At 46.7% G+C, this 144,179-nt stretch overlaps 1 protein-coding gene across 4 annotated transcripts; it reads right to left on the bottom strand.

Moving 5' to 3' along the window:
- Positions 1-30,016: 30,016 nt before the first annotated feature.
- On the bottom strand, positions 30,017-109,376 carry FAM163A (family with sequence similarity 163 member A). 4 transcript variants are annotated; one of them, XM_019426540.2, is made up of 5 exons: positions 109,135-109,376; positions 38,400-38,491; positions 34,753-34,774; positions 33,694-33,808; positions 30,017-33,121 (listed from the first exon to the last, which is right to left on the bottom strand). In XM_019426540.2, the coding sequence occupies exons 4-5, from the start codon at positions 33,784-33,786 to the stop codon at positions 32,714-32,716; spliced, it is 501 nt and encodes a 166-aa protein (XP_019282085.1). In that variant the 5' UTR covers positions 33,787-33,808; positions 34,753-34,774; positions 38,400-38,491; positions 109,135-109,376; the 3' UTR covers positions 30,017-32,713. The 4 variants fall into 4 exon arrangements, with proteins under 4 accessions (XP_019282085.1, XP_019282103.1, XP_019282094.1 ...); XM_019426558.2 differs by lacking the exon at positions 109,135-109,376 and adding an exon at positions 108,967-109,082; XM_019426549.2 differs by lacking the exon at positions 109,135-109,376 and adding an exon at positions 108,594-108,729.
- Positions 109,377-144,179: the final 34,803 nt, after the last annotated feature.

Consider the following 144,179-nt stretch of genomic DNA (forward strand, 5'->3'; position numbering starts at 1 on the left):
TTGTTTGTTGGGAGATTTTTGATTACTAATTCGATTTCTTTACTGGTTATGGGTCTGTTCAAATTTTTTGTTTCTTCCTGTTTCAGTTTTGGTGGTGTATGTTTCTAGGAATTTGTCCATTTCTTCCAGATTGCCCATTTTATTGGCATATAATTGCTCATAATATTCTCTTATTATTGCTGCTGTGTTGGTTGTGATCTCTCTTCTTTCATTCTTGATTTTATTTATTTGGGCCCTTTCCTTTTTTCTTTTTGATCAAACTGGCTAGTGGTTTATCAATTTTGTTAATTCTTTCAAAGAACCAGCTCCTGGTTTCATTGATCTGTTCTACTGTTTGGGGTTTTTTTTTGTTTCGATAGCATTAATTTCTGCTCTAATCTTTATTATTTCCTGTCTTCTGCTGGTTTTGAGTTTTATTTGCTGTTCTTTTTCCAGCTCTTTAAGATGTAAGGTTAGGTTGTGTATCTGAGATCTTTCTTCCTTTTTTAGGAAGGCCTGGATTGCTATATACTTTCCTCTTATGACCACTTTTCCTGCATCCCAGAGGTTTTGGGTTGTGGTGTTATCATTTTCATTGGCTTCCATGAACTTTTTAATTTCCTCTTTAACTTCTTTGTTAGCCCATTCATTCTTTAGTAGGATGTTCTTTAGTCTCCAAGTATTTGTTACCCTGCCAAATTTTTTCTTGTGGATGATTTCGAGTTTCATAGCATTGTGGTCTGAAAATATGCACGGTATGATCTCGATCTTTTTGTACTTGTTGAGGGCTGATTTGTGTCCCAGTATGTGGTCTATTCTGGAGGATGGTCCATGTGCACTGGAGAAGAATGTATATTCCGCTGCTTTAGGATGAAATGTTCTGAATATACCTGTTAAGTCCATCTGATCTGGTATGTCATTCAAAGCCATTGTTTCCTTGTTGATTTTTTGATTAGATGATCTGTCCATTGTTGTGAGTGGGGTGTTGAAGTTCCTACTATTGTGGTATTACTATCAATGAGTTTCTTTATGTTTGTGATTAGTTGATTTATATATTTGGGTGTTTCACATTTGGTGCATAAATGTTTACAATTGTTAGGTCTTCTTGGTGGATAGACCCCTTGATTATGATATAATTCCCTTCTTCATCTCTTGATACAGTCTTTATTTAAAGTCTAGATTGTCTGATATAAGTATGGCTACTCTGGCTTTCTTTTATTGACCATTAGCATGATAGATGGTTCTCCATCCCCTACTTTCAATCTGAAGGTGTCTTTGGGTCTATAGTGGGTCTCTTGTAAACAGCATACAGATGGATTTGTTTTTTTATCCATTCTGTTACCCTATGTCTTTTGATTGGAGCATTGAGTCCATTGATGTTTAGAGTGAGTAGTGAAAGATATGAATTTACTGCCATTATGTTTCTTGTAGAGTTGGAGTTTCTGGTAGTATTCTCTGGTCCTTTCTAGTCTTTGTTGCTTTTGGTCTTTGTTTGTTTGTTTGTTTGTTTTTCATCTTTTTTCCTCTCAGAGAGTCCCCCTTAATATTTCTTGCGGGGCTGGTTTAGTGGTCACAAACTCCTTTAATTTTTGTTTGTCTGGAAAACTTTTTCTCTCTCCTTCTATTTTGAATGACAGCCTTGCTGGATAAAGAATTCTTGGCTGCATATTTTTCTGATTCGGCACACTGAATATATCCTGCCACTCCTTTCTGGCCTGCCAAGTTTCTGTGGATAGGTCTGCTCCAAACCTGATCTGTCTTCCCTTGTAGGTTAGGGACTTTTTTTCCCTTGCTGCTCTCATGATTCTCTCCTTGCCTGAGTATTTTGTGAATTTGACTCTGATAGCCTTGTTGATGGTCGGTTTTTGTTGAATCTAGTGGGAGTCCTCTGTGCTTCCTGAATTTTGATGTCTGTGTCTTTCCCCAGGTTAGGAAAGTTTTCTGCTATGATTTGCTCACATAACCCTTCTACCCCTATTTCTCTCTATTCCTCTTCTGGGACCCCTATGATCGTCATGTTGTTCCTTTTTAATTAGTCACTGATTTCTCTAATTCTTAAATTGTGCTCTTTTGCCTTAGTGTCCCTCTTTTTTTCTGCTTCATTATTCTCCGTAAGTTTGTCCTCTATATCACTGATTCTCCTCTGCCTCATCCATCCTTGCCGCCATAGACTTCATTCAAGATTGGAGCTCAGTTATGGCATTTTTATTTCATCCTGAGTAGCTTTTACTTCTTTTATCTCCACAGAAAGGGATTCTAACCTATTTTTGACTCCAGCTGGTATTCTTATTATTGTGATTCTAAATTCTGGTTCAGACATCTTGCTTGTATCTGTGTTGGTTAAGTCCCTGGCTGTCGTTTCTTCCTGCTCTTTCTTTTGGGGTGAATTCCTTTGTTTAGTCATTTTGAAGGGAGAAAGGAATTAATGAGGTAGAAAAAATTAAAATTTAAAAAATATTAAAATTAAAAAATTAAAAACAAACCCACTCACCAAAAAAAATCAAATAAATGATGTTAGATGCTAGATGTGTTTTGGTCTGGGTGTTGAAAGTGGCTTCATGGATTAGAGAAAAAATGGGGAGAAAAAAAAGGAAATCATTTGAAAATTTGAAAAAATGAATACACTGAAGTAGGTGGGTTTTGACTTGTTTCTAGAGTTACATTTCTGGTTTTGTAGAGATCTACAAGACAAAAACAGTTGTTTCTAATCCCCAAAGAACTGGATTACAGCCTGAATATTAAGAGACCGACCTACCTTTTTAACTAAACTTGCATCTTTATATCTGGAAGATTTTTAACTAAAATGAGAATCAAAAGATTTATATCTTTATAAAGTCTGTATAAAGTATTTTGACAAAGGCCTTATTTCTGAGTATACAATTCAATCTTCACTTTTATCAGTCCATGAACATCATCCTTCCACTGATCATTTGTAGGAAGGCCTAGGAGAAATTTTGGTCATCTATTTTCTCTGTGAGGAAGTGCCATGAATGGCCACTAATCTTTCTAATTCTTCTCTAAATTTGACAGGCTTTTCTGAAACAGAGGTAAAAGGACTTTTTAACTTAAAAGATCTCTGCTTTTTAGTGGACAGGAATTTCCTTCTGGAGGAGAAGGGGGAAAGAGACAGACAGGGGTAGGGGGATCCTTGGGTGACTCAGTAGGTTAAGTGTCTGACTTCAGCTCAGGTCATGATCTCATGGTTCGTGGGTTCGAGCCCCACGTCGGGCTGTGTGCTGACAGCTCTGTGCTGGAGCCTCTTCAGATTCTGTCTCCCTCTCTCTCTGCCCCTCCCCTTCTCAAGCTCGCTCGCGCTCTCTCTCTCTCGCTCTCTCTCAAAAATCAATAAACATTGAAAAAATATTTTTAAATAGGCAGACAGGGCCAAATTTTGAGAAGGGGAACTTACAGATGTGGATATTAATTTTCATCTTAAGTCTAATTTCTGTTTTTTTCATCTTGCCAAGGGAGTCCTTAAGGCCAGCTGTTACACTAATAAGGACAATTGAAAACATTCTATAAAGAATTTTTTCTAGGGGCACCTGGGTGGCTCAGTCGGTTAAGCATCCGACTTCGCTCAGGTCACGATCTCGCGGTCCGCGAGTTCGAGCCCCGCGTCGGGCTCTGGGCTGATGGCTCAGAGCCTGGAGCCTGCTTCCGATTCTGTGTCTCCCTCTCTCTCTGCCCCTCCCCCGTTCATGCTCTGTCTCTCTCTGTCTCAAAAATAAATAAACGTTAAAAAAAAAAAAAAGAATTTTTTCTTCTTTCAAATACACCCAATTTAAAGGAGCCATCATCTGGGTCTGATGAGTAGGATCATATTAATCTCAATAGTGACTCAAACCAAAAAGCCTTTTTATGAAACGACCCAGAGGTAACTTTCCAGGCTTTGTCCTTGGGTGCAAGAGGCATCCCTGGATACCACAGAGATGATGCAGTCCCCATGATCCACAAGTTTGTGCCCCAAAATAGCACAAGAAAACAAAGGCCTTTGTTCCGCTAGTAATAACAATGGTGTAGTGAAAATGAGGTCTCTGGTCTCCCATAAAGTGTGAGATGCCTCCAGTCGGTCATGCTAATCTGTGACACTAGGCCGACACTTCTGCAATGGGACTTTTCCATCACTACCAAGCAATAAAGGCTAAGATGACAAAGGTCCCTTATGGGCAGGGACCTCTTATGACAAACTCCCCAAAGGGCTGGCACAGCCAAAGAGACAGCTGCTTGTAACTGCGTGTCTCTGAACCCAGTCTATTCAACTGGCTATCAAGTTGTACCCAGGTAAGCCACCCTCCAGATGGCGGAGACCAGACAGAATATTCTCACTGGTCACAAAGTAAAGGTTTCAAGACATAAAGCAAGACGAAAGGAAAAAGCTGGTCTGGTTTTCATATATGGGCCCACAGCAAAGTTTGTCTAGCCACTGGTCTGATGAGAACTGTGAACTCACCAGGCTGTGAGGCTAGGTCAAACAGCAGGCTGATAAGACCAATGCCTGTGTCCCTTCTGTAACATAATTCCTTTTGTGACAAATGACACAGAAGACAAAGACAAACAGTGATCATCTCTCAGGGGAAATGGGTCAAGCAAAGAGTACTTTACCAAATTTACCAGAGATGCTAAGCCCAAGCAACTAGTTCCACAAATATTTTCTCCTGCTAATCTACCTTTAGAAAGAGATTAAAAGGAGTCTCTTCATTCTTATTCCATTAGACCCTGCAGTTAGATAACCAGGTAAGGATTCTTACCTTACGTCTGCTGTTTACCACCTGTCCCAGGATCTCTCAACGGTAGCAGTTTCCAGCCAGTGAAGTTCATCCTTCTGCGTATGCCAGCTGTTGGTGAGGAAAAATACTCTTCTATCATTCAAGGTTCTTCTAGCTGGTCTAAGAATTAAATTGACATGAGAGAGATTAACAGGAGAAAAAAAATGTTTAATTAACTGTGCATGAAGATCTAATATTAAAATTGAGACCCAAAGGAATGACCAAGGCAGCCAACTTTTATGCTTTTTGGGCAAAGAAACAACAAACCTGTGAATAATAGTAAAAAGAAAATTTGTTTGATGGCTTCAGTTAGTAAGGAAGTGTAAAAAGAATTTGTTCTGAGGTAGTAAATTATTAAAACAAACAAGATTTGTTTACATAGCCTTCTTTGCTCTGAATTCCCTAAATCTGGTGATAAAAATGTCTCTTCATATCCTGGTACAGGGAAATGTATCCCCAGCCTCTCACATGGGCAATTTATCTCCTGTTTTGAGGAAATAAAGTGGGGGTCTGGGTGTTCTCTTTGCACTAGCTGTTTCTTACATAACTTTAATTCAAAATAATGACTATACCAAAGGAGCATATTAGGGCAGACTGTCATTGACCCCCACATGTACATTTGTGTAGGTTAGGGCTTAGGATAAGGCAGATACTGTAGATTCTCCAAGAGACCACTTGTGAGAACTAGATTCTCCAAATGTGGCTCCGTTCAGGTCACTGAGTTTCCAGATCTACAGTGGCCCATGAGTGTCCAGTATATACCCTGACAGCCATCCGTGGGCTACCTGAGTACTCCAGGGTTGGGCAACTCAGATGGGTCCCCAAACAAATGCATAATCGCCAGTGTAGAGGGAGCCCAACCCCCAAAATCCATTGTGAGGTGGCAGCTTCAAACTGGCCACACTCCGTCCCCATTTGGACTGGTTGCCTGATGAGGTATAGGGCTCACCAGCAATCAAGGTTCCTAGGTGTCTGTTAGGAAAGGCAATGCCAGCCAACCCACCCACTCCAGCTCTGCCAAGGAAGTCCAGATTCCTCCAGCTCTTCTTTCAGAGCCGAGCTATCCAACCAGCCTGATGGCAGGGCCCGGGCGGTGGACGGATCGGGACTGCAGAGCAGCGGCCCGCCGACAGTGAAGCTTCTTGTACTCCCGCTTTTATGTAATTTGGCCTTAATAAAAGTACCTGGGGAATTGCCCTCGACAGGCCCCCTGGGAAAAGAACCATTGGGAAAGAAATAAGGCTCCGCAAGGAAATTGTGCGGCCCTACATTTAGCCCTTGCCACCGCCTATAAAGACTCCTCCACCTAAAGGAAGGTTAGCCTCATACATTTCCCAACCAAGGAGGGACAAATGGATTTAAAAGCCCCACTCCGGCAACAAAGGAGTGTATCTATGGGCACAAGTTACTCCAACCCCTAGGCCCACTTGGCCCCCAGGAGGCATTCCAGATGATGATTGAACCTAGTCGGTTAAAGTACAGAATGGTTCATTACTTCCTAGGTGCATTGTCTCTCTGAGAATGTATAAGGCGTGGGTTTCTAAGGCCCTCTTGGCCCCCTCCTGGCACCTCGGACCGAGGCGAACACTTTTGTTCCTCAAACCACAAATGGTTCGGGGAAACAACTAAGAGGTCACGTCCCTGTAACTGTTCCACTTGAGGTGTTGAGAGATAGATGACCTTTCACGAAAACAGCAGAGCAAATGCTTTATAGATAAACGTAGATACATAATGAAAATAATGTAAGAAATTAATCAATAAGCAAAAGGCAGGAGGGAACATTATGAGAAAATAACCATGTTATTCCTTAAAGGGTGATTACGCATAGGAACATCTTTGGAATTAGGTAATGCTAGAAAACATAGATGACGCACGCTACAAGGAAATTGCTAACAAATATAATGCCACGTTTGCCACAATAAAGTGGCCAGTTCAACACACTGCTGTTGTCTGTGTCCACTTTTATTTTTGTTTTATTTTATTTTCACTTTTTCGCCGACGCCGTTCATCCTTAGGGAACACCAGGACCTGCTGGAGCTGGACTCCAGCAGAGCACATGCATTTGTGGAGATTAATGCTTGGAATGGACAGATGCCAAGTATTCCCAAGAGCCCTACCTTCTGGGACCCAGCCTCGCCCAGCATCGCCCTGCTGTATGTCCCTGGCTACCCAGACTCGCATGGCTCACATGTGCCAGGTATAGACCCATAGGCCAGCCTTGGGAAGACCCAGCCCTGTAAGCCTGAGGAACTCTAGCTCCCTTCAAACGCATGCATAATCTCTGGCATGGAGCCCACCTCCTGAAAACTGCTCTGACGTGGCAGCTGCAGATGGGCAACAGTCCTCACGTGCATTTGATGCTTGTTGGGGTTCCAGGCTTCTCTAGGAACTAGCACTCCCAAGTGTCTTCTAATGAAGGATACCCTGTCCTCCTGCCCAATCCCTCCCTGGCTGGGAAGCTGACAAATCTCCAGCAATGCCTACAGGGGGAATGTTCCCCAATGGGTCAGTAGGCCTTGAGATCAGGCCAATGTTTTATTCTCCTAAGAGCCTGCTCTTGTGAACCAACCTCTCCAGACACTTGCCCTATCCTAGGTCCCTAGCTACTCTGAACCCTGTGGTCTGTTCATGCACAGTCCACACTTCACCACCCGCCCTTGGTCAGCGAGGACCCTTCAGTCCTGTGGAGCTGGGACCCATCCCCAAGCTAATGCCTTGCCTCAGTGTGGAGGAGGGCAACACCCCAAAAATCACTCTGAGACATAGCCGAAATGGCCAAGAGTCAGTCCCTTGTGGAATGGCTACCTGATGGGCTCCCAGGCATCTCCTACTGGACCCCACTGAAACCAGTTCACCCAAACCAGCCCTGGCAAGGCAGTCTAGATTCATTCAGTTCTGCCTTCAGGGGGAATATTCACATATGTGGAGATCAGTGCTTCTAATTAGGGCGATGTCAGGTACTCTCAAAAGTCCCCTCCAGTGACCTGGCCTTGCCTGGCATTGCTTCACACCAGGTTCCTGGCTACCCTGCCCTGTGAGGCCCACACGTGCACAGTTTGCCCTCTGCCAGCAGGCCTTGGTCTGCAGGGGTCACTTCTGCCCTGTGGAGCTCTGGCCTGACCCCAATCACCTAAATGGCCTCAGAGTGGAAAGAGTCCTTCCTCTGAAATACTTTTAAGGCAGCAGCTTTAAACTGGCTACACCAGTCCCCAAACTAGAACGGCCGTCTGATGGGGTCCTGGGCTTCTCCAACAGTTGAGGCTTTCAGGTGTTTGCTATTGAAGGGCACCCTGGCCGTCCCACCCTGCCCCACAAAGGCAAGACAGTCCCGGTTCCTCCAGCTCTGCCTTTAAGGGGAATATACACATTTGTGCACGTAAAGGTTACGAATGAGGCAGATGCCAAGTTATCACCACTAGGCTGCTCCTGTGACTGGGTTACTTCTGACTCAGTTCCAGGTTCCTGGCTATTCTGACCTGCCTCCCCAGCAAACGGGCAGTCCCACCTCGTCAGCCTTTTACTGCCGGGGCTGCCAAGCCCATGAAGCTCAGGCTGGTCCCCAAACACCTGCAAAGCCTTGGGAAAGAAGATTCCAAAGTGAGGTAAGCATTGCTAAGAGAGTGATTCAAAATAGAGGCAGGAGGCTATTGAGGAAGCAGAGCCTACTCACTCTCCTGTTTCAACTCTTGGAACACCATGAACTTGTGACTTTTGTCAGTTGCAACTGCATGCCCTCCCCAAACACATCCTTCTACTTTGGACTGAGATAGAGGTAATGAACACTTGTTAGCTAAATTGAAGATTATTCACACACACAAAATTCATTGTCCCCTGTACTAGTCTCTGTAACACCCCCCTTTTCCCTGTTCACAAGCCATATGGAAGGGGATGGAGATTTGTTCTGGATCTTAGGGAAAGTAATACTATTTTATTTTCTAAATAAGATATCAAAACATGAATTACTGAACAGAGATTTGCCCACATTGGGCTTTTTATTATAGAGAAACTAAAGATATTCAGGTCTATTAGTAAACATGTTTTATGTCACATTGAGAAAACACATGTTTTCTCATGTGTTTATGAACATGTTTATAAGCACGTTTATTAAATGTATTTATAAATTTGCCAGTCCATAATTGGTTACCTCTTTGTTTTTGCTGGGAATTAAGGATTCTAAGGTCTGAGAATTCTGATTAATGTATGTGAACTTAAAATCACTGCTAAAAGCAATAAGGATGAGAGAAAACAACTGTATATGAAAAGTATGCAAAAAGGAAATAGAATGTGTGCTTTTTGTTCTGTAGAAAAGAACAATTTGAGAAGTGGAAAGAACAAGGGACAAACAAAATGGGATGCAGAACGTTGTAGAAAGTTTGTAAGAAAAGGAGTTTTATGTTGTATGGTCAAAGCTGGCTAAGACTGAATGTTATTTATAGATCTTTTAAAATGAGCTCAATAGTGTAGTGATATCAAACGAGTTTGGTTTTCTCTCTGTTAAAACAACAAAATTTTCTTATTTCTTATTTTGTTTACTTTCAGATACTAGCCTGTTCTTAGTAAGAAATTATAAACAAAGTTTCTTTACCATTAATGTAATCTGCCTGGGAAACAATGATTCTGGGTTTTTGTCTTTATCATTATCTTCTTTTACTTAGCAAAACTGAGTCTTCTCTATTCAAAAAGAGCTAAGACTTTTGCAGGTATGTAATCTTCTATATTTATACTTGAAATATTTTTTGCCACTTTGGTTCAGTAGATAATTAGGTACTTTCATAATTTTCTGTGATCCTATTTAGCTAAGTGTCCAAACCTGTTATTTTTAACAAACTTCCCCAGATCAAATTCTAAATAAAGTCTTTCTGACCTGGAAGAAATTTGGGTGTTTTTTAACCCCAGAGGGTCCCTGGAACATTCCAAAGTATCTATTAAACTAATTAGGCTCATTTGATATAATAAGTCAGAGGAACAATACCTCAAAGACTCAAAACCATTCACCAGATCTACCCTTTGACTAAAATAAATGAGAACCTAACTGATATCTAGACCTTATTTCCTCAAACCTCCTCATTACTTAAATGTGGGCCATAAGACTCTCACCTAGCACGCTTGTTGAATATACTAAATCTCAACCAAGTATGAAACGTGCTCTCTTCCGAGGGATATGATGGACCAAGAGCAGGCTGCCAACGGCTCCAGCAATGAAAGGGAATTCCTGCATCATGAAATCAATCACTGATTCTCTGCTGCTATACAGATCTTGATCAAAAGGGAGAAATGTGAAAGAAAATTCCAAAACGAAGTAAGCATTGTTAAGAGAGTCATTCAAAATAGAGTCTGGAAGACAGTGAGGAAGCAGAACCTATGCCCGTCTCCGGTTCAATTCTTGGAACACCATGAACTTTTGACTTTCCTTATTGCACCCGGCTCACTTCCTGCAATGTATTCTTCTACTTTGGGTTGAAATAGACATAATGTAATACCTGCTAGTTAAATATCCAATCCTATATTAGATAGTCAGTTTAACTCCACCAGCACCAATCATAATTCTTTCAAAACAAGTCATGTAACCTTGTGGGTTTTGCCTCTACAAGCCTGTACTCCTGGGCTCACAATTTGTAATTCACGGATTGATCAACTGCATGTCTCCCATGTTGCAATCCCTGAGGCCCCAAAGAAACACTTTAGGCTTTACAGCCTCATGGTTTTCTTGGTCCACAGCCTTCAGGGTTGAGAGTGCCTTACCCACCCAAAATCTTTCCAAGACTGCTTCTTAAATTGGCCACTTTCAGTTCCCATTTGGACTGACTGCCTGATAGAATCCCAAGCTTTTCCAGCAATCAATGCTCCCAATGATTGCTTAAGAGACGGTACCCCAGTAGTCTCATCCGGCACTGCCCTAGCAAGGCAGGTCAGATTCCTCCAGCTCTACCTTCAGAGGGAATATGTACATTTGTGTAGGTTAATGCTTAGAATTAGAAAGATGCCAGGGACCCCAGGAGTTCCCTCCTGTGACTGGCCTCAGCTGATACTGTCCTTTTTCAGGACCCTGGCCACCCTGACCTGTCTCCCCAGTCCCCAACCTGTGCATGCACAGTCCAAACCCTGTTAGCAGGACTTGGGCAGCAAGGGGCACTCCAGGACCAGTGAGCTCTGGCAGTGAGCTCTGGTACCCCAATCACCAGAATGGCCTCAGGATACAGACAGCCCATACCATGAAAATAGGAGTCTCCACTCGAAACTGGGGACTACCAATCCCTAGCTGGCCTGGCTGCCTGATGGTGTCCCAGGCATCTCCAGCAATCAGGGCTTCCGAGTGTCTCTTATTGGAGGGTACCCTGACCATCCTCTGGCCCACCCTAGCTAGACAGGTCCAGATTCCTCCAGCTGTGCCCTCAGGGAGAATATGTGCATTAGCCAGATGAATTAGAATTAGCCAGATGTCCCGTGCCACCAACAGCCCACCTCTGGGACCTGGCTTCTCCAGACACTTGCCCTATTGCAGGTCTCTGACTACCCGGATCTGCATGGCTTGTGCATGCACAGTATGCACCATGTCCACCTGCTAAGTGTAGCTGGGGCCCTCCAGGCCCGTGGGGCTCGTGCTGGTCCCAAACCACCAGTAAAGCCTCCTGGGTGGAAGGATCCAACTCCCTGAAATCTTGCTGAGGCCGTGAGGACTGGCTGCCTGATGACCCTCTGGCTTCCCCAGCCATCGAGGCTCCCAAGTGTCTCTTACCAAAGGATACTCTGGCTGGCCTGCCAGGCTGGATGCTGGCAGAGCGGTGCAGCTTCCTCCAACTCCATCTTCAGGGTGGATTTGGACATTTGTACAGTGCTCGAGAGTAGGCAGACACTTGTACCCCAAATGGCCTGCTCCTGTGACCAGACCTCTGTCTACAACTGCCCTGTGTCCGGTTTCCTGCCTACCCCGACCTGCGCAGCTTGCGTATGTGCACCTTCCCAGCCACCTGGGGGCTTGTAGGGGGCGCTCCAGGCGTGTGGAGCTACATATGTGAGGACTGAACCTCCCGAATGGCCTCGGGGAGGAAGCCCACACCAGGAAAACATTTCTGAGGCGGCAGATTTAACTGGCCACAGTCAGTCCCCATTTGGACTGGCCGCCTGAGGGAGTCCAGAGGCCTTCCGGCAATCAAAGCTCCCAGGGGTCTCTTATAGGAGGGTACCAAAGCAGTCCAATTTGCTCCAGATCTGCCTTCAGCGGGAATATGGACATTCGTGTAGGTTAGGGCTTGGATTAGGCAGATGCCCTGTACTCTCACAGCCCACTTCCCTGACCCAGCCTCCCCAGACATTTGTCCAGTTCTAGGTCCCCCATTACCCTTACCTGCCGGCTTGTACACATTCAGGAACATGCTGTTAGGCCACGGAGGCCCGCTGGGGGTGGAGCTCAGGTGGGTCCTGAATCACCGGTGACAGCTTTAAACCGGCAACGGTCAGTCCACATTTGGGCTGGCAGCGTGTTGGGGCCCCTAGCTTCTCCAGAAATCGAGGCTCCCAGGTGCGTCTTATTGGCATGTACCCCGGCCAGTCTGCTGGGTCAGATGCTGGCAAGACAGTGCAATTTCCTCCGGCTCTACCTTCGGGGGGAATATGCGCCTTTGTGTAGGATGAGGCTTGAAATGAGGCAGGTGCCATCACTTCAAATCACCTGCTCCTGTGATTCAGCCTCTCCCTACATCCCTTTTTCCAGGTTCCTGGCTCCTTTCACCTGCGCTGCTCCAGCATGCGCAGTCTACATTCTGCCAGCCAGCCTTTGGCTGCTGGGGCATGTTAGGACTTTTGGGCTCAGGCTGGTCCCCAAAACCTGCATAGCCTCCAGGGTGGAGAGTTGCCCACTCCCCAAAAATCTTTCTGAGGCATCAGCATTAAGCTGCTATCAGTCCCAGTGGACAGGCTCCCCTGGTGAGGTCCCAAGCTTCTCCATCAGGAAAGGCTCCCATGTGTCTGTTATTAAAGAGTATTTTTGAGACAGGGAAGCCAAGGGACCCCATGAAAGAAAAAGGTGCTTTTCACCCTTTGCTTTTTTTTCTGTCTGCTCCTATTCTTGCTAGGATCTGCATCCCCACCATACACAGGCTTTAATGCGTGGAACAAATATTTTCCTTGTATGGGACAAAGCGTTAATGTTATCTTTGGAGTCTTCCAGCACAATAATTTCTAACCCACTGGCACTAGACATCTCAACACCAAGACCCCTGGCTTCAAGGAATAAGTGACCTTGTCCTTGTTCTAACCTTGCTCTAACTGGATGCTTGAAACAACACATACACCAGACCCCAAAGATGAAACTCATGCTCCTTCCTTTTCCAAGGCTCCTGGATGGTCCATCTGTATCTGCCCTCCCTGTATCTTCAATAAACTCTGCCTTCACCTCCTACTGGCTCATGTTTGATTTCCATCCTGCAGGACCCCCTCTGGGTCCTCAGACCAGCCTGTCAGCATCACTCTGACCATCCCATGCTGTTAACGTAGTTTTCTGTAGCTCTGTGGTCAGGGGAGTATGCTTATTTGTGTAGGTAAGGCTTGGAACTAGGCAAATCCCAAGTACCCCCTCGAGGCCTTTCCTGTGAGCTGACCTCACCCAGCATTGCCCTACTCCAGGTCCCTGGCTACGCTGAGCTGCCCAGCCCGCTCATGTACACTATGCACCAATAAGCTGGCCTTGGGCAGGCCCAGTCCTCCAAGCCTGTATAACATGGGCCAGGCCCCCTGTGTAGCCTTGCCACCTACGGATCCCACCTTCTGAAAACCGCTCTGAGGCAGCAGCTGCAAAGGGTCATCAGTCATGAGAACAGAATGCCTGATGGGCCGCTGTGCAATCAAGGCCTGCAGGTGTCTCTTACTGAGTACACCCTGGCCAGCCCTCCCATCCAGCCTTGGCAAGGCAGTCCAGATTCTTCCCCTGTGCCTTCTACGGGAATATGCGCATTTATATAGGTTAAGGCTTGCAATTAGATACCACGTAGCCCCAAAAGCTCACTCCTGTGAGCTCACCTCCCCAGACACTTGCCCTGTTCCAGGTCCCTGGCTACTTTGATCTGCATGGCTCAGCGTGTACCCCTTCAGCTGCCTTCGAGCAGTCAGGGGCCCTCCAGGCCTGTGCAGCCAGGGTCGATCCCTAAATACTGCACTGACTTAAGAATGGAGGGAGCCACCCATTGAAAATTGCTCTGAGCCATCAGTTGAAATGGGCAACAGTCAGTCCCCAGTAGACCGGCTACCTGATGAGGTCCCAGGTTTCTCTTGTAGAGGATACCACAACCAGCTTGCCCAGTTTAGCCCTATCTGTAAACCAACCGGTATCTTCTAATCTTTAATCCGTAAAAATAGAGTCAATGCCTTGCTTTCCAGTATTACCTGCCGTGTCTATTTTAGCTTGTTTTGATATCTTGAAAAATTCATACATTGGCTCCTGTACTAGGAGATGATCTCCCACTTTTCTCATTGAAACTCATAAACTAAATTTACCCTTGGCTAAGGAGCGCGTACCTGAACCAAAAAGCATATTTTGGACTTGGGAAGCAGGAGCCTGAGTAACACTGCAATAAGGCAGAGCTGGCAAGAAGACATAATGCTTGCCACCATTGGTCCATTGCAATGGCAGCCTTCTTTCCCCTGCACCCAAACTTGGCCTCGGCATTATCAACACAAAGCTCCAGCAGATCAGATTATAAGCCATTTAAATGTATGTCCCATCCGGTCATAAAAGAAAGAAGCAGCACCCTGACTTCCAAACACAGGGCATTTTGCTTTGTTTCTACTAAAAAATTAAATGAGGCCGCCTGGGTGGCTCTGTCGGTTAAGTGTCCTGCACCGGGTTTCGGCTCAGGTCATGATCTCATGGTTTCATGGGTTGTAGCCCCACATGAGGCTCCATGCTGGCGGGGCAGAGCCTGCTTGGGATTCTCTCTATCTCTCTCTCTCTCTGCTCCTCCTCTGCTCACACTCTGTCTCTCTCAAAGTAATTAAATAAACTTTAAAAAAATGAAATAAATGGGCTTGGCCAATATTCATGTCAAATTTCTTGGCATTCCCCTTCTCCTTTATGCAGCCGTGATTGCTTCTCCATTTGCTTCTTATGGATGTCGACGAATGTGCCTTATTCCAATTAGCTGTCTTGTGTTACCAAAACTAAATCTTTTTTTCTCAGTCGACTGATGCTTGGTCAGTTCCAAAAAGAGCAAGTGTATAGAAGTGGCCTGTGTCATTAATGATGGGACAGGAAACTGCCCTCATTTAACAATACATTCAAGAGCCAAAGAGCTAAAAGCAAAGAACATAGAATTGAATAGTCATTCCCAAGATCTGCAATAGGTTTGCAGCAACATGATTTTTTAATACATAAATTCACCACTAGAAGATGTTACATACTTCAAATAAATTGCAACCCACTGAAGCCTCCATACTGTGAAAACTGGCTGATGAGGAAGAGAGGTGCTATGAATGATTTACTTACTGTGGGAATTACACTTTTAAATAGTATATAATAAAAATGATGTCAAGTCTGAAATTGCAATCTGGGTAACTGAATGGTTGATACAGAAGCTGACAAAGATTCTTGACCAAACTTTAGTTAGGCTCCTCAGCCTTTTCGTAGGCTCATCTATGCACTTTCTTATAAAATACAGCTTTAGCAAGAACCTTTCTAAGTCAGTTTAATCTGGAACCCCCACCCTCATATCTGATCTGGCTCCCTCCAGGGGATGTCTGATCACCCCAGCCTGTCTTCAGCAAGAATCCTGTTAGGACAGTTTAACCAGAACCGCCCCTCCTCCAACCCTGATGTTTCCTCTTAGTAGTTATGCATCCACCGACCTCCACCCTGCCCCTTGTCTATAAATTCCTCCCTGCCCGTGCTGTATTCAGAGTTGAGCTCTCCCCCCTCCACTGCACCCCCCCACTGTAAAATCCCACTGCAATGTTCCCTACACCTATCAGGAGGGTCCTGAATAAAGTCTGCCTTACCATCCTTAACAAGTGTCACTGAATATTTTTTTCTTTAACAAAGTCCCTTCATCAAGCTACATGAAGAAATGATACAAGCTACTGAATGACCCTTCGCTACTTTATGAAAAGGAAACAGAGTGGACAGATCCCGTTTTGTACAGGTGCTGGGCACTCCTTACTGAGAAATCCACCCACATGGGATATGACTCTAGGGCCTGGCAAAGCCTGCATACCCACAAACACTAAAATCGAGACACGGTCTTTTTTGACCTGTAGTCTGACACTTTGCAGGTTCCCTAATTTTCTAATATCAATACAGATCAATATTTGAGATGAACCATCAATGTAGTAATGTCTTGTATTGTCGTGTTAACCTAAGATGCCATTTTAGGTTCTCATTTTGAGTTAACATCCCTCTGTAACTCCAAACACATAAGAATAATAGATAAAATATTTCAAGGGAACTTTAAAAATACAGAGCCAGGCTCAAAAACAAAAAAAGCATCTTTGAGGATCAGAAACAGAATAAAAACCAGGTGGTGAGATGGGCTGAAACCACATGGATGTTGCATCCAGTCAGGCAGGGGCTGCTGGACACTTGAACACGAGTGTTCCCGGCAAGGCACCCAAGTTCAGTTACATAAGCAAGACGGCTATTGGCAACCCCTGCCAAATTGGTGGTGTTACACTGCAAATATTCAGTAATTATTTCATTTCCAGGAGCCTTTTAAAAAACATCTAGTTTGAATGCTAGTACAGAAGTATGCTACAAGTCAGTTTCATAATCTCTTCTATTTTTTCCACATTTTTATTTGAATTCTAGTTAGTTAACACGTTTGGTTTCAGGTGTAGAGTTTACTGATTCATCACGTCCATATAACACACGGCGCCCATCCCAACAAGTGCCCTCCTTAATCCCCATCACCCATTTAGCCCAGCCCCCACCCACCTCCCTCCAGCAACCCTCAGTTTGTTCTCTATAGTGAAAAGACTCTTCTGGTTTGCTTCCCTCTCTTTTTTTTCCCCTTCCCCTATGTTCATCTGTTTTAGTTCTTAAATTCCACATAGTTTAATAATCTCTTCTGTGTCATGTAGTTTGTCTTTGGCTGAACAAGGTCAATATGAATGCGCCCCACTAGCTTTCTGCTTATCGACAGTAATTTTATTACATGATGTGGGGCTATAATTACTCACCAGACACATTACTAAATAATGTGAACAGTAATCATATGCTTCTGGTTACTGAATTCCCGTGTTGGTTCTATTGTCAATGATAATGGCATGACACTTTACCCAAAAATCTCTCTTGGGGTGCCTGGGTTGCTCAGTCGGTTGAGCATCCGACTCTTGATTTTGGCTCAGGTCATGATCCCAGGGTCATGGAATCGAACCCCATGTCAGGCTCTGTGCTGAGTGTAGTGCCTGCTTAAGATTTTCTCTGTCTCTGTCCCTCTCCCCTGCTTGCACACGATTGTGCTCATTCTCTTTCTCTCTCTCTTAAAAAAAAAAAATAGTGGGATGACTTGTTCAGGTCCATATATAGAGGAAGGATGAGAACTTGTAGATTTATGTTGCTTAGTGTTTCAATTAGCTCTCCATACACCAACCCCACCTGTAAGCATCAACTCAAAGGAATCTTCAGTCATCCAGAGAAAACAACCATACTAAAACGCAAAAGCAAACAACTTTATTTTACAGGAGGGAAGAGTATGCAGCTGTATTGGGGGAAAATTAGCACATAACCTTTTGCTTACCATTTTCACTCAGTTTTCTTTTTCATCCTCTGATGCCCAGTGATCTTGGAATCACAGGCTCTATCGAATGCGTACAGCAGATGCCTACGGAAGGAGTAGAAATGCCCTTGTGGAAAACACACACGCACATGCCAACACACACACAACTATGCATTGTCATTTGCAATTTGCTCTAACTTGACATTTTTTAAATATTGAAAAGTGGAGTGAGCACTGGTTGCTTTGGTCTGGAGTGATGCAGATAATTGAAAATGGCCTGGTGGGCTGTGGCTACGTGGTGAGGGAATCAGTCTCGCCGCATACGCCTGCCCGGATTGGTTATCCCACTGCAATGCTGTCCGTGGCCGCCCTGCCCAGGCATACCAAGTCCACATTCTTCTCCTCCTCAAAGAGGTCACGGGCTGGCCATGTTCTGGCCTCCTGGCCACAGCCAAGGCAATGCAGTGCCAGGGCTTTGGCTGTGAGCTGTGCGGGGTACAGACACAAATGCCTGCGTGACCGAGGTGTGCTACATACGGTCCAGCACCTGTACACGCAATTATTTTTGTAGACGCACAAAGCCATGGCAAGACCTGCATCTTGTCCTCCCGGTGGCCACTCCTGGGGTTTCTTCATTTAGTCCAGTTAGTGCCTGTGGGTCCAGTGTCTAAGAAACTGACACTCAAGTGGGAATTATACCCCTCCTTTTTAAAAAAATATTTATTTTTGAGATAGAGAGTGCAAGAGGAGGAGGGGCAGAGAGAGAGGGAGAGAGAATCCTGAGCGAGCTCCACACTGTCAGCACAAAGTCTGACGCGGGGCCAGAACCCACCAACCATGAGACCATGACCTGAGCCGAAATCAAGAGTTGGAGGCTTAACCAACTGAGCCACCCAGGAGCCCAACCCCTTTTATTTTTGAAGTGCCTTCTGCCTACATGTTTTCTGTAGCTCAGACATCTTCCTTTTGCAGAGAAGCAGCAGGGGCTTGGGTTTTCTGAAAGGACTGAGAAGACAAAGGCCCTTGCCTTTGAACCTGTGCAGGTGATTGACTCCATAACAGTTGCCAAACACTAGCGGGGTGGGCGGGGTCTGCCAAGGCTGGCTCTGCTGTGTGATGAACACCTCTGACTCCAGGACTGCCTGGTTAGTCTTCAAAACTGGGCATTTTTGTTTCCTGTCAGATAGTTTCTGTGAAGTGCACTGAGGTGGGAATAGATGTGACGGCCTCTGACAGTCTTCTAGAGCCTAGGACTCCATGATCCTAATGGCCAGGAGCAAGTCTTATAGCCTATCTTCTTTCTCCTCTTGGCTCTTTAATTCACCACATTGTCTATGTCTGCTTTCCCAAGGCTCTCGCCTTTCACCTAGCACGTCCTCAGAATATCTGCACCCATCCCTGGCTGAATTTCAATCTGTCTTCACTGCCTACAAATCACCTTGATCAATGGTTTCTTGCCCCCACTGACCTAGAACTCATCTGTTACAAACCTAATGCCTGTGTCCCCCCCAACTTCATATGTTGAAATTCTAACCCCCAATGAGATGGTTTTAGAAGGTGGAGCCTTTGGGAAGTAATTAGGTCATGAGGGTGGACCTCTCATGAATGGGATAGTTTCCTTATAAAAGACACTTTGGAGATCTCTCTTGTCCCTTCCACCATGTGAGGACACAGTGAAGAGATGGCTCTCTATGATCTGAGAAGCAGGGCCTCAGCAGACACGAAATCTGCTGGTGTCTTGACCTTGGACTTCCCAGCCTCCAGAACTGTGAAAAAGAATTGTTTAAGCCACACATCCTATGATAATTTGTTACAGCTGCCTGAACTGACCTAGACACCGTGCTTGGTAATCTCACTCTTCCTCTCTAAGCTGAGGACAGAATCCGGCCGGAGAGAAGTGCTGAGGCTAATATCAACTTCCTAAAGTCATTGTGCCACACTTCATGGGCTGATGAACCCTTGTCTCTGCCCCTGCCAGTCTGAGACCACCAGACTTACTCTCCTATTACATGTTTTAGTCCAGGACAAGCAAATCCCTGGAAGGTTTTTACCTGTGAAAATGTGCATTCATTCTCTGTCCCAGAGTAGAAACTCCTTGAGGGCAGGTGTGCACTTTTCATTTCTATTTCTCTAACACCTAGAACAATGTTTATCCCCTGGCACCAGGTTCCCCAACAAATGTTAGTTGAATGAACAGTTGTGCCTGCGTTAGCCTTACTCACTAATGGCTATTTTTCAAAATCTGTGCCCTTTTGGCTTTTCCGCACACGTCAGCTCACAAGCTCTTTGGCTCACCCTTGGAATCGGAGTTGGGTCACACGGTTGAAGTTGTGGACACAGCCGCAGAGGGAACCAAGGGAATGACAGTTTCTGGCCACTTAACTGAATATGTAACAAATGCAACATACAGAAAGTTACACCTGAGTCAGATTTCTGACAACCGAGTTATTTTTTCTTTACGGAAATGTTCTGACTTCTGTCCCTGGGACAACCTCTGAGAGCTGGAAAGGCAAGTGGAACCCAGATTCCAGGGACAAGGATAGGGGTGAGGAGCCTCCAGGTGCCCAGGTCCAGCTCATGGGTCAACCAGTGGTCACATCCTCTCAATGACCTCCCACAACACTTGAATAACCAATAGGTTCTTTACACTTTGACTGTAAGATTCTTTGCCTAGAAGCCTCTAAGTCAAGAGGCTGTAGGGAAAGGAGGGCATGAAATACTACAAAGAAATGACTGAAGTGGTCATATAGTCAAAACCCTTCACTTTAGGGGCGCCTGGGTGGCGCAGTCGGTTAAGCGTCCGACTTTAGCCAGGTCACGATCTCGCGGTCTGTGAGTTCGAGCCCCGCGTCAGGCTCTGGGCTGATGGCTCGGAGCCTGGAGCCTGTTTCCGATTCTGTGTCTCCCTCTCTCTCTGCCCCTCCCCCGTTCATGCTCTGTCTCTCTCTGTCCCAAAAATAAAAATAAAAAAACGTTGAAAAAAAAAAACAAAAAACCCTTCACTTTACAGATGGGAAAACTGAGGGACTAAGTGAGGGATTAAGTGAAGACCATGTGGTTGTCACTGCAAAACTGAGACCAGGGGGTGTCAGGGTGGCTTAGATCAACTTCAGCTCAAGTCATGATCTCACAGCTTGTGAGTTCAAGCCCCGCACTGGGTTCTGTGTTGACAGCTCAGAGCCTGGAGCCTGCTTCAGATTCTGTCTCTCTCTCTCTCTCTCTCTCTGCCTCTGCCCTGCTTGCACTCTCTCTCTCAAAAATAAACATTTAAAAAATGGTTAAAACAAAGCAAAACAAACAAACAAACTGAGGCCAGAACCGAAATCCTGAGCCTTAGGCCACTGTTCATTCTGTTGTGGAGAAACCTAGCAAGTGAACTAGAGAAGCCCAGTATTGCACAGAACCTACTGTGATATCACAGACATAGATTGGGGAGGGGGGGCAAGAGGAGGGTAAAAATGTAGAGCTTTGGGGCGCCTGGGTGGCTCAGTCGGTTAAGCGTCGGACTCGATATCGGCTCAGGTCATGATCTCACAGTTCGTGAGATCCTGCTTAGGATTCTCTGTCTCCCTCTCTCCCTCCTCTCTCTCCCTCTCCCAAAATAAATAAATAATTTTTTTAAAGTAGAGCTTTGCATTCAGAGTTAAATTGCCATCGACTTTCAAAAGGGAAAACCTCCAGTTACAAGATAAATAAGTCATGAGGATCTGATGTACAGCATGGTAACAACACCGTGTTATGTATCAGAAAGTTGCCAGGAGAAAGTAGATCTTAAAAAGCTCATCACAACACAACACTAACAAATTTATAACTATATGTGGTGATGGACGTTAATTAAATGTATTGTGGTGATCATTTTGCAATATATACAGATGTCCAATCATTAGGTCGTAGACCTAAAACGAATACAATGCTCTAGATCATTTATATATCTACTTTTTTAAGTTAAATAAGTAAGTAAAAGAAACTACTGTTGAACTCTCCTGTGATATGAAAAAGTGCCGTTTGCCTCAGTTTGCAGCTTTATCAGCATTCTGGACTTGTCTCAGAGTACGCCCCATCTGCACCCCCAAATTTGTCATGCTTAGTGTCTAAAGCACTGAGAGGGGCAGGACCAGCAGCCTGGCAGAGGCCTGAAGGAGGAGGGGCTGAAGGACACCCTGGAAGGGAGGCTTCCCTCTGGTGTTCACTTGGTCCTCCTACCCACGAGATTCACAGTATTATCCTCCTCCGTCACCAGCTCACTCTTCTGCTCCCCGTGTCCCCAGAGCCACAATAGGCCTCCAGGCGCCAGCCAAGGTGTGTGGGCAGCAGGTAGGGCCGCTTCAGCGCTTCCAGAAGCCCGAGGGCCTCTGTGGGGTCGGGAGCAGATGAGGCCGGCTGGGCAGAGCTTCGGGCAGGGGAGGCAGTGCAGTCTCTACGAGGTAGGCTCTGGTTTGTACACGTGCTTGCTTGTTCCCCACGCTCCTGCCTAAGGGCAAAGCCACTGTGGCCACTGCTGTGGCAGGAGACTTCCAAGTCCTGAGAAACGGCCATGGCTCTGTGTGTCTGCAGCCTTGCCCAGACCACTCAGAGAACTTCAAGGAGCAGCAGTGCTCCCGTTTCAACGCCAAGGCCTTTAAGAGGCTACGGTGGGTGCCACTCCATCCAGGTCAGTCTGGGACTCTTGAAAAATGTGCATCTGAGAAAAGCCAAGCCTTGAGCTGCACATGGGAGCCTTTAGAGTCCTACTTGTTCACAGCTGGCTATCAAAGCAAGAGGCATGGGGGCAGGGGGGTTGCATGAGCTGATTTCAGGAAGCGTCACACTGGAAGAACCAATAAATGACCAGCTCCTTTCGTCAGCGTTGGTCCTGGCTGCTGAGTAAATCCCAAAATAGATGGAGCTTAGCGAGGAGGTGATGGAGAAACCGGAAGACTCAGATGTTACCAAAGAAGCACAGCCTCGAATGGTCCAGACTTTGTGCTCTGGATCCAGGAGCAGATGAAGAAGACTGTCACAGCTCTGAGAATGGTCCAAGGGGTGCTCCCCACCAGGAAGCCTAGGACCTTGCTCAGATTCCCCAGCTACCTACTTTGTTGCAAACTGGCGGTGGGATCATGTTTTCCAGGGAGGCAGCCTATAACCTCATTAAATCCCTGCCATCATCATGTGGTTTGGGCTAAATAAAGCCCAGTATTTCACCTTCTCAAGTGTTGGAACTAAATAAATGCCACTTAAAAGACACATATAAAGGGGAAGGGGGGGCATTCTTCTCTCCCTGAACTCGATTTGTCTAGTCCTCTTGTATTTATGGTATTATTCTATTTCTTTCTCTCCCCTTCTGAATACACCTGACTTTTTAAAAATATTAAGAACGGCCTAATGAAAGGGAGAAATGCATCCTGCTTCCTTTAGCAGACTCTGGCTGACTGCAAAGCGTGTGCACAACACTGCACCAGGTGCCGGGGCTCATGTGGTGGTGAATCCAGCCCTCCAGGAACATTCTGTCTGCCAAGGAAATAGAGGGCACCCCAAGTATCAGTGCTCTAACCTAGAATGCTCTTCTGGCTATCCAGAAAACAGGACAGCTTACTGCAAGTGTTGACAGAGGAGTAAAACACTGAATCATGGAAAAGGTTCGAAGGACAGGGGAAATTTGCACTGGTGGAGATGGGAGTGTGGGGCGGCAGTTGCAACTGAAAAGTCGTTCCAGGTGGGATGAACAGGATCTAGAAAATTCCTGGTGTTGTTGTTTTACCTTTTTGGTGGGGAAGGCACGGACCCTTTTTGGATACCCAATACACACGCATTTATGTTGAATCCCAGTGGGTTCATAAACCCCATTAACATTCAAACATGTGCATGGTTGGGTCCTGGCGGAAGTCTGGCAATGCTAGTGTGCTCCTTCCCTGCTCCCTTTCCCTCCCCTCTCCGTGGCTAGTGCTCCACCCGCTGTGGACCATGAGACACATGAAGGGGACAGGTGGCTGCTCAGCAGAGCAGGCCCCCAAGGTCTGCTGCCAGGAAGGATAGTGAGGCTGCCCTCATGCACGGCTACTGCCTGGGGACCCCCGAGTGGTCCGCATGAGGCCCCTGCTGTCCATCCAGTTGGCTGGCACAGCCCAGGACCTGAGCGTGCTGGCAGCCACCCACTGCACCTACTCTTACAGCTGGTTCATTCTCTCCACTGTCTCTCCACTGTCTCTTCCTTTCAAAGTCTCTTCCTTTTTGTCTTAAAATATGCTGCCTGCCCAGGCCTCCCCCACTTTTCCGGCCGGATAGGCTGCAAAACTACTTTCCAACACATTTATCTTTGGAGTTTCCTTGAAGACACGTTTTGTTTAGGAGATTCCATAGTGGGGGCAGGGAAGAGAGGATCCCTCATCACCCTGCCTTCCTACCGCTTTATTTAGCCTCAGACTTCCGGCAGGAAGGGCACCAGGAGGCCCCCCTGAAAGGATCGTTTTCATGCAGAGATAAAACATAGCTGTTAAAAATAATTGAATCATGCATGGTTACAGAGTTTCTGTTTAGGGTGGCAGAAAGCTTCGGAAACAGTGGTGATGGTCGCACAAGCTTGGTAAAGTAATTAATGCCGCTGAATCGTCCACCTCAAAATGGTTAAAATTGTAAATCTTATGTTATATATGTATTATGATACGAACCGCTGTTGGCTGACATTGTTTTCCCTTTCGTCTTCCCGTCGTTGGCCTGGTGGAGAGAAAACTGCTTCCCACTCAAAGCCGAGAAGGCCCTTTGCCTGTGGAGGGTCCCTTGGGAGGCCCCACGGCAGCCAGCTGTGTTCCAGCCCCAAGAGTGGAGGGATTCAAACGTGGCAGCATCTTACAAGGCTCACAACGGGCCCAGGCGGCCAGACAACCCAGCGTCTCTTCCCGTGGAGACCAGAGCACAGACTTCCCCCGGGGCCCCGCCCACAGCCGCTGCGCGCGCACCTGCATGCAACTACCCAGCATGCACTATTCTCGGGCACGGTCCTGGTGTACTCTAACTCAGGGGGAAAAAACTCGTTTCAAAATGCGGATTCACAAAATTCACAATAATACAACCAGGCAGACCCTGAAGTTGCGTGTCTGCTCCCATCTCATCGATTCCCCATTCCCTCCCAAAGGAAACCAGTTTTATTAGTTTTTGATGTATCCTTCCAATGCCTATCTCAGGGACTTCTTCTGTTACCATTTTCTCCCTTATTTAAAGTGTTGAATTCTTAATTTTTCTCTCTTGAGTTCCTCCTCATTTATTGTCACTCGTACCTAACTCCTCCTGGGATGGGGGTACTGGGGGGCCGGGAGGGGTGAGAGGGAGATAGAGGCAGGAGAAGGGTGAGGGTGCCGGTAAGACCCTTGGAATGCAGGGACCTGGGGTTTGCTGACCTCTGATTGTCGTGGATCCCTTCGGTCAGGCTCTATACCTAAGGAAAAAGAATCCAGAGGACATCGTAAAGAGGGTCAGGCCTCCGCTAGAATTCCAAGATGGGTAATTAGACTCAGCACACAAATCCTCTAAGGGCAGAGGTCTTTTTTTTTTTTTTTTTTAGAAATAAGGATGTTGTTGGGCAGAAAACTGTGGCCCAAGGCAAAACCCAACCCAGGAGGACAGGTAGAAATCAGATGGGTTGAAGTGGATGCAGGAGCCGGCAGGCCAGCACTGGAGCACAGCGTTCCTCCAGGTGCTCGGGGGCCTGGGGCCAGGGCCCGATGAGCCACGTCGTCTTCTGCGGAGACCTGGAAGGGAAGGTGATGTCAAATGTCCAGTGTGATCCAGCCACCAAGTCTCTGGACTTTTACCCCTGTGAAGACTGGAACTGTTCTGCCCACTGGGTGGGAGCCAGTCAGTCAGGGGGAGAGGGCTGCCTCACCTACCCTCCTCTCTTAGCTGTGGCTGGGTTCCTTGGTGGTGGTGGTGATGTGTGTGTATGTAGAACAGGGGTGGGCATTGATAACAGAATACAGAGGAAGTGGGATAGTCAAGGGCTTTCCTGGAGGCCTGGGCAAAGCCTCCCACAGGGACCAGCCACCCTTGGTAAAGGACTTCGTGGGAAGTGACCTCACCTGGCGTTGTGAGGGCAGTCCTCTGGAATAAGGGGTGACTTCTGCCTTGGTTGGAACATCCTGGCTGGATGTTCGTATCCTAAGCTTTAGGCAGACTTCAGGGCTGCCCAACAAGTGGGCTAAGAAGCAGAACGTATTATCTATAAGAACATACATGACAAGTGGGTTTATCCTGAATGTATCTGAATATGCTTGTTGGACAATAATTTCACTTATGTGGAGAATGTTGACCTTTTCATAGCCTGCATGTGGCTACTTTCAATGATCTTGCCTTTTGGAGATTGGGAACAGGAAGGTGGAAAGGCCATCCTCCACTCCGCTTCTGTCCCTCTACCCAGGACTCTGTCCTGCCTGAGGATTCCTGCCTGAAGAAGAGTTAAAGAGACACCTCCCTGGGTTTGAGTTACGGCCTCCTCAACTGTGGGTAACAGTACAAACTGGTCACCTGGAGAAGGCCTCTCCCTTTGCTTGGGCCTGTATGTTTGGGGGAGAGTACAGAGGGCTTTGTGAGGAGGGTCAGGCGTCTGTTTAACCTTGACTTGCTTACTTAGATCCAGAACACAAATCATTGGGGCACCTGGGTGGCTCAGTTGGTTAAGCATCCAACTCTTAATTTCGGCTCAGGTCATGATCCCAGGGTTCTGGGATCAAGTCCCACATGGGTCTCCACACTGAGCCTAGAGCCCGCTTAAAATTCTTTCTCTCCCTCTGCCTCTCTGCCCCACTCATGCTCTCTCTCTTTCTTAAATAAAAACAAATTTAGGGGCGCCTGGGTGGCGCAGTCGGTTAAGCGTCCGACTTCAGCCAGGTCACGATCTCGCGGCCCGTGAGTTCGAGCCCCGCATCAGGCTCTGGGCTGATGCCTCAGAGCCTGGAGCCTGTTTCCGATTCTGTGTCTCCCTCTCTCTCTGCCCCTCCCCCGTTCATGCTCTGTCTCTCTCTGTCCCAAAAATAAATAAAAAACGTTGAAAAAAAAAAAATTAAAAACAAATTTAAAAAGATGTCTTAAACCTCCATGACCAAAGTGTCCAGGAGTATAGGTATGGGTTTTATTTCCTCCCATGTAAAAGTACCCACTAAGCCCTGTAAGAAAAGGGAAAAGGCAGAGGCACCAGGAGCTGCCCCAGTGAAGCCCGGTACCACCTGCACCCACGGCAGGCACAGGACAGAGATGAAGGCAAGTGGTGCAGAAGGTTGGTTGGTGGCGCTTGGCAGGCTGTCTGAATCCTGCCGGCCACCCTCCTCCAGGGGGCTAAGTGCAGGGGGCCTGGCAAGTGCACTGCCTGGCAACTCTCTCACAGAATGGGCAGGATTGGGCCTCAGGGTCTTATTGTCCCAGAGTTCAATCTCCCGGCACCAGTCAAGTTGCCTTAACTCATCCTGAAGTGGGAACAAGTCCAGAGACATGACATTCCCTCTGACAACTTAGGATTATACAGAAAACTTGCCTAGAGTCGTACATGGGAACAGAGGAACAGGAGCATAGCAGGTGCAGCGTCAGTCTAACCATTCTGTAAGGTGAAGAGAGGTTTTATTTCAGAGGAACTACAGCCCCGGAAGGAGGGGATGTAAGTGGCCCCAGTCTGGTCAGGGAAGCCGAGGCCCCCCCATGGCCCGTGGGTGAGGGTTACAGCCATGCCATCGTCTCTCCTTGTCCTCCGTGGATCCAGGCAGTACGTGAGGAAGAGGGTTTGGGGCAGAGCGAAGGTGGGTCCCACAGAGCCAGCACTGGGAGAGGCAACGGGGGTGTGAACCAGATGGTTCTCCTTGGTTTCCTAGCTCTGTGAAGATGCAGATGGTGTCCTGCAAAAGCACATTTCTGTCCCTTCCTGCCAGACATCAAGACACCCTTCCTCCCCGCACTCACCTCCCCACTATCACCCAGAGTCCCTTATCCACTTCTGGTGGCAAGGAAGCCAGCTGGTTCTGGGTGAGGCCCAGCAGGGCCAGGGATGAACGAGTCGGGGAGTCCCGGCTTAAGAGGAGGGGCTGGAGCTCCTCTGGATCCTTTCTGACTTGACTTTCAAACGTTGAACTTGGGGGAAGCCAGTGAAATAAGAAGCACAGAGGCGAGCCGAGAGCTGTGTCTTGAGTTGGAATATGATCACCCTCCTTCATTTGTCCAGTTCATTGGAGCAATGTGGGTCAAAAAATGCAGTCCTGGGTTGATGGGAGCTTTGGTCTCTCAAAGGTCATAGGTAGTTATCAGGGAGGGGGCTCCGAATGAAGAGAGAGGCTGTGGTGAGCAGAGAGGTGATCCCGACAATGCCTGGGACAGGCAGGGAGAGGTGGTGAGGGAGGAGGGATTTAGGAAAGGCTCAGGGGAGAGTAGAGGCAAGAAGATGAAATGCAGCCCAGAGCAGCCCTCCACCCTGGGGCCCGAGCAATCGCAACTTGGGGTCCTGCTGCCTCCAGAACTCAGGTTTGGGCCCACCTACAAATCCTACTAATGACAATGGCAACCACGTGTGCCAGTCTCACTCAGTCCTCACAGCAATAGAATAAGGTAAGTGTTCTGATTTCAATTTTATACAGGAGGAAACAGAATCAGAGAGAAGCAAAAAGCTGCCTGAAAAGTCACACGGCAAGTGGTAAAGCCAGGGTTCCAAGCGAAGTCTGACACAAAACTCCACCCTCTGACCGCCATTACTCTATTACTGCACCTGCTGGGATGTTAGGTCACAGGGAGAAAGGAGCCCTTCCTTCCTGATGGCTGCTTGCCTAGCACACACAGCTGTGGCTGGGGGATGGTCGGGAGGGTGCTGTGTGCTGGGCACCCTGAGACACGCTATGGGGACTCTCAGAAGCCTGAGGTGCAGGGGCATTTTTTAAGAGCTTGTGTGCTACTGGGTTCTCCAGAGAAGGAGACGTTAGGCAGTGGAAGGCGGATGGCCACTGGGGCCGGGGGTCTCGGGTGGAGAAGGTGGCCAAACAGGGAGGAGAGAGGAGCAGCCTGGACCAGGCTGACGAGGGAGGAAGAGGTGCTGGCTGGCTTTGTCACTGTTGTCTGGGACATGCCTAGGTCAGTGCCTGAGGTTCAAGGACTAGGGGCCATTTCCATTCTGAACAAATAGGGCTGGGCGGGGGGGTGGGGGTGGGTTGGGGTTGGGCTCCTTATGCTTTTTCTTGCTTTTGTGCTGTCAGGAGCTCCTCGCCTCAGATACTTATGGTTTGGTCCTCTTTTCCTGGAAATGATCAGTGATCTCTGAGCAGTACTTGTAAACTTGAGTATAGAAAATGGGATGAGAAGCTTTGACAGTGGAAGAAGCTTCTCTCTGGAGAAACCTCAGGGATCCGGACTGGCATGATGCAGCTTAGGGGGCTGACAGTGTCTAGGGTACCAAGGGCTGTGACGGTCACAGAAGCCCATGGGTACTGAGTTGATGGACCTGTGATCTTGACCACTGCTCCTGTCCTCCCGTCCCTGCCCATTTGGACATAGAAGGTGTAGTAAGACCCGAGGCCTGGGGCTGAGGCTGAGGGCACTCAGGTGCCACCAGGGAGAAGAACTGGGCCAGGGCTGTGACCCTCACGTCGCCTGGGGCTGCACAAAGATGTGGGGCAGCCCAACCTCCCAGAGGAGCCATCTGAGAGGCAGAGATAGAGTGGGCCTGAGCCACTTTGCAGGGGAGGAGATGGCTTGAGGTTGGGGTGGGTGTGGTGATGAGACAGAAGAGCTTCAGGTTTCTGTTCCCAGAGGACGACTGGTGGCCGTGCTGTGGCCAATGGCCACCAGGGCTGAGGTTGAAGCTGTGCCCCACAGCACTACCAGAGGCCTGCAGGAGCAGAGTGTCTGAGCTCTGCAGGTCAGGCTGCCCACTGCCCACCCAGCTGTAGTCACACTGGCCCCGAGAAGGGGAGGGGGTGTCTCCCTCTCTCTCTCAGACACACGCAGAGTCCCGCACACGGATCCATCCTCATCCTCACCCTCCCCGGACGCTCCCTTTCACGCACAACGCTATTTCCGGGTTCTCTGGTCCACACTCCATGCCTCTCCTGGTTTTGCGGCGTCTGCCAGGTTCTGATCCCCAAACGCTCTCCTCTTCTGTCTCTTCCCAACGTGCAAGGGCTGGCAGTGTGTTCAGGTCCCCTCAGGCTTTGGAGGGTTGGTGATTTAACCCAGAACTACAGGTGGGGACACCAGGGGCCTGGACAGTGAGGGGGTGGGGGGGGGGCAGGGAGCAGGGCAGAAGCCTGGGTTGCTCCCTGTGAGGCTCCCTGTAAGCGGGCTGGGCCACTTCCGCCTCAGGGGCGGCAGCAGCTACTATCTTCACATCCCCTCTCCCAACAAACAACACATCCTCCCTGGGTGCGAGTTCTGACTGAGGTAGCAGGGCGGGCGGGGGGACAGCAGGCGACATGGCAGAGGAGACCTATTAGCGCAGAAGCAGGAAGGGAGAAGCAGCTGGTACATCTTGGTGTTGAAAACGGACATTCTGGGAAATAAAAAGGAGCGTTCACTCTTAAATCCGTGCCCAGCTGCCCCCTCCTCAGGTGAATAACAGAGCATTCTGTGGGATTTCTATTTCAAATTCCTCATTTATTTTGACATTCACTTGGTTGTGACTCCAAGTTATCAAAGATGCAGGACAGGAAATGTGCAGCAGGAGCAGTGAAACGGCGGTGGAGACGAGATGGCGGAGAGGACAGGGTGTTCCCAGCCTCTCCTTTTCTTCCTGTTAGGGAACAATTCGAAAGGTGTCCAAAGAGTGTCCTGTAGCACAGACTCCATAGCTAAAAAGTGCAGCACAATTGAATGGGTGGGCTTCCTCTTCCATAGGTTAGACCGTCACAGCTACGGGGAGACAGACAGGCAATCTGGAGACTGTGTCCTGTGCACTGTGGGGCTGTGTGGGGGAGGGCCATGGCCCATCATCCCTCCAGTGCCCAAAACCCAGATTTTGGTGTGTAGATTGATAAGATTTAGGCTAAGAAAGCTATAGGAGGAGAGGGGACTGTCTAAGATGCTTTTCACTGAGGGACCCCAATAGATCGATGCGAGAAGCAGGTGATAGTTGACTGGGCTGTCTTGATTTCTCCAAAGGCAGGAGGTACAAAGGAGGGACAGCCCTTGCTGTGGCTATTGGCTGTGAAATTCCCAGGCGGGGAGGCACTGGGGCTGGTCATCGGGAAGCCACAATGGCTGCTAGACCCAGAAGCTCATGTCAAGAGGGTGCACCTGGGCCCAATGAGGACTGCTCAGGGGATGGAGCAGGTTAAAGTTGCTGTCCTAGGCTGGTCCCTCTGGTCTGGGAGAGAGAGCTCATCACCCCCACCCAGAGCTGCCTCCCGATGTTAGGAAATGCTACTGTTTGAAATCACTCAGTAGGATCAGACATGGTTGCTTTTCCCTGACCGTGAAAATCATTGTGCCTGCTAAACCTGTGTTTCACCGTGGTCCTTCAGCCCTCAACACACATCCTTGCACACTGGATCAGGCCGTCGGTAAGTACATCCAGCCCCTGCCAGTGTGAGGGCAAGGAAAGCAGCATAGCGGGCAGGTCTCTTCAGGAAGTCCTGGCTGTTTGGAGTACTAGCGGGCTCTTAGGTCTATCTGGGCAGGTCTCATTTTCCTGGAGAAAATGGGGTCTCGGAGACGACAAATGACTGGCCCTGGAGCTAATGAGTGACCAGAGTGTGTGTGCCAGACCCCCAGGTCCTCTGATTCTTCAGCCAGTGTGCACTAATTACAGAGGAGATGCAAGGTGACAAGTGTGTCCAGACAGAGTGGAGCAAGAAGTGTGGTGAATTCTCTCCCTGCCCCGCTCTCTCCCAGCTGCACCTGGCCCTTTCTCAAATGCAAAATTGGGATTCCAGCAAAGGGGCCAGCTCTTCCCCTGCCCCACCCTCTGCAGCATTCTGTGATGCCACAGTGGTGGGGAGGGGGATAGGTATGCCCTTAGAAGGGGGGAGCAGCCACCCCTTACTGTAGAGGAAACCAGAAAACCCATCAGGTGCTTTCCTTCAAATGGCATAAGGCCACAGCCTAGTTCTAAGTGGGGACTGAGGGCGAGGCTTGGACAATTAACAGCACCCCCCCCCCCCCCGCTGGAGACTGGCGTGGGGTTGGGGGGAGCAGCGGTGGGAGGGAAGCAAGCCCAGAATCCATGGAATCCAGCTACCAGGGAATGTCCCCTGGGAGACTCTGCAGGCTCTCCCCGCACCAGCCAGCTGGTTGCCATGGGGACCGGCCACCTTAATCACCTTTCACTCCTGCTGTCTGCGGGTCAGTTCTTCCTTTCTAGCTGGAACATCAGAGACCCTTCCCTCTGCAGCTCCCAAAGGTGGCAAAGCCCCTGGTGTGTGTGTTCTCTGCCAGCTGGTGGAGAACACACACACACACACACACACACACACCCTCACAACACTGCTCCCGCACGCTGTGCTCAGGCTGGTGGGCCAGGGCCCCAGAGACCATCAGCAAGTAGACCTCCTTCGCTAAGCTGCTCAAACTCAGCAGCAAAACTTTGAACTAGGTTCTCCGGCAGGGGCAGCTGGTTCCCAAGGCCGAGAACAGGGATCTGCGGGGAGACAAGGCTAGACATGACCCTTTCGGTGCATCCTCCACAAACAACCTTATGCCGTGACCTTGAAAGTCAACTCAACGTGTCCCACGAGAAAGGGGGCCAGTACAGCTGTTGTGTGTTCCGGAATCAGTGCCCATTATTGGAGCAGATGCAGAGGCTGTGGCCCTCGTGATGACCAAATACGAAACTAGACCGCGAACTACTTCTTGGATTCCTTGTAGCTCGCGGGTCCTGGGGAGGTCCCCGGAGCACCTCCTTCTCCCTCCTCAGATTCTCACGTCTCCCCTGGCCCTGGGCCCCTTTTTCGTCCATCCCCCAAGGAGTCTGGAGGCCTCTGGGGCCTTTGCTTAGCTTTCCTGGTGCGCCTCCTCCCGCCGTCCACCAAAGCTGGGGGAGCGAGGGGAGCGAGAGCGGTTATGACGGGGCCAGAGCCGGCAGAGGACCGTCCCAGCACGGAAGCCTGCAAAGCCACCCGCTCCACCTGCCAGCCCCCACCTCTGAGCCCGGGGCCGGGCCCTGCCCTGGTCCTCACTGCACTCAATAGCTTGGATTCCACCGTGGGGCAAGAAAAGCCAAAAAAAAGAAACTGAGACAGTCCTCGTGGGCTGTTGGAGGGGATCACCTGCTGCCCCCATGGCTCCTGCTGGGAGAGCAGCATCGGTACGTGGAGGGGTCAGGGGTGAACGGGGTTACACGTCTGTACTAATAGCCCTTGGATTGGTGAAGGCCTCACGCCCGGAGCCTGGCCACGTCACCGGGTAACTCTGGGGTACTGCCAGCTTGAGGGTCGGGGGTCCCCCTTCCTTGTAGTATGTAGGAGCAAAGGAGAGCCTCTCGCCTCCGCCCCCGTTGGGTACCATGTCAGCCGTCCGTATGTAGAAGGGGGAGCTGTACGGGGAGCAGGTGGTGCAGTGGCCGGCTGCCGCCCCACACGGCTGGCCGCAGGGCTCGCTGGTGAGAGGCACCAGGCTGCCTCGGCCGTCCAGGGCTTGGGAGCTACAGGCATTGCAGGTGGGGCCTCTGGGGTGTGTGGGCAGGTCGTGCTCTTCCTCCTCCTCGTCTGCATCCTCGGCCCTGCTCTTCTTGCAGCAGTAATACTGAGGGGAGAGTGGGGAGGGATGCCTGAGGGCTGGATGCTCCCCTTCCAGCGCACAAAGGCACCCGCGCCCCTGTCCACGGAGGACCCTGTGCAGAGAGCTTCCGGGTGTCGAGACTAAAACGCAACACCAGACGCCCACGTTCCACCAATACACAGTCCCAGCCTTGCGAGACCAGTACCTTCCCTCTTCCTTCCCCCTGCTTCCCAGCACGTTAGCTCCGGGCTGTGGTTGAGAGAGGCGGGGCAGCAGAGAGGAGGGGCATGTCTGTCCTATCGAGGACAGGACTGGGGCAGCTGGGAGCAGTTTTCCGTCTCCCCAGAAGGATGCCCTTCCCACCACTCCTGAAAGCTCAGATATGCAGGACACACAACACAGTGACCCAGCATCTTCCCAGCACACTGCCTTTGGGGACCCCAAAGTGTACAGGGTGTGGGGGCTGCATGGCTCCCTCTGGCCACCCCCAATTCCCAGCCCCCTTAACTTATGCCTCCCACATTCCATGGCTTTGGGCTTTGTCACCCTCCAAGTGGGCCCCCGGTTTCTGCCCCCGGTGCTCCCTGGGGACTGACCTGGAGTCTACAGTAGCACAGGACGGCGATGATGCAGAGGAGAATGACCGTAGCTAGGATTCCGCCAGTGATCACAACTGTTCCCGCTGTCATCCGCCCGATGCCCCATCAAACTCTGCAAAGATGCGTGCGGAGAGGTGAGGGGCGGCCACACTGGCCGTGGGGCGGGGAGGCCTCCTGGAACTTTCTACACAGTTGGAGGCTGGGCAGACCTGAGGGCAGCTGGAATAGGAGGGGCCCCAGGGACTTCCTGTGCCTGGACCAGCCGGACCTGAAGGCCTACGGCTGCAGGAGGGAAGAGAGGAGGCAGAGTGCTCACTGAGGACATAATTCTGCTCTCTGCGTCTGTTCAAAGGATCTTGCTGTCTTTCTCTAGTTCTCTTCTCCTTCTCCACACACTCACCCCATGATTCCAAGACACAAAGACAGCGGCTTCCTCTCCTGAGGGCTTAGTCTGTGGCACTGCCCTAAATTTTCCCTGGCTGTCTCAGTTAATCCTCAAAATACCTCTTGGGATAGTTATCCATTATCCCCGTTTCACACACGTTGAACTGAGGCTTTGATTGGTTTGGCTGAGATCCTGTCCAGCCTGGTTCACCCCTGATGCCATGCTCTTAATCCCTGCCCTCCAGGACACAAACAGCAGACTCCTGAGCCTTTGACCCAGGTGGAGGGGACAGGGTCCGAATGTGAAAAGTTCTGCCCGGTTCTGCCCTGGCTCAAACCCACACTCCTTTCGGGGGCATCTCTCCTCTCTTTCCAACTCTTATGGAAAACAAGGGCAAGGTAAGCCCAGGGGGAGTGGGCAATGGGCAGCATTCTGGCTCCCGGAAGCTGGTGGCGAGGCCGGAGGACGGGTCCTGCTAATGCAGATAACGGGCCAGGGGTGAGCTCTGGACGTGAGGCTGTGTGGCCTCAGGCAGACTCCCTTTCAGGCACTGAAGGGGGACTTCCCGCCCTCATGGGCACTTGGGGACCACGGCTGGCCCTGCTAATGGAGCGGGACGGTGGGAGGAGACTCGGCATCTTGAGGAAGGAAGAGTGACCATAAGCACTTACGTTCAGTAAAGGGAACAGTGACCTGCAAGACAATAAAAGGGACAGAGATGTTGGAAGAAGTGTTACCCCTGAAAAAGGCCCCAAGGTTACATCGGTCCCTAAGGCCCTCACCTTGCTTTCCCCTCTGTGTGGTCCACCACCGAGAAACCCACACGTCCCCAGCCCGGTCTCCAGCTGTGCCTCCCGCTACTGATAGGTAAACGCTTCACTCGCACGTCCCTCTGGTATCTCACACTCAACTGTGACGGCCTAAGTCATCACCCTCTTTCCAGAGGGGTGCTCCCACCTCTAGCCTTTCACCAGGGCTGCCACGAGGGGCCTGGCGGGATGTTCCTCATTCAAAGGGCAAGTGGGGCCGGAACGCAAGCTGCGGTCCCCTGAGGAAGGTGTAGGCCCTGCTGTGTTCACCTGGCGGAAGGAGCGCTTCCTCCTCACCTGGGTCGCTCCTGCCCCCCACCGTCATGTGCCCTGGCTTTGCCCTGCTCCAGTTCCCTGCGTGCTCACCATCAATTTGTCTTCCCTCCCCACCTCCCACTGCCCCCCTACACGAATCTTCCGTCCACCAGGAAGGCCCAGTTCCTAAGAAGCTTAGAGCCTCGTGATGAAAAGATACTTCATATACCGGATGATATGGTGTAAGACACACAGACCAGGGGCTGTGGGGACACAGGGGAGGGAGCAGCTAACTACTCGGGGAAGGTTCCCTGGAAGATGTTACATTTGAGCTGAGTCCTAGAAGCAGACAGGGAGCTTGTCCAGTAGACAAGTGCAGAGGGCTGGATGAACAGCCCAGGCATGTGAACGACCACAGGGGGTTCCAGGACCTGTAGCGAATCTGCAAAGGCTCATCAGGCAGGGTAGGCAGGAAGTGGGAGAGGCTGTGAGCCAGGCAGGGAATTGGCATTTAACTCTCTTCGAGGCGAGGGGGTTTCCTGAAGAACTCTGGGTAGAGGAGTGCATGAACCCACTTTCTCCACCTGTTTAGATCCTACCCACCATCCAGGGCTCTGAGAGACCTCCCTGACCTCCCCATAGTGGTGTTCTCTCTCTAGACTCCTACTGCAAAGCCTTTCCACGGGCCACTTTTTTTTTTTAAGTTTATTTATTTATTCTGAGACAGAGAGAGAGAGAGCAAGCAGGGGAGAGGTGGAGAAAGAGGGAGAGAGAGAATCCCAAGCAGGCTCCACACCAGCAGCACAAAGCCCAATGAAGGGCTCTAACTCACAAACCACAACATCATGACCTGAGCCAAAATCAAGAGTCAGATGCTTAACCGACTGAGCCACCCAGGCTCCCCTTCCATTCATTGGCCACTTTTCTTTTTTTCTTTTTTTTTTTTTTAATGTTTATTTTTGAGAAAGAAAGAAAGAAAGCACGAGCAAGGGAGGGGCAGAGAGAGAGGGAGACACAGAATCTGGAAGCAGGCTCCAGGCTCCGAGCTGTCATCACAGTGCCTGACGCGGGCTCGAACCCAGGAAGCTTGAGATCACGACCTGAGCAGAAGTCAAGCTTAACTGAGCTAGCCGCCCAGGCTCCCCCATTGGCCGCTTTTCAAATCTTGTCCCGGTAAAATGCTTGTCAAGTTTCACATGGGAACATCTTAACTCCTCCAGTACTTTAGAGGTCCTTTGGGATCAGGAGCTGTGTCCTCTACTGCTTCCTATGCCTGCAACATTGTACACAGTGCTGGGTGCCAAGTGGGTACTTGATAATCACCTCGTGGTGCAGCGTTTCCTTCATGGGCCTGTCAGTTATGACTCGGACCCACCACCAGGGGGCAGCAAGTTGTATCTCTCGGCTCGCTTCCCATTTTCAGACCTGAGCATCACTGTTCCAGACCAAGTTGACTTTGCCCAGATGCACGGTGGGCCATGCTTCAGGGCTTCACTGGGCATTCGCTGGGTTTGGGGGCGGGGGGCGGGTGAGGAGATGAACCTCAGCTTTAGGAGAATGTATGTGCCCTCATTACAACATCAGTCCACTTCCCCTGCTTCCCCTGCTTGCTCACCAGGGAGGGCTGTTGAAGAGACAGAGGCCTGTGGAGTGACCTGAAGTTGGAGGCAGCAGTGACCCACTCTACCTGAAAGTCTCGGCCTCGTCCCCTGGGATGAGCTGAGCCCGTTTTAGGATGCAGCGAATTATGAAGCTATATAAGAACAGTGCCCTCCCCTCCTTCTGACCTCCACGCCTGGCCTCCCCTCTCTCAGTACCCTGACGCTGTACGGCACAAGTGACCTGGAAACGGGGAGCATGGCAGGGCAGGCAGAGGCGCACATCTGAAGACCCATCTGAGGTCCAGCTGTGCCATTTAGCAGCCACCCCATCTTGGAAACTGACCTCCTTTCTCACTTGTAAAAGAAAGATTAAAAAAAAAAAAAAACTCAGCTTACAAGCATGACTGTGAGGAAAAAGTGAGATTCATGTGTGCAAGAGTCCCTTGGAAACTCCAAAAGATCCTGCAAACACAGCTATTTGCGGGGAAAAGGAAGGCCCAGATGTTGTCTGTGTCTGATTAAATCTGGCCTTAAAATCATAAGCCAAGAAGGCACAGATAAAGGGCGGGCAGGGAACAAGCCAGGTCCCAGCCACTCTCCCTGAGGGCCCCCTACTAATGGTACAATTTGGCATTGAAATTCCCATAACCAGTGGCTCCTATTATTTCCGGTGGGTTCAGGTTCTCTCTGCAACTCAATGCAAAGAACAGCACTCTACAGTCTACAAGTGTGCTTCCATTTACTGCCCTTCCTGCAATAGGGAGGCTCTGAGATGGCCTCTGGCAGCCATGCCTCAGGTAGTCGCCTTCCCTAGAGGGTGGGTGCCCTCTGTGACTTACTTCTAACCAACAGAACACAGCAAAGATGACGGGATGTCGCTTCTGTGAATAGATTATGTAGCATTCTGACTACCTTCTTGCTAGCCAACTCCTTCCCTTGCTGGTTTGGACGCAGCAAGTCGCCATGCTGGGAGGCCCATGTGGCAAGGAACAGAGGGTGGCCTCTGGCCCTCAGTCCAATGACCTAAATGGAACTGGAAAATCACACAAGTGAGAGTGGAAGCGGGTCCTTCCCCAGTTGAGCTTTGAGATGAAACTGTAGCCCCAAGATGCCCGAATGCAGCCTTATGACAGACCCAGAGAGAGGAACCCGCTAGCCATGCCTGGATCCCTGACCCACAGAAACTGCAAGGTAATCAGTGTGTGTTGTTTCAGCTGCTAAGTTTGTAGTAGTCCCATTATACAGCGAGAGATAACTAATACACCTCAGCACCACGCAAAAACTCCACATGCAGGAGAGGAAGCCAGACCATTAAATAAATGATGTGCCTGAAGTCAAGTGTCTGAGTCAGGACCCGAGGGCCAGTGCCATAAAGTCTCCATAATACCCAGCTTCCTTCTGAGGAGCTTCCAAAGGACAGGAGAAAGAGGTCCCCTCCCAGGGCCTAGTGGATCTGAACAGATGGGTTCAGTGGTGGCCAAGTCAGGGACCAAGGACGGCCAAAGAGGACAAACCTGTTGCCCGCTAAAGACTCCCGGGCCTGCCCTCTGTGACCAGGACTTTCTGGACTTCCTCCCCACCAACACCCCTCGATACCCAGGGCCCAGACACCTTCTCCTGGGGACAGAGGGTTGGCCTGAGCCACACACTCACGTGAAACAGCTGGGGCAGCAATGGCTCAGTCACACAGGCTGTGCCTGAGCAGACAGCGGTTGGGGGTGCGTCATGGCCAAGGACATCAGTTCCTGCCAGAGGAGAGAGGGGAAGATCAGTGAGAGCTGGAGAGAGAGGCCAAGAGGACGAACTGACTCCAAGATTCTGAATGGACACCCCCCAGAGGGCCTTGGCTCTCGACCTCCATGGCTGCCTCAGTCTCTGAGGCTCTCAGCCCAGGAGCCCGAGGACAGACCTGTAAGGCCACATCCTACCCCGTCTTTGTTTGCTGCCCTCAGCACTGCTGTCCGGACCCCGCTGGCCAACACAGGACACTGGGCACGAGCTCCTGCCTATTCTGGGAAGTGAGGCTCAATGGGGGGCAGGGAGTCGCTCACGCTCCTGGAGAATTCTGGGCTGTGCCCTGGCGAACGTGTCCTTGTTGCCTGCATGGCTGGTCCTTTCCTCCACGGCCCCACACACTCTTCCCCATACCCTTCCCCACTCTTCCCCGGGCCTGCCCGTATTCCCAGTGCCCAGAGCCACACACTCCTTCCTCTTACTCCAGTATCCTGACCTCCCCCAGGACAACATACCAAGTGGACGGTCGGATGAGCAAGTTCACACTGGTGGGCTGATGGAGAAGGGGGAGGCAGGATCCTACCAGGACATTTAGGAATCCAGTCTAGGCTAACTACTGGGGCTCCCTTCAAGCGAAAATTCTCTAATTTATTTACAGGGGAGTCTGGGACCGAGAGTACAGGAGTGGGGAGAGGAAGGATGCCCTCTGGGGAGGCTTAGCCCTGCCCATTGTCCTGAGGGGGAAGGCCCCACTGGGTGTCTTTGTATTGGGAGGGAACCCAGCTGTTAAGTGGACCCACAGCATCACCTTCCACAGGGGATGGGCTGACCTCCTCAGGGTTCTCTGCCTCAGCCGGAAGCTGGGGGTCAAAGGGCAGACATTAGCATGCCTCTGGGCCCTGTGCTCATCTGAGTTCAGCTGGTCTCAGGAGCAGATTTCTGAGAAGTTGAGAAAGGCAGATGTTCACCTCCAGACTCAGCCCATCCCCTCCTTCACCTCCCTTCTAGGTCTAGGCCTTACTGCCTGGAATCTGCCTGGGATGTTTCAGGCACCCCGGCTTTCTTTTCTCAAAGATGCTCTCACTCTCATTAATACGGAAATCACAGGTAGCTGGATGTCAGAGTGGGACTCTTCTTAAATTTTTTTTTTTAATGTTTATTTGGTTTTGAGAGAGCGCAGTGGGGGAGGGGCAGAGAGAGGAGGACAGAGGATTCAAACAGGGCTCTGCACTGGCAGCAGTGAGACTGATGTGGGGCTTGAACTCAGGAACTACGAGATCATGACCTGAGCCGAGGTCGACGCTCAACTGACTGAGCCACCTAGGCGCCCCCTTATCTAAGTCTGATTGAGATGCCAATTGATAGAAATCAGAAGACTAAAGTAAGGTTGGGACAGGTCCCTCTTCCCTGGCCAAGAGCAGGGAAGTGTACATGGGAATGTCAAAACGTCTGTTTCAGTATCCAGGAAACTTTCTCCCACTTTGTAAAGTACAGATGGGCCAAAAATTTGGAGAAGATTTGGTGCAGAAGATTTCCTTGACAAGAGCTGTTGCTGAGCCACGAAATCCTCACTCTAACCCCCAAGGGACGGGGCTGAGGGGCAGGCAGAGGTTGGCTGTCCTGTGTCCTGTCCAGTAGGGCCACCTGGAGGCATGAGAAAAGCCCAGTCCACCAGGCTGGAGCTGGACATCCTGATGCCCGGGGGCTGGGCAAGGAGTCGCAAGGGCCTCCCGGGACAGAGAGATGTGTTTGCCTGAGGTAAAGGGGCTGCCGGAGAGAGGGGCCCAGCAGGGACCCTCAAAAGTGCCCACAAAAAACATCCACAAAAGCAAGAGCCCAGGAGGCTTCCCCGGCTCTCTAACCAGTAAGAACTCCCCATTTCAATCTGGCAGCTAGTGAAACAGCAGCTCTTGGGGGCAGCGGGAGGAAAGCAAGAGGTGGGGGAGTGTGACAGCAGAGGGACACGGCCCATCTCCCCAGTTGCTTCTAGCCCAAAGCAGATCCAAACTGGCAGAAAGGAGGAGCATAATACTGTCAATTGTTCAATGATTCCAATTTCTAAGTTGAGTCTGTAGCTACAGCTGAGAGGCACCACAGATTATCACCTAAGAGTGGGTGACCAGCAATGGGACTGGCCCAAGTTTTTATGTAGGGGCAGGGGGAGATTTCTTCCACTGAATACATTTTAACATGAAGGGATTCTCAAAGGAAAAAAAAAAAAAAGCCAAAGTTGTTCGTTGAGCACAAATCATGCAATATGCATGTTTAACCTATTAGTTATTGACAGAAAAACACATGGAAATGGAAGGACTCTAAGGGATCTGACCCGGTTATCTATTTTCTAGATGAAGAAACCAAGTTCAGAGAGGACAAGTGACTGGCTTAACCACACACAGCAAAATAGAGGTGGAGCAGGAGAGGCACTGGGAGTGGAGCCTCCTGGCCCCAGGCCAGGGCCCTGCCATTAGGCTGCTGTCTCTCCTTCCAGAAGATCTGCACTAACTACACCAGGAGCTACGGTGTCCTGAGGCAGGGTCTCTCAAATCAGCTTGACGGTAACAATCACCTGAGTCGGGTGTTAAAAGACGGAGAGTCCAGACCTACCGAGGCATCTCCAGAGGAGGGGCTCGGGGACCTGCCTTTTTTACAGGTTTGAGTCTTCCCATCTGGCCCTTTTAGGAAATGGTGTAGGAACGAAGGTCTTTGGGAGGACTTCAGGCAGCAGGCAGCAAGGAGGCAGGTGACTTTGCAGAGTCTGTAGCATCATCTGATGCCCATAAGATTGGCTCCGGATTCTGTGTCCTTTGGGCAAGTGGGCCAGAAGGCAGGAGGAAGAGGGAGGTGCGGAAGAACCAGGGTACCTGGCAACCCTGGGTGGGGTGGGGCCAACAAAGACACCAGGGTGGGGGATCTTAAAGGCCATTCTTCTGGTAGAGGCCGGTGGGGGGTATTAACGGCCAACCTGATAGGACGTGTTGGGAAGTGAGTGTCCCACTCCTCACAAGGCCAAGTGCCTGTGCTGTGTCTGAAGGGCCCCTGCCCTGAGTGACTTCAGCTCACTGACGCAGGGTCACCTCCTTGCTGCCTGAGCGATGCTGGCAGGAGACGCGCGGCCACAGCTGGCAGCGGTACATGTAATTAACGACCGGCTGCCCCTGCTCCCCACTCAGCCCCCCTAGGAGCACAAGTTAATTGAGTGGGGCCTAAGCACCACTGATCTCAATTTCTTCTGAGGCAAGTAAGCCTTCTCCAATCATTTATTAACTCATGAAATTGACACAGCAGGTTAGCAGCCCTGGAGAAAAGGAACAGGTTTTTTGCCTTGTTACCAGACTTCCTAGACTGCAATCCTCACGCGAGGTTGGCAGAGGGGATCGGAGGAAGGGTTTCCTTTTACTCTGACTGTGCTTGTGGCCATTGGCAGGCCCACATCCCCAGGATGAAGGTGTGAAAAACGATGGCCAGATAGGTTCCTCCGTGCCCAATACATAGGTAACGACGGCCCCACAGAGGTGTGTGCTATTTGAGAAGAGGCCTCTGTAGGAGATACAAAGAACCCTTGCAGGGGTGCCTGGGTGGCTCAGTTTGTTAAGCATCCGATTCCTGAGTTCAGCTCAGGTCATGATCTCAGGGTTCTTGAGATCCAGCCCTGCACCGGGCTCTATGCTTACAGCACAGAGCTCCCCTCCCTCCCCTGCTTGCAAGCACGTGTGCATGCATGTGGTCTATCTAAATAAATAATTTTTTTTAAAGGGACCCCTTGCTAATCATCAAGGGGATAAAGGGAACCTGGATGTAGTAACAGGCAATGGACAGGTGGTTTTCAAAATAAGTAACCAAAAAGGCTAACAGGAAAGTGAAGAGATGCCCAAACTCATGCCTATCTGAGAAAGACAAATTGAAACCACAGTACACTCTTACTTTACGCTGGTAGGACTGGCAAAAATTAGAGAGCTGGATAATGCCAAGGATCCGAGCATCTGCAGGAATGCAGGGACACTGCGGGAGGGGTGTAGCGAGAGCAGCCATTGACCTGGTGTTACTTCGTCATATTAAGTTCACAGATACCCCACAAGAAGCAATTCTGCGCCTGAGTCTATGTCCCCAAAATTTCTCGACACGTCCACAAGGGGGTCATGTGTGAAAGATGTTCATGGCTGTGTTGTTTATGGAGGCAGGGAACTGAAGCAAGCTCAGTGATCATCACTGGGGAGTGGAGAAGTAAAATCAGGGATGACGCCTCTGTGGAAGGCAACAGACCAGATGGGCCATAGCAACAACCGTACATCTTAACACAGCGCTAAGTGAAAAACAGACAAAAAACCCCCAAACAAACAGTGAGATGTAAAATAGTGCCTACATAAACTTAAAATCCAAGCTTACAGATCAACAGTTCACATGTTCAAGAACACACACCAAAACAATGGATCTCATTAAGTGTTAGAATGGCCGCCGATGGAAGGAGTTGAACAGGACTGGAAGAAGAGACAAGCAAATAACGCAAGAGAGGGGCCTGGCACAGACCCATGGTAAGTGGTAATGTGCTATGATTGCACGCAGCATAATTATCTTCACCGTCTGCATCTGAGGTCCAACTTGACCAAAGAGTAAAGAAAGAAAGGGGCTTTGACCACCTCCAGGAAGCCTTCCATGATGCACTTAATGTTGCACATTTTTGGTTAGCCTTCCTATTTGTCCCCAGACAACTATATTTGTTCATACACTCATGTCCTGTGGGGGTGTACTTTGCTTCCTTCATTAGATTACAGACCATTTGAAGGCACAGACTTGGAATCCCGTGTCTTCGTAAAGCTCCACTCCAACTGCTTGATGTTCTGTACATTCCAAACATGGAATGACCAGCTCTAATGGGGAAGCTGCTTTGTATGCAGAGTGCTATTCCAACACACAGCCGGGTGTTCTGGGCTCATCCGCTGCAGATAGTTGTAGGAGCACCAGGCTACGAGGGCTAAGATTTGCGCTTAAGTTCTACTTTCTAGGCTCCCTGTGGTGACTTTGGATAATTGATGATCTCTTTGAGGTTCATCTGCAAAATGAAAGTAAATGACACACCTTCCCTCACAGAGTAAGGATTATGGGAAAGGGGGTGTTATTTTAAATTACGCCAGCTTCGAAGGAGAGTGAATGTTGTTCCAAGGACTCAGGGTCCCTGTGGTCCTCTGCTGCCAACAGAAGAGATGGCCCTTCGCTCTCACTTGTCCCTCGATGAGTTGGCCATGTCAAGGTTTGGAAATAGACGTGGTAAGAGCTGGACCACTCGACATAACAGAGTTAAAAGAGTTTATTGAGGTGTAGGGTAGCAGGTAGGCCAGAGAGGGAGGGATGGGAAAGAAAGGAGATCCAGAAAAAATGACTGAGTCTGGGGGGCTTCTGTTGAGTCTCTTGGCCAGTTGAAAATCCCGGCAGTTGGTTAGTGCCAAAGGAGGTCTCTAAGTTTTTTGCAGTGTCTTCCCAAATTGTCGGTAACGCACAAATGTGAATGATATTCTTCTCATTAGTGGCAATAGTTTGAAGAGGCTGAGCTCAGGCTCGGATCGGTGGAATGCGGATGACGCAGTAAGGACCAATTCAGCAGACGGGGCTGAGCAAGGACTATCTAGACCCTTACAACGCATGACCCCAGCTCCTATGTGAGTCACGCCTCCCAGATCAAATGTGTCCTGAGGTTCCCGATCATGACCTTGACTAGCATTCCAGCTGGGACCTCTGTGTCTCAGACTCATGGACACCCTATGTCATTCTCCTCATTTATTCTCCACTTGCTATTATTAGTAGTAGTTATTATTTGTAGTATTAGTAGTAGTTATTGAGCACGGTGCCCGGCATTGAGTTTTGCCTCAGGAACACAAACATGATAAGACAGAGCGCCCCCAAGGAGCTCACGGGGAGAGGGGGGCATTGTAAACAGTGGGGGACATGGTCTCAGGCCCGGTGGCTGGAAGGCCCGGGCTGACTGCAGTCCCTATCAGACCACCACGGTGCTTGAGCCTGCAAACTCCCTGGAGCAGGCAGAGCTCCGGACAAGTGTCCGGGGGTATCAGTAAGCGTTTACTGCAGATAAATAGCAAAGATGGGGGGGAGGGGCTGCTCCTCTCAGCCCAGGGCTGACCCAAAGGACCCGTGGTCCCTCAGTTACGACTGTGCGGGTCATGGAAACTGGGCGCAGAAGTGCAGAGTATCACATGGGCACCCCCAGTGCCCCCTGTCCCAGTTTACAGCCATCCTGAGCTCTCCTCCCTCAAACCCCCATTGTGCTTATAGTCTGTACACACAAGTGGGACTTAATTACGTGTCACTTTGGATGGCTATTTTGGACAGATGACCCTTGTCTCTGCAGCTCTTGAAATCAGGGTCACCGATCGTGGTGGATCTGTTCTCTCTGCTACAGGGAGATGGGTGCAGAGCCCAGTAAACTTGTTAAGGGTGTGGCTTCCCTTAGACTTGGCTTTGTTTCCCTTTCTGCCTTTCAAAACAATGTTCATCACCTCTTACAGAATTTCCCTGGGCTTCGTCTTGTTTGATCTCCAGGCATGGCAGTTTTTTGACTTATTCTACAGAAAACAGTAAGTTCAGAAAAGCCATGGACGCAGCTAATTCCGGGAGGGCTGGGACACCCTGCTGGCACTGTTCTTCCACGACTAGCGTGGGTTTTGTGGGAACATGCACAGTGGCCCGTGTCTGTGCTACCCCAGCTCTTCTGAGCCCACATTCCATACTCTTTTCCGGCCTGACCGTTTGCAGGAGGGAAGGAGGCTCCATTGGCCTCCGTAAAGTGCGTGGTTCTGCATCATAGACTTGCGTTTCTCTCCATCTGTATTTGATGTCTACCATTGTCCAGAAGGTGTTCTGAGATCCCCAGGCACCAGGCCTCCGGCCTGATGACTGCTAAACAGGCTTGTTAGGAAAGGCAGAAGTGTCTGTGGGGTTTGTTTCTCCTCTCTAGCAAGATGTCAGCTGGCTGGAAGAGATCCAAATAAGAACACAGGCCATGGCACAGGCCATGCGAGGGACGGAGAGCTTGTTTTTTGAGGCCAGATGGCGATAAGGAGAGCATGGCATTAGGACTGAAAAGGCAGCCAGAGGGAGCTAGACTGTAAGAGACTGGTCACTGACCCACAGTCGTCAAAGCAGGGGAAGAAGAAGTGGGAGGCTTGCTCAGGGCTTTCCAGGGGAGGCAGGATTTGAAATAGGGATAAAATTGGACCGAGGGAAATTTAGACCAAATCCAAGACAAATCTCACAGGACATAAGCAAGTGTAACAGAGGTTTGGAAACTGTTAACTCATGTCGCACAGGGAGGCTTGGGAGCATCACAGAGCTGGTCTCCTCTCCTGACCCCCAGTCCAGAGGACAGGGCCTATTTCTGCACCTGTCGGGTGTGACTGGGCCAGACTGAGGGCAGGAGGGGGGTGAGACATCCAGGGCGGAATGGGGCAGCTTCTGGGTTTGGGGACCTTAAAAAAAAATGCAGCAGAATTTATGTAGAATCCTTGAATCATTTTAAAGAAAACATTCTAAAATGGGCAAGAGCACCCGGGGAGGACTCTCAGAAGTCCAGGCACAGGAGATCAGGTGAGGGAGACGGCAGGCCTCTGCTGCCACGGGTGTGGCCCTCTATGGAAGCCATGGAAGCCCAAACCCAGGGCTTCAGGCAGGGCTCTGGGCAGAACCCCACCGGCAAGCCGGGCACAGACACAGCAGGTCTGTGAGAGGGCCAGCAGAATCTGCAAGGAAGGCACGTGACTGCATCAGAACAAAACCATCCCCTTGGCCACACGGGCTGGAGCTCCCACCCTTAGTGAGCAGGAAGGGGGAGCTCACCTCCAGACATGTCTCATCGTCTTAACAGTGGATGTGCACATCCTCAAGGCCACTGCACCCCACAATATACAGGGTTCCTGCTCCATATTCTGGGTCTAGTAATTCTCAACTAACGCTTTGCATGTCTTTATGAACTGCCAAGGTAAACTCTTCTGCCAAGTGACCTGCTTGACTAGTCCAGTCGACATCCTAGCACGTAGAGGGAGCAAAACTCAGGAAGCAGCGTCTGGATCTCAGTGAATCGTATTTCTGGCTGAGCTACATACTCTGACTTATCTGGCAGTGGTCGTCTTGTGATGGTTCCTTCAGCTGAATCTTGATCCCTTTGCACCTTGTGGATGGGGTCAAGGGTGGGGGGGGTTTACAGATTCTAAACTGCAGGTTTCTAACTCTTCCTCCAGAAATAGAGATTAAGGAGGGGGTGCAGGGGGACTGAAGGTGGCCAGTTTACCCTTCAGGGAAGCCTCCAGGATAGGTTGATCCAGAGAAGCCAGAAAACAGGTTAGGAAGATTAGAAAGAGCAACTTCACGCTTTTTTTGTGTAACAGGAAAACGTGTTAAGGTAAAATATTTATAGGCTTTCTCCTCCTCTACTTTCTGCTAAGCTATGTCTACTGGCTCATCTCTTGGAGTGGGCAGAGTTGGGGTAAAAGAGAGGCTGGGAGGTCCCATGCTATTTGAATTTATGGGAGCTAGACAGGTCAGAGTACTGACCTGAATACACTTGGACGATGAGAGGACAGGAGGAGAGATCCAGGAGCCAGTGTGAAAGGCATTTGAAAAGCATCTTGGAAGGACGGACAGAACAGGAGGCTCAAGGTGGCCATCATATGTGTGAGATACAGGGAGAGCAGGAGACGGGGGAAGATGAAATTTTGAAGTTTTTTTTAATATGTATTATGAATACAATTTCTCCCATTGGGATCTTCCCAAAATGTGCATTAAAGGTTTAAATTGCTCTCCAAACCTTTTTTTTTTTTTTTTTTTTGCATATTAGATTTGAATTTCCTGGAATGAGACACCTCGAAGAGACTGAGACAATGTGATAATTTTTTTTCTTTCCTTTTGTGGGTTATAATCATAAAGAAAGACTACTTGGTCTGAAGAAAAATAATCAGTAGCAATTTAGTTACATCAGCACCACTTTGGGTAAAGTCAGAAAGAAAGAGACAGCTAGATTAGCATTTATGAACTTCCAAAACTTTAAGCTTGTGTGTGTGTGTGTGTGTGTTTCTAGTTTCCAGAGAGGCAGTGTATAGCTTTTGTCAGATATCAGAGAGCACTGTGACTTCAGAGAGGTTAAGGACTACCAAGTGAGATGAGGTACGGGGAGAATGTATAAGAAGGGCATGGCTAAGAAGACAGCAGCTGCAAAAATAAAAATAAAAATAGAACGGAAGCAAGGAAGGAAGGGAGGGACGGACGGAGAGAGGGAGGGAGGTTTCTGTCCAGGAAGACTCCTGTCTTCCTCTGCAGGTCGAGGAAGGAAGAATAATTACATTTAAATCAGGTATGAACGGTCAAGACAGGAGGTCATTTCCACAAGCAAAAACAAGCCAAACGGAAGAAAAAACTAAAAAGACACAAAGACAAGGATTTGGTAGGAATCATGAATGATACACAATTCCTCAAAATGTTCCTGGCAGGTGACCCCTCTGGGACAAGGCAGCAGAGCACATCTGAGTCTCTGACATTTTTTTAAGCCCCAAATGGATTAAACGTCCTTTAAAAAGACCTCCTTCTATGTCAATGATCACTTCTTAATTTCATTCATTTTTCCTACTTGTTATTTTGTGATTTTCTTATCAATTTCTCTTTTTTCTCCCAGTTTTTTATGTACCTCTCAAGATAACATTACACAGGCACGTTTATTTTTATGCCAATGGGAAGATATTATAAACTCTGTTCTACACATTTTTTTCTGTGTGTCAATATATCATATATATCTTGAATATCATTTCGTATCAGTAGAAGGCAGTCTCCCTTCTTACTTTAACAGCTGCATTGTAGTCTATTAAAATGTAGCCCTGTAATTTATTTAACCTGCCCTTTACGGATGGATTCCTATGTCATTTCCAGTCTTTTGCTACTACAAACAATTTTGCAAAGAACATCTTTGTACGACTGTCTCTACATCACACATGAGTATACCTGCAGGATGACGCTTAGAAGTGACACGCCTGGGTCAGGTGTGTGTCTGTATTGCTCATTCTGACAGGCGTTGTCAAAACTGCCCTTCAAAGAGACCGCACCGCATTTATACTCTTACTGGGAATGTATGCTGGTGCATTTTCTCACATCCTCGCAAACAATCTATGGAGGTATAATTCACAACTCTTACCACGTTCTTTGAAAAACTACTGACTAGGCACATTAACACGTGCAGTGTCATAAATACTATAAATATTTTTCTACTATGGGAAAGTTTTCCTATTAGAAGTTTTCTTGCACACAAGTTTATGTAAGGCATTTTTCATTTTTTCAATGTAAGTCTTCACCCAGCATAGATCTGTTTCATACTCCTAGGATTTCAGTTTTAGTATATTTTTTTAGATAGAGAACCAATTCTGCCAGTTGAGCCTAATTTTCTTAAACTAAATTATCATCTTATGTACATATTATGCACACATTATATTAATTTCAGACTTATTCATATACAGGTCTGTTTCTGAATTTGCTATTCAGAAATTAATTTAATTAATTTAATAATTAATTATTAATAAACCCCACTTTTTATTAAGCTGCTTCATAATATATTTTAACATCCGGTAAAACTATATTTTAACTTTTTATTGAAATGCAACATATGGAAAGTACGCAAATCATAAATAAGCATCCTGATGAATCTTCTCACGTGGAACACACCTGTGTAAGCTGCACCCTAGAAGCTTCCCTTGGAGCTTTGGCTCATGGGCCTGCTTTAACTCTGCTGGGTGGCACGAGAGTCCAGACTTTCTCGTGGCCACCAACTCCTTTGCTGCTAGCTCTTGGGCTATAGCTTCTTACATGATGGCTCAAGGCCTCATAACAAGAAGCCACGGTAGAGAGGATTGTCGTGGCTGGACTATGATAAGAAAGAAATCTGGGCTCTGCTCTAAGGCTTTTCCACCAGAAAGGGCACTGACCCATCATCAATGAACAAAAGGGAAAAGTGACTGAAGCCTTTACCCTCAGTTTCTTCTCATCAACAGCAAGAAGAGCTGTTCTACTCCCTTTTCAAACTTCGCCATCCGGGCCAGTGCGACGGGGAGTATCTGGGACACAGTCCCCTTGAGTGGGCTGGGGGCTGTGGGTGAGTCCAGGGGCTCCTTACAGAGAGCTGTCAGGGGAGGACATCCAGCCCCAAATCAGAGCTGGTCTGGGTAACACTGTAAAATCATTTCTCTACTGTGGACAGGGGAATCCTTATGGGTGATGCTGTATTTAAGAAGATATTTTTCCTTCTTGAGTTTAGACTGAACTGTGAGAATTATTTGACCTTGGAAGGTATGTTATATGAGTGTGTGTGTGCATGCACACGTTTGAGCCGATACTAATGCTCTGGAGAACTACAGTAGGCATCTCTGCACATCACATTGCCTGAGAGAGACAGAGAGAGAGAGACAGATGTGGGGTGCCAAAGCCCAACTCTGACCACCCCACCCCAAGTGCCCACCGTAACTCTACACTGACTGGCTCAGACTCTGTGAAATGGACTGCTGGCAAACCGTGTCCTTGCATTGCCATGGAGGCACAGGGGGACAGATCCTAAGGAGAGATCAAACCTTGTGAGTCACAGATGGGAAGAATGGTCCCTTCCGAGAAAAAGAGACAGAGGAGGACGAAGGGGGAAATAACTTGCTTTCTGTCCCTTTAGATTATAGTATCTGACTGGCCAGGCTCCGTATCCATTTAAATCCCCCTCTGCCCTACAGAAGTCACCCTTCTAATTATTCCCTACCTGCCAATCAAATCTGTTATGCACCAGAGCCTCGGGGGCAGGAGGGTGGAAGGCTGGGCCACCAAAGGAGAGGTTGCCTTCTCCGCTCCACTGTTTTGTGGAGGCTAATGCAGCAGACGCAGCACAGCATCAGAAGGACAGAGACCCCGGAGTCCCCGGGGAAGAGCCACCACAGTGGAGCAGCTGAGCATGGCAGCGAGAGGAAGAGAAGGAGCATACCATGAGGAAGAGAAGACAGCTAGTGGCTGTCTTGTGACCAGATGTGACCAGCTTCCCTGTTTTCTTCAATTTCCGAGAGGAGGTGTGAGGCCGGGAGAGAGGGGTGAGGGTAACAGATGAAAGAAGATGAGCTGAACACTTCCTGTCTGTTTGCTCAAGCTGGTTTGCCCCCAAGGGTCACTTATGACAGATTTGTCTCTCCTCTAAAGACATTTTCTCAAGTCTCAAGATAGCATGGCGTCCAAGGCCCTTCTTGCTCAGCTACCTGCCGGGACAGAGAAGCCTCCAAATCTGGGACCTGGGCCTTCCATGTGGTAATGTAGGGACCCAGGTTCCTCCCATTTAGTGACTCTGCCTGCAGCCATCCAGACAGAGAAGGGTGGGGGATCATGGCAGGAAGGGTTTTGTGGGCCAGACCAGGAACCCATGCACGATACTCCCGCCCACATGCTGTTCACAGGCCCTGCCCAACTGCACGGGAGGCTGGGAGGCATAAAGGGGGGTATGTGCCCAGGAGTAAGGAGGAACACAGTCCCTAACTTCTAGTCCATCTTTATTTCTTGGCATTATCTCTTTGCACTTTTGCTCCAAAATACCGAAATGCATCCTAGGTAAGCCAATCTCTCTCAGTGCCTCTCCATCCTTCTATATACTGTTCTGTCTTCCTAGGCCACCTTCTCCACCATGATCTATTTGGAAAATTTCAATTTCTCCTTGAGGAATCAGCTCAGGAACCCCTCCTGTTCCTTTTAGGTGTTCCTTGACTCGTCTAGGCAGACGTAATCACTTCTTATTCTCGACCTTATGGAAACCTCCTTCATAGCGCTGGCATAATTTATAATTCATAATTTATAATTGTTTTTAATCGTCAAAAAAACCTGCCTCCTTTGCTAAACTGCAAGTCTAGTGCAAGCAGGAATGTTTTTTAATGTTTATTTATTTTTGAGGGGGTGGGGGGAGGGAGAGAGCACACAAGTGGTGGGGGGCAGAGAGTGAAGGGGACAGAGGATCCAAAGCAGGCTCTGTGCTGACAGCAGAGAGCCTCATGTGGGGTTCAAACTCACAAACCACGAGATCATGACCTAAGCCAAAGTCAGATGCTTAACCGACTGAGCCACCCAGGCACCCCTAGGAATGATGTTTTTATCCTGTCCCTGCTTAGGGGAGTGCCTCGAACAAAAACGACTCAGTAAACACTCACTGACTGAATGAACAAAAGAGCATCTCCCCCTAGTTTTCTTTTTCTTCAGGCTAAGTGCTCTCATTTCCTTCTACCTTTCCCCAAGCAGCACGGCTTCCAGTTTCTCACCATCCTTGTCTCCATCTTCAGAGTGAGCCCCAAGTTGTCTCCATCAGAAGATGTGGAGCCACAGATGTGAACAGGGCCCTCTGGCCTTGAACTGATTGGCGCTGATTCACTGGGCCGACTTTGCCCCCTTGCTTGACAGTAAAGTCCACAGCAGACGTGGGACAGGGCCTCAGCTCTGGCCACAGACCCTTCTTTCCTCTTGGAATACTTCCCCCCCCCGCCCCCATCCAGGCACATCTACGATCTCATCCAACAATCGTCCATTCTAATAGAACATTTTAAAGACCTTGGTGGAGGGATGTTAAGTTTAGATGCATAAGGTATTGCTGGGTAATGTGGGGCTTTGGAAATTATGCCAGATGCTTCTACGTCCATAGATAGGGACAGTCACTTTGCAGCAGATTTTCTTGCCTCATGCGGGAATCACTTGAGCAGCCTCTTCTTGTCATATAAATACAAATGACTGGTATGGTGGATGGAGTGCAATGTCTATTCCATCCTCCTTCTTGCCTGTCTTACTGCAAGGCCAAGGCTAGAATGCTAAAAGTGATGTTTTCCAGACTCTCTTGTATCGAGGGTTCTGGACAACTTAAAGTGTAGCCAACCAGATGCACTTGTGTGAGATTTGCAAAGTGGAAGTGAGGCAGACGCTGCTTTTCTGCTGCTTCTGCTGGCAAGTTAAGACATGGAGTTTTCTGGAGCAGGGTTATCAGACGTCTCGGGGTCTCTCAAGAGGCAGGGTGAGTGGCGTCTATTTTTTGCATTAGTGGATCTGGCAGGATCCATGCGGTTCTGGAGCCAACAGTTGTGGTGGCAGCTTCCTGATCTCTGGATTATAGCTCAGGCCACGTGCAGCTATGGCCAGCAGCTACAGTGTCCGCTTCATGATCCCTCAGCTTCCCGACGTGGTGCTATTATTCCAGGAGTCACCTGTAGGGGCTCAGTCCAGATCCTGCCCCTTAGATCTGCCAATGATTTGTAAGCACCTAATCCCCTGTATTAAATACATCTTTCTTGAAATGGATGGAATGAAATAAAACAAAAACAAAGACAACGAGAAAAAGGAAAATAATTCTAAAAAATGGGTAGAGTGATTTCTGGTTTTTGCAGCCTGATCCAATGAGTAGGCATCCACTGACCTCCAGGAAAGGTCACCCAAACATTCTGCGGCTTGAAGAAAACTGTACCTCTCTTCTGGAGACCGTTTAGTATGCACCAAGCTGAAAACTCATCAGAGTATGAATTTGTAGAAGGATCCCAAGATTCTTCTGAGAGGGCAGAAACCAAGACTTTAACTCCTTCTTCCCAAGATTTGAAGTTAGAGAATCCTGTGGAGTCGCCCTGACCAAGGTCTGCTGGAAATAAAGGACTGCGGGGAGGAAGTGGATATCTGTGAAGGGCACACAGTTGTGGGCGAATTGCTGGCTCTGACACGTCACCTGGCCCAACCTCTCCTCATCCAGCTGCCTTAGAATGGCATGGCACCGTGGGGAACAATGGCTGGATGGGAACCAAGAGCTATTTAACTTGGGACCATGGCCTGTTCAGGGACCACATCAGCAGGAGGACTTTGCTACAGTGGACATACATGTCCATTGGACAGCACAGAGCTAGCATTCAGCAGTACGCCACATAGCATCAATCAATGCAAGCAGACTCACCAGAATTTCTAGTTTCTTTCCCAGTCTTCTACCTAGAAACAGAAGTCGTCTCCTCTGGGTTGAATGAGACCCTTAAGGTTTTCGGGAAGATGGTAGAGAAGCCTCAAGAGGGAGATGCGGAACTTTCTGCCAGTAAAAACACTTTAGGGTTGGACAATGAATTAGAGAAATAAGAGTTATGAATTGACTTGTAACCCAGGCTAGTGAAGTGGGTTACCCAAATTATAGGCACAGAATAAAAACCTAAATACATTCAAAATTCAAACTTAGGTATGAAAGAACTCAGAGCAAAAAATTAATGAAAAGGTAAATAATAAATTGAGAAAGTTACTATGTAAATATGAAAGCAATCTTGATGATAAAGCAATATATTAAGATCAAATAGGTAAATGAGCAAGTACAGAAATGGAGAGTTTACAAAGGATGAAATGAATTAATAAACACGTGTAGAAATATCCAAGCTTACTAACAGTCAAAGAAGTGCAAATTGACATATCTCTTCCTTCTACTAAATTAGGGGAAATTACAATACCTAGTGCTGATCAGATTGGGGTTTGATACCCTATTTTGTTAGATGAAAATTTGTAAAACTCCATGGGAAAATACTTGGCAATATTTGTTTTACACATGTACATAACAAAGGCTTCTAGTTCTAAACAGCTGATCAAAAGGCTGTATTTGTCTTTCCTACCTCCCAATGTCTCACTGAAATAATAGAAGACATATGGAAAAATAACCTTAATAGCAGTACTGGAAAATCAGGACAGTGTGCCTCCAATTGGGAATTTCTGTATGAGGTGAAACCGATGAGAGCAGATTGATGGTGAACCCCAACAACCCATGACCTCATAACAGATGGCCAAGAGGACATCCAACCCAAGTAGCTTTCCTACCAGAATTCTGGCATAATCCCAATATCAGAGGCATTGGACTTTAGGAAGGAAGAAGACCTTAGGCCTCAAACTTGGGCCTTCAGACAAACTAGCTGAGCCAGCCTCTCCCCCTACTGTCTGAGCTGATGGGGATGTGGGATAAGGCTCAAGTTCAAGGTTCTCTGAAGGAGGAATTTCACCACAAGAAACTCCTAGAATGGACACTAAAGTTAGATAAACAAAGCAGTATCCCAGGGTACCTGGGTGGCTTAGTTGGTTAAGCACCTGACTTTGGCTCAGGTCATAATCTCATGGTTCATAAGTTCGAGCCCCACATCGGGCTCTGTGCTGTCAGTTCAGAGCCTGGAGCCTGCTTCGGATTCTGTGTCTCCCTCTCTCTCTGCCCCTCCCCTACTTGTGCACGCTCTCTCTCTCTCTCAAAAAATAAACATTAATTTAAAAAAAAAAAGCAGTATCCCAGTGATCAGGAGGGGTGGACAGGGCCCCAAACTTGAAAGTCAAAAAATGTATTGTTCATCTTCCTAGTAATAAGGAAATATAAGTTGAAACAATAATGAAACAGCATCACACCTGACCGGCTAAAATGTAAAATGCCAGATAATAGCCAGCGCTGTTGAAAGGGGGAGGGGGGGGGGGGGTACTGGCCCTTACATGCACTTGTTGGTGGGGTGTGATATGAGGGCAATTTGATAATATGTACCAAAATTTGAAAGGTCCGTGTACTTTGTCCCAGCCAATTCTACTTCTAAAGAGCTCATCCAATAGAAATGCACATGAGCATGATGCAAGTACAAGTATATTCCTTGTAGTTTTATTTGTAATTGCAAAAATTTGATAAATATCCATCAGTAGAAGTTAAATGAGTTAAAGTTCTTCCATGGAGAACATGTTAAAGAGATCAAGGTAAAGTAAGACTCTACTTGAATTAAAAGTTGGTGGATGAGAGTAACATTGAAACATGTTCGTATTGTTTGACCCAACATTCTAATTTCTAGAAATATAGCCAGAATGAAATGATCCAAAATAAGGAAAAAGCTAGAATCAGAGAAAAAGTTAACTGTAGTGTTATTTATAACTGAGAAAAAATTGGGGTGCCTGAGTGGCTCAGTCCTTTGAGCCTCCAACTCTTGATTTCAGCTCAGGCCATGATCCCAGGGTCATGGGATTAAACCCTGCTTTGGGCTCTGTGCTGAGCATGGACCCTGCTTAAGATTCTCTCTGTCTCTCTCTCTCTCTGTCTCTCTCTCTCTCTCTCTCTCTCCTTCTGCCCTGTCCCCCACTTGCATGTGCTCTCTCTAAAATAAAATTTTTAAAAATAACTGAGAAAAAATTGGAAACAAGCTAAATATTTAGTGATAAGGAAGCTATTTGTTTATGCATTATACAGGTACTCAATGAAACATTACATAGTTACTGAGTTATAATTACAAACACCTTATCCTAACATGGAACAATGTTTAAGAGGACAAATTTGGACACAAATTCACATAAAATAGGATTATAACCAGGCAAAACATGGAATATAAGTGAAGAAAAGAATGGACTATGTGGCACTGGGCTGGGGGTGGAAGTGATGCGAAAGGACTGTAGGTGATTTTTTCCCTTTATTTTTATCGCTTTCTGTAATGCTGTTTTAAAATAGTTTTATGAAGCTCTTTTTTGGCTCTATAAATCCTCGTTAGATTAATTCTTATTTGTTTTTCAGTTATTCTAGTCACTCTGGTGACCTTCTCCCTTGCCCCCTTCCCACTACCTCTCATGTGCAGGCCTCTCTTTAAGGTCGCTGGATGATGTCTGTGGTTACAAGTTTCCGTGCTGAGTGTGTGGGGAAGAAGCCCAGGCCTTGGAGCTAGAGGGCCAGGTTAGATTCCTGGTCAGTGGAACTTTAGATAAGTCATTCAGCCTCTTTCCATTTCCTTACGGTAATTTTCCTACTTACATACTTACACTGTTGTGTAAATGTCCCCCTTTGACATTTACCTGAGTTCACCCTCCTGTAATATCTGTCTCCCATTCCTTTTTAACATAAACTTCTCTGATGCAGGGACCTGTCTTATTTATCTTCTGTCTCCTACAGCATCTAGCAAAGGGCTCTATACATCATGGGTACTCACACTTGTTAAAATCAAAGTCTCACATATAAAGCTACCATAAAAGCCCTTCACAAAAGCAAAGGATTACTGTTTCTTATTAATTTTTTTTTGCAGAATATGCTTTTTGTTATAAATTATTCAATTTATTTAAACTAACAAAAAAATTCACCCATTTCTCCCACCACCACCACCCCCCCCATGACCCATCTCTGGCCACTGCTAATCTATTTCCCTTATCTACACACTGGTATTGGGGGGTTTATTTGTTAAGATTTCACACATAAGACAGATTATACAGTATTTGTCTTTGTCTGACTTACTTTACTTAGCATAATACCCTTAAGGTCCATGTTGTTGCAAATAACAAGATTTCATGCTTTTTACGGCTAAATAATATTTCATTAAAAATATATACCACTATTTCTTCATGCACTCATCCCTCAATGGACAGTTAGGTTGTTCCCATGCTTTGGCTATTGTAAATATGCTACAATGAACATGGGAGCGCCGATTTCTCTTCAAGTCAGTGTTTTCATTTTCTTTTTTTTTACTTTTCTTAAAATGTTTATTTTTGAGAAACAGAGAGAGGCAGAGCACCAGTCGGGGAGAGGCAGCGAGAGAGGGAGACACAGAATCCAAAGCAGGCTCTGGGCTCTGAGCTGTCAGCACAGGGCCCCATGCGGGGCTTGAGCTCATGAGCTGTGAGATCCTGACCTGAGCTGAAGTCGGACACTCAATCAACTGAGCCACCCAGGCACCTCTCATTTTCTTCAGATAAACACCCAGAAGTGGAATTGCTGGATTATATGGTCGTTATATTTTTAACCTTCTGAGGAACCACTGTATTGTGTTCCCTAATGGCTGCACCAATTTACATTCCCACCAACAGTGTTACACGGGCTCCCTTTTCTCCACATCCTCACCAACACTCATTATTTTTTATCTTTTTGATAATAGCCTTTCTAAATAGGTGTGAAGTGACATCTCATTGTGGTTTGATTTGCAGTTCCCTGATGATTAATGATGTCAAGCATCTTTTCATGTACCTATTGGCCACGTGTATGCCTTTTTCTTTAGAAAAATGTCCATTTAGAGTCTCTGCCCATTTTTTACTTGGATTGTCTTTTTGCTATTGAGTTGTGTGAGTTCCTTATATAATTTGGATATTAGCCCCTTATCAGACATATGATTTGGTAAATATTTTCTCCTATTCAGCAGGTTTCCTTCTCATTTTGTTGACGGTCTCTTTTGCTGTAAGTCAACTTTTTAGTTTGATATAGTCTCATTTGTTTACTTTTGCCTTTGTCGCTTGTGCTTTCAGGGTCGTATTAAAAAACTCATTGCCAAGACCTGTGCCAAAGATCTTACAGCCTATGTTTTCTTCTAGGAGTTTCATGATTTTAGGTCTTAAGTTCAAATCTTTAATACATTTTGAGTTAATTTTTGTGCATATTGTAAGAGTGGTCCAGTTCCATTCTTTTGCATATAGCCGCCCAGTTTTCCCAGAACCACTTATGGAAGAGACCCTTCTGTCCCTATTGTGCATTCTTGGCTCCTTTGTCATGTATTAATTGACCATATGTGTGGGTTTATTTCTGGACTCTCTATTCTATTCCATTGATCTATGTGTCTGTTTTTATGCCAATGCAATACTTTTTAATTACTACAGTTTTGGAATATGGCTTGAAATCAGGGAGCATAATGCCTCCTGCTTTTTCTTTCTCAAGATTGCTAACTATTTAAGGTCTGCAAATTTTAAGATTATTTGTTCTATTTCTGTGAAAAATGTCATTGATATTTTGATAAGGATTGCATTGAATCTGTATATTTGAGTAGTATGAATATTTTAACAATATTAATTCTTCCAATCCATGAGCATAGAATATCTTTCCATCTGTTTGTGTCTTCTTCAATTTTTTTCATTAATGTCTGATTATTTTAAATATACAGGTCTTTCACCTCCTTAGTTAAATTTGTTCCTAGATATTTTATTCTTTTTAATGCTATTGTAAATGGAATTGTTTTCTTAATTTCTCTTTCTGATAGTTCACTATTAACATATTGATTTTTGTGTATTGATTTTGTATCCTGCAAATTTACTGAATTTAGTTATTAGTTCTAATGGTTTTCCTATGAACTCTTCAAGGTTTTATATATATAATATCATGTCATCTGCAAATAGTGACAGTTTTACTTCTTCCTTTCCAATTTGGATGATTTCTATTTCTTTTTCTTGCCTACTTGCTCTGGCTAGGACTTCCAATATGATGTTGAATAAAAATGGCAAGAATGGATATCCTTGTCTTGTTCCTGATCTTTGAGAAAAAGATTTCAGTTTTTCACAGTTGAGTATGATGTTAGCTATAGGCTTTTCATATATTGTCTTTACTATGTTGAGGTATGTTCCCTCTATTCCTGCATTCTTGACAGTTTTTATCACAAATGTATGTTGAATTTTGTCAAACACTTTTTCTGTGTTTATTGAGATGATCTTATGATTTTTATTCTTCATTTTGTTAGTGGATATGTCAAATTGACTAATATGCACGTGTTGAACCATCCTTGCATCCCTGGAATAAATCCCACTTGATCATGGTATATGATCCTTTTAATGACTTATTGAATTTGGTTTGCTAATATTTTGTTAGGAATTTTTGCAACTAGGTTCATCAGGGATATCAGCCTGTAATTTTTCTCCTGGTGTCCTTGTCTGGTTTTGGTATCAGGGTAATCTGCCCCATAAAATGTGTTGGGAAGAGCTCCCTTCTCTTCTATTTTTTGGAAGTTTAAAAGGAATTGGTCTTAAGTCTTCTTTGAATATTTTGTAGAATTTACCAATGAAGGTATCTGGTCCTAGACTTTTGTTTGGGGGAAATTTTGATTACTGATTCAATCTCCTTACTTGTAATCAGTCTGTTCAGATTTTTAATCTCATCATGATTCAGTTTTGACAGGTCATACATTTCTAGAAATTCATTCATTTCTTGTAGTTGTCCAATTTATCAGTCTCTTATGATCGTTTGCATTTCAGTGGTATTTGTTGTAATAGCTCTTTCATTTCTGATTTTTTAAATTTGAGTCGTCTTTTCTTCTTGGTGACTCTAGCTAAAGGTGTGTCAGTTTCATTTATTCTTTCAAAGATTCAGCTCTTAGTTTCATCTTTTCTATTGTCTTTTTTAGTCTCTGTTTCATTTACTTCTACTATAATCTTTGTTCCTTCTACTAACCTTAGGCTTTGTTTTTCTCTTTCTAGTTCCTTGAGGAACTAGAAGTTAGGTTGTGTATTTGACACTTTTCTTGTTCCTTGAGGTAGGCATTTATCACTATGAACTTTTCCCTTACAACCGCTTTTGCTGCATGCCAAAGATTTTGGTATGTTACACTTCATTTGTATCATGGTGTTTTTTATTTCTCTTTGATTTCTATTTTTACCTGTTGTTGTTTGGTAGCATGTTGTTTAATCTCAAAATATTTGTGAATTTTCCAGTTTTGTTTATGTAATTAATTTCTAGTTTCATAACACTGTAGTTGGAAAAGGTGCTTGATATGATTTCAATCGTCCTAAATTTATTGACTTCTTTTTGGCCTAATTTATGATCTATCTTGGAAAATGTTCCACATGCACTTGAGGCAAATGTATATTCTGTTGCTTTTGGATGGAATGTTCTGTATTTTTGTACTAAAGACATCTAGTTTAATGTATAATTTAAGGCCAATGTTTCCTTATTGATTTTCTGTCTAGATGATCTATCCATTGATGGAAGTGATATTAAAGTCCCCTACTATTATTGTATTGCTGCCTATTTCTCTCTTTAGATCTGTTAATATTTGCTTTATACATTTAGGTGCTCTTATGTTGGATGCATTAATATTTGCAAATGTTGTATCCCCCTGCTGGATTGACCCTTTTATCATATGTCATCCCCTTCTTTGTCTCTTGTTACAGTCTTTGTTTTAAAGTCTATTTTGTTAGACATAAGAATAGCTACTCCAGCTTTCTTTTAGTTTCTAGTTGCATGGAATATCTTTTCCCAACCCTTCAGTTTCATTCTGTGTGTATCCTTGTTTTAATCCAAACTGTCTTTTATAGGCAGCATATAGATGGGTCTTATTTCTTAAATATATTTAGCCACTCTGTCTTTTGATTGCAGAATTTAGTCCATTTACATTTAAAGTAATTATTGTTAGGTATGTGTTTATTGACACTTTGTTAATTGCCTTCTGGCTGTTTTTGTAGTTCCTCTCTGTTTTTTAAAATTAGAATTATTATTAATGATTTTTGGTCTAGAAGGTTTTACCTCACCATTAGAATTTCTTAAAGCATGCCTATCCACCACTGCAACAAAAATGCCCCCTATGCTAGTTTAAAATCCAGATTCCTAAGAACCCCTAAACTTAGTAAACCAGACTCTATGAACGGAGCTTGGAAATATGAATTTTAAGTAGGGCAATTACATAATTTATTGCCCAAACTGTGGCATTTTTGAGGAAAAGGGGGCATTATTAATTATGCTGGAAAAATTGTCATAAACCTAGAAGAGTCATAAATTTTATTTATTTACTGTGATGTGTGAGAACCACTGACCAAGGTTCTGATCCTTTCATGGTGAGATCCAGGTGTCTTCCCTTCTTTAATTCTCTCATAGGCCACAGCAAGGACAAGACCCTGAGATGATGGGCTGAGCCAGCAGCTACAGTGCTGCCATTAGGATGAGCAGAAGTAGAAGTCGGCCAAGAGTGTGAGAACAAGGACAGCTGGTGTCCTAGGTAGGTCCTGGCCCACAATGGCCTCCTGATACCTTGAGAGATGCTGACTGTGGTCACCACAAATGAAGCTGACAGGACTAGTCCTGGTGTCCCCTTGAAGGACCAGGCTCTTCTCACCCAGAGATGGGACTTTCCAGTGACTGCAGTTACACAAATTATGCCCCACATAAAATGGTGGGAAAGAACACGTGTGTTAAGTCAGACAGCCCAGAGCCAACAATAGCCACCTAGGGAGGGGTGACACCCTGCCATCTGCCACATGCCTAGTGTGGCATTGCAGCCTCTAACTCCTGTGGCTGGACTATTGTATTCTTCCAGGGGAACTTCTCTTATGTTCATTTTGCCTTTCCTTTTCATCTGCAATCATGGGAAAGCACCCAGTTTTATCAAAGCCAGTTCTGAGAACTTTGAGCCTAAGAGACTACTAAAATACTAGTCTCTGACCTAGCTCACTAGAATCCCTTGAGATTTAATAAGAAACCATCCAAAGCTGATGTTTTCATTGTCTCCTAGTTGCATTAAGCCAGCAATCCACAGAATCTCTGCATGTGTGTATACATGTTCTTTTTCTCTTCCCTATGCCCCACACTTCCTTCACGCTGATATTTTTTCTGTGTCCATGAGACAAGCCCATTTATCACTATGTGAATGCCTAATGAGTCTCCCAATTTGCACTATAGCTTATAGACTCTGGAATTTTGCAAATAAAGCATAAACAGCTTTAAAATAAGGTTTCAATTATGCTATAGCTAACAAAATGGTTATGGTAATGTACATGGCATATGTAGACCTTTGAATATTTCCTGCCATTGGGGCATATCTGGACCATGTCCAGAGAGGGGCTCGGGAAACTCACAGCCAATCAGGTGAGCAATCTAGTTGGAGAAATCAGTCTTGTTGGGTCTGCCCAGAGAAGTTGTTGGAGAAAGAATAGAAGGAGAGGCTATAACTTCTGTCTAATATGTGAATACCTGTCACTTGAAAGAAAGATTTGTTTTATTCTGCATTTCTGCTCCATAAACTATGTAACTCCATGCTTTCTTTTTCATGATATTCCCTTCCCCACTGTCTCCACCTCTCAAGTTTCACTTCTCCCGTGAAGCCTTCCTGAGGCAAAGCCAGTTGTCTCCACCTTCAGGCTGCCAGCACCTATCACGCTGTTCTTTTTAAAAAATATTATCTCTTTGGGGTGCCTGGGTGGCACAGTCAGTTAGACATCCAACTCTTGATTTCAGCTCAGATCGTGATTTCACAGTTTACGAGTTCGAGCCCTGCATCAGCCCTACACTTGGAGCCTGCTTGGGATTCTCTTTCCCTCTCTCTCTGCTCCCCGCCTCACTCATGCTCACACGCTCTCTCTCTCAAAATAAATAAACTTAAAAAAAAAACAAACACATTATCTCTTTGTCTCGTCCACTAGAGTCTGAGGCCCTGCAGGGAGGAGCTGGAACACATTTTTTTTTTTTAAACGTTTATTTATTTTTGAGACAAAGAGAGACAGAGCATGAACGGGGGAGGGGCAGAGAGACAGGGAGACACAGAATCGAAAGCAGGCTCCAGGCTCCAAGCCGTCAACCCAGAGCCCGACGCGGGGCTCGAACTCACGGACCGCGAGATCGTGACCTGAGTTGAAGTCAGACGCTTAACCGACTGAGCCACCCAGGCGCCCCTGGAACACATTTTTGTTTTTCAGCACCTAATATAGAGTAGACCTTTCATGCATGTTTATATGAATAAATTACATGAATAAATGAGTAAATGACTTTTTGGAAGGCGCTTTTTCATATAAAGCTCTGCGAGGTGATGAGGATCGTCATCACCTCCATTGTACTGATGAGATCACTGAGGCCCCAAGATAACAGGCGACTTGTGTAAGGCCACATGACTTGACAGCAGTGTCACAGACTGGTTCTCAGGTCTTCCTGTGTTAAGTGCTAACTTCTTTCTGCCCTGAGAAGAAAGTATGAAAACACCCAGGCAATCACAAATAAGCCAGTAGTGGTTGCACTGATTACATCCCTCCTTGCTGGGACTGGGCCTTCTGTTTAAAACATCAGTAATGAATAATGTCCTCAGAGATACAGAGAGAAAACTGGGGGTTGCCAGCAAAGCGGTAGGGAGTGGGTGAAATGGGTGAAAGGGGTCAAAAGGCACAAACTTCCGGTTATGAAATAAATAAGTCACAGGCATGCAAAAATGCACAGCGTGGTGACTACAGTTAATTATACTGTATAGCATATTTGAAAGTTGCTAAGACAGTAGATTTGAAAAGTTCTCATCACAGGGGCACCTGGGCACCTCAGTCGGTTAAGCATCCGACTTGGGCTCAGCTCACGATCTTGCGGTTCATGAATTTGAGCCCCGAGTTGGGCTCTGTGCTGACAGCTGGGAGCCTGGAGCCTGCTTCGGATTCTGTTTCTCCCTCTCTTTCTGCCCCTCCCTCTGCTTGCTCTCTCTCAAAAATAAATAAGCATTACGAAATAAAAATAAAAGTACTCGTCACAAGAGTTTTCTACAGTAATGCTTTCAGGAGAATCATGGCCAAGCCTTGCTGGAGTCCTATTTTAAGATATCCTACCTAAACAAGACCATTAAAGTCATTGTTATTTCTTTTTTAAAATATAACTATGTACAGTGATAGGGGTTGACTAGACTTAGTGTGGCGATTGTATAGATCATTTCATAATATTTACAGATTTCAAATCACTATGTTGTGCACCTGACACTAATACAATGTTACATGTCAATTACACCTCAATTAGAGAACGAATAATGTCTACCAGAGCTATTTATTACTCAAAACAATGCTTTGAAGAGGAACTTGCTATTTTCCATTTTACAGAAGAGGAAACTGAAGGTCAAAAGACTAAGAAATGTTCCCAGAGTCACACATCTAGTAAGTGGCAGAGTCAGGATTTGGACCCTGGTCTTCATGAGGCCAAAGCGCATTAACGCCTGCGTATTATTGCTCGATTCAATATTCAATTATTACTACTGAATGCTGTTTCTGGAACAGGAGGATTGACCTCGCCTCAAAATAAAGGAGCACGTTTTAATAGTGAGGAACTACAGAGAAAAAGGAGAGGACGAGTGGGGAGGAGGCAGTGAGACCAGTGTCAACCATAATTGGGTGTTTAAGCATTTGGTGGGATGGATGGAGTAGACGACTTTTATGGTTCCTTTTGTCCGAGGTCTTGCTCCCAACACTTGTGGGGCCCAGGGCAAGACGACAAATGGAGGCTGCAGACTATGTGTCTAAATATTTAAAAGTTAAAAGTCAAGCTAGCACCTGTGAAATCAAAATAAATTGTATCTTCCTCCCTTGATAAATATCCTTTTACAACACCTGGGTGGCCAGGCTCCATTTTAGAATTCTTTGGAGCTCCATGTTGAAATGTGGCAGCGTGGTGATGGCTGGCCCAGCTGGCAACCTCATACCCACCCCCCCCTTCACCACAGACTTGGTCCTATACCCATGAGAGGCCGCATGTGCATGGAGTGTGGACACTCCAGTCTGAGTGTCCAGGCCCCATCCACTGTCCCCAAGATCTGCCTCTTGGCCACCCTACACATGCATACTCATGAAAGAATAGATCTGGAAGAGGCCTGCACGGGTTCTGGAAGCAGCTTGGGGCTGTATGGACCGGCAAGGCGGGCACGGATGCATCCTCTCAACCCCACAGACTTGTCCTCACACATGAGTGGCATGGCCCAAGGAGAGGGAGGACAGGGGCTTCTCCTGCAGGGATCTCAGAACTATTTCCAACATGGAAGTTCCGTGATGTTAAATTCCTTGGGTTTTTCCCTTCTTTTGAATATTTACATTATCTGAGTTTAAGAACAAAATCCTCTATCTGGGACAAAGACCTCTAGGCTGGATGATTCTGAGCTGGGCTCGGGGAAGCTTTGCTGGACTGTTAGATTTTGGGTGCAGTGGCCTAAAAAGGAATATTTGCTGCAGAAACCCAGACCAAATTACTGATGGGGACTCAAATTCATTTCCCTTTATTTTCTGCTCATTTTTTTTTTTTAATGTTTATTTATCTTTGAGACAGAGGGAGACAGAGCGCAAGTGGGGGAGGGGCAGAGAGAGAGGGAGACACAGAATCTGAAACAGGCTCCAGGCTCTGAGCTGTCAGCACAGAGCCCGACGCGGGGCTTGAACCCACGAACCATGAGGTCATGACCTGAGCCGAAGTCGGACGCTTAACCGGCTGAGCCACCCAGGCGCCCCATGTTTTCTGCTCATTTCTTCCTGGCCAGAAGCCCACACAATGTTGTTTACTTAAGAACGTTCTGGGATTTGGGGAACTTTTGTCCTTTATCCCACAACTTTCTTCCCCTCCTCTCTCTCCTCATTCTCTGATGTTCCAAAGGCCACCACCCTCTTCCCAGATCTGCTCCGAATCTGAACTGGAGCTGCCTTCTCCCACCCCTACAGTAGGCTTTTTCTACAGCAAATGTCTTCAACTAGAAATCCCAATCTCAGGGAGGACGGACCGCTACCTGCCCAGATCACTGGAAGGCTGAATTTGGTCTCTGAAGGGTGACAGCAGCTACAGAGCCTAGGTCTGCCGTGCTCACCAAACCAACTCTCCCTTTATCCCAGCTTATATCTGCAGGTGGGTTGGAACAGCTCTTCAGTGCTGACTTAAGAGTCTGAGAGCCAGACCTTGGTCGAAATCCTGGCTCCATTGCTTGGTACCTTTGTAATCTTGGATAAATCATTTAATCACTTTGGGCCTCAGTTTTCCATTTCTAAAATCTCTAAAATGCGGGGACGAGGGGTGCCCATGACCCGTGAGATCATGACCTCAGCTGAAACCAAGAGTTGGACGCTCAACGGGCTGAGACACCCAGGTGCCCCCAGAGTAGACTTTCTTTATGAGGCAAATGGGCTCTGAATGGTTAACAAGCACAGTCTGGTAGTTATGGTTTACTTAAAACCAGAGGACCATCATCTGGATTTACCAAATATAGGAACAGGTGAGTGGGCAGGGGGACAGAGGGAGGATTATTCACTTTCAAAATGGTTCCCTTTTTGTCTTCTGAGAAGAATTCTTTTTTTGTCTTGACTGGTTAGAAGCTGGAGGACCAAGAAAACAGACGCAGAAGTGTTAGAGTGAAGGTCAAACCTACCACTGATTGCACGCTGAGAGAAGTAGTCAGGTGGTGGTTGGCAAAATTACTTTTGCAGAGAAAATCCTGAGAAACACATCACTCGTATTTGCGTAGCGTTTTACAGCCTACGAAGCCTATATATTAACCCATTGTCTCCCGGAGTCTCTGAGCTGAAGCACACACCAGGGGTAGTCCCCAAACTGGCAGCAGCAGGGAGTATAGTTACCAGGCAGGTCCCCAGATGCCCCCCAGACCAACGAATCAGAATTTCTGCAGGTGGGAAGCTGTATGGTTAAGTGCCCTCCACAGGGTTCCCCATGGGGCGTGGGATTGGGGCACCTGCCCTCAGCTGGGTCAGTTGCCACCGCCTCCCATCGTCCCATCGTCTCTCCCCTGGGCCCTGCCACAGGTTCCTTGTTGGACTCCTGTCCTCTGTCCTGCCCCACTCGGTCCCTTCTCCACTCTGCCACCAGACTAAATTCCCTGAAACACACCCGATCAGGCCCCTCTCTGGCGCCCCCCCCCCCAAACTCCCTCAGGCTGCTGCCTGGCACTTGGAAGAAGTGGCGCAGTGGGGTGTCTAGACCTTGCTCGCATCATCCCCCACTCCGACCCCACTCCTTGTGCAAAGCTCCTCTGCGGAATGTTTCCCGATTTCGCCCCAGGCCTGTAGCAGGTGCTGTGTATCTTCTATCAGCACCTCTGTCAGGCTTATGTGGTTGTGGATTACAGATCCATTTAACTACCCAAGAACGCGGGGAAGGGAGCCTTCGGGGCAGGGGCTATGTCTTGCTCGTTCCTGTATCCCTCCTGCCTAGTCAGGGACCAGCACAAGGTAGGGGCTCTATAAATGCCAGCTGAAGGAATGAGTGCATGCACGCAGGTACCCTGAGCTATCGTTTCTTCGCTTTAGATCGGGCAAGTCCCAAGAACAGATGTGTTTAAGGTGAGCTCCCCTTGCTCACGGGGCTAACTGCACAGCCAAATATCTCACTGTACTTACTACAAATTAAGTAGCCTTGGACTAAAGAGATTGTTTAGGAACTGGAAGACTGCTTTGGGTTTGATATCACTTGTTCCATGACCACTTAATATTTTAAAATAATCTCATTTCAAACCATTATTAATAATACTGCTTTGTAAGTCAAAGGATGTCAGGGTTCGCCTAATGGACTTTATCTAATTCATGCTCCCACATCCCTGATGTTCCCTTTTCCTGGCAGCAAGCCTGAGGTGGCCAGGACGCAGAAAACGCTGGCGGGAGTGCCCGCCCATTCCACCACTGGGCCCTTGAGAAAGGGCCCTGCATCTGGGTCCTGAAACACACACAAACGCATGAGGACACGGACAGGGATGCTAGGCTGAGAAATGCCAGGGGCCAGAGAGGTCGTGGGTCACATAGGAAATGCTCAGCATTTGGGGTCTGAAGTCTGAACTTAAATGCTGGTTCTCCTTGTGGCCCTGAGAAAGTTACTCGATCTCTCTGAACCTGGACGCTTTCCTTTGTCAGTGGGGATAATACTTGTATCTTCCTTATTGGGTTGTCTTCAGGATTAAATGACCCAATTACGTCAGAGGGCTCGGCAGGCAGGGACCTCACAAATGTGGCTGGTGAGACTAAGCCCGGAGACCCCTCTCCGCTGCTCAGCCGCGGAAGCAGAACAGCCCGGCCCCTGCACCTGAGCCCACATTCTAGCCCAGGCTCCCGTTCAGATGTGCGTTTCACTTCGCTCATGACTTCTCGAGCATGGTGGCTGGCCCTGAAGGGTCCTTCCTCTTTTGGGCTGATCAGGACAGGGACCTTTCAACCAACTTGTGCCTGGCTCTGGATCAACCTAGGGGGAAACTGGGACCACAGCGCTGTGACTGCTGCCCTCCTGTGGGCGAGGATCTCAGAAAGGCCTATCCGAAGTGGGAGCAGGGCTGCTCCCACTTCAGGTTGAGTTCCTGGTGGTCCTGGGAGCCTTCTGTGATGTGTTAGTAGGGGTTTAGTGGCTGTTTTTTGTTGTTGTTGTTTTTTAACTTTATGTACTTATTTTGAGAGAGGAGAGAGAAAGAGCAGGGGAGGGGCAGAGAGAGAGAGAGGGACAGAGGGTACGAATTGGGCTCTGTGCTGACAGCAGAGAGCCCAGTATGGGACTCAAACTCACGAACCTCGAGATCATGACCTGAGCCGAAGTTGGAAGCTTAATCGACTGAGCCACCCACGCGCCTCTAAGTGGCTGTTTAGACTAAAACAACATGACGGCTTTTTTTTAACCCAACAAACCAGTCAATAAAGATGTGTATTAATGAGTCCATTTTTGACAAGGGTGTGGGGTAATATACACAAGCATACACTAGTGAATTGTAAATATGTTTAACCTTTTCAGAAGGCAATTTGGCAACATGTACCACTCTTTTTTTTTTTTAATTTTTTTAACGTTTATTTATTTTTGAGACAGAGAGAGACAGAGCGTGAACGGGGGAGGATCAGAGAGAGGGAGACAGAATCCAAAACAGGCTCCAGGCTCTGAGCTGTCAGCACAGAGCCCGACGCAGGGCTCGAACTCACAGACTGTGAGATCATGCCCTGAGCCGAAGTCGGCCGCCTAACCGACTGAGCCACCCAGGCGCCCCATGTACCACTCTTAAAAATCAAGGGTCCAGCAATTCTACTTCACACATTTGCTCCAAATAAGGAATTATGGCTACATGCAAACTTTAAGTCAATAATGATCACTGAAGCATTCTATATGAGTGACCGTTTGGAAGCAATCAAAATGTTTAACAGCAGGGGGAAGTTAAATACATTATGGTACCTACAGAATACCATTCCATTAAAAAAATAATATTAACATAAATACTGCTGAGCAAGCAGGCTACAAACCAGTATTACGAAGTGACACTCTTTATACACGTTTTCATAAAGAAAAACAAATATGTACACATACAGCCTAGAATAATAGGGAAGCCTAGAATAATTACACTAAAATGTTAATAGGGACGCCTGGGTGGGTGAGTTGGTTAAGCCTCCCACTTCAGCTCAGGTCATGCTTTCGTGGTTTGTGAGTCTGAGCCCCGTGTCAGGCTCTGTGCTGACAGCTCAGATTCTGGGTCTCCCTCTCTCTCTGCCCCTCTCCTGCTCATACTCTGTCTCTCTTGCTCTTCTCAAAATTAAATAAACGTTAAGAAAATTAAAAAATAAAATGGTAATAGATCTTCTTTTAAGAAACGGGATTATGGGTTATTATTCCCCCCCACCATGTACTTTTCAGTGTTTTCCAAGTTTTTTACTTTGAACTCATACCCCTTTTATACATTGGGAAGAAACAGTTGTTACGTGGAAAAACAAAACCTGGAGTCTGGGTTGGGGTAGCTAAGGTATACGGTCCCACCAGAGGCTGAGAATTCCCTGGAACGTGCCATATGACAGGATGCAGAACGAAAACCCAGGGAATGCCTTTTGGATTCCTGGCTGTCTGTTCTCTCATTTTATCCGAGGGAGAGGTCTGCTGGAAGACATGGGTGTGGCGGACAGAATGTGCTTCCGACTTATGCTCACAGTTTAGAATCGCCTGTATTTATAGCCTGTGCAGTGACCTTTCTAGTCGACCGCAATTTATGGTTTCTTAATTGGTTTTCTTGAAACAAGCAGCCGTAAGTTATATGCCTAGCAAGGGAGAAACAAATCCCATCAGAGGCCAGGGTGAGGGCTGGGGGTGGGTGGGGAGGGGATGTGGACCCAGGGGGTGGGGGGTGGCGGGGAGGGAGAGGTTGGAGCTGTTCTCTTCACAACCTCCCCCATGCACTGAATTACAGTGCCTTTAATTGATCTGGTGCATCACAGCGAGGAGATGTTGGAGAAGCTGGGCTCTAAGTGAATAATCTCTTGATGTTCTATATTTATTTGTCCTCCCGCAGTGACGTCCATGGCCAATTTCTAAGGATGGGCAGCTTTTTTTTTCCACATTTGGGACCACCCGCCTGGTAGCCAAGCAACAGAAGAATCAGGCTTGCCTCACAGAGCCGAAGGACAGGAATGGGGAGGATTCAAATCACTCATTAAGTCAGTGAAATAAAAATAATCACAAGGAAGGAGCCTGGAAGGAATGCCCTAAAGCCCCAGCATCTAGCTTTTATGCACTGCGATGTCTCAATCTTGGGCTATCTTCTATGGAAAAGCAATGAGATGCAGTATTTTTTTTTTCTTTCTCTGGCATAAAACAGGAATTCAGCAAATGCCAGTCTATTTTTCTAACTTTGTGTTGCAGAGATGAAGGATTTTTGCCTTCACAAGATGATTAAGCCCCTCCAAGGATGATACCACATCATGTTTTTTCTGGGTTTGGAGATACAGGTTTTTAAGGCAATGCCGAACAGAGCTGGAAGGGAATTACAGAAGGTTACACCAGAGGTACACTTTCGATGTTCCAAATTCAGTTCATCCTCACAACAAATTCTATAATGCAGAATTGTCTTTATTTTCAGATGAGACCAGAGTTTCAGAGAGATTTAAGTAACTTGCCCACGTCACCCCACCGGAAAGTGGCAGAGCAGGGATGGAAACTTAAGCAGTGTGGCTTTACTGGCCCAAGGTGGGGACAAGGACAAATGTGGCTCCGGCTAGGTCATTCTTGGAGGGCACAGGAGGTTCTGGAAGGCCCAAGGTGCTGGTGGGTATGGGGCAGGCTTATCTTCAAATACAACCAACATAGAATCGCCTTTCTAGCAATTCTCCAGCCCGGTCACTGCAGACCAGAGCCAGCCTCTGGCTCCGTCCGGATGGGCCAGGGGAGGCAGGAATGTCATCTGCCCATTTCTCCTTACGGACTTCTCTTCCAAATGTGTCTCCAAGAGTGAAGATGGCCAGCATTTGAGCAAACTCCAGAGCTAGCAGGCAAAACCGGGGAAATGTTCCTTAGAGCCACCTAGCTTAGCCCATCAGGAAGTACATGAGTTTTTTACGTGCTCGATTGCAGGAAAAAAATGGGGAGTATAAAAAAGTGCAAAGCATGTGGCCATCCCGCATAGTGGCTGAGACTTATGATTTGCTACTTAATGTCTATGTGACCGTAGGCAAATTTTGCAACCTTTCCACGTCCTGTTTTTCTCATATATGAAATTGGATTATCTTTTCCTATTTCTTCTATTGTGTCAGTGGAATGTTCCGGGGAGAGACAGACGTAGGGAGGCCTGAATTACACCCCTGCCACTGTCTCTCATGAGCTGGGTGGTCTCAGGTGAGTTCCTCAACTTCTCTAGAAAACAGTTTGCTCAGGGGCGCCCGGGTGGCTCAGTCGGTTAAGCGTCCGACTTCAGCTCAGGTCATGATCTCGCGGTCCGTGGGTTCGAGCCCCGTGTCAGGCTCTGGGCTGATGGCTCAGAGCCTGGAGCCTGCTTCTGATTCTGTGTCTCCCTCTCTCTCTGCCCCCTCCCCTGTTCATGCTCTATCTCTGTCTCGAAAATAAATAAACGTTAAAGAAAGAAAAAAAAAAAAGAAAAGAAAACAGTTTGCTCCCCTGCAAAAGGAAAGTGCAGACTCAGGACCTTTAAGGATGGTGTAGTGTGAGTGTTCTTCACTCTCAGGGGCTGCTTCCTTCCTCATGAGGGGACTACCAGTTCTGGAAAGGAGAAGACACAGGCCTCACTGCGTCCTTGCTGACCGACCCCTTCCCGGGCCCCCTTCGCCCCCTCCTCGCCTCTGTCCCCACATTAGGGCCCTCCTCACCCCCTCCACGTTTGCTAATTCAATGAGTCCGGGTCTGTCGAATTAAGCCCACTGCAGCCCCTGCCAGAATCCTCTAACAGCCCTAATTGGAAAAACAGCCTCAGCCTCTGCCCATCAAAGCTGATTACATCTGCGAGCAGAGGGGCCTGGTCCCTGTCCGGGCACTCACTCCACCCAGGCCCGTGAGATCATTCCCCGGCTCCCTGGGGCTGTCTCCGGCCGGCCGGCAGGCGCCTCCTCACTTCAAGGAGAGCAGCTGGCCTCCCAAGCTTTGCCCCTGCCGGCATAAACAAATTTGTGCTCGTCACAGTGAACTGGAAACAACTCTCTCTCAAAGCAAAGAGTCATTTTTCTCAAAGCCGCATTCACTTTTCCCTTCCACGATCCCAGGGGAATCTCGGGACCAGAGGTGAGGACTGACTCCAAGAAAAGATACGCTTGCCTCCGAGAGCCATCCTGAGGGGCCACAGTCCAGCCTCCTGAATTCCCATTGGAATTCTCATTGGAACCCCTTCCTCAGGGGTCGGATCTGTCAACCAGCCAACAGAGAACATTCTGAGCATCTGTTGTGTGTCCCCCACTGTGCGGCCGCTGGGTGTGGGAGGAAGGGAATGAAGAGAAGTACAATCGTTTCTCCCCATTAAATCACAGGCTTTTAAAAGTATTTTTTGAGGGGAACCTGGGTGAACCAGTCGGTTGAGCGTCTGACCCTTGGTTTCGGCTCAAGTCACGATCCTGGGGTCATGACATGGAGCCTTGAGTCAGGCTCTGTGCTAAGCAATGAGCCTGCTTAAGATTCTCTCTCTCTCTCTCTCTCTCTCTCTCTCTCTCTCTCTCTCTCCTTTGCCCCTCCTCCTGCTCTCTCTCTCAAATAAACAAAATTAAAAAATAAAAAGCACTTTTTGAGATAAAATTCACATAACATAAAATTCAAATATTGACCATTTTAAAGTGTGCAGTTCCGTGGTATTCTAGAATACCCACAGTGTTGTGCAACCATCACTCCTAACTCCACAACATTTTCATTGTACCCTAAAGAAACCCTATACCTATCAGGCAGTTACTGCCCTCTTCCCAAGGGCCTGGAAAACCACTCATCTACTTTCTATCTCTATTAAACCACTGGGTCTAAGACTCATCATGCACACCTGGTTTCCCCACTTTCCATCTCTACACTTTGTCATGTCTGGGTGCCAAGGGACCTTTGCACGGAGCACATAAGATACTTCCATTTCCAAGACCTCAAAGCACTCGAATGCTACGGGTTCCTCGGTCCTTGCCACACAACGTGACTGTCAAGTACCCTCTGTCCCCAAGCCACCCAGATGCTGGGAAGAACACTCTTGGTTCTTTGGCATTAAGTCCGGAACATCTCCGCTCGAACTTATATAATCAGGTAGTGTTCAACATTTAACTAATGTTTTTAACTCATGTTGGCATCAAGAATGAAGCATTTTAAGCAAACACAGGAAACCAAACAGAGATGGCTAATGCAAACTGTTCTGGGGTGGGTACCTGTAAAGCAATCACACTACCTTTGGGACGCATCAGAATCCCCTGGAGGGGCTTGTTCGAATGCATTGCTGGCCCCATCCCCAGAGTCTCTGATTCTGCAGGTCTGGGTGGGGCTTGAGGATGTGCGTTTCTTCTTCTTTTTTTTTTTTAATGTTTATTTTTGAGAGATAGTGTGAGAGCAAGGGAGCAGGCAGAGAGGGAGACACAGAATCAGAAGCGGGTTCCAGCTGAGCTGTCAGCACACAGCCCGACGCGGGGCTCGAACTCACAAACTGCAAGATCATGACCTGAGCTGAAGTCAGATGCTTAACCGACTGAGCCACCCAGGCGCCCTGAGAACGTGCATTTCTACCAAGTTCCCAGGGGATGCTGATGCTGCTGGTCCAGGACCACACTGAGAGAACCAGTGACATAGTATATGCATGGTTACCACCCCATATTGACTAAGGGCCACAGCAAGGAAGAATGAGCACCGATCCCATACATCTGGTTTTGTCTATACATCACTTCTTCAAGCTAATTAAGTTGAAGTCTTGTCTTGACTGTAGTCGTTGGTAAATAACACTGTTTATACTTTCTTAAGTGTGTTTTATGTTTAAAAATTTCCATTTCACACTAGGGAGCCCAGATCAGAAATCCTTAATGTGCTTGCAAAGGGCATAATCAGGTAGTAAATAATTTCCTTTCTGAATAGAAGGGTGACTGTGAATTTACAGACTATATCCTCGTACTAGTTATGGTCATCTTTGAGATCTTTACCCATAACATAAACACACATTTGCATAGTCCTAGGCCCTCTGGGCCCATCATCTTAAAGGGCTACCCTCCAAACATGTGGGTCATGGCTTGTATCGTAATATCCACACGAACCTGCATGGCCCTAGCTCCCCACATGCTTTGCTCCAGGGACGGAGCCAGCAGCAGACTTTGAGTTATGGCCAGGCATTCTTCAGGGCATGTGCTCTTTGCAAAAACAACCACTCCTCTTCCATAAAGAAACAGTAATATTCATAACAGTAAATACACACACAGTTTTATATGGCTCTATATAGTTTATGTAGTATTTTCACATCATCTCATATAAAGCTCAAAGAGATCCTACGACATAAGTAAGGTGGAATGGCATGATTATTCTATTTAACCCATAAATAATCTGAGACTCGGTTTACCAAGGTGATTTTCCCAAGATCCTGCAGCCAGTAGTGAATCCAGGCCTCTAACCAAGGCCATGGCCACATATCAGCACTTTATCATTCACATGGATTCCCAGAGGTAAAGCCCCATCTGTCAATATGAAGGTCTTGGGACCTCCACTCGAAAACAACATAAATCTATCTGTTTATTTACGGTAGAATAGCAGAAACCAATGGGTGCACGTAAGCAGAAAATGTGAATGCACATTCGTATTCCATTTTGTCTCAAACGTGCCCAATGCAAGACCATGTTCCCTGGAACGTCTCAGTCTGTTCATTTAGCTGAAACATCGTCTTGTCATTGTCCATCTCTGAGACCCACTAACCAAGTCCCACTGGGGCTTTTAAGGCCTTTGGGAGGAAGCATCTGTCTGTCTCAGCAAAGAGCCACCCACAGTCCCCAATCTTATTAGTTCTCATTAAAGTACCAGAGGATCAGGAACATTGATGGGCCAAGGAGGCACTTGGGCTCTTCTGGGGTGCATTACCACAAAGTAAAGGTGTGACCCTGACCCTGACCCTGACCGCTCCAGCCCATCCACCCATCCACCCCATGCATCCATCCAACTTCTCTTTCTCTCTCTCCCTCCCTTCTTCCCTGTCACTTTCTCTCTCTTTCTCTCTCCTCTGCCCCTAGGCTAACTTCCTCCTCAAAATATTCAAATCCAACCCCTCTTTCTACTCCTGTTACCAATACCCTCGTACAGAGCCTGTGACTCCTCGCAGACTATTGCCAGTATAAAATATTTTAAGTGTTTATTTTGATATAACTTTTACTGACTCCTTTTCTAATAATATAAACATTGGTAAAGATAAAGAAAAGTATAAGGAAAAGAAAAACCACCCAGATTCTTAATACCTAGGATAACTGCTGTTCATATTTTATATTCTTTTTTAATACATAAGTATATATTGACAGCATTCAGTTTTGAAAGCTACTTTCCAAAATGCAACTGCGTGGCTCTCCCGCCTAAACCCTGTAAAGGTTCTTCCCACCTCTGGGATAAAACGTTAACACTCGCTGCCCTCTTGGGTCTAACAACTGCTCTTGAGCCTCGTCCCCAAGCCCTGGGACTCTACCTCAGAGCCTGAGATGCACAGCCATCAAGCATGCGCCTGGCTGGCTGGTCTGTTATGCCTCACAATGTTGAAAACATTTTTTTTTAGTTTTTACTTATTTTTGAGAGCAAGAGAGGCTGAGTGCAAGCAGGGGAGGAGCAGAGAGACAGGGGAGACACAGGATCCGAAGCAGGCTCCTGGCTCCAATCTGTCAGCACAGAGCCCCGTGTGTGAGATCATGACCTCAGCTCAAGTCAGAGGCTTAACCGACTGAGCCACCCAGGTGGCCCACAGTGTTTAAAAGGGCAGTGTTACCAGCTGGTGCTGGCAGTATCTGACCCCCCTACAAACTGCTTGACACTGAGTACCTTACACACACACACACACACACACACACACGTAAACAGCCTTGCACACGTGTGTTAACTGCATACCCCTGAGTTTACAGTGTGTCCTAGCTACACTGATCTATGTACCTTCCCCTAAAACTGTCTATAAGCCAATTTCCCCTGCCTGGAATGCTATTATCCTTCCTGTCACCACTCGTCAGAAAACCCAGATAATATCTTCATTTTTTTCACATCCCACGGTCAGAAAATTCTCTTCCTCCCCTTCGTTCCTGGGGCATGTGATACTCCACTTCTATGTCCTAACCACAGTCTTTTACCTGCGTGCTATCCCGCCCTCTGGAATTCCTAGTGGCCTGAGGCCGTCCTTATGTGGTATTTTATTCCATAAATGCTGTTCACAGTAGGTGTGGAGGGTCAGTTGAAACTGATCAGGAATGGGTAAGGCCCTGGGACCACCTTCACCTGATCTGTCCTGGGTGGTGTCTCCTGTTTGGGAACCAGGGCCAGCAGAATGTCAGGAGGCTGCTCTGGCCTCCTCATGATCTTACCTGGACCAGCTGGGATTCTGTACTCAGAGCTGATGGTGCGAGGCCATGTATACTCAAGACTGCCAAGACGAGAACATGATTCTTCACATCTTAGCTGAACCCAAAAAGAATTGCGGGTGCTTCAGAAACACATACCATACAGTAGAAAAAAAATTAAGTAGATAAAGATGGCAAGGAGGGTCCCATAGCAGCGTGTGTCCAGCCAGCAGTGGGTATTCAGAATTGCTGGAAGTGGGCTACAAATTTAACTCTGAGCTTCTCAGCGACCAAAGCCAAAGGGGAAATAGGGTCAGTTAAATCCCAGCTGAAGAGGGGCTCAGTTCTTTGTCGCATAAGTTGAGAGGAATTCCCTTAAAGGGGAGACTGACATCTACCAGGGAAAGCTGTCACTATATCGTCACATATATTTTAAAAAGCAGCTTCTTATTGTATCTTCCAGGGCAGTGTGAGGGCCTAACACCCAAGACAAATCTCTGAAAGAAAGCATACTGGGGGCGGGGGGGGGGGGGGGAGCGCCTGGGAGGCTCAGTCGGTTGGGCGTCCTACTTCAACTCAGGTCATGACCTCACAGCTTGTGAGTTCGAGCCCCCTGTCGGGCTCTGTGCCGACAGCTCAGAGCCGGGAGCCTGATTCGGATTCTGTGTCTCCCTCTCTCTCTGCCTCTCCCTGCTTGTGCTCTGTCTCTCTCTCTCTCTCTCCCTGAAAAATAAATACACATTAAAAAAATAAAAAAATAAAAAGCAAGCATACTAGAAAGTGATAGTGTTCACATCCTCAGTTCTGACAGGCCAGCCTGACCTGGAGTTCGGGGCATCTGGAGCAGTGGCTCTGACAGCTGCCACCCAGAGCCTGGGAGGTCTGGGGACCCGCCTCAGGTCTTCGGGGGCACATGGAGGAGAGGGGAGGTGTGTGGAGGCTGATCTCCCGGCGCTTCTGGCCTCCTCGTCTGCCTCACCCGGAGCACATCTGCGTCTCTGTTTCCTATCTTAGAGTTTGGGGTCAGCTGTTTGACACAAGGGCTTTGCATCAAGAAACTGAAGTTTAAAAACCTGTCATGAGTAATATTTCTCCTCACTGAGCTTCGGGTAAGCATTTGCCAGCAGAATTTAAATTCATGGTTAAATTTTGGGGCGACAACTTAGAGGGTTTCCATTATTAGGTATGTACCCAGAAGAACGAAAAGCAGGTACCCGCATAAATACACGTGCACCCGTGTTCTCTGAATCACCATTCACAGGAGCCAAAAAATGAAGGCAGCCCAAATGTTCATCAATGGATGAATGGGTAAAAAACCGTGGCACATTCATACAATGGAATACTATTCACCCATAAAAAGGAATTACATTCTGATACATGCTGCAACACAGATAAACCTCAAAAACATTACATTAAGTGAAAAAAGCCAGATACAAAAGTTTGCATATTACATGATTATTTCCAGAATAGGCAAGTCCATAGACACAGGACCCAGATTGGGGAGAAACTGCTTAATGAGTATGGGGTTTTAGTTTGGACTAATGGAAACTGAACAGGAATGGTTATCGCACAACAATGTGAATACATTAAACGCCTCTGACTTTCACACTTCAACAAAAGGGTTATTTTAGGGGCACCCGGGTGGCTCAGTCAGTTAAGCGGATGACTCTTGATCTCGGCTCAGGTCATGATCTCACAGTGAGATCGAGCCCTGCGTTGGGCTCTGTGCTTGTGGTAGGTCCCCTCCCTAAGGGAGAAAAAAAAAAACCCTCAAGGCAACCTGGTTATATGCGTATGTAACATCCCTCAGGACCTTATAACATAAGACCACTTAATCAGACTACATATTTGTGTGTGACCATATATGGGGAATAAAAAAGTAAAAAACGTATGAAAAACTATGCCATGTGGCATTCGGGGCTCAGTTCTTCAGGTACAAACTCAACTGAGCAGTGCCAGCATAAATAAAGTTGCTTCCTAAAAAGAAAAGCCTCTGGGGGGCGCCTGAGTGCCTCAGTCAGTTGAGGATCCGACTTCTGCCCGGGGCCATGATCTCACGGTTCGTGGGTTCGAGCCCCGTGTCAGGCTCTGTGCTGACAGCTCGCAGCCTGAAGCCTGCTTCATATTCTGTGTCTCCTTCTCTCTCTGCCCCTCCCCTGCTAGTGCTCTGCCTCTCTCTCTCAAAAATAAACACTGAAAAAAAAAATTAAAAAAAAAAAGAAAAAGAAAAGCCTCTGCGTCATGACTCTCTGTGCGAGAATCCTGCTACATGCTGACAGTGTGCAGCCTGCCTGGGATTCTCTCTCCCTCTCTCTCTGCCCTTCTGTACGCACATGTGCCCCCCCCCCCAAAAATAAATAGATAAAACTTAAAAAACATATATTAAGGGGCGCCTGGGTGGCTCAGTCGGTTAAGCATCTGACTCTTAATTTCAGCTCAGGTCATGATCTCACAGCTTGTGAGTTTGAGCCCTGCGTAAGGCTCCACACTGACAGTGCTTGGGATTCGCTCTCTTTCTCTCTCTGTCTCAAAATGAATAAATTGGAAAAAAAAATTAATATATATATTTTAAAAATGTTTATGTGATGTGAACTTCAATAAATTAAACAGAAAAACTTGGAGGTTAGATCAACAGTGTGGCCAATTAAAGGCCAAGTCACAGCTTGGCAATCAACAGAGCAGAGGGGAGGGCTGACATTCTCCCGGAAGCGGAAGAGCTTCGCCAGGGCCCACGCGCACACGCGGACTTCCTTAGAGAGCAGAGAGGAGGGGTGAGTGGCCCGTAAGAGAACGTTAGGGCCCTCGTAGGTCATTTCTCTTTCTTGCGATTCCTGCATAGGGTTGGTGCTGGTTTAATGCCTTCAGTCCACAATAAGTGCTCCTAAGATGTGGACTGGTTGACTAGGCCACAAACAAGTGTAGGCTTCTGTATTTTGAATCTATGACTCACCTGTTTCACCTATTACCCTCGCACTTAATTATTTCCCTAATGAACCCCTACCCCCATCAATCCATTCAGCCTCATCCGCTCTTGAACTCGTAGCAAAGAATGATGAGAATAAAACTTACGGGGCCAGGACCCCACACGGTATATCCACTGTGGGTAGAATTAAGATGAACCTCTATATAGGGTTACTTCACAAAGTCAGGCTCACCTTGTTTTCCCGTTCTTTCCCTCTGGCTTAAAGGTCAGCTTCAGCTATTTTTCTAAGGGCCCTCAAACTATTCCCGGGGTGTCGTGTCCTCACCCAAAAGACAAGACATTCTTTTATAGATTTATCTATCGATCCATTGAATTAGTATTTATTGAATATAGAGTGTCTATCATGGGTCAGGCACTGGGCCAGGGGAATGGGGCTGGGGGGTGGGGGAGGCTGCACTGTGGGCAGGACAGGCAAGGATCCCCTGAAGAGGGAACCAGCCACAATTACAAGTGTGCAGGCTCTGACAGGAAGTGCAGGGGGCTATGGGAACAGACAGGTCTAGGGCCTCAGGGAAGTCTCCCTGAACTTGAAGTTAAGAGCCAACATGGAGAAGGTCTCCTCCAGGACCTGGGCATGGAAATAGGCTCCTGGCTGCCCTGGCCATGACTTCCTCCCAGACTGAGAGCAGGGCAGGCCCGCTAACCCCACGGGGAATGGGGGACGGGGAGGGGGGAGCAGTGAGCATTACTTGCACCCGCTCAGCCTATAAGCCACAGCTAAGTACTTCCTCGCAAGCTTTTCTACTCTGGCTACTTGTCTGCTTCACCTGGCCCTTACCTACACACCCTCCCTTACTCCTCCTCCTCCAAATCTCCCTTTCTTGATGCTACTGGGTATCATTCTCAGCATTCAGGGGTTTATGGATCCCTTTGAGAATCTGACATAAGCCATGGATACCCTTCCTGAAGAAAAAAAGCACATACGGAATTTTGCCGACAAGTTCAGGCAATTCATGGAACCTCCCAAAGCCCACCGCTGGACCCTCCCCCACCCACAGCGAGTCCATGGGTTCAGGAGGCCCAGGAGGCCTGGCCATCAGCCCCCGCAGCCAGCAGCCCCTGCCCTGCAATGTGCTTGCCCTCAGGGCCAAGGAGAGCCGTGCTGGGCCGGCATCCCTGTTCTCGGTCCACACTCGCTCTTTGATGCCAGCTCTGCCTGACTCTGCCCTCCTTCTCCGGCTCCCGGTCTGTGCCTCACCCCTTTATTCTTGCCCCAGATGCCCATCCCTGTCTCTCTTCAGCCACCTAGACACCCATTCCTGTGGGGCAGCCTTCCTTCCCCAGCCCACCTCAGCCCTCCCTCTGCCCCTCTTGTGGCAGAGCAAAGAGCTGCCAGGAGAAGCCTCTGGGCAGGATTCTGGTTGAGCAGAAGCTCCTGACAGGCAGTTTAATTCCTTCCCATAGGGGCACAGTCAAGTTCAGCAAAGCCGCCCTGGGGCGAGAAAGCAGCTGGTGCTGGGCAATGCCTTAAGCAAGGAGCACCAGAACATGGTGGAAGATGACAGGACAGAATTCTTTAAAGTCATGCTAAAATATGCTTCAGCCCTTCCTTCCCCCTCACTGCAGTCACCGCGGCAAAATACGGACCTAAACAGCCCCTCTCTGCTCACTGCCCCTTTCCTCCAGAAAAGGCCATTTTCATTCTTGTCCATTTCATTCTCTTCCATTTTCATATGGCGCCATACCTAAGGATCTTGGTGCTTTCTTAGAATGGAAACTTCTGGAAGGATAGGAAAATCTGTCTCACTGGCTCTATTCGGGTGAAGAGGTAAATGCTTCACAAATCCGTGCACACCTTTGGGGCCTGCCCTCTAGAGGCTAACGCTTTAAGGCACACGACACTGACCTGGTGAAGGAGTTCAGGAGACACCAACCCAAAATATGCCACTTTAGTATATAGATTCTTTTGAGCTGAAGGCACTTGGCGAATAGCAGGTGCACATAGGGGCCTTCTCTGAACTCCTGCCTAAAGACAGATCATCCAACAAGAACTAAGTGGTCGTAAATCCCCTTCCTGGAGTTTCCCCAACCAGGAAAGACTGACTCATCCCAGGAACTAGAAGTCCACACCACATGCAAACTATCACAAACTCTCATAGCTTCCATCTATTTTCTAAGGGCCCATTTGTCTTTCCCCAAAATCATTTACTCTCCCCTCAGTTCCCCATTCCTCTTCCCTATTAAGACAGTATATAAACTCTGAGCCCCTGGGTGGTGGCTCAGCCTGTTGAACATCAGACTTCAGCTCGGGTCACCATCTCACCATTTGTGAGTTCAAGCCCGGCATCAGGCTCTCTGCTGTCAGCACAGAGCCAGCTTCAGATCCTCTGTCTCCCTCTCTCGTTGCCCCCCTCCCCCACTCATGCTCTCTGCCTCTCTCCAAAAAAAAAAAAAAAAAACCTTAAAAAAAAAAAGACTGTATATAAGCTCTTAAAGCTCACAGACTTTCGGTGTATTCACTTTTTTTCCCCCTGTGAAGTAATATTTGGGTCCCCGTGCACAAAATATTAAAAATTAATAAATTTGTATGCCTTTTCTCTTGGTAATCTGCCTGTTGTCTGTTTCCTAGACCCAGCTATTGAACTAAGGAGTGTAAGAGGAGAGTCTTTTCTCCCCCACACGGGCAAGGTATGGGCTGCTCAGGAGGCACCCTACTGTGGGATCTTAAAAGTCCTCATTATGCTAATAAGCTGGTACTGTTTACAGCAGGACGCTGGGTTCGGTTTACAGCAGAGACCACTTGTTGCTTTTAACATCTCTCCTTCCTCATAAGTAATAGAACCTCAATTTGTTCTTAAATTTTTTGAGAAAACCATAAATTTATAAGTTATAGAAATAGCAAGAAAGTACTTATAGTTAGAAATTTTCATAGAGATCCCTTCCCCCACTTTTCCAGAAGGGTAACATCTTGCAAAACGATAGTGCAACATCACACCAGGAAACTGACATTGATACAATCCAGTGCCGTGCAGGTTTCACGGGTTTTATTTGAACGCATGCATGTTTGCGTATGTATATTTAGTTCTATGCAAATTTATCACATGTCTAGAAACAGGTGACCACCGCCACAGTCAGGATGCAGAGCAGTAACATGACAAGGATCCCTGGTTCTACCGTTTGACAGCCCAAATCACCTCCCTCCCTCCCCATTCTCCAACTCCTAGAGACTCTTAATCTGTTACCCTTTGCTGTAAATTTGCTGTTTCGAAGATGTTATATAAATTGAATCATACAGGAGGTAACCTTTTGAAAGAACCTCAATTTTTAGCCGGGCATTCTGCCACCCACAACAAAAACTGCATTTCCCAGCCTCCCTTGAATCTCGTGTGGCTTTGGGACAAAAGTCTGACCAACTGGACTTAAGTGACAGTGTTATCTGGGTCTCATGGGAAGGCTGCTTAAAGCTTGGAAAGGGACTCAGCTGGAAAAGCCCTCCCCTTGGCTCCTCTGCTATTCCTCCTGGTCTGTATTAGGATGTGGGATATTGTGATTTATGACAAGAAATGTAAATTTGGTCTTCATCCAGCTCCTGGCACAAAGCTCCTAAACCCTCGGGATTTCCTAAGAGAGCAATAGAAGTGTCTTTTGTTATGTTAATAGAGTAACTTCTAGAAAGCCCCTAGGCAACCAAAGGATGGGGCTGGCTGCCTGGGGAACCAACCCTGTGATCAAACGGCTGGACTTTCAGTCCAACTTCTTGGGAGAGGGATTCAGGCTGATGAACAGACTGGGGAGAGAGGTGGGCTCAGAGGGGCCAAGGAAGCTGTGAGCCCTTTCCCCCACACCTTGCCTATGTATCTCTTCATCTGGCTGGCGATTTGTATCCTTTAATATCCTTTGTAATAAACCAGTAATCTAGCGAGTAAAATATTTTTCTGAGTTCTGTAAGCTGCTCTAGCAAATTGATGGACCCACAAGGAGAGGGTCTATGGAACCTCCAATCTATAGAATCACAGGTGACAATGTGGACTTGAAAATGGCATCTGAATTTTGGGGGAAGCTTAGTCTTGTGACTAAGCCTTAACCTGTGGGATCTGATGCTATCTCTAGGAAGATGCGATAGCTGGTGCACTAGCAGCCATCTTGAATCATGAGGAAGGTTGATGACAAGAGGGCCATGTTCCAGGAGTTGAAACAGAAAGCTAGGACTCTGGGTTCTTGATGACACCATGGAGCTGCTATAGCAGCCCTGCACTGCCGATGGCCAGATTTCTCTTAAGTCAGAAATAGATTTCTATCTTGTTTAAGCCACTGCTTTTGTTGTTAAATCCAGCTGAAACGAATCCTAAGTAAACAAAGCATTTTAGGTTTTTAGGCAGAGGAGAAGCTTGTTTAGTGCTGTGTTTTAGGACAGTGGTTTTCCAGCTTTAGTGGACATCAGAATCACCCCACAGAAACTGCTGGGCCCCACCCCGAGCTCCTGAAGCAGCGGGTCTGGAATGAGACCTGAGAGTATGCGCTCCCAGGTGATGCTGAGGCTGCTGGTCCAGGGGCCTGGAGAGTGAACAGTGCGCTGGCAACATGAAGACTGGAAACAGGACGGAGGGCAGGAGAGAGGGGAGCTTGGCTTCCACTAACCCAAGAGGAACTCAGGGACAGCGGAAGTGCGGGGCCTGCAGGCTGACAGACGGGAGCCGAGGACGGTGCCAAAGGAGGGCGGTCCTGCTATCGGAAGGAGAAACTCCGGAGGAGCCGCCATTCAGAGGGGAGCCGTGGAGTTTAGCCCATTTGACAACGTTGAAATCCCAAATAAGAGCACAGAAGGGTCTTTTGGAGCATCTGTGTAGACAGGACAGGCAGAGGACAGAGTCTCACAGAAACTTACTCTCAGAGGTTGGGAAGATGGGGACGCGCCAGCAGATGAGTCAGAAAGTGTGGACAAGGACAGAAGCAGGCTGACGTGGAGCCAGGGAGCCTGAGGAGAACATCCGAGAGAAGAAGATGGGATCAGGGTCCGGGTGGCACAGAGGTCAAGGAGACTCCTGAGGACCCGGGGTTCGATATGGGGAGTGCCAAGGTGACAGGGAGTGAGGCGTGGACAGCTGATGACACGGGGGTGGGGACACTCCCCTGGGGAGGAAAGGGGGCAGAGAGCCAGGGTGTGAGCTTATGGGGTCACAAGGGCAGGGAGAGCTTTACAAGGGAAAACATCCAAACACAGGCATAGACAGGAGAGAACAGGAACACGGGGAAGAGGGGGGCAGACCAAAGATACCAGGAAAATGGGGGCAGGGAGGGCACAGGGTCCCGAGCGAGGGAGGAAAGGGTGAGGTAGACACACAGGCCAGAGGGACACTTCAGAGACACGACAAGAGAATGCGGGAAGGACAGAAACCCTGCAAAGGGGAGACCACAGGGGCTGCGCTCTCAGAGAAGGACCGTGGCAAGGCCCAGAGGGCAGGAAGTCAAGGCAGCTGGATTTTGAGCATCTGAGGGGCAGGTGGGGCCCCTGGTGTTGGGTGAGGCTTGCCCGCAGAGGTGACCACGGGGCTGCAAGCACAGGACACGCACCAGGTCAGGAAGCTCCACCAGGCCTGGGACTGTGGGACCACCCAGGGGACAAGCTCCCCCCCCCCTCCCCGCGCAGGGGGCACGGTGTGAGGTCCCGCGCGTGGTGGGGCCGGAGCCAAGGGTGGGGGGTGGGGGGATGCTGCGAACATGGGGAGCTGAGATCACAAGAGACACAGCAGGCCCTCCAGCAGCAACTGGAATCCGCCTCTGATCAGCAGACCGGGGAATGTGTGCGGCCTGACAGAGCACGAGGGGATCTGCGGGCGGAGAGACTGCAACCCGCTTGTTGCAATGTACTCTGCTTCCTTTCTCGTTGCTTTCAAGTCAAATGCATTCTGTCAATTCAAAAAATACGGACAGCGCAGCTCCAGTAAGTGGGGCTGAAAGCACTGGGGGGGGGGGGGGGGCAGTTACAGGATGTGCTCCCTGCAGGATCACCAACCACTGGGCAAGTCTTCCGGCGGGGGGAGGGGGAGACAGCAAGAACGTTGGGGGGCGGGGGCTGGCGAGGTTAACTGAGCCCCTCCCATGGCGAATCACTAAGAAGGCAGTGGTGGAAGAGAGAGTATCCGGGGCAGAGGGAACCGCATGTCCGAAGGCCCGGATGTGAGAAAGAGCATGGGGTCCCGAGGAACTGAAAGAACTCAGAACTCAGGGAGGCTGGGGCACAGGGAAACAGGGGTGGGGGTGCAGACAGACTGGAGAGTCACGTCCCCAACAACTCTGTGAAGCACCACTGCAGTCTGGACTACATCTGAGGGCAGAGGGAAGACTTTTCTGGGTTTGGGCTTTTTTTTTTTTTTTTTTAAGTCTATTTTTTGAGAGAGAGGGAGAGGGATTGCGCAAGCAGGGGAGGGTCAGAGAGGGAGAGAGAGGTGGAGGGGGAGAGGGAGAGGGAGAAAGAGAGAGAGAGAGAGAGAGAGAGAGAATGAGAATCCCAAGCAGGCTCTGCACTGTCAGCGTGGAGGCCCACACAGGGCCCGAACCCACAAACTGTGAGATCATGACATGAGCCAAAGTCGGACACTTAACCAACCGAGCCACCCAGGCACCCGCAAGACTTTCTGGGTTTTTCTGGAGCAGGGTTGGGTGAGGAGATCTAACCCAAGAATGGAAGGGAAGGGGCAGAGTGTGGAGAAGGAGGGCAATTAGGAGGTGTTGCACTACCTAGCTAAGCGATGCTGATGCAGGGACTTGGCTAGGGGCCAGGGGTTAAAGTGGGCAGGTTGGAGGTATTCAGGAGGTAAATTCAGCCATAGCTGGTGATGCTTGGACGTAGGTGGTTAGAAAAGGAAGTAACTAGGGATGGGCGAATGAACGCGTATATAAATGGACAAACAAACATATTTACTTCCTACTGTGGCCAAACGTTTTTAAGTTAGGAAGCTGGTGACTGCTGAGGGGAAGGTCTGGTGGAGAAGCCCCCCGGGTTCAAGGACGCCAGAGCCCAGGGCCTGTGCTGTTCCAGTAAAGAAATCTGATGAGCTCCTCGTACACTCACAACTCTGTCCGTGACTACTCACAGAAGCCACCCCTGCAGCCAGCAGGGTTTCTCTTTGTTCTCACATTGCCCAATGGTGGCGGTATTTTATTCTCTACAGCATACAATCGATAATGGCCCGAACCGCTCCTGTTTCAGCAATAATCTGCTAAGTTCCCGGAGAGTGGGTACATGTGGCCCTATCCAAATGTAAGATTTAAAAAAATGTTTTTAAGATTAAAAACATTTTATTATAGAAAACTGAAAACATATACAAAAGTAGAGAGAGTAATATATGAAACCCCAGCCTGGTTTCATCCATACCTTCTACTGATTATTCTGAAGCATATTATCTTAGACACCATACATTTAATTTCACAAATGCCGCAGTATGCATTTTTTAAAGTACTGTAGTTCTTTTTTAATTATTTTTATAATTATTTTCTAATGTTTATTTTTGAGAGAGAGTGAGCGAATGCAAGCAGGGGAGGGGCAGAGAGAGAGGGAGACAGAGGATCTGAAGCAGGCTCTGTGCTGTCGGCACGGAGCCCAGCGCGGGGCTTGAACTCACGAACCTTGAAACCACGACCTGAGCCAAAGTCAGACGCTTATCCCACCGAGCCACCCAGGCGGCCCCCTAGAAGTAGCTCTTTTTAAAACCTGTAATAACACAGTATCATTAGCATACCTGAACAAATTAATAACAGTTGCATAATTTGATTAAAAACTCCAGTATCCATACACACAGAGCCTTTGGCCATGTCAGACCAAAGCCAGATGTCACACAGGCACACGGTCATCAGGACCGTGCTGCCTGGATGTCATCACATGACTCTGTGGCCTGTAAAATTCTTGGAGATCCTATTTTAGCCAACTCGGGTTGGACCAGAGCCTCCCACATGCTGATGCCAAAACCACGGAAACAACATAAAATCCTGAGCAAGCACACATCTCCTTGGCCGCGTGGCCTTAGGTAAGTCTAAACGTTTATGTGGTGACTAGCTACAAAATAAGGGGTTAAAAAAAAACTGAGGAAGCAACCCAAATGTCCACAGAAAGATGAACGGATAAAGACTGTGTGGTGCGTGTGCACAGTGGAATATTACACAGCCCTCAAAAAGGAAATCCTTCACATACCACAACACGGATGAACTTCAAGGACATCGTGCTCAGCAAAAGAAGTCAGGTGCAAAAGGGCAGATACTGCATGATTCATTCCATTCATGTGAAGTATCTGAGGTGGTCAAAAGTCACAGAAAGTAGAAAGGTGGCTGGGGGAAGGGAGGAGGTGAATCCGTGTTTAGTGGGTATAGAATTTAAGTGCTCCTTGATGAAAAAGGTCTAGAGATCTGTTGCACAACAGTGCGGATACACTGAACACTATGAAACTGTACGCTCAGCAGAGGTAGGAGAGTAAAGTTTATGCTCTGGTTTTCACCACAAGAAAAAACATGAAACACTTCTGCAGCCCGTCCTAGTAGGAGTTGGTGGGGTGTGATAAATCCTGAGCTGTTGCTTTGAGCCGGGTTGGGAGGCACATCAGAACACTGCTACGCTCCTTCAGAGAGTGAGGCAGGAGGGAAGCTGTCTGGAAACTCCTCTACTTTGGCCTCATCCGGGAGGAAACAGGAGGCTGCGGGTCGGGGCGCCAGGGCACCGGGCAGGCTCTGTAAGGTACTTGTTGGGGCCAAGGGGTGGGGGGGTTCAGCAAGTAAGAGAAACAAAAGAAAGTGGAATCCCTTATCTGGGGCCGGGCTGTCCTCGGGGAACATTCTGGGAAGAAAGGAGAAAGCCCAGCTGGCCGGGAGCAGCCATGCAGGGGGGATCCGAAGTGACAGATACAAATGTGTACCACACTTGGCAGACGTGTGGGAGATTAAAAGTGCGTAGATGCTGACAGCGGTCGTGGGGGGCAGGGAGCTGGCAATACTGAGTCCCCGAATCTCTTCCCAGGGCACCAGGGTCTGCAGAGTGCTTTTAGTGTGCATTATCCTAAAGCTATTTTTCAGATTAGCACAAGCCTGGCCTAAGGGAATCCAGGCAACAGCAGGCAGAATTGCCTGTCTGGTTCCATCTCTCCTACCTCTCCTTTTTTTTGTTTTATGTTTTATTATTTATTTTTGAGAAAAAGAGAGAGAGAGAGCACGAGTGGGGGAGGGGCAGAGAGAGAGGGAGACACAGAATCGGAAGCAGGCTCCAGGCCCTGAGCCATCAGCACAGAGCCTGACGCGGGGCTTGAACTCACGAACCACAAGATCATGACCTGAGCCGAAGTCGGACGCTTAACCGACTGAGCCCCCCGGAGCCCCTCTCCTACCTCTTCTGAAAAGGCTCGTCTGGAATCTGCGCAGGCCAGAGAGCAGAGAACAAAATGACCGCGGCCGGGTGATAACATTGTGTCGGTGTCTGACGGGGACTCTGAGGGAAGACAGCTGGGAGAAGAATGGCAGAGAGGATTCTGTTCAAGGCTTTGAAAAAGGAATAAAGGTGTCTCAAACGCGAAGGTCACTGGTTATGTTCATTTGGGTACTCAGATTATTTGGGAGAGTTGGGTCGATCCATCCCAACTGGAGGTATAAGTGCCAGGTGGCTCTCACAGGTCAGGTTCAAGATGGCTGAGGGAGTATTAGATCCCTCCCAGGCAATGTCACTGTGAAGGAGTGTTGGGTCAGGGCCTGGGGGCCCAACTTCGTTTGGGGGCTTGGGTCCCTTCAGGCAGTAGTTCTGAACCTTCTTGTAGTCACACCCTGGGTCCCTGACACTGACCACGTGTGACTCCTGGGCACTGGGGGGAGGGGAGTACAGCCTTCTGTCCACCATTCAAGAGTGCAAATCCAGGGACACAAATGAGAAAGGTATGATTAAAGCTATAGCCTCGAACCAGCTCTGATATTTAAAATAAGCAAAAGAATTCCCAAAGCTCATTTCCTTACCCAGTGTTATTAACTACCTGCAACCACTGCTCGCGACAGGTGTCCACGCCCGCCTAGGGCACTGGCAGCCTCCTGGCTTCCCCGCTCCCTGAGCTGCTCTCCTCAAACGCTTTGAGCACATCTAAGCAACAACCCCCCACCCCATACTAATGCTCTCATCTTAGGAACTTCACATGAGCATGAACTTCATAGGCTTTTGCCCAGACTCACACAGGCTGACACACAGTGTGGCCTTGCTCTCACAGCGTGGTCCCCGGGCCAGCAGCTTCACCCTGTAGCTTGTTAGAAATGCGGGATCTCCGGTCGGATGCATCAGCACCCACGCTGAACAAGACTTAACAAGATCCCCAGGTGATTCGTGTGCGTGAGCAAGCCTGAGGTCCTGAACTTACACATCACGCCCCACCTCCCCTGCCCCAGGTGAAGCGGGGAAGAACCCACTCCAATCCAAACAACTTTAACCAGCTGCAGCTGTCCCCATAGTTGGGAGGGGGAAGCAGAGAGAGGGGAGGTGGACACAGCAGGACTTGTTACAGTGCACAAAGTGCATTTAAACTTGGGGACCCTGGGGCGCCTGGGTGGCTCGGTCAGTTAAGCCTCCGACTCTGGATTTCTGCTCAGGTCGTGATCTCACGGTTCATGAGTTTGAGCCCTGCACTGAGCTCTGCAATGGTGCACAGTCTGCTTGAGATTCTCTCCCTCCCTCTCTCTCTGCCCCTCTCCCTCCCTCTCTCTCTCAAAAATAAATGAACTTAAAAAATAAATAAATAAATGTGGGGACACTGAGATGAAATCTAAGAAGGCATCCCATCAATTCTGAGGGCCTGTGATCTCAGGTTTATCAACAGGCAGATGCTGACTGAATAATAACCGTGGCTAACATTTACTGGACCCTTACTATGAGACAGGCACTATTTCAAAATACGTGTGTTGATTTACATGATTTCATATAGCAACCTCTCCAGGTGCAGATTATCATTGTCCCCCTTTTACAGATGAGGCAACTGAGGCACAGAGAGGTCAAGTGATCTGCTCCTTACCTGGCACGGACGATTGCCATGTGAGACCGCCTCCAGACGGGAGCTGGGAAACACTCCCCACCCCAGGAGTTTCTTTTGAAGCAGTGACGTACCTTCAGGGAAATCAACAGTCTTGGTTTGCCCAGGACTGAGCGGGTTCCCTGGATGTGAGACCTTCAGGGCTAAAATTGGGAGAGTCTTGGGCAAGTTAATTGCTTCAGAGGTACAGGCTGATGCTCTGTCTCCCACAGAGGAAAGACAGAAGAGAAATAAAAGGAAAAGAAATGAAATGTAATAGGAAATCCTTGAGATTATAGAATTTGAGCTGCCGGAGCACTGCATCAGAAGAAACAGGGGCCTGTTGCTAGTGCATGTGACAGTACCAATGTCCTGAGAAAAAAAGGTAGATAAAAATACTGGCTAGTGTTTCCCTTGTCAAGGTCAACCGACACCCACATGGGTGTCTCCATCAGCTCTATTTTCTGCAGGACTGGCAGCTGGTTCTGTGAATCTTGTTTCTTTTGAGCCCCTGGGAAAGTTGTTTGATTGGTTCAGGTTTCATTTAGCCCGAGCCATTTATGATTTCCCATATAAAATACAAAGAGCTCACTCAGCATGTGTGTGTGTGTCTGTGTGTGTGTGTGTGATCTTTTAGAAATAATTTTTTAAAGCAGTTCCCCAACCCCAACTGGATGGGGCTGGTGAGGAAGCACGGCGCGGGGGGCAAAGTCTGAGGGAGGGTCAGAGAGAGGAATTCAGACTGCTCCACACACCCGGCTGAGGCCTCTGGGGGAAGCCCCTCTTCTCAGACCAGGGAAAGCAGTTGTCTGCAGCCTTTGCAGGGGTCCACGCATTGGGATTTCCCTGCTTTTGGCAGGGGCGGGTGGGGGGGGGGGGGTAGGTCTGGCTCTCAGTTTCTACATCTGTGAAATGGGTCTTGCCACAGCCTCTCACCAGAGACCGTGTGTCCCCTCTGGGGCTGGGATGCAGCTGTCCCAAGTGCTGCGCCCTAAGTCAGTTCCTTCAGATCTTTCCTGATCAACCTTAGCAGACGTATTAGACTGGAGAATCACACATTCTTAGAGCAGACGGGGAACCGGAAAAAGCAGAAGCCATCCCAACTGCCTCATCTTTCACAAGAAGAAACTAGCCAGCCCGGTGTCCCGCGGCCACCTCGCTCACGGGATTTTCATGATTCAACAGCGTGGCTCTGTAACCCCACGGGTAGCGTGTATTCTCCTTGAGAGGAAACTGAGCTCCCGGAAGACAAAGACCAACATGTTGCCCGAACCATTTCTCTTCCAGGCTCCCACAGTAGTCTGGACGCTGTGGCCTTCCCTCCCGTTGCCAAGCTGGAACAAGGAGTACTCGAGCTTCTATGCACAGCAGGGAAGATGAATGAGGAGATAAGGGATGCGAACCAAGGTTTTCCTCAATCTCTACTTGCTGGCCCAGTAACCAATCTCTGAGCGGCACATGTGGAGAAAAACAGCTCTTCGTTGGAGCCAAGGAAGGCCGTCAGTTTGCTGCAACCTTGAAAAAAATAAAGAAATAAAGCCTTGCTCTTCCCAAGCGGCCCAAGAAGCTTCCCTGTTTGAGGCCTCCTTGCTCCTCTGTCCGTAGGCCCTGAGAACCGAGCAGGCCCAGGCAGACTGCTAGGACCCGGTAGGACCCTGGTAACCAATTTGCAAATGAGAACAGCAGACATCTAGCTTTGTGCACGGGAACTCGGCCAGGCTAGCCCCTCCCCACCCTGAACCATGACAGCACTGACCCGACCCACATACCCACATGACCCCAATTCTCTCCAGCCCTCGAGAAATGACTCTCCTGATGTTTACTCCCATTACAGCCATCTCTTGTAACTCTTGGGTAAGCAACAGAAAGTACTATTGAATCCTGGCCACATTCATTTGTGGCAACTATCTTGGTGATAGCTTTCTAATGTGATTATCTCTCTCTGCCTTTATGTGATTATATGACCTTTCAAAACTCATGCTTTCTTTTGTTCATTCATCCATCCCTCCCTCTATCCCTCCGTCCATTCAACAAGAGCATTTGGCATCTACTGCACGCTGAGTAACTTCTAAGCCCAAATCAATGGGGCATTTTCCAAGCTTTAAAATTCCCCGCCTTTAAGCAGAATTCTTCAAGCAGGGAGGTGTAGGCAGGGGTAGTGTTCGGTGAAAAAACAGCTACGTTAAAACCTAAGCTGCTGTTAACTAGTTATTTATTCTCCCTGAGCCTGTTTCAACAGGGGAATCATTCCTCATAGAAGTGTCATGGAGTTTAGGGGCGCCTGGGTGGCTCAGTCGGTTAAGCATCCGACTTCAGCTCAGGTCATGGTCTCACGGTTCGTGGGTTCGAGCCCTGTGTCGGGCTCTATGATGACAGCTCGGAGCCTGGAGCCTGATTCAGATTCTGCGTCTCCCTGTCTCTCTGGTCCTCCCCCACTTGCTCTCAGTCTCTCTCCCTCTCAAAAATAAATAAACATTAAAAAATTTAAAAATAAAGAACCGTCGGGAAGTTTAAATGGGAGAAAGTATATACAGAAACAGACTCCATGCTTGGCAGGGAAAAGGCATTCAATAATTGACAGGTTAAGAAAAGTGACTGAAGAACCCAGCTTGTTCCCGCACACTCCCTTCTCCTAACGCCGTGCCCCAGTCAATACTCCTTCCAGTTCATTTTGCTTCCTAGGACAGTGTTCTTTTTGTGTTAATCCTCTGGTGAGCCAGCCCTGTCTTTATGCTGACTGATGGGCTGTACCATTTTCAGAATATGATCTGTATCAGAGTCAGCTGGGGAGCTCCTGGAGCTTGTGGAGGATGGATACATAAAGTCCCGTTAATAAATAAACACACAGACATCAAGGCTACCGGCTGGGCTGTTGGCTGGCTGTCATTGTAACAAGACTTTATGCCTTCCTGGCTCCTGTCATCCTCGGGACGGAAAGCATGTAACGAGTTAGTCTTGCTTGCAGCCCTCCTGGAGAAAAATACTGCCGTGTCTACAACGAGCAGTCAGGGTAACCAGCTAGAGGTCAAGGACTCTTGGGAGCACTGCCAACCAGACCCCCAGGGCAGCTTTGTATGTTGTTTATGTCTTATCATAAAATAATCTCATACTAGAAAATTTTAAAAATAGGTGAGTCGAACACCCACAGTGAAAATCCCCTGTGCTTCTGTCCACTTGGAGATAAGCACAGTTAACACTTTGTCATCCTCTCCTCCACACACCCGCACACGCTTCTGCTCCCTGGGGTTCCGTACTCGCTCCACCTTATGATCGAACAATACGTCATGAATATCTTTTCAGGTAAAATATGTTCCGACATCATTTTAAGCGGCTGCCAGTTTACTGGAGAAATTCCTTCTTATTTTAAACAGGTCCGTTGCTATTCATCACTTTCACTGTGAGAAAAAAATCTTGTGTTTTCTCTTTTTGGATTTTTGGGAGCAGCGTGAGTGAAGGGGTTTAGAGGGTGGCAGTCAATGAAAGTACATGTCGCTTGGTGTGCCAGGCTCCGGTGGGATGATGACACTAGGGAGCCATTGTGGGGAGCCTCGGGGGACAAAGGAGATGAGAGGAACACCGGCAGACCTTCAGCAGTTCTAGACTTTGACAGGACCCTCTGGTGGCAAGAGCGGGTGTCCTGCAAGAGACTAGACTGGAACCCCCACACTTGCATCGGCTCCTGTTTTCACCGCACTGTCAGTTGGCCCTTGAGGCCCAAAGGTTGGGTTTGTTGTCATGGTCTGGCCCTTGCCGACCCCTCCAGCCTCTTCCCCCACCTGTCCCTGCCCTGGGTCTTCTGCCTCTGCCCCGCCATGCTGTTTGCACCCTCCGGGTCTCTGCCAGGTTGTGCGAAGCCTGGCATGTGCGTTCTTCCCTTCACTCAATTCACTGATTTTTTTCTTATCAACTGGTGCAGGTGTCACCTCTTCCAGTTTTCCCTGACCCTCCCCGCTCCCAGGTCAGACCAGCGCCACCTCCACAGACTTCCGTGGCACCTCACGCTTATAGGGTCACACACCTCTGCACCCAGATCGCATTGTGTCCGTGTCCCTACAAGACTTGGAGCTGACGGGGCCAGTGTCTTACATGCTGGGCATACAGTGGGCGCTCGATAAGTGTTACTGAATAAAGGCGGTCCCAGAACCAGTACTGCCAACCCTTGAGTATGGCCAAAATATGTGAGACATCACGAACAGGTGGGGCAAATCTCAAGTCCATCTATATCTCTCTGTCTCCAGTGCCAGGCTTCAGGCTACCCCCCGTCTCCTGCCTCGGCCACTTAGTCCTTTTCCGACTGACTGCCACTCAGCAGACAGATGATCTTCAGACATCAGCCTGGGTGTGTCTCATTCCTACTTAAAACACTGTACAGGGGCGTCGGTTGAGCATCCGACTTCGGCTCAGGTCATGATCTCACAGTTTGTGAGTTCAAGCCCCGCATCAGGCTCTGTGCTGACAGCTCGGAGCCTGAAGCCTGCTTGTGTGTCTCCCTCTCTCTCTCCCCCTCTCCCCACTCATGCTCTGTCTCTCTCTCAAAATAATAAACATTTAAAAAAATTAAAAAAAAAAAAACAACACTGCACAAATATTTGAATTACTCTTAAAACACACAGTTTATGAGGCCCAGCATAATCTAGTCCCTACTAATTTTTCCAGTCTCATCTCGCACCGCTCTCCCCTTTGGTCCCTAAGCCCCAGCCAACGAGCTTTCCTTCTGTTCTTCAAACAGCCAGGGCCCTTTCTTGTATTGGGGTCTTCTCCCACCAGGGACGTTCAGTCCCTCATTCCTCGTGTGACTGGCTCCTTCTCAGCCCCCAGGCTTCTGCCTCAGGGTTACTTCGTTCAGGAAGCCTTGCTTTATAACTGAACCTAAAATAAGTCTCCTTTCTTCCTCTGTCATGGCACACGCTTATGTTTTGTCAGGGTATCTTTATACTTGGTAATTGTGTTTTTATTTTTGTGATCAGCTGTTTGATAATACTTTTTATTCTCTCAATGGGGGGAGGGGGTTTCCGTCCCTCAACGGGACATTCAGCAATGTCTGGACATACTTCCTGCTGTCGCAACTGGGGGAGGGTGCAGCTAGCATCTAGGCGCACAGAAGCCAGAGATCCCGCCTAACACCCTACGATGCACAGGACAGTCCCCCCACAACAAAGAACTGTCAGTGGTGATTCGACTGAGAAATACCGCTCATGGGGGCGCCTGGGGGGCTCAGCTGGTTAAGCATCGGACTCTTGATTTTGGCTCAGGTCATGATCTCATGGTTTGTGGGACTGAGCCCCACATCTGGCTCTGTGCTCACCTTGTGGAGCCTGCTTGGGATTCTCTCTCTCCCTCTCTCTCTCTGCCCATTCCCCACTCGTGATCTTTCTCTCTATCTCAAAATAAATAAATCAACATTTTTAAAAAAGAAAAGAAAACAAAAGAGAAGAGAAGAAAAGAAAAGAAGAGAAGAGAAGAGAAAAGAAAAGAAAAGAAAAAAGAAAATACTGCTCAAGACTGTAGTTTCCACAAAGGCAGAAACCTTGCCTGCGTTCTTCACCATTTTATCTCCAGCACCTGGCTCAGTGTCTGCGGTGAGCCTCCCTCCATAGGGAGCTGGGTGGAAAAACTGACAGGTGATGAAGGGGTGTTATTAAACCTATTTCATAACCGGCAGGGCACATCAGGACCGATCAGAACTGATGCCCACCATAGCACTGGAGCTGGGAAGAGGAGGCATTTTCCCTTTGGTCGCTGGACTGTGGGGAGTCGGGATGCCCTAAGGGAGGGTGCGGGAGCAGCCCCAGGGGCGGGGGACTCAAGGAACTCCGGGAAGTGGCCATTTGCCACCTGATAACACCCTGCACGGCCCTACCAATTCATACCTCCTCCAAGTCAGTCCTGGACAGATGGATGGATGTGCAGAAGGCCAGGAATTCCGATGAAGTGGCTAATGAGGTGAAAAGAGGTAAGGGGCAGGAAAGAACTCTTTCTAGTGTCTACGGAGACATAGAATCTCCGTGTCCTTCACACTTACTCAAACTTACCTCGTAAGGGTAGGTCTGAGATAAGTGGGAGCATGAGCAGACACACAGGTGGGGTGGGGGGGAAGGCTGATGGGGTGGGAGGGGAGCAGGTTTTTTCTTTCTATTGTTCTTCTCCTAAACCACGAAAAGCCTGTTTCCAAGAAACTGCAGCTTTCTCCCCGTCAAACACCCACCTCCCCCTCTCCTTCCAGTCCAGGCTTCCCACTTCCTCTCTTATCTCTAAACCCTTGGCCCATGGACATGATCCAGTTCCTTCCACTCTGAAAGCAACCCATCGCTTCACCTCACATCCCCCTATAGCTACTATCCCAACTGTCTCTATTCTCTTTCCCAACAAAGCCACTAGGAATAAAAGCCTTGGGGCGCCTGGGTAGCTCAGTTCCTTAAGTGCCTGACTTCGGCTCAGGTCATGATCTCACAGTTTGTGAGTTCGAGCCCCCCCATCAGGATCTTTGCTGTCAGTGCAGAGCCTGCTTTGGATCCTCTGTCCCTCTCTCTCTCTACCCCTTCCTCTGCTTGTGCTCTCTCTCTCTCAAAAATAAACATTTTTTAAAAAGCCTAAACTTGGTGTCTCCACATCTGGATGATAATCATCCAGATACTGCTGCATTTCTCTGCCTCTTCACAGCAAAACTCCTCAAATGTTTCTGTACACTTGTTTCTCTATTTTCTCATAACTTATTCATTGCGAACTCACTGAAATCTGCCTCCAGCTCCCACCGGCTACTCTGAAATCACTTCTGACAAAGATCTCCAATGACCCGCGTGCTGTCCCTCCCAAACAATCTACGTTGACTACCCACTCCTACTTGAAACTCTTTATCCCTTAACTTTTCTCCTCATCAACCACTCATCACACTACCTCTCCTGGTTCAACTCATGCCATCCCGACTATTCCCTCTTAGACTGTCCCCTCTACACCACTCCCCTCCTATACGTGAATCCTTCCCAAGGCTCCATTCTTGCCCTCCCATGCCTTCCTTAGGCCCTCGCCTGCCCATGGGCAATTCACAGAGCTATGAGCTCTGCGGGCCTGGTTTTCAGACTTGCACCACCAACTGGCGCTTGGACACAGTCTACTTAGCCATCCTACGGGAATCTTTCATTCGAATGGCCTCCAACAGACGCCATCATCTCACCTGCTCTTCCCCCTCAAAGTGCTTGCCTTCCCGCCTTTCTCCCCCTAATTAATGGGACCACCATCCCCCCAGTCCCCAAGCCCAGCGGTGTGTGAATCACTGCAGTCTCCCCCCCCACCTCTCCCCTCAAATCCACTCAGCCACCAAATCTTGCTCACTTTATCCCTTAAATGTTTCTAAAGTACATCCGTTCTCCATCCTTTTATGACCATTGTCTTCATCTGCCTCCTCATTAACTTTTTCCCCTTTGTTAAAACACTTACTCTTAATACAGTCACATCAACAAAGGCAACCGAGCTCCACATCTACTTGTGTCATTTATAAATGAGCCTGCAAACTGTCCATTTTCAAGTCAGAGCTCTTCACCGCCCTTGCAAGTCTCTCCTCTGTTGTACTTCCTGTCTCTCAGAACGGCACCCCCACTTGCCAGGCCTACTCCCCACATCCAAAAATCTGCAGGTCATTTTAGGTTCCTTACTCTGTCTTTTCCATGTGTCTCAACTCTTGACTAGACAGTTGCAGTACATCTACCTTCTTTCCTTCCTGCACCCAACCACCTCTCCCTTAAACCAAACAACAAAGGGCATCGCTGTCCCAGGTGTGCCAGCCCGGCTTTTCTATTTAGACCCTGACATCTTTGAGGGCACGGACCATGTCTGGGATTTTTCTGATTCCTCCAATGTCCCCAGCACAACACTGCGTACAGAGTATGCCCAGCAGAGAAGAAAGTGGGCAATGAGACCCATCTGCTAAGAGAAATCTGGTGTTGAGCTGTCAGCCCCCTGAGGTGAAGGGTGCTGGGTGCCTAACTCCTCTGCCACAACGAGAGGACATGCTTGGTATCAGCAAGACCTCAGCAAAGATGTTGGAAATGATTCTCTGAGGGGCCTGGGAAATGGACTCCAGCAAGGACAGCATCATGGATCGTGGTGCCATCACGAGGACTCAGCTGATTTCTGAGATCTCGAACCGGCAGGCACCCATCTGTGATGTTGTAGGGTGTCCTCGAGCGGTACTCAGTGGTCCAGCAGCTTGGAAATACATTCCACCTGTTTTTTGGTGGCCCCCTCGCCTTGGAAATAAACAACGGTTCAGTCCTTTCAGGAATTTATTCTGTTTTCCAGAATTAGAGTCTAGAGTGTTTCATTTCTGTTATCTTGTCAAAATCCTTATCCCTTTGAGATCCATGATATTTGATTATTCTTCACTCTATCCTTCACCACACCACTGCCTCTCCGTCACTCATTGAGGACATTAGCAATTGTCCCCCTTCATTTAAGGTTCTGTCATCATCCTAGAAAGTTTCAATACACACAAAGATGGCCTCTCCAAACGCCCTAGCATCATATTTCCACAACTTCCTTAATGCCACTGGCTTTTAGTTTCATTTCACTCATTCACTAGCAATGACCATACCTTGGACCCATATCACTGAAACTGTCCTGCGGTCAACCCTCGCCTAGACTACCGCCACTGACCCTTGACCAATCACTCTGCCGTTGTTCAGAAACCTCCAGTGGCTCTACCACTCCCACAGGTTCAAGTCCAGGTCCTTAGGCCAGGAGGCAGAACACCAGCCTGCCGTCCTGTGTCTCACCCCCTCCCCATCGCCTGGCATTTCCTGCTCTGATGTTGCTGAACCAAATTCAGTCTCTGCTTCCCCCCACCGTCTCCTGAGCTTCCCGGGCCTAACTGCGCCTTGAAGGCCCCGAAGAATTCCCTTTTTACCTGCAAAGATGTTCCCTCCTTGTCTGTTTCCCTTTTCTCTCTACAAAGATGTTGATCTTCACATTCCAGCTCAAACACTACCTCCTCTGGGAAGCCCTCCCTGCCTAGCCCGGGCACAGCCAAGGGCTCCTTCTTCTATGCTCCCCAGCATGGGATGCAGCCATTACAACATTTATCTGATCACATTAATATCACAAGGGCAGGAACCATTCCTATTCATCTCTGTATCTCAGCCCCGGGTACAGGCCTGGTTCAGAGTTGGCTTCACTGGATATTAGGAAAGTGATGAAGGCGTGAGTCCCACAGATGCCCTGTCCTCTGTGTATCAATGAGGCCAGAGGAGATTGGGTTCTTGAATTAATTGAACCTCGTCTCTTCTCACCCTGGCCCAGTGCCCTGTCCATATGCTTAACTCCCCTAATAGAATCTGCCCTGGCTAAGCACCACATATAAATGAATCCCTAAGCATTAAGTAGCAGAAAAGCTTCCAATTGCTTAGAGAAGGAAAGAGGCTGGTGCTTTACAGATGGAAGGGAGACAAGTGGTGTAAGGAGAGACGTCCGTCTAAATTTTAGGTACTAAGTACCTGGAAGTGTTGACGACTCTTTCATACTAAACCCAGTTATGTGTTCAGCACTAGGCTAGCCACTGACGGTGAGAAGAAAAGTCAAAACAGCAGCAGGCCTTTGTTGATGGTGTTCTACGTGCCAGGCACAACTCTGTAGGGTAAGCATCGTGGGTATCATTCCCATTTTACAGGTAAGAAAATGGACTCAATGTCACCCGGCTAATACATGCTCGACTAGTATCACCTTTGACTAGTGTCTTCACCCCTTCTCTCTTCACTGTCCTCACCACCCCCATTCTAAAGTAAACGTCCTCCATCCTTTCTCCGCTCTAGCCATCCTTCCTTCTCTTCATCAGATGGAAACATCCTCATCTTCCACCATCTCATAAAAACAAACAGGCATGAGCCTTCTCCTCCCCTCCTTCTCTCCAGTTATCCCAGAGCATGGCCCCTCTCCATCCTAAGGCCTATTCCCTCCACCTGCTTGGTTGATGCTGTCCACCCATTTTTCTTAGGGACCTCACATTATGAATTATCCTTCCTTGAACCGATAGCTTTTCCATTCAACTGGATCCTTCACACTGCCATGTAAAGGTGCTCAACTGTCCCCCATTAAAACAGAACAAAAGCACCCCACCTCTCCAAACCTCTGGAAAGACTTATTTGCACATTCAGTGTCTACTTCCCCCTCCGCCAACTACAGTCTGACTTTTGCCCATCACATCCCTGAAACTATTGTTTAAATCACCTGTGATCTCTGTTTCTGAAGCCAATGGACTTTCATTGGTCCTCATCATAATGGGCTATGCTTCCTCTTCTCTTATTCAAGAAACACTCTGCCCTTGGTTTTCGTGACATTTCCCACTCCTGGCTTTTCTCCTATCTCTCTAGATCATCCTTCTCTGCTTCCTTTCTAGGCCCATCCTAACTCGAAGTTAACCCCAGGCCTTCTCTTCTAAGCCTGTCCTTCCTTCCTTGGCAGCCTCCTCCATGCCATGGAGCTGGATGTTGACAGCTTATGGGGGCATAGATCCTGCCCAGACCTCTCCTTCAAACTCCTGCCCATATATCCCCTTGGCCGCTCTCCCTCCACCCAGATGGTTCAAAGGCTCCTCAAGCACAACATGCCGAGACTGAACTCATGTCATTTGTCTCAGGAAATGGTACCCCTATCCACCGCTACATAGTTGGGAGCCCAGGGCTCGTCCCCAAAACTCCCTTCTGACCAAACCATCACTTCTTGTCCATTTCACTTCTAAACCTCTCAACTCTGTCTTCTTTCTCTCTCCACTACAAATGTCCCAATGTAAACAACCATCTCTCGAGATGTCTCCCCGGATCTTCCCTTGGCCACCTCAAATATACTGTCCACACCCTACAGCCACAGAGATCTTCCTAAAGTAGGAAATCTGACTATATCACCCTCCTGCTTAAGTACTTCTGTGATTACCTGTTCCTGTAGAATCAACATCAGAATCCCTACCGTGGCTGATAAGACTGAGTGTTCTAACTCCCTCCTGCCTCTCCTGTTCATCTCACATGCTTCTCCCTCTCCCTCTAGGCACCCCAGGCCACTGGCCTTTGGCACCTCAAAATGCTATGCCTGCTCTAGCCAAGACCCTCCCCATTCCCAGAATATCCTCTCTCAGGTCCAAAACCCCACTCACTTCCTTCTCTCCTACTCACTCTCCAGGACTACTGAACTATCATTTCCCCAGGATGACTTCCCAGATCCTCCCTGAGCGGCCCAGACCTCCTATGAAACACCCTGACAATGCCATGGACCTCCAATTTATTGCTTGTATAAGTGGCACTTTACATTTACTTTGTGACAAGTTTGTTTCCCTGAATGACTTCAAGCTCCATGAAGGCTGGGACTTTGACAGTTCTGGTTTCTCCAACACACACACACACACACACACACACACACACACACACACACACTGTATCCCCTGTGACATTCAATAAATACTTGGTTGACATCATGAAAATGCAACCCAATTCTATCGGGCTTCTGGCCTCATTACTCTCCTGAAATTGCCCTTGCTAGAGTCATCAACAACCTTCAAACTGCCAAAACTATGCGCCTGTGGATCCCTGGTGTTCTACCAGCTGGACTGAGGGTTTCCTGCACTAAAATAGAATCTTGGCAGGCTTTCCCCGATTCATAGAAAAAAAAAAAAATTAACTCACAGAATATCCTCAATTTAAGGCTTTTGTTTCATAAAGTTTTCTTTCTTAAAACTTGGTGTCTGCTATTCTATGCCTGTAGTAGAATCTAGCATAAGATGCTCTCTGATTTAGCTCAAAATTATATATTCAGCCCTTTCAAAATTCTATGGTATTCTCCAGCAAGCACCATAATTTCCATGGGTTTCATGACATGAACAAGTGTTTTGAGACCCACTGGCCAAATCCAAAGAAATATTTTTAGCCCTCTGATTTGTTCTCTTGGTGATATCTGGTACTGCCAATCATGATGTTTATGTGTTTTAGCAACAAGCATTTATTGAGCACATATTACGTTTTCCCACAGCCTTTTGTTGCTATTTTTACTATGGCATTTATCACCTTCTCCTGTGATATCTCCCGTGTACTACAAGCTCCTGGAGGCTACAGGGCCCTTGACTTTCCCTTCTCTCTGTCTGTCTCTCTCTCTCTCCCCCTCTCCCTCTCTCTCTCTCTCCACTCACCCCTGCCCCCAGCCAGCCCAGCACTTGGCTCGGGCACATGGATCATCTTCATTGCCCATAGGAATAAATGAACGAGTGAATACATGAGTGAACACAGAATAAAATGCTGAGGCAGAACTGGAGCCCCCCATTCCTGGCACCCCGCTGCCTCCCCACTGGAAAGCTCATGGTCATTCAGTGGTTTGATAGGACTGACATGTCGAGTTCACACACGTCCGATATCACCCGTTGTTATTTTAACAAGTAAAATGAATCTGATAGAAGCCTAATATGGTTTTAGAGCCTTGTGCCTCCGAGAAGCCCTTCTAATATCTAATCCGTCATCAAGCTCTGTTGATTTACCACCAAAAAAAAAAAAAAAAAAAAATCATTGTGATTGCCTATCTTATGGGGACATAAACAGTTTTACTCTGTAAGCACCTGAAAATGCCATGTATTATGTCTGTGGCAGAAGTTGAGTAAATAATGACATTACTGATATGAATGTATCTTCAAACGCTCCATATTCTACCGAAACCGTTCTCTTGGCCTCTTCTGCCCTTTCTTCTGAGCTTGTCTATCAAAATCATACTTAACCTTCAAAGCCCAGCTCAAAAATCACTTCCTCCAAAAAAGACCTTAACAATCTACCAAATTACTGGGGCCAGCCTCTGGCTCACGGTCACCCCTCGACACCTGACCACATGCCATTTGTACCTCTACTTAGCACGTGCTTCTTCAGTCTGCAGGATCCTGCTGCTGACACGAATGTTCCTCTCCCACACTGCCTTGTGGGCAACTCGAGCCCAGGAACCACGGCTTGCTCATCTTTCAGTCTTCCCAGTGCCTTGAGCAATACTCACTTTCTGGCATGTATTACACTGATCGTCCACTACTATTTTGCTCTGCTGTGCAAACATCATTTTTGGGGTATCATAAGAGGACTTTTTAAAAACAAACCATTCAGGCGTCTGGCTTTCTCCCTCATGGCTAGGTTCTGGCAGACTTAGCTGAGAGCCTAGCCCAGCTTCTTGCTCTCAACCCCACAGCAGTAGCTGCCTTTGTGCTAGAATTCATTTGGGGGAAAATTCGAGCGGTTTCTTTTTGAAGTGGAGTGGGAGTCAGAGGCGAGCCCTGGCCAGCAAGCTGTGTGGGAGGAAAAAGGTGTGCAATGAGCCAGGCCCTTGGCTCTCAGGCTGTTTCTGCCAAATAGCAGACAGACCCCCAGCACAGACCTGGGGGGTTCAGGGGCCACCCTGCCCACCTTCTTCCTTGGGCGCAGACACCGACCCTCACAAGCACTCCCTTTCCTCCTTCCATCCCTGGGGAACATCACACTCACAGTCCACTTGGCCTGGCCCTAATGTACACACAGAGACACAAGCAGGAAAGATGGGACCCTGAACCAAGAATGCTGACTGCTTTGTCCCTGAACTGTGCCCTGTACAAACCTACCCAGACTGCAAATATTCCAGCTCATCCATCAAAGTATGTAGTGCTCAGCTACACACTGTTATAACCCAAACCAAGTCTCCGAGCACCTGGGATGCTCTTGTGTCTCTGGTGCAGGTTACTATGCAGGAAAGAAAGTCATCGAAGAAAGAGCAAAAAAGGTGCTGCTTGGTGGCAAAGAGCCTGGGCTCTCACACATACCCGATCAGGAGATTAAATGAGATGATGTAGGCAGAGTGCTTAGCGGAGTACCTGCACACAGAAAGTTCCTAACAAAGGCTTCCCACCTACTGGAAGGTCCCTTCTCGTGTGGCTGGAACAAAGTCTTTCTTCTGCTTCTGCTATTCAACAGCCTGTTTACCTGAAGGAGGGAAGGCAGTTCCTAATACTTGCTCCCATCCCCTTCATGCATCCAGCAGCCTCCACGGTAGGTGATCAGCAGAAGGGAATTCTTGGCTGGGGAGCAGGGCAGGGGCTGGACATCTGTGCTGATGGGAGACACCCAAAGGGGCATTCCAGAACATACCAACTGATGCCATTACAGCTGCGTCAATAACCTTCTTCCTTCCTCTGGGACAAAACAGCCCGAGACCCCAGAATAATTTTCAAAACTTTTCATTCAAGTGTATCTCTCTCCCTCTCCTTTCTGAAGTCCAAATACAACACCAGAAATAGACTTACTGCCCTCACTGATGACGAGGCAGTGCTCCCCCTACTCCCGCCTACCCCCCGCCCCACTGAGGCTACCCCGGTGCTGGCAGTTTCTCTTGTATAAGGGAATATTAGGGCAAAAAAGTTTCTACTTCTTCATATTGTTTTCAAGGCCAGAGGGTCATATCTTGCCTACCCACCTCAGAAAGGTGTCTAAAGGCACCTCTCCCTCCAGCTTTCCAAGCACAACCCACGTATTTAAAGGCATTCTGGATGGCCCAGAGCTGAGGGACCCTGTGTGTTCTCAGGGACCTTTGGCTTTTACCCCAAAGGGAACCCCTCAAGCAAGCTGAGGGTGGGGGTGCCACCTCCACACCGTTCACCCGGAGAAGGGCTTGAGGGAATGTATCAGGCACAGGACAAGGAAAGAGGATTTTTTAAAATAGTTAATGCATCTGGGGCGCCTGGGTGGCTTGGTCGGTTAAGCGTCCGACTTCAGCTCAGGTCATGATCTCACGGTCCGTGAGTTCGAGCCCCGCGTCGGGCTCTGTGCTGACAGCTCAGAGCCTGGAGCCTGTTTCAGATTCTGTGTCTCCCTCTCTCTCTGCTCCTCCCCTGTTCATGCTCTGTCTGTCTCAAAAATGAATAAACGTTAAAAAAAATTTTTTTAAATAGTTAATGCATCCCTATGGTTCCGAATTGAAAGGGTACAGAAGGGTTTAAAGGTCTGCTCTTCCTGAAGGCAACAGATCTTATCAGGTTTTTTGGACATACCTATGCATACACAAGCAAACATCTTGGAATTCTCCTTCTTCCTCCTCTTTTATAACATAAACAGCATCATAGAGAACTCTATGCATGTTTTCCACTTAGCCATATATCTTGGAAATCATTCCATGTCAGTTACAGAGAAATTCCCAAGTCTCTTTTTATGAATGAATAGCACAGTATCCAACTGCCTGGAGGTGCCACAAGATATTCAGCAAGTTCATCTTTGATGAGCACGTGGATTGTTCTTTCAGTGCTATACTTTCAGTGCTACACTGTACATATGTCTTTGTGCCCATGGGCAAGTGTAAGGACAAGTTCAACCCCTAAAAATGGAATCACTGGGTCCGATGGCATGGGCATTTCTAATTTTGGTAGATGGTTCTAAAACACCCTCCAAAGAAGTTGTACCCATTTACTCTTCCAACAGCAATGTATGGAGGGGCTGTTTTTCTAGAACCTCATTAGCAGTTTATCCATCTTCTTGATGTTTGCTAACAGAAAGGGAAATAAGTAGGCCATTGCCCTACTGCCGCCAGTTTGCAGTCTACATGTTAAAGGATCAATCCTTTGTGTATGATTAAACCCATGGGTCCTAGAGGGAACAAAGAGCAAGCAGTTTTACCTGGCCAGCACTTTCCCTAAAGCCTAACGGGGTCACAAACATCTCTTGCACCTCCAAATAGTGTTTATTCACAACGGTTCTGGATTTTCAGCTACCACATGTGTCCGTTCCTAATGGGAGAAGAACAGCTGTGTGGAGGGAGCAGGGGGCTTTGGAACTGAGACACCTGGCTTCACAGAACAGCTCTGCCATGGACTCACTTTAGGGTCTTAGCAAGTTATTTAACCTCTCCCAAACTCAGCCTCCTCGTGTGAAATACAGGGACAATAATATTGATTTAGCAGAGCCTTGTGTCTGACATATAGAAAGTACTCAATACGTGGTGGCAGTTTTCCTTAGTGCTAATGATCATCAGGCCAGATTCTAAACCTCGGGGCACTTTCCACAACTGACGAGACCAGCCAGGGCCATTCTGAGGATAAAGGGGCCACCAAGACGATTCCCAGTTTCTGCTACGATCTCCCCACCCCCCCACCCCCTGCCGCCAGCCTCCTTTCCAAGGTTATCGGGAGACATCACTAAAATCCTACCCTGGGTCTCTGGGTGAGGGTGGGTCGTTTCCGTGCCAAGACAGGCCCCCCTGTTGCCGGATGATGTTTGCGCTCAGACTGAAGCCGCTCTGAGCTAAGCAGAGCTCATTTCCAATTACAGATGGGCACACTGGAGACAAAGCAGAGATCCTTGAGCAAAATGTGAGGCACTTGCTCTCATCAGCACTGGAGCCCATTCTGCCTTTCCTGAGCACTGGTTTTGATAAGGTCACTAAATGCAAATTTCTGGTTCTGGCAGGAATGCCAGTGAAACCCACCACCAGGGTTTCTACCCATGCATATGACACACACACCCTACCCCCACCCCCAGAGGACTTCAGAGGCTTCTCCCATTCACACATGGTCCTCTCTCATTCACTCATGGTCATCTCCCCAGGAGGGCAGAAATCCTGCCCCTGCTCTGCTTGTGAGTAGGGGGAACTGTGAGGAGGGTGCAGCTGATTTGCCTAAGACCACAGCTGAGCCACCCGGAGTGCCAACACGACCCCTGTCTCTACGTACTGGTTTAGATCCCTACAGACACAGGAGCTGGAACCTCTGGAGAGGGGTCTGAGAAATTATCATTGCTCCCAGAGAATATGCCTTTGCTCTTTCTCCCCTTTGATCCACCTCTGCCAGTATAAAGGGAAGGGGCAGGGGCCAAATGTACTTCCAAGCACTTTATTAGCACAGAAAGGAAGTTGCCTTCCACCCCCACTCTACCTCCCTAAGAACACCCCAAATCGCAGCAAATCTCAGGCAAAGTGCACTTTTCCAGATCTGAAGTCCCCCCATCATTGTTTCTCACGCGGTATAAAACGTGAGTCTGGCTCAACCACTGGAGGACGCGGGACAGGGCACAGAGATCCGACTAGGTAGACGTCACCCTTGCCAGTTGCACTGAACCCCCAGCTCCAGCCAGGGTCCTCCAGCCCCGGGCCACGAGTGTGGCCTCCTCAAGGAGGGTCCCGGGCTGGGCAGACTGGAAAGGACGGGAGAAAGTGCCTCAACTGACTGCAGGGGGGAGTGGGGGCTGCCTGCGGTTGCACACCTGCCCCCCACCACCTTCCCGCCGCGGCCAACTTGCTAGGAAGAGCGAACTTCTGGGGCCCCACAGTTCCACCCAGAGAAAAGGAATGCCCAAGTGTGACAGAAAAGCACGGGTGGTGTATGCAGCCCAAGGGCACCGACAGAGAAGACCGAGCTCCATCCCTGCCCTCCCTCGCGGCCTCGGGAAGCGCAGAGACCGGACGAAGCCACCCGGGCAGGAGGTCTCCGGGGCGCCGCGCTGGGCACTCTACCCAAGCCACCCCAGCCAGCTAGGGTGAAGAGGACGGGAGCAGGGGGACGCCGGGCCTAGCCCGACACTGCTCTCCGCTCCTGCCCTGCTCTATTTGAGCCAAACCCTCCTCCGGACGCTGAGCGAAGCTTCGATGTGGCCGGCGCCCCCCGCCCAGCCCGCCGCGCACGGCCCTGGGGATACGGGTGCGGGACGCAAGCTCCCTCCTCGGGAGGAAACGGACAGCGGCCCGGGTGACAGTCCGGTTTCTCTGTCCCTTAGGCAGACGTCGGCGCCGGCTGTCTTGGACCCGGACGGCCTGGCGGAGATGGCGACCCCGCACCGCGAACGCACCTCCGCCCTCCTAGCGTGGTCAAACTTGAGCAGGATCACCAGGGTGCAGGGCTGGCGCAGAGGCGCCCGCGCGCTCGGAGGAACCCGCACGCACAGACCGACGGCGGCGGAGCGTCCCGCCCGCCCGCCCCGCACCCACCCACCGCGGTGCTCAGCCCCGGACCGGCTCACTCACGCGCGCCCCGCGGTCCCGCCGAGCGTGCAACGTCGCGGGCCCGGGCCGCCGCATGCTCCCGGGTGCTGGCGGGCGCCGAGGCGCGGCTGCCGGGTCCGTGTGCGCTCCGGCCGGCGGAAGGCGCTCGCGGAGCAGGAGCGCGCGGCAGCGACGCAGGCGGGGACGGGGACTCGGCAAGTCCAGCCCCGAGGCGGGGACAGCGCGACCGGCGGCCTGGCCACGAGGCCGGAGACGTCCACCCCCACCCCCACCCCCTCGGAGTGCGCGGCCCGCGGTGCGGAGCGGGAGAGCCAAGCGGCGACCCAGACCCAGTCCGGCACGGCCGCGGTCAAGATAGGGGCGCGCGGGGAAGGTGGCCCCGGGGCGCGCTTACCCCGGTGCTAAGGCGCCCTCGGAAGTACGCCCCGGCCCGGCACCTCCCCGCGCGGAGCCGGGCGCCCCGGTGGGGGCGGGGAAGGAATCCTCGGCCCGCCCCGCTCCGCCCCGTCCCTCCTTTTCTTCCTTCGGGGAACCTCGCTCGAGGAGCACCCTAACCCGTTACCGCGACTGAGCAGCTCCTTTCCGGCGTCCACTCGCGCGTTGGGCTGGCACCCGGTCTGCGCGCGTCCTGCTGAGCGCCTGGGCCTGGGGCTGCCCACGTGAGGCTCCTGTGCGTTCCCCGGCGCTCTGAGAACTGCCCCTGCACGGAGCCGACAGCCTCAACGCCCCTCCAGGTGGCCCGGGCTGGGGGCAGGTACCGAGCCACCTGATTGGCGCTGGCCGCAGTCCTGGGAGAATCCCCCACGAGAGAGGCTGCTTGCACGAGGGCGGAGGGAAGGGACCAAGCAGAGCAGGCTGGCGTCTTCCAAAGAGCCTTCCCGTAGCTCCACTGCCTTTTCGCCTAAGAAATGTAAGCTCAGGAGTCGGGCCCCCTAGGAACGCCTTATACAGGGAACTCTATGTGCCACAGCTCAAGTCCAGCACTGAAAATCCCGTGGGAATGATAGTTTTAAGGACCAGGGTGTGTCGCTGTCCACCGGACTTTGCCTGGAGAGCCGCCTGAAAGGCTCATCTGCTTCCCTATTTCTGGCCAGCACTGTTCCCTGGAAGTCCAGTCACACCTGGGTGCCCCCGCCGTTGAGGGGTACCCCGTCCTTGTAGCGGGCAGAGAGGGAGTCAATCTGTAATTGGAAGTGTGACGGCGAGATCTAGCAGGAAAAGGCAGGGAAGGGGACGCAATGTCTTCCCCATCCCCCAGCAGGAGAAGAAAACGTTAACGGTGCTCTAGATTTCTTTTAAATTACCCTCCTTTAGTGTTTTAAAACTCTACAAATAGCTTATGTGCTGTACCCCCAGACAATAAGTTCTGACATCAGTCTGCCTGGAGAGCATGGTAGGTGGGGTGAGATGGAAGGAAACTCACTTTTTAGCGTCTCCAAAGCATCTCAGTGTGGAACTTTTGCCTGTTCAGATCTGTTCATGTTTCTCCTGACCCTGCTCTCCAGTCTTGGGCTGAAGACAGGGGAGGAGGAAAGGGGGTCACCCAAATTAATGCTCGGGGCGGGGGGCGGTGTTCCCCACATCAAATATATTTTCCTCTTCATACTCTGGACAGTCTGGAGGATTCAAAGCAAACGCGAACACTGTATCAATTTCTCAAACAGGAAGAAAGAAAAACGTTGATCCCTCAGCCCAGGTCCAACTTGTAACGGAGAGGAGTAAGAAATTTAGCACTTGGAGCAACCTTTATTATTCCTAAACCACTATTTAAATATATATTTTTTTCTTATATTTATTTATGATATATAATATTTATATATAAAACATACCATATCCAAAGGAAAGCTACCCACCTGCTCATTCCAGAAGATTTACTGTTGCTTCAACACTCCACATTTTTCCTCCTTCTCTTCGCAGGTTTTAAATTTTGACCTCGGATCTTGACGTGCTGCCTTTTCTCACCCAGTCAAACCTCACGCCTACATTCCTTCCTGGCCTCACTTCTTCTCAGAGACAAAAGTGAAATATTAAGAGACGTGTTATTTTGTTGTACACAATGACACAAGAGAGGAAAGTGAAAATGAAGTATATGTACAGCCTAACCAATCATCATAAACCAAACTGGTGTATTCACCCAGGTCATTGACATCACCCTACAAACGCCCCCATTTGTTTTCCTGAGCCCTTCCCTTCCCCCGCAAGCAACAGCCATCCTGACTTTATAGTAATCACTTCCTTATATATCTTTTGGGTTTCATTAGCTTGTTATGCATCCCTAAACACTGTAGTTTAGTTTCCTTGTTTTTGTAATCTCTGTAAATGGAATAATATAGCATGGATTTTTCATGTGTAGCTGGCTTGTTCTTTCACTTGGTCATGTTCGTGGGGTTATTTTTGTTGCATATAGTTGTAGTTGGGGCTGCTACTGTAATACTGCTAATAACATTCTTGTGTATATCTCCTGGTGTCTAAATGCAAACTTTTCTTGGGGCGCCTGGGTGGCTCAGTCAGTTGAGCGTCCGAGTTCGGCTCAGGTCATGATCTCATGGTTTGTGGGTTCAAGCCCAGCGTCGGGCTCTGTGCGGACAGCTCAGAGCCTGGAGCCTGCTTCAGAGTCTGCGTCTCCCTCTCTCTCTGCCCTTTCCCCGCTCATACTCTGTCTCTGTCTCTCAAAAATTAATAAACGTTAAAAAAAAATTTTTAATGCAAACTTTTCTTTAGGGTATACCTTGGGGTGGAACTGCTGGGCTATAAGGTATGTTTCTATTTAACTTTATTAGATAATACCAAGTTGTTTACCAAGACGGTCATGAAATGTACACTCCCACGAGCTATGTTCCAATTGCTCCACATCTTTGCCAAGACAATATTATTAGGCTTCTTGATTTTTGTCAATCTGGTGGATGTGTAATGATATCAAAGTTGTGATCTTCATTTCATATCCCTAGTTACCAATAAGATTGTGGACCTTTACATGTGTTTATAGCCTATTTGAATTTTCAGTTTTGTGAAGTGCCTATTCAACTCTTTACCCATTTTTCTATTGAGTTATCTGATTTTTTTTTCTTGTTGATCCATAAAGGTTCTTTGTATTTTCTAGCTAAATGCCTTTGTTGGTTATAGATTGCAAGTATCTTCTCCACTCATTAACCTTCATCTTATGATCAGGAATAATTTTTTAAAGCAGAATTTTCATTTTGAGATACTTGTAGATTCAAATGCAGTTGTAAGAAATAATACAGAGATCTCAGGTACCCTTTATCCAACTTCCCCCATCTTTAACATCTTGCAAAACTATAGTACAATATACAACCAGGAGATTGGCATTGCCACGGTCAAAATACAGAACAATTTCTATCAGCACAAGAGTCCCTCATATTTCCTTCTTATAGCCACACCCACTTCCCTTCTCATCCCTAACCCTTAGAAACCACTTATCTGTTTACCATTTCTAAAACAGTGTGATTTTAAGAATATTATATAAATGAAATAATACAGTATGTAAACTTTTGTATTTTTTTTCACCACTCAGCGTAATTCCTTGGGGATTCATCCAGGTTTATCAACTGGATGGTATGGATGTTCCATGGCTTGTGTAACCATTCATTCACTCATATGAAGAAAGACATCCGGGTTTTTTTCCAGTTTTGAGCTATTTTGATTAAAGCTGCTATAAACACTCGTGTGAAGGTTTATGTGTGAACATAAGCTTTCATATCTCTGGGATGAACGCCCAGAAGTGCCGTGCTGGATCATGTGCCAGTTGCACGCTTCGTTTTTAAGAGAGATTGCCAATCTGTGTTCCAGACTTGCTGTACCTTTTTGCATTCACACCAGCAGTGTATGAATTAACCAGTTTCTCCACATCCTTGCCAGCAATTTAGAGTTGTCACTTTTTTTTTTTAATTTTACCCATTTTGATAAATGTATGGTGATATCTCATTGTGCTTTTTAATTACCATTCCCCTTAATGGAGAATAATGTTGAATATCTTGGCACCTGTATTTCCATCTAAATGCCCTCTTTGGCAAAATATCTGTTTATGCCTTTTGGACATTTTCTAGTTAGAGGGTTTGTTTTTTTACTGTTGAGTTTTGATAATTCTTCACATATTCTGGATCTTAGTTCTTCTGCAGATACATGGTTTGCAAATATTTTCTCCCAGTCTGTAGATCATCTTTTCATCCTCTTTGCGTGGATTTTGCAGATGAATTTTTAAGTTCCGATAAGGTCCAATTTTTCACTTTTCCCTACTGTGGGTCATGCAGTTTCTGTCAAGTCTAAGAACTCTTTGCATGGCCCTAGATCCTAAAGATTTTCTCCTAGATTTTTTTGTTTCGCATTTTAACCTTTAAGTCTATGAAACATTATGAGTTAATTTTTATATAAGATGTAAACTTCTGGTTGATATCTTTTTTCTTGCCTAAGTATGTCCAATTGCTTTAGCACCATGTGTTGCTTTTACACCTTTGTCCAGAACCTATTGAGCGTATTTGCGTGGGTCTATTTCTGGATGCTCTATCTGTTGCGTTGATCTCTTCTTCCACCAGTACCACCACACAGACTGATTCTGCCCATGTTATTCTTCCTATTCCAAATTGTTTTAGGGGCACCTGGGTGGCTCAGTCGGTTGGGCATCCGACTTCAGCTCAGGTCATGACCTCATGATTCGTGAGTTTGAGCCCCGCGTCAGGCTCTGCACTAACAGCTCAGAGCCTAGAACCTGCTTCAGATTCTGTGTCTTGCTCTCTCTGCCCTTCCCCTGCTTGCTCTCTCTCTGCACTCTGCTTCTCTCTCTCAAAAATAAATAAACATTAAAATAAATAGTTCAAAATTGTTGTAGGTCTTCTAGGTCCTCTGCCTTTCCATTTACACATTAGAATAATCTTCTCTATATCTACCAAGAACCTTGCTAGCATTTTGATATTAAGGAGAAACATTCAGGGGCGCCGGGGTGGCTCAGTCAAACATCTGATTTCGGCTCAGGTCATGATCTCACAGTTCATGAGTTTGGGCCCTGAGTCGAGCTCTGTGCTGACAGCTCGGAGCCTGGAGCCTGCTTTGGATTCTGTGTGTGTGTGTCTCTCTCTGACCCTCCCCTGCTTGTACTCTGTCTCTCTCTCTCTCTCTCTCTCTCTCTCTCAAAAATAAACATTAATTTTTTTTTTTTTTACAAAGGAGAAACATTCAGCCTTTCATCATTAAGTATAAACTAGCTGTAGCTAACAAAATTTCTATTTCTATTTTTTGTGGAAATGTTTGTGATAAATGAGTAGTAAATGTTGTTGAATGCTTTTACATTGGGTTATGTAATCATGTGATTTTTCTTTTTTAGCCTGTTAATATGGTGGATTATGTTGATGATTGCTTTTTGAAAATTAAAGCAGACTTGCAGTCCTGGAATAAAGCCAACTTGGTCATGGTATAGAATTCTTTTTATGTATTGCTAAATTCTATTTGCTAATATTTTGTTGAGCATTTCTTGCATCTATATTCACGAGAGGATTACTGGTCAGTAGTCTTCTTTATTTGTGCTGTCTTTGTCTGGTTTCGGTATCAGAGTGATACTAACTTCATAAAACGAATTGGAGAATGTTCCCATCTCTACTATTTTCTGGAAGAGACCATGTAGATTTGGTGTTAAGTCTTGTTAAAATGTTTGCTGGAATTCTCTGGTGAATCTATCTGGGCCTGGGCCTTTTAGAAGATTTGAAATTATAAGACACATATCACATGATTTCACTCATTTGTGGAATTTGAGAAACTTAACAGATGGTCATAGGGGAAGGGTAGGAAAAACAAGATAAAAACAGAGATGGAGACAAACCATAAGAGAGTCTTAAATACAGAGAACAAATTGGAGGTTGATGGGAGTGGGGGTGGGGAAAATGGGTGACGGGCATTAAGGAGGGCATTGTTGGGATGAGCCCTGGGTGTTATATGTAAGTGATGAATCGCTGGATTCTACTCCTGAAGTATGTTAACTTACTTGAGAATAAATAAAATAAAATAAATAAAATGAAGATTTTAAATTACAAATTTAATTATCTTAGTAGTTATAGGGTGATTAAAATTGCCTATTTCAGATTGGGTGAGATGTGTTGTACTTTGTATTTTCCAAAGAACTGACACTTCATCTAAGTTGTCAGGTTTATGTGTGTAGAGTTGTTTATTTTATTCCTTTTTTTCCTTGCTGATATCTGCAGACTGTATAATGACCCTGTTTCATTCCAGAAACATTGGTAATTTGTGTTGTGCCCTCCTGTTTTTTCCTTTGCCAGTCTTGCCCAAGTTTCATTAATTTTATCAAACTTTTCAAAGAAACAGCTCTTTGTTGATTTTCTTCTATTTTCAGTTTTATTGATTTCTGGTTTTGTCTTAATTATATCCTTTCTTCTTCTTGCTTTAGGTTTATTTTGCTCTTTTTTCCCCTAGATTCTTTAAAAAAAATTTTTTTTTAACATTTATTTATTATTGAGAGACCGAGAGAAACGGAGCGTGAGCAGGGGAGGGGCAGAGAGAGAGAGGGAGACACAGAATCTGAAGCAGGTTCCAGGATCTGAGCTGTCAGCACAGAGCCTGACGTGGGGCTCAAACTCACAAACCGCGAGATCATGACCTGAGCCAAAGTCGGACGCTTAGCCGACTGAGCCACCCAGGCGTCCCTCCCCTAGATTCTTGAGGTGGAAGCTTAAGATTACTGACTAAAGACTTTCTTCTTTTCTAATATATGTGTTTAGTGCTATAAATTTCCCTCTTAGCACTGCTTTAGCAGGGTCCCACAGATGTTGACGTTTGTATTTTCATTTTCATTCAGTTCAACGTATTTTTTTATTCCCCTAAAACTTCCTTCTTGATCAATGGGGTTATCTGCAAGTGTGTTGTTTGGTTTCCAAGTGTTTGGAGATTTTCTGTTATCTTTCAGTTGTTGATTTCTACTTTGATTCCATGCGGTCAGCCTTCTTCTCTCCTCTTTTCCTGTCTTGTCTAGGACCTCCAGTGAAATTGTGAATTGCAGTGGAAAGAGCAGACATCCTTGTCTTGTTCATGACCTTAGGAGGAAAGCATCCAGCCTTTCACCATTAAGTAAATTATTAGCTGTAGGTTTTTCATAAATATCCTTTATCAGGCCGAAGGAAATCCCTTCTATTCCTAGTTTGTTGAGGGTTTTTTTTGTAATAACAGGATGGAGGATTTTGTTAAATGTTTTCTGCACCTGTTACTGTCATCAAATGGTTTGGGCCCTTATTCTGTTCAAATGGTGTATTATATTCATTGATTTTTGGATGTTAAAAACAACCATGAATTCCTCAATTAACTCTCACTTGGTCCTGTGTATAATCCTTTTTATATGTTGCTGATTTGGTTTACTAGTATTTTGTTGTGATGTTTCGCACCTGTATTCATACGGGATATTTGTTTTCTTTTCTCATATGTCTTTCTCTGGTTTTGGCATCAGGGTTATACAGACCTCATAGAATGAATTGGGAATTATTCCCTCTTGTATTGTTTGGAGGAGTTTGTGAAGGTTGGTGTTAATTCATCTTGAAATAGTATAATCCATCAGCTCCCTGGGTCTAGGCTTTCTTTGAGAGTAATTTTTTTTAATACTAATTCAATCTGCCTTCAGTGTATTCAGACTTTTGTATCTCTTCTCGAGTTAGTTTCTGTAGTTTGTGTCTCTCTTGGAGTTTCTCCATTTCAGTTAGGTCATCCAGTTTGTTGGCATACAGCTGTCTGTGGTGTTCCTTTAACATCCTGATGCTTGTGTAAGGTGATTACTTCTCATTCTCGAGTTTTCTTCTTTTTTCTTGATCAATCTACTTAAAGGTCTGTTCACTTTGTTGATCTTTTCCAAGTTGCAGTTTTATTTTCATTGATTCCCTATTGTTTTTCTATTTTCTATTGCACTTATGTCCACCCTAATCTTTATTATTTCCTTCTCTCTTCTTGCTTTGGTTTCAGTGTGCTCTTTTTTCTAGTTTCCTAAGGTAGAAGTTTAGGCCGTTGATTTGAGATCCTTTTTCCTTTTTAATATAGGTGTTTCTAGGCGTCAACTTCTCCCTAAGTGCTGCTTTCACTGCATCCCATGAGTTTGGGTGCATTCTGGTTTCATTTTCAGTCGTCTCAAATTTTCTAACTTTCCATGTGATTTCTTCCTAGAACCATTGGTTATGTGGGAGTGGTTATTTGCTGTTTAATTTCTTCCTATTTGTGAATAACTTTCTTAAAGTTTCTCAAAGTCTGCTATTTCCTGGTAGATCTTCTGTCTAGTTGTTCTATTCATTTTCAGAAGTGAGATATTAAGGTCTCCAATTTTCAGGGTTCCTGGCTGGCTCTGTCAGTAGAGCATGTAACTCTTGATCCCAGGGTTGTGAGTTTGAGCCCCACACTGGATGTAGAGCTTGCTTTAAAAAAAAAAAAAAAGTTTTCTAAAATTACAGTCTCCAAGTTTCGTTGTAGAATAGTCTATTTTTCATTTCAATTCTATCACTTTTTGTTTCATGTAATTTGGAACTATGACATTTTTCACATGTGAATGCGCAAGCAAAACTTCTAAATTTTCACAAGTATGATATGGAGCCCTGAACCCACCATGGTGTAAAGAAACCCAGGATGAAAGGCCATGGGCAAAAAAAGTCACTTTTGACAGACAATATGCATTGGAAGTGAGTCACTGAATCCAGTCCACACTCAGGTACAAGTGCCTCCCATTCACCCCACCCTAGAGTGTAACTCCTTTAGGATCCCAACCCAAAGCAGGGGGTGGTTCTACAGCACCCATACCTCCGGCGAACCATGGGCTCTAACTTTTGACTTCCAACCAGGATTACCAGATGCCCCCCCAGTGGCCCCACGTGTAAGACTCATCTGTTTGAATGTCTACCCTCTCTTGAGACTTAAAGCTAGTAATTCCTTATGAATTCGTTGGCTCTTTGATGCTTTTAAGATGATTTAAAACATTTTATCAAATATTTGAGTTCTTTTCAGCTTACCCTGCAGGACGATGGGTCTGCCATCATCATCAGAAGCAGAAGTTCTCCGGTTGCATATATGAATGTGCTGTTGTTTTAATCTGGAAGGATTTATTTTGGGTGAAAATACTGCCTTTTTGCTAAACATCAATAGCACTACATCCATCAAGGAAAAAAGTAATTACCCAGACCTTTTGCACTCTTAGGTGCATTCTAGTAAAGTATTATTTTTCTACCGACTTACATTATAAAATCAAAGGACCATCCAGCGGTGCCTAGGTGGCTCAGTTGGTTGAGCGTCTGACTTTGGCCCAGGTCATGATCTCGCAGTTCATGAGTTCAAGCCCTGCATTGGGCTCTGTGCTGATAGCTCAGAGCCTGGAGGCTGCTTCAGATTCTGTGTCTCCCTCTCTCTCTGTCCCTCCCCTGCTCGTGCTCTATCTCTCAAAAATAAATAAAAACATTAAAAAAATCAATCAATCAATCAAAGGACCATTCCGACAGGGGCCACATCACTTAATAGGAGTGAGACAAAACCCTGCCTCCCACACCCCGTTTCCCAGGGCCACTGGAAGCCTCTCCTTCTGCTTTATCTGAGGAGGCCATCCTCTCTTCCCAAAGCAGTTTTTGTGTTGTTGGTATCATTGGGGGGGGAAATTACTTTTTGTCTAAACACAAGTTCTTCTGGTGGAAGCTTCCTGACATATCAGAAAGGAATATTAGGGGTGCCTGGGTGGCTCAGTCGGTTAAGCGTCCGACTTCGGCTCAGGTCACGATCTCACGGTCTGTGAGTTGGAGCCCTGCGTCGGGCTCTGGGCTGATGGCTCGGAGCCTGGAGCCTGCTTCCGATTCTGTGTCTCCCTCTCTCTCTGCCCCTCCCCCGTTCATGCTCTGTCTCTCTCTGTCTCAAAAATAAATAAAAAACATTTTTAAAAACTTAAAAAAAAAAAAGGAATATTAGTTTAATTTCTTCTGTATGACCAACTCTGCCATCTGATATTCAAACTACACATTAGGATTCAAGTTTTTCTTTTTAAAGCGATTAAGATCACAGCTCTCTCTAGAGAGGACTGGATTATAAGGCCCAGCTCAGTGTTTTTCTCTCATATAGATCTACCATGGCTTCTTCACAATTTCAAATTCACAAATCTCTGAAAGTCAGCTTAGAAAAGATCTCATTTGAGAACAAAACCAGAGCTGACCTGATCTGATGTAGGGGCAAAACTTAAGCTCTAGGGAGGATGTTTAAAATCTTTATCTCATTTGGTGCCAATATTTATTCATTTTGCTGCAAAAACATTGATGTGTTTGCCGCTCAGGTCTCTGTTAGGGGTGTGTTACGCTAATAGACAGGAAGTGCACCAAATTACCTTTCTAAATTTGGGAGGGGTGATTGAGTTTTCAAAAACCTGTTTTCTGTGAGGCGAGGGGAAGACGCGGTTGCTCCTGGGATGTAAGGGACAAGGAGGAAGAGAGGAGGAAAGTGGACACGGGCATATGACTGAAGACTGCGCTTTCTCGCGGCACTCCGTTCCGTGAGCTTCTCCCCCCAGATCTTCAGCAGTGTTTCCAAACTGACGATATGCGTTTCTGTGAGTGAATTTGCAGGTGTGTGGGAACGGGGGCAAGTGGTTGGCTTTGTGCCTGTTTCAATGTAGGTCAGAAAAGAGGCAGCAAGTAGGGATGGATATGTGAGCACAGAGACAGAGAGGAATGTGAGACAGTTCTGAGTACTCCCAGAAGTTATTGGGGGGAGGGAGTTGTCCTCTCTCACAAGGTCTTGGAATTAGGATTGTGGTAGGGTATAGTTAAATATCTAAGGAAAAGGTAATAACAGGGCGTGCGACCGCTGTGAAAGTCTGGATGTCATCTTGCGTTTTCTTCTGTCTCTGTTTCCTGGTCTCTCTTATAGAAGTGAAACATCCATCCTCTCTGGAGACAAAGTCTTTTATTTTATGGTCATTTTGTGGGACTCAGGGATTATTGAATTCCCCTTACCTGCCCTGTGTCCTGGCTGATGCATGGGACCGTCTGCACCACCGTTTCACAGCCAGAACAGCTGCTTTCAAGAGTGACTGGATAGGGGCGCCTGGGTGGCTCAGTCGGTTAAGTGTCCGACTTCAGCTCAGGTCACCATCTCACGGTCGGCGAGTTTGAGCCCCGGGTCGGGCTCTGGGCTGATGGCTCAGAGCCTGGAGCCTGCTTCCGATTCTGTGTCTCCCTCTCTCTCTGCCCCTCCCCCATTCATGCTGTGTCTCTCTCTGTCTCAAAAATAAATAAACGTTAAAAAAAAAAAAAAAGAGTGACTGGTCAGCCTCTTCTCTTAGGAAGATACAAATAGGACTCATGAAAACAATGTGCTGAAAAGCACTCTCAGCATAGTGAAGTACTTTCTCATGATTGAATTAAAGTAATTGGTAGAGCAAAATGGGAATTAAAAAAAGTATGTGTGGCTATATGGGGACAGAGTACCAGCATCCACACCCTAAATGTTCCACCAGCACCAAAGAGCTGAAGGGCATTTGTGTTTCAGTATAAAGAAAAGTTGACATGTTGGCATGGGCCACCAGAAGATACTTGAGGGTGAATCAGTTCTTTAATAGAAATTCGCAAAAGAGCTATAGGATAATTCAGTAAATGAGTAAGGAGCAATCTCCTATTCAGATTTGTAGCCTCTGCAAGTCGTTCCTGAGACTTCTGTAAAATCTTAAACGACAGGAGAATGAATTAAAGAAATGGAATTAGTTGGCCTTGGGTCTGCTTTTAGCCACCTAAAGCATGAGAAATATATTAACTTATTTATCTTTCCCAACACAATCATACATGTAGCAAAGAATTCACATCTTTGGGAGCTTCTCCAAGGGCCACAAGAACTGGGATTATTAGCCCATTTTACATGTGGGGATAGAGTATATAAGTGACTTACTCAAGTTATGCAAAAGATCTGCATAGACCTAGGAACTCATTGTTGGCACTAAAATATCTCTTTGCCTTCAAAGATGTGATATTAGTCTTGTTCCTGACCTTAGGAGGAACTTAGAGCTTTTCACCATTGAGTATATTAGCTGTGGCCTTGTCATAAATGCCCTTATTATGCTGAGGTGCATTTCTTCTATAACTAATTTGCTGAGAGTTTTCATCAGGAAAGGATGTTGATTTTGTCAATTTATATTAAAATAATCAAGTGATTTTTGTCTTTTATTAATGTGATATTCACATTTATTGCTTTAGTGTATGTTGAACCATCCTTACATCCCACAGACCAATTCAACTTAATCATGGTGTTTGGTGCTTTTAACATGCTGTTGAATTCTGCTTCTACTATTTTGTTGAAGATTTTTGCATCTATGTTCATCAGGGATATTGGCCTATAGTTTTATTATCTTGTAGTGTCTTCGTCTGGCTTTAGTATCAGAGTAATGCTGGCCCCAGGAACAAAACAAGGATGCATACTCTCCCCACTTCTATTCAACACAGTACTAGCAGTCCTAGCCAGAGCAATTAGACTCCAAAAAGCGATAAAGAAATCTAAATTGGAAAGGAAGAAGTAAACCTGTCTCCATTTGCAGATGACATGATATTATATAGAAAAGCCTAAAGACTCCATCAAAAAATTGTTAGAACTAATACATTTAGTAAAGTTGCAAGATACAAAATCCACATGCAAAAATCAGTTGCATTTCCATACACTAACAACAAACCATCAGAAAGAGAAGTCAAGAAAATAGTCCTGGCTACAATAGCATCAAAAGCAATAAAATACTTAGAATTAAATTTAACAAGGAGGAAAAGACCTATACACTGAAATCTACAAGACACTGAAGAAATAAATTGAAGAAGACATCGATAAATGGAAAGATACATTTACTGACTGGAAGAATTAATATTGTTAAAATGTCGACACTACCCAAAGTGATCTACAGATTCAATGCTATCTCTAAAATAAATTCCAGTGGCATTTCCACAGTAGAAAAAAATACTAAATTCCAAAATTTGTATGGAACCACAAAAGGCCCAATAGCTAAAAGCAATCTGGAAAAAGAACAAGCCCAGAAGTATCACACGAACTACCGTAATCAAAACAGTATGGTACTGGCATAAAAACAAAGACCTAAGCCAATAGAACAAATTTTAGAGCCCAGAAATAAATCCATGCATATGTAGTCAACTAATCTTTGACAAGGGCTCCAAGAACATGCAATGGTTGGTGGGGGGGGTGGGGGGGGGGTGAGGGGAAGAACAGTCCCTTTAATAAATGGTGCTGGGAAAACTGTAAATTCACATGCAAAAGAATGAAATTGAACCCCTATCTTACACTACTCAGAAAAAAATTAACCAGAAATGGATTAAAGACTAAAAGGTAAGACCTAAAACTAAAAAACTTCTAGAAGAAAACACTTAGGGAAAAAGCTTCTTGACGTTGGTCTTGCCAGTGATTTATTGGAATGTCAGCAAAAGCACAAGGAACAAAAGCAAAAATAAGTGGAACTACATCAAATTAAAAAGTTTCTGCACTGCAAGGGAAACCATCAACAAAATGAAAGGCAGCCTACAGAATGGCAAAATATATTTACAAACCATAGATCTGATAAGGGGTTATTATCCAGACTATATAAAGAAATTATACAATTCAAGAGCAAAACAAAACAAAATAAAATCCAATTAAAAGTGGGCAAGGGGTGTCTAGGTGGCCCAGTAGGTTAAGTTACCCAGTCACCCAGACACTGGGTGTCTAAGTCACCCAGTAGGTGACTCTTAGTTTTGGCTCAGATCACGATCTCACAGTTTTGTAAGTTCAAGCCTCATGGCAGCACACAGCCTGCTTGGGGTTCTCTCTCTCCCTCTGTCTCTGCCCCTTCCCTGCTAGCGCTGTCTCTGTCTCTCTCAAAATAAGTCAATAAACTTTTTAAAAAATGAGCAAAAGACTTGAATAGACACTTTTTCAAAGACACAGAAATGGACAACAAGTACATGAAAAGGTGCTCAACGTCACTCATCATCAGGAGAATGGAAATCAAAACCACACTGAGGTATCATTTCATACCTGTCATGGTGGCTTTTATCAAAAAGACAAGCGAACACGTGGAAAAAAAGGAATCCTTGTATATTGTTAGTGGGAATGTAAACTGGTGTAGCAATTGTGGAAAACAGCATGGAGGTTCTGCAAAAAACTAAAGATAGAACTATCATACAGTCAGTGATCCTACTTCTGAGTATATATCCAAGGGAAACAAAGTCATTATCTTAAAATTTTCTACACTTGCATGTTCACTGCAGCATTATTCACAATATCCAAGATATGGAAACAATCTAAGTGTCCACCAACAGATGAGTGAATGAAGAAGATGTGATATATACATATATCATATAATTATGGCTATTATTCAGCCATGAGAAAGAAGGAAATCCCGACATTTGTAAAAACACAGATGGGCCTATGCTAAGTGAAACAAGCCAGACAAAGAAAGACAAAGACAATATGATATCCCTTATAGTGAAATCTAAAAAACTGAACTTATGGAAACAGAGTAAAATGGTGGTTACCAGTGGCTGAGGGGTAGGGGAAATGGGGAGATGCTGGTCAAAGAGTACTTGCCTTCAGGTATAAGAAGAATAAATTTCAGCAGCTAACATACAGCATGGTCTCTGTAATACTGTAATAATCTTGTGTTGTATACTTGAAATTTGCTAAGAGAGTAGACCTTATACATTCTCACTACACACACACACACACACACACACACACACACACACACACACACACAGAGGTAACTTCGTGAACTGATGGAGATGTTCATTAACCTGATTGTGGTAATCATCTCACAAAGTATATCAAGTCACCACATCATACATTTTTAAATACATGTATTTGTCATTTATACCTCAATGAAGCTGGAAAAAAAGAAAAAATAAAGGACAGAAACGCCACAACAAAAAAAGGATGCAATATTTGCTCCCTAAAAAAAGACTCTTTATAGCATATTTGTAAGCAGGTAGATGAGCACAAGGGAAAAGACGGTGTTCTGGCAATCTGCAAACTGCACGAAGACACAGGAGGATTGTGATGGGCCATTAGTACCGCCGTGGGGGCAACACTTAGTCTTGCTGCAGTGATGCAAGGGCCGAGCATTGTTTATTTGGCCCAAGGTGGGCACCACGAGTCAGTATTTTTTTCTTATTCCAGAAGTTCTAGTTTAAAATCTACCATATAAATGTACTGTTGTCTCCTATGTCTTGTCTTGTGGAGCAAACTGCCTTATTTCCTCTGAAAATTTGAGACTGCTCTCCTACTGTTACCATTGCTGCCCGGAGGAGAGCCCCAAATCTCCGTGCTTAGCTCGGTATCGCTCTCTGAGGCTCTCCCATCGGAATTTGCTCATTGTCATCTGGACATTTCCTGTTGCTTCAGTCCCTCCTCCACTGCTTCACATCCAAGCTTGCGTGTGTAGCTCTTCAGGGCATTTTACCTCCGAGGTCTGTATCCCCTCTCCTCCCAGTCCATTCTGTCTCAGCTTGTCTCAGACCTTCAGTGCTGCATGGATTTGTCCACTGACCGTACACACACAATACCGGGAGAAGCTGTTTGTTTGTTTTAGTTTATTTATTTAGTTTAGTTTATTTATTTATTTTGAGAGAGACAGAGACAGCGTGAGTTGCTCATAGCACAGAGCCTGATGTGGGGTTTGAACTCACAAACCGTGAGATCATGACCTGAGCCGAAATCAAGAGTCAGCCACTTAACCGACTGAGCCACCCAGGTGCCCCAACACTGGCAGAAGTTTTGCTCCAACTTAATGAAGGAAGCACAACTTAACCATTTCAAAAACTAAGTGTTTTGGATTTGTATCACTAAACCCAATCATAGGCATTACAATACACCTTCTTTTGCAAATTCATTTTAATGCCACGTTACATAAAAAATATATTAAAATTATATGGGGCGCCTGGGTGGCTCAGTCGGTTGAGCATCCGACTTCGGCTCAGGTCACGATCTCGCGGTCCGTGAGTTCGAGCCCTGCATCGGGCTCTGGGCTGATGGCTCAGAGCCTGGAGCCTCCTTCCGATTCTGTGTCTCCCTCTCTCTCTGCCCCTCTGCTGTTCATGCTCTGTCTCTCTCTGACTCAAAAATAAATAAACGTTAAAAAAATTTTTTTTTAAATATATATATTAAAATTGTAAAGGGTGACTGTTGGTCCCGACTCCAGTTCAGGTCATGATCTCACAGGTTCATGAGTGCGAGCCCCATGTCGGGCTCTGTGCCGGCAGCTCAGAGCCTGAAGCCTGCTTTGAATTCTGTGTCTCCCTCTCTCTCTGCCCCTCCCTTGCTCACGCTCTCTCTCAAAATAAAATAAACATTTAAAAAATATGTATATATATTAAAATTTTGAATTAAATGGAAAATAAATTAAATTTCCAAACTAAATACCTGATTCAGCAAGCCTTGAACTTTCTTTCTAAACTTTGAGCTTTCTTCAAAGAAGCAGCATTTACAGTAATAATTAATAGTGGGAACAACACAGGAATAAACACATACTCTCCATTTGTTCTTCCTACTAACAATGATATGAGCTTTATGGTCCATCTATTTTTTTTTTTCATATAATTTTCAAGATTTGCTGAATGCAAACCAGTGCTTTTTTACACTAAGCATTCACCAAAACAAACCAACCAACCAACCAACCAACCATACATAGACTCTGGTTTTAGATCCAGCACAATGACTTACAGAGTCAGGCACTTAATATTTTCTGCTGATGCCAACAAAAGTGTTAATTTCAGCTTGAGAAACAAACACTCTCACAGATTCTTTCTGCAGGACTGGTTTCTATTTCTTATCAAATGCAAAGAAAGAGAATGTCACCAGGGGACTTTTCCTTCCTAGAAACCTGCTGCCAGGCCCCCGAGGCAAGAGTCCAAATGTTGCTTCGACCCACCAAAGCCACAGCAGAGGCCAGAGGTGGAAGGATGTCTGGCTATAACATCTGTCACCCTGCAGTCCCAGGACCGTTTTGAGTGACTTTTACCACTTTGGTGGGAGTGGAGGCTCTAATCCTCCTCCAACATTGTTTGGCGTTCCTGAACGAGGAAATCTGCTTCTTTTCAAAGGTAGACAGGGGTTACAGGGGCCTGGCCTTGCTTCCTGTTCTACGGTTTTCGAATCACCTTGCGGATGCCAGCACGTGGCAATCTGATGGCTTCCCTGTAGTGGTCAGTGCTTGCACGTGGGAGCATGAAGGCCGCCATATGGAACGAAAGGTGACTGGGCTGTGAGGATGGTGAGGAAGGGCTCTTTGCAACACTCAACCTGTCTTTCGCCTTCAAATGCCATCCTCCTTCCAGCCAGGGCTGATGGGAGGCGAGGCCCCAAAGGCAAGAGGCTGATGTTCAAATCTCCTAATGGAGCTTGACAGCAGCCGGATTAAAAAGCACAAGTGCAGCACCCAGAAAGCAGTGCCAGAAAGCGTATGCATCCTCTGTCTGCTCCTTCTCCTGCTATTGGCTCTTTTTTTTTTTTTCAGAGAGCTGAACCATAAGATAAAACTTTTCAAAGAAACAGAGGCTTAAAAAAAAAAAAAAAAGACTAGCGATGAAAGGGCTTTGGTGAGTGGGAAAGGAGGACAGAAGTCAACTTTGTTGTGAGATTTCTAGGGGTCAGGAGCTTGGCTTGTCTGCAGGACAAATGCCTTTGAGGAAGCAGAGAGATCAGTGTGCAAAGGACATGACAGTCGCAGAAATACTGTTATGCTAGCTAGATTCATTTGTAAAACCAGGCCAAGTTGGAAAGCAACTACGGACTTATTTTCTCTCTGCAGGCGAACGCTGTTACAAGCAAGAGCCTTCTCAGACTGGCCCTGCCTCCAGACTTTTCTCCCCCCACTTCCTCAGCACAGAACCTCCGGGGTCTACATTTCCGCCTGGGCACTGACCTATTGCCTTGCCCTGTTAGTGAACTATTTCACCTGGCTACCTCTTGCCTTCCCAGTGAAACTCCGAGATCCTTGAGGGTAAAGCAATGCATTAAAACGAATTCAAAAATATTTGCAGACTGTCTACACTGCATACTCAGCTGAATGGAATTCAAAGACATTTAAACGGCTCACAAAAATAAGACAGACACGAAGCAACTCTCTGTCAATGCAAGGCAATGATTGAGTGAAGTCACAAATATGTGGTGTTATATGAAGAATGGACATCAGATTTCCTTGGAAAGGGAGATTCTGCTAGAGAGACCGCAAGGGAGGGCATTAAGAAGCAACAACTCCCAGAAGAGTAGCTTCAGGATCTGCTGTTCAGCTGGGAGGAGGAGAAGCAGGGAGTCCAGTCTGACTCTGGCACCTTGAATATGACAAGGAATGTTCTTCTCCTCCCAGAATGATAGCTACCCAGCTGGGTACAAATAGGTGCACTTACTGAGAATCTGGGATTAACTGATTCTTTAACAGGACATGCTGTGCACCTAGGCCCACGTTCGGGAACAAATATGGGTCTGGTGCTTGGGACATGAGCTGGTGCCCTGAGGAACAGGATCACAGTGACTTAAGGTTGAACACAACCATCCCTAGGGTAGTTGGTGCTGATTGTAGGCTATCCAGATTGCTTTGTCTTTTAACCCCTGTGACGAATCTCTGGCCGTGTAAGTGATCATGAATAGTGACAACTGGGGACATATGTCCTTTTGGCAGACATTTAGCAAACAAAAGACCAGAAGCCATCCAACCACAAACATGCCAACACCACCTCTCCCAAATCATCACAGGAAAATACAGAAATACCAGAAAACCTGTCTGGAGACCACGAATTCCCTGGGTGCTCTCGCATCTGTGCTGCGGCGCCACAGAGAGAAGCAGGAAGATCACTCACGGCCTGAAATCTGGTAGTTGCTGGCACCTCCAAAGCACCCTGTCAGGCCGACGTGAGCGGACATGCAGCTTCATCCTGCCGGCACCAAATGCACTCTGACGGGCCGCTGAAGACACAAAGCCCTTCCATTTACGATTCCTGGAAGCGTAACTTTCGTCTAGAGAGGCCAGAGATACAATCATTCATAACTGTGGATAATTCTCTGAGTGACTGTACATTCCTGGGACTCGCATAAGACAGTCACAGACCAGAAACACTTTCAGGAGAAAAATGAACTCTGAAGAGACACAGGAAAGTCAGGGGGCAGGAGATATAACACTAAGAATACCTACGTGCTCATTCCAGGCCGGGCCCTGGGCTCAGGACTTGAACGCGCACGGTTTCGTTTAACCTGAGTCACAACGTCCCATTTGCCGCCTACTCACAGCAAGTCTCTAGGGTGAGCCGACATTGTCTCCACTGTCTCACTTCCCATTCATTCTTCCTCCTACCTTCGAGGTCACCAACCATCTTCGTGGTTGGAGACTACTTTCCATCTAGTAGTAGACACATGACTACATCTTACTCCATTCCTTACCTTTTGGTAACATTTGAAAGAGCTGACCATACTCTCCTTCAGAGCCTCAAAGGCTGATTTTTGTCAGGTTCTTTTATTTTTCGTGTAGGATCTATCAGTACCCAAAGCTGTTTTGTGTCTCTCTACACTAGAATGCAGCTCATGAAGGACGGGAACTCTGTTTCATTCACTGCTCTCTCCCCAGGACCTAGGGCAGTGTCTAGTGCCGCTGTGGCTGAGATACTAAACAGATTAAGTAAGGGAAATGGATGAGGGGAGACTGTGGAACCTTTTCAATTCTTTTAAGTTTTGTACAATGTGTATGTTTTGGGCTATAAAAACAGTAATTGCGCAAAATTTCCCCAATACTGGAATATACGGTGTGGGAAGTGAAAGAATATGGAGAAGTCATTCATTCCTCTCCCCTACCTTTTACAGGGCCCCACCAAACGCCCCACCATATTGTTTTAGAGGACAAGGAATGGAGACAGATGGGAAGTAATTTTTACAGGTCACCTTGATAGTGAATTTTGGTTTTCTTGCCATCTCACTTAAACCCAGATTGACTAGCATTGTTTTACTGACACTGTCAGGAGCCATTTATGAATCTGAGAAAACATCATACCTGGGAAGACTGGCATTTTTCACCAACCCTACAGTCCTGGGAAAGCATGCAGTGGGATTCCTTGATGTTGACTGTCCTTGGAAACTGGGAGCCAGCTCAGGTTTTACTAAACCTGGCCCTGGTTTCTGGCCACAGATGCAAACTTCTCATCTATAATTAAGCAGCTGATAACTTTGCAGGGAAGAAAGGTGATTCGCGAACCCAAGATAGATTCAATATGGTACGTGCCCCTCTCTTTGCCAAAATTTCAGACATGGCCTCTGTAGGTCTGAACCAAATGGTGGGAGTCATCACTGAGGTAAGGGAATCGTAAATCATAGAAACAGATTGAGGTACTCTGCAGGGTTCATGTCACAAGTCATTCTTCTTTTTCTGGGACCCACTGTGTTTGGGACAACCCTAGAGAGTTCGTGTTCTAACACTTGCCAAGGCAGGCTGTGAGCGACAGAATTACATACGTAATGCCATTCAGTGATGAAGGAGATTTCCCATTTTCACTAGAATTTATATTTACTTTTAGATCAACCAATATTAATCTTTGTCTAAATTCTTTTTGTTATAGAAATACCCTCCAAGTATTATTACAAAAGCTACTATTCCAAGTCCCAAAGCTACTAGTAGAGAAAGCTATTCATTCCTAAAGATTTAGGGTCTTGGACATAAGTTGATATAAAGAAGGGAATATAAATTACATTTATTGAGTACCTGCTACATGTCTGACACAATTGAGATATTGGCATGAATTTGAGAAAGGAAGTATCAGTGACAGAGATATTGTGTAAATATTCCTCATGAGTCGTGGATAGCAACCACTCTTAGACGGTGTAAAAGAAATTTTGGTATAGAACCAAAATAACTTACAATGAGAGGCATCTGGATTTCCTAATTCTGATTTCTAATGTTGTCCTCTAATAACTGGGCAGTCTTCAACAACTAAGTCAGGAATATACAAAATCCTATTTTCCATCTTATCCACACTTTAGGGGTAGGGTGGGATGGGCATGGAAACACTCGAGATTCACTACAGACCCACTAAATCAGAAAACCTCCAAATGGGCCGGTTGTCTGTATATTCTGAGACTTCCACAGGTGATTCTCAACTATGTTTCTATTTAAGACCCATCACCACACAGCACTTTGTACTAAGCTTCCTCTGGAGTCTGTGAAGTCAACATCTCCTTGCTTGATCAACATGGGCTTTTTTGCTCCTATCAAAAGTCTGTTTTTTATTAACTTTTTTTTTTTTTACTGAAATATAATTCATACGCCATTTAAAGTGTACAATTCAGTGGTTTTTAGTTTTTTCATAAAATTGTGAAACTATTGCCATTACCTAATCCAGAATATTCTCATTACTCTCAAAAGAAACTCCATACCCATTAACATTTACTCCCTGTTCTCCCCCCACCGCCACTGAGCCATTGGCAGTCACTAATCTATTTTCTGTCTCTATGGATTTGTCTGTTCTAGAAATGTCATATAAATGGAATCACAGAATATGTACTCTTTTGTGTCTGGCTTCTTTCACTTAGCATGTTTTCAAGGTTCATCTCTGTTGGGTGTTGTTGGTATACACCACTAATCCATTCCATTTTATGGCTGAGTAACATTCCATTTTACGGATAGACCACATTTTGTATATTCACTCATGAGTTGTCATGAGTCATTTTACTGGCTACTATGAATAATGCTTCTATGAATATTCGTGTCCAGGTTTTTGTAAGGATGTAGCTTTTTTTCTTTCTCTTGAGTGAATAGGTAGGAGGTAAATTTCTGGGTCATAGGGCAATAATGTGTTCAGCCAGACTGTTTTTCTTTTTTTTTTTTTTTTAATGTTTATTTATTTTTCAGAGAGAGAGAGAGAAAGAGAGCAGGGGAGTGGGAGGGGGAGAGAGAGAGGGAGACAGAATCTGAAGGAGGCTCCAGGCTCTGAGCTGTCAGCACAGAGCCTGACATGGGGCTCGAATCCACACATCATGAGATCATGACCTGAGCTGAAGTTGGATGCTTAACCGACTGAGCCATCCAGGCACACCTAGCCAGACTGTTTTTCAAAGCAGCTGAATCATTTTATATTCTCACCAACTATTATCTGCTATCTCAGGCATTCATGATGCAAAACGATTGCCTCTGATTATTTTCAATAAAATATCCCCAGATAAAAGGCTGTTTGCACTGTTTAAACTGATTCAGGTGGGGATGCATTTGACCTTTTCTACTGAAGTCTATTTGACTTCTGTTTTTCATCAAATCTGGGAAGATTTTGCCCATTATTTCTTAGAATATCCTGCTTCTTTTTCTCTCTCCTTTCTTTCTGGGGCACCCATTATGCCCATGCCTTGACAGAATCTCCAAGGCTCTGTTCATTTTTCTTCATTCTGCTCCTCAGGCTGGATAATCTCAGTTGAACTATTTCCAGGTTTGCTGATTCTTCTGTCTGCATAAACCTAATGTTGAACTCCTCTAGTGAATTTTTCATTTATTTTATTTTTCACCTCAAGTTTCTCTTTTTTAAAAAAATTATTTCTATCTCTTTATGAATATTCTCTGGCAAGATATCCTTCTAATATTTCCCTTTACATTTTCAAACATATTTTAAATAGCTGACTTAAAGTCTTTGACTAGTAAGTCCAATGCCCAATATCTAGGCTTCCTCAGCTACAGTTTCCATTGAATGCTTTTTCCTATGTGTGGGCCATACTTCGTTTCCTTGAATGTCTTATAATCTGTTGTTGAAAATGGAATTCCTGACATAATATAATGAGCAACTCTGGAAGTCATATTCTCCCTCCTCCTAGGGTTTTTGTTGTTGCTGTAGTTGTTGTTGTTTAGCGAACTAATTCTGTGAAGTTTGTATTCTTAGTCTCATGTGGCCATTGAAGTCCCTTCTTTGTTAGCTTAGAGGTAAGCTAATAATGGATGGAGATTTCCTTAAATGCTTGAGGCCAGTAATTCTCTCACTCTTTGCCAAGGACCTCTGTGTATATTTGGGGCATGCCTTCAACACTCAGCCAGGCTGTTTATAACTCTGCTTTAGCCTTAATTACCTGCTTGCAGAGAGCCTCAAGTTTAGCCAAAGGTGAGAGCTTAGGGCTTTCTTAATTCTTTCCAGAGCATGTGCACAGCCTTGCATGTGGCGTTCTTTATTCCCAGGAATATATCAAAGTTTATATATATACTGACATACATATATATCAAAGTTTTTCAAAGCTCTATATGCATTTCTCATTCCTTACTTTCAAGCTTTTGGATTCACCTATAGTTCCAACTATTATCTGCTACCTCAGGCATTCATGATGTAAAACAATTGCCTCTGATTATTTTCAATAAAATATCCCCAGATAAAAGGCTGTTTGCACTGGTTAAACTCTGAATCAGGTCAAGCAAAGACATACTTGCTAGTGGAGCGTTCCAGGGAACCACTGGACAGGTCAAAGAATGAACATTCTCTGGTAATAGGGCCTTGAAAGAGCTCCAATCCTGTTGTACCCCCCACAACAGCTGCCAGTCTGCTGATTTTTGCTGTATGAGGGTGGCTGGTTTCCAGGATACTGTGATGCTAGGGAGAGAGGATGGAAACAGGGGCAAGTTAAAATGCCACAAATCTTGCCCTTCTTAGCAAGTTTTTCTTGCATAAACATCCTCTGAATTGCAGCAAACCTTTGGTTAATTTCCAGAATTCTGAAAAAGATGATTCTGACAACTTTGCCAGTGTTCTTGTTGCTTTTATGAAAAAGAGGACAGCTTTGGGTCCGGGGCTCTTCAGTTGTCTTCTTCTCATTAGTTTCCTTTTTTAATGTTTATTTATTTTGAGAGAAAGTGAGCACAAGTGGGGTAGGGCCAGAGAGAGAGGGAGAGAGAATCCCAAGCAGGCTCCACACTCAGCACAGAGCCTGATGTGGAGCTCAGTCTCATAACCATAACATCACGACCTGAGCTGAAAGCAAGAGTTGGACACTTGACTGAGTCACCCAGGTGCCCCTCCTTCTCATTCTTAAATAACTAGCTGGTATCACAGCCCCCTCTAAGAAATCAACTTATCTGCTTTTCCACCACATGCCAAAGAAAATACCAAATTTAGTAAAAGAAAATGATGCATTTTTTTTAAAGAAATGTGCTTTGATTAGTTATAAGTGATTCACTGGAATTGTGAAAATGGAAATTTTCTGTTTCCAAAAGACTAACCGGGAGATAACAGTAGTTCAGTATTCCTTCCATATGACCAATTCTTCTCAGTATGCTCATCCTAGAAATGGGGGGAAAGTTTCATGAACTCTCAGTACTTAAATACGCATACAGAGTTAGATATAGCTGGAGAGGCCATATGTCAATGGATATTGTTCTCTGAATAGACTCAGACACATAGATACAATTATTGCTTGGTATTTTATTGTTGTCTCTTTATTTTCAGACAAATAGATGTGGAGACAAGACATGGAAAAGAGCTGTATTTTCTGATAAGATCTTTAGACTTTTTCCTTTTCAGAAAGAAGTAATCTGATCCTCTCTACCCCTTTTACCACCTTTAGACTTTCATTACTCCTACATGAATTATGAATTATTGCAATAACCTCTTAGCCAATGGCCCTATTTCCAGTCTTGTGGCTTTCAGACTAGGCTTCATATTTGGTGTCAAAGTGATCTTTATAAAGTGCATTTGAAATCCTTCAATTCATAAAAAAGAATTAAATCTTGCCATTTGCAATGACATGGATAGAGCTAGAGAGTATCATGCTAAGCAAAATAAGTCAGAGAAAGACAAAAACCATATGATTTCACTCATATGTGGAATTTAAGAAAAAAAAAAAAAACATCACAGGGGGAAAAAAGAGGCAAACCAAGACAGACTCTTAACCATACAGAACAAACTGATGGTTACCAGAGGGAGGTGGGTGGGGGGTTGGGTGAAATAGGTGATGGGGATTAAGGAAGGCACTTGTGATGAGCAGTGAGTGTTGTATATACATATTGAATCACTAAACTGTACACCTAAAACTAATACTACACTGTATGTGAACTAACTGGAACTTAAATTAAAACTAAAAAAGAAAAAAAAAAAAAGAAATCCTTCAATTACTCCCTATTGCTCTCAGAAATCACAACCCCTTTGCATGACCTGCAAGGCCCATTTTCATTTTGCCCCTGCCTGCTTGGGCAGAACTTTTTCTCCATTACCTTACCTGCACTCCGTGATTCAGCCATATTGAGCTACTTGAAGCTCCTTAAACACCCTCTGCCCCTGCGCCCCACATCTCTGTGCCTCTGTACATGTAGTCCCTCTCCCTGGGGCATAGCTGCTCTCCATCTTATCTATCTATACACTTGTCCCTCACTGTGGGTGCAATGAATTAAGTGAAGAAGGAATGAACTCCTTTAAAAATATCCATGCACTCACTTAAAACTTACCCCGTTTAAATTCGTATCAAAACTTTTGGATTTTGTGATGGGCAAGAGCAGTAGAAAGTATCCCAATCACGAGATTGCACTGCTTCTGGAAGGATATAAGGTGATTTCCTGGCAGGTATACGTGTTCTCTATTGCTACATGACACTGTATGGTTCTGATGTTCTCAAGTTAATCTCTGTTGAATGTATATGCTTTTCTGAGAGTATTTTTAAACCAGAAGGAGAAGCACAAATTAACATTTCCACAGATTCCCTAGATGAAGCAGTGGAAAAATATCCTTATTAGTGCATATAGATGACAGAACAATAGTTGGAATTGCTGCCTAGATAAAAATGCCGAGTCTAGAGCATTACTGAATATCATAATTTTTCTTAGGATGGAAAAACAAAGGGTAGCTAATGATGGTTGGGTAACAACAGTAAATCAAATACCTATATTGAATAAACACTTCATGTACAGCATATGCTTTTATAATGAGCTATTTATTTTCTGCTCATACTTATCCATCAAGGTGTCATTCTCAAAATTTTAAACACTTGATTCTTAAACAAAAACCAGTGAGCTCATTGCAAAGTTTATGTCTAATGTGTTTATTTATATATAATGATGACACCAGCAGGATGTCAAAGCTATTTTCAAAGACTCTGTGAAAACTTGGGATATTTATAAGGAATGAAGAAAAAAAAATAGTGAAATAAATTGGCTAAGTTAGTTTCCAATTGGTTAATGCCCAACAAGACAATAAACCACAACCCTTGGAGTTTCTTCTTTACATTGGCAGGAAAGAAAATCTCATTACACATGTTACAGACTTGTAAAATGTTTAGGCCATGATTAGCTGTGCAAGTAAGAGTTGGGTAGGCTTATCAGAAAATTCCCTAGCTTAACATAAAAGATCATAAAATCATCTTTTACACGCTTAAAAGTTTGGGGTAATTTTCCTTAAACTGATTTTTTTTTAACTTTTTTCTTTTCCCAGCCAACTGGAATGTTATTTCCCAGTGGTCTGTGTCTTCCTTTTGTGCTTTTTAAGTATCTTTTAAGTGTTTTTGAAATACCTTCCATGAACTAAAACTAGACACAGGTGTATGACCTTGAAAACCCGGCCTCGGTGGCAACTTCTGAAAAAACTCCCTGCAATGTATACTGCCCTCCAAACCTACGCTGGGTCAAACTTTCTATGTGGCCAAGGATGCCTGTACATGCTCCCTACGGCACTTATCACATCCTATTATGGTCGTCGATCTGCAAGTTCTCTCCACCCTGTCCACCCTCTCACCCAACTGTGAAACCCTTAAATATAGGAATAATCTTTTTTCTTTAGCATCTAGTACAACGCCTGGCACAGTGGGTCCTTGGCAATTATTTGCTTCTTGAAGAAGGTGAGCGTTAGCCGTCCAGAAGCATCCAGACATTTATTAACACTTGTTTTAGCGTCTCCTGTTAGAGCTGATTCCTCAGTTTAAAATGGGTCCTTTGAGTTTGGAAGAGTTGGAGATTTAACATATCTTGGAAGAAAACTTTAACAGCCATCTTTCATTTTGTGTGTGACTAAATTACACACTTTTTAATAACATGATGAAGAAATGCAACATCTTTTCATAGTTAAAATGATACCACTTTGTGTTACCATATATGAGCAATTAGAAACAAGGGAACTACTTACTCACCGACATTTGTCTGAAACAGGGGAGGATTAAGAACTGAAAGTTGTGGGGCACCTGGGTGGCTCAGTCGGTTAAGCGTCCGACTTCGGCTCAGGTCATGATCTCACAGTCTGTGGGTTTGAGCCCCGTGTTGGGCTCTGTGCTGACAGCTCAGAGCCTGGAGCCTGTTTCGGATTCTGTGTCTCCCTCTCTCTCTGTCTCAAAAATAAATAAACGTTAAAAAAAATTTTTTTTTTAAAAAGAACTGAATGTTGACTCCATTATGATGAGGGTCGATGGAATGTTCTTTCCTTGGTATAATGCTCAGAATTTCACTTAGTTTTCATATTACTTTGAAGCATAAAATCTAAGAAGGAATTATTTTGTCCTAGACACTTACAGCCTCACTTTCTTTATTCATTCATTGACTTTCCAAAAGGCAAGGTCTCCAGAAAGGGTTAGATAAACTATTATAGTAATCAGTACTCCCTTTAATTTGGTTTTGTCACATTCCCCTGCTAGATAGCCGAGTTTCCTGGGAATTGTTATAGGGAGGAAGACTGGGGTTTGGGATAGTTTTAAGCAGATCCTGTGAGATCCTACTTTTTGTAGCTGTGGAAATTTTATTAGCCTTTAAAATAAAAGTAATGGCACTAGACATTGATGCCTGAACATTCCCAATAGTTATGGGAGGTCTGACAGGCCTGCCCTGGGCATTTTGCTCTTGCAACATGATCTACCAGACTGATTGAAAACAGGGTTCTTATTTTGGTGCTCAAAGTGTCATTTTTTTCCAGTAAAATTATTTAATTAATTTTAAAGAAAACCATTTTTTTTTTTTTGGCAATTCAATTCTTATTTACTTCCAGACTTCCACCCCATCGAGGTAGTAAGAAAAATAAATGCACAGTGCCAAAATAAGTTTAAAATACTTCCTCACAGAACATTATTGTCAAGGAACAGAAAAGCATTATATTAGGGCAAGGATGAAGAGTGTTGAAGCAAGCACTCAGAGAGCATAGATTCTCTGCCTTTTTACGTACACTGCGAAGGAAAGGCAAGGGGCGGGGGAGGTTTAGTCAGGGACACATTTCACTAGAAGACGCTCATAGTTACTAAGTAATGAGTGGAAGTTTGGACTGGGTGGAGCTGCCTGGCTGTGCGGGAGGAATGCACCGTGTGCCTGGGCAGGATGGAGTCAGCCAAGGGAAGGGAGTGGGGAATGAGGTCAGAGGCAATGGGGCGAGGGGCATATCACGTGGGGCCTGTGGGTACCGCTGGCCGCTAAATCCTGACTCTAAGACGTGCACCGGGATGGGGCCGGGCCAGGCACTCTGTGGCCAGTTCTGGGTCACAGCGAGCAAATTTAGAAGGGAGAGTACTGGATCAGAATGGCTCATTCCCAGTCTTGCTGGGCCAGTTCACCTGATGAGGTCCGCTTCCCTCTATATCCCCGGGCTGTCCTGTGAGTTGTCCTGAGTTCTAGCTGGCACCTGGTCATTTTTTTTTTTTTTTTTTTTTTTAAAGAAAGAACAAGTTCTTGCTACTGGCATATAATAGATCCCAAGGCCTGTTTTTTTTTTTTTTTTACGCCCTGGTAGGCCTGGTCAGTTGCACCAGGGAGCTGTGTTCTTTGAGTAAAGGATGCGCTCTCTTAGTAAATTTAATACCATGGAAACAGGAAGTTACGCAGCCTGTGTCAAACAGGCCCACAATAAATTTTCATTGAATTAGAAAATGGCAGAACCTCTCATCTAGCGACAGATACATGCCGGCAGTTCACCTAGAACGTTGGGGAAGGCAGAAGAGAAAACCATCCTCCCCCAAAGAGATTTCTTTCCCCATCTTCCTAGTTTATGCACTTTAGCCATGTCACTAGGGCACTTCCGCGACCTGCCCTAGATTTTCCTAGTTAGCAAATTGCATGTTCAGATAGTTCTCTGTTCGGTAATTCAGGAACATAATCGTGCAGAAACAAGGTGGGTTGAAAATTTCTACAAAGCCCCTGGGTAAGCATTACCACCCCAGTTTTAATGCTCTTTGCTCCTGGGATGTGGCGGGGCGGGGGGCAAGGATTCTCAGCTGCAGATCGGCTTCTCAGCGCCCATGTGCGCACTTGCGCTCCCTCCACCTCCCATGCCACCTTCCTGTTGGCGTCATTCGAGACTGACGCCACTGGCGTCCTGCGCCTGCTGCAATTTATCTCTGCGAGCCACGGACCGGGGTCACAGAGAGGTTAGAGCAGTTGTTCCTCTCGGTTCTTCTGCTTCAGATTCGCTGGGATTTTCTCTTGGGGATTACCTAAGTAGGAAAAAAACAAAAACAAAAACAAAAACAAAAACAACAACAAAAAACCTAGGGGGAGAGGACAGGATATATGGGGCACATGGAAGCTGTCTTGTTTTATTAGGAAAGGCCCCATTCCCTTTCATTTTATCAGACAGGCAGGAACCTCATTGTAAGGTCCTTCTAAGTAGGAGTTACCTTGTTTATCCTCACAGCCTTGGAGTTTTGCATGAGGCCCCGACATACAGAAAATAAACTTTTTTGTTACATAGAAGGCAATGCTGAGGGCGCAGGGACATGGTAATTGCCGAGCAGAGAGGCACGGACAGCCCTGTGCCTTGACCCAGAATGCCCTAGGATAAAAGAACTCACATCTGAGATGTGAGTGCTCTACCCGCCTCGCGCCCGCCTCCCCCATCACCTCTCCAGGCTTTACACTCTCTCAGGTTCTTGAAATATTTGTCCTAAGACGAAGTGAAACAGAGGGGCTATAATGCAACGGAAAGGGACACAGGCGTTTAACATCATTCATTCAACAATTATTTATCAACAGAAATGCATCACGTACCTGTGTGCTCTCATGTCAGCCTCTCGGGATACAATAATGAACAAAACAGACAAAAATACCTGCTTTGTGGGAAGTTTACATTGTGGTTGATGGACACAAAACAGAATGAAAAGGTATAGCCTAAAAGTCAGGTGCTATGGGGAAAAAGTAGAGCAGGGCAAAGGGAGCCATGAGGAGGATGGGGATTAAGTAATCATTTTCAAAATGACCTCTTTGAGACAAGGCAGACACTGGAGGGAGAGCAGCCAAGGCAGAGTCAAAGGTGGGAGCTGCCTGGTTGTGCCGGAGGAACGCACCGTCCGCCTGGGCAGGATGGAGTCAGCCAAGGGAAGGGAGTGGGGGATGAGGTCAGAGGCAATAAGGTGAGGGGCATATCACGTGGGGCCTGTGGGCACTGCTGGCCGACTTTGCAAATAAAAACATGGACTCCCAGTTAACCTGAATCTCAGAGTCCTAGTATTTTAAAAGCATAATTATGTCCCAAATATTGCAGGAGACATACTAAACAGTCATTCCCTGATAACCAAATTGAACTGGGCATCCTGCATCTTACCTAGCAATGCCACCACGTGAGCGCCATTGTAGGAACTTGGGAGTAAAACTGGGAGCCCTTGGAGGGTCTTGAGCAGAAGAGGGACTCCATTAGACTTAGAGTTTGAACGGTTCCCTCCGGCTATTTTGTGGAAAACAGATGAAAGAGTAACGTAGGAAGCGGGGAAACTAGATGAAGCTGGAGTAACCCAGACTAAACACCACGATTCAGACCAGGTGGTAGGAGTGCAAGTGGTGTGGGAAGGGTTGCAGATACATTTTGGAAGAATGCCCAATAGGATTTCCCGGCTCACTGGGTGTAGGGTAGGAGAGAAAGAGAAGAGTCGGTGGTAACTCCAAGAATTTGGTCTGTGTAGTTAGAGGGAGTTGCAGCAACTAATTTACAGAAGGCTCTGTAGATGGCATGCTTTGGGGTACAGGTGGGACAAATACCATGAGTGCCATTTTGGACCTGTTAGGTCTGAAATGGCATTTGGGCAGCTTGAGTGGAAAGGTCACGTAGGAATTTTGAGTATGGAGCTCAGAAGAGAGCTCAGAGCTGGAGATCTAAATGTGGGCATCTTCAGAGTGTAGATGGTAATTAAAGCCATGAGCCTGGAGGAATTCAGCAAGTTCCTTAACGCTGCCCCTCAGCAGTAAGAGGTCAGGGAAGAGAGAAGGAGCCAGAAAAGGAGGAGTGGAGGACTGACCAGCTCTCTAGGTGGGAACCCTAGAGAATGTGAGGTCACTGGAGGCCATGTAAAGTGTCACATGCTACTGATAAGTCAGATGAGATGGAGGCTGAGGACTGACTACTGAATTCAGCAATACGGAGATCAGTGGATGCCTCAACAGGAGCATTTCTGGAAGAATGGCACAGGGAGAAGTGGAGTGGGTTTAAGAGGGAACAGGGGAAGCATAATAGAAGACAATATAGATAGTTCCTGAAACTATCGAACTATAGTTCCTGCAACTCCCTAGATTGACTTTGGGTAAATTACTTAATCTTCTGAGCTACAAGTGTCTCCTCTTGTAAAAAAAAGAAATAGTAATAAGGATGCTGTGAAAATTAAATATGTAAAGGGCACAGCATATAAGTACTTAGTAAATTAACATTAACATTGTTACGACAGTATTAATTCCTGTCAGAGTGTAGTAAGATACTTAACCTTTCTGTGCTTCAATTTCCTTATCTGTAAAGTGGAAGTAATAATAGTACCCACCCCACAGTGTTGTTGTAATGATTAAATGAGATAATCTACATACAGCACTTGGAAGCAAATAACTTGTGGCAATAAAGCTCTGATTATCCAAGCAAGTCTCTTGTGAATGTTGTAAATGCAGTGCTGCTCAGAAGTGAATGGGGTGTAGAACTTATAATTTCCTGTCAGATAATACTATCCTTGGGTAATGTGATCTAAATTCATTCACTGGTTTTTTTTTTAAGAGAGAGAGAAAGAGAGCCTGTGAGCATGTGCAAGCTGGGGAGAGGGAGAGAAGGAGTAAGGAAGGGGGGGAGGGGGAGAGAGAGGGAGAGGGAGAGGGAGAGAGAAAGGAAGTCTTAATCAGGCTCCATGGTCACTGCAAGACTCGATCACACAACCCTGGGATAATGACCTGAGCAGAAATCAAAAGTCGGACGCTCAACCGACTGAGCCACCCAGGCGCCCCTAACCTCATTAACTTTTGATGTCTTTTGATGTTTTAACAGCAGCTGTCTCTGCTGTTTTGTGATGTGTAAAGCCCTTTGCAAGTGATGGTTATTATAACTGACTCAGGATCTCATTGTGAGTTAAACCCACTCTCTACACCAGGGATCTTTGGGAGTGAAGTCGCAAAGGTTAACACGTGTTTTCCATCTCCCTGGAGAACCTGGGAAGCAGAGTCTTGGAACACAGGATGCAGAACTCATGCAGGCGTTCTTAATCATTTCTGAGAACCTGAGGAACCTTCCTCTGAAAACATACAAACACAAAAAATTTAATGCCTGGAATAAAATCCCTTTAAAGACTCAAAATGTGACTAAATCGTAAGAATTTTGCTTTTCTTTTTTTTCTACAACAGAAACTTATAAAGGAGGTAAGAACCTGGAAAGTCCAAAATAAAGATGGAAAGGTGATTTTTTTTTTCCTTACAATTTTTTCAACGGAGCCAGAGAGAATTAGTAGCTGTCGCATCTGAATATGATAGAGGCCTGTTGTGTTTCCCCACTGCCTTCAAGGAGTAAAAATAACCATACAGTATTAAAGTCTAAGTTGTGTAAAAAGGCAGCTTCCTGTAAGGCCGAGTTGGAGAAATTTTAAACTGTGGGAAAGAGGATCCTATGAAAATTCCTCCAAGACCCTACCCCAATTGACTTGTCACTTAGCTTGTTTTCAAGTGAAAAGACGGGTTGGAGGAAGTGAACTCCAAGCTCCACTTCCAACTCAACAATTCTCCATACAGTGCCATGAAACAAAGGATTTATTTTTCCTTTTTGTGAAACAAAAGTATTTCAGGGAAAGGATTTGGCTCCGGGCTTGGCAATGGAACGCCTGTCCTAGAGCGCCACCCGGTGGTAAGGAGAAGGCAAGACTTACTCTAAAGAATACTTCATTTCACAAACTTTTTTTTTTTTTTTTTTTAAATCCAGCGTTGGTGAGATATTCCTTTCACCAAATCTACTCTGGCGAGTAATTCAAGTAGAAACATTCTAGGTTTATAATCCCTACGTGAAAACTCCCCGGAGGTTTTCATACACTATCTCTGTTTTCAGGAGCTGCTCCTGAAAGCTGGGCTGTGTGGAGTCTAGAAGGAAAGCCCCCAGCCAGTGCCCCGTGACTACCAGACCACCCTGACATTCCTACAGACTCCTTCCAAAGACAGCAGGAAATTCAGTTTTGTTCAGGTTTCCTATCAAGCCTCCAAGGTAAAACGACCACTGTTTGGTTAACAATAAAAGGAGAGCGCTCCCCCCCCCCCCCCCCCCCCCCCCACTGTGGTGTGTGCTGCTTCAACACTCTCCGGGCGCCATCACATTCGGTCCTCACCAGGCGGGGGTAAGGTCACCACAATTCAAGGACGCAACACCACCCACATTAAACCTTTATGATACTTAGTGGGAAGGTGCCATCACAGGATATAAAAGAACATGACAATCAACTGAAGATCATTGGGTGGGCAATGGGGAGTTGCTAATCAGTGGGGTTAAAACTTCAGTAAAGATGGAGAAGTTCTAAGATCCCCTGTATGACACTGTGCCTATAGTCAACATTGTCTTGTGTTCTTGAAAATCTGTTTGATGGGGGTGGGGAGAGGGGAAAATGGGTGATGGACATTGAGGAGGGCACCTGCTGGGATGAGCACTGGGTGTTGTATGGAAACCAATTTGACAATAAATTACATATTAAAAAAAAAAAAAGGAAAGGAAAATCTGTTTAGAGGGTAAAACCCCATGCTGTGTTCTTACTACGATTAAATAAAATCTAAACGATCAGCTGTAGTAGCCTGTCACTACCGTGTTTCTAACACAGTTCTCAACTTCTTCCCACGCCAGTCTGTCCCAGCAGCTCACTGTGTCAGGGATGCCTGGGAGGAAAGGGAGGCTGGCTGGACGATGGGCTCCACTGGAGAGAGGCAAAGGGAAAGGAGGAAAGGGCAGGACCTTCCGGGATGTGATCCAAGCAAGTTTTTGAGCACTCCTCCAGGTGATTACCATACAAGGCCAGGCCTGCAAACTGCTGCCCTCCCTGCTGGCTCAGGGGTGCTTGGTAACGGTTAGTCACAGCATTTTATTTGTCAGTGTGAATCCAGAATTTAACCGGCTAACAAATTTAAAGCTAGCGGTAACTTCCTTGCTCATTTCTTTAGCTGCCTTAGTGATTTTTTTTTTATCACATTTTCTCACACTACACTGAATTCAAAACAGGAAGCCTCACAATATTAAATCTTCAAAGTCAATATATTCTTTAAAAAAATTAATGGCAGAAAAGTCACCACAAAACCAGAAGGTGGGGGGAATCTTGCTAAGGAGAGCAGGTTCTTCAGTTTCTCTCATTTTGCCTTTGCCCCTGGAGTCACGATCTGGCTCTGGCACAGTTCAGCACTGCCACAGGCCTGCCTCCCCCTCCTTACAACACAATTCAGCCCCAAATTGAGAGACCACCAGAAAGTCCACAAAAAGCAGTTTGTGTCCAAACTAATACATTAACCCTAAAGAGCACTTTTAAATGAATTTGTTTCATCACCGAACTGGGGTCTATGGAACTGAAGGATTTTGATGTCAGAGATGTACTTCCAGGAACAAAGAACAATGAACTAAAAAGAGCCAATTTGATAAATTAAACTTTTCTGTAAGAAGGCCAAGAGGCTGATTGCTAAGAAGCTGCAAATCATTTTTTTTTTTTTTTGCCCTTTTCTTTCACAGACCAAACCAGAAAAATAACCAAGTATGGTTTGTACAGAAGAATAACCTAGACAAAATATTTGGGTCTTTCTACTCTGTTCTCTTACCTGAGCAATGTGCTCTTCATTCAATTCTAAATGCAAAGTTTAAATTGGGTGTCTATTCGTGTTTGATTAAACTCTTCCCAATGAAGCCTTCTGTTTCATAGACATTCAGAACACAGCATCGTAGAAAAAAGATCAAGATGTTGGTGAACCTTATTTATATCCCATTCCATCCTGTTTACTCATTCACCCAATAAAACTTACTGAACATCTACCCCATGCCAGGAGAGATGTGAAATTGGCTTGACCTAAGGTCATGGCAGTAGATTTACAGAAAAACAGGGGGGCTACTGAGATACCTAGCAGGTAGAATCTGACAGGATTTGACAATGGATCAAACGTGGGGATGAAGGGCCAGGAGTATTCAAGGGCGATTCTACTCCTAGGTTTTTATCTGAAGCAACTAGTGGACGATGTGGGGAACACTGGAGGTGGAGGAGGGCTATCTTTCCAACTCCTCCTGTTCAAGAAAGTGTAGGGTAAGTTACAGGGGTCATGGACTCCTGGAAATTAGGAAATAATTTTGTATGAATGTGTACTTTCTCAGGAAACGGCCCTCAGTATTTGACATTTTAAATGAAGTTAATGACATCATAAAAGGTCAGGGATCACTGGTCCATTGCTTATAGAATTTGGTAATTTTTAGATATTCATGTCAAACAGAT

The sequence above is a fragment of the Panthera pardus genome, unplaced genomic scaffold (genome assembly GCF_024362965.1).
Source record: "Panthera pardus isolate Hobbes unplaced genomic scaffold, ASM2436296v1 HiC_scaffold_21, whole genome shotgun sequence".
NCBI classification, from domain to species: domain Eukaryota; kingdom Metazoa; phylum Chordata; class Mammalia; order Carnivora; family Felidae; genus Panthera; species Panthera pardus.

Coding starts and splice junctions, on each gene's coding strand:
- FAM163A (XM_019426576.2), bottom strand. CDS start 33,786: ATGACAGCGGGAACAGTTGTGATCACTGGCGGAATCCTAGCTACGGTC. Junction 33,122..33,693: donor TGTGCTACTGTAGACTCCAG/GTCAGTCCCCAG, acceptor CTCTCCCCTCAG/TATTACTGCTGCAAGAAGAG.